This window comes from Nerophis lumbriciformis, linkage group LG32 (genome assembly GCF_033978685.3).
Source record: "Nerophis lumbriciformis linkage group LG32, RoL_Nlum_v2.1, whole genome shotgun sequence".
In the NCBI taxonomy this organism is placed as follows: Eukaryota; Metazoa; Chordata; class Actinopteri; order Syngnathiformes; family Syngnathidae; genus Nerophis; species Nerophis lumbriciformis.
In genome coordinates, this window is record NC_084579.2 from 8492974 (window position 1) to 8637152 (window position 144179).

The following is a 144179-nucleotide window of genomic DNA, read 5'->3' on the forward strand; positions in this document are numbered from 1 at the left end:
TTCAAGTAGGAATAATCCTTAAAGTGGAACATAACATATTCTGCCTAGCAACAAGTAGTCCGTATTTTAGAGGTCTACTACACTACTGTATTTTAATGTTGTCATTATGGTGGTACTTGATGAATACTTAGGTCTACTACACTACTGTATTTTAATGTTGTCATTATGGTGGTACTTGATGAATACTTAGGTCTACTACACTACTGTATTTTAATGTTGTCATTATGGTGGTACTTGATGAATACTTAGGTCTACTACACTACTGTATTTAATGTTGTCATTATGATGGTACTTGATGAATACTTAGGTCTACTACACCACTGTATTTTAATGTTGTCATTATGGTGGTACTTGATGAATACTTAGGTCTACTACACTACTGTATTTTAATGTTGTCATTATGATGGTACTTGATGAATACTTAGGTCTACTACACTACTGTAATGTTGTCATTATGGTGGTACTTGATGAATACTTAGGTTTACTACACCACTGTGTTTTAATGTTGTCATTATGGTGGTACTTGATGAATACTTAGGTCTACTACACTACTGTATTTTAATGTAGGTCATTATGGTGGTAGCCCTGCGATGAGGTGGCGACTTGTCCAGGGTGTACCCCGCCTTCCGCCCGATTGTAGCTGAGATAGGCTTCAGCGCCCCCCGCGACCCCAAAGGGAATAAGCGGTAGAAAATGGATGGATGGATGGATTATGGTGGTACTTAATGAATACTTAGGTCTATTATACTACTGTATTTTAATGTTGTCATTATGGTGGTACTTAATGAATACTTAGGTCTACTATACTACTGTATTTTAATGTTGTCATTATGGTGGTACTTAATGAATACTTAAGTCTACTACACTACTGTATTTTAATGTTGTCATTATGGTGGTACTTGATGAATACTTAGGTCTACTACACTACTGTATTTAATGTTGTCATTATGGTGGTACTTAATGAATACTTAGGTCTACTACACTACTGTATTTAATGTTGTCATTATGGTCGTACTTAATGAATACTTAGGTCTACTACACTACTGTATTTTAATGTTGTCATTATGATGGTACTTGATGAATACTTAGGTCTACTACACTACTGTATTTAATGTTGTCATTATGGTGGTACTTGATGAATACTTAGGTCTACTACACTACTGTATTTTAATGTTGTCATTATGGTGGTACTTGATGAATACTTAGGTCTACTACACTACTGTATTTTAATGTTGTCATTATGGTGGTACTTGATGAATACTTAGGTCTACTACACTACTGTATTTTAATGTTGTCATTATGGTGGTACTTGATGAATACTTAGGTCTACTACACTACTGTATTTAATGTTGTCATTATGATGGTACTTGATGAATACTTAGGTCTACTACACCACTGTATTTTAATGTTGTCATTATGGTGGTACTTGATGAATACTTAGGTCTACTACACTACTGTATTTTAATGTTGTCATTATGGTGGTACTTGATGAATACTTAGGTCTACTACACTACTGTAATGTTGTCATTATGGTGGTACTTGATGAATACTTAGGTTTACTACACCACTGTGTTTTAATGTTGTCATTATGGTGGTACTTGATGAATACTTAGGTCTACTACACTACTGTATTTTAATGTTGTCATTATGGTGGTACTTGATGAATACTTAGGTCTACTACACTACTGTAATGTTGTCATTATGGTGGTACTTGATGAATACTTAGGTTTACTACACCACTGTGTTTTAATGTTGTCATTATGGTGGTACTTGATGAATACTTAGGTCTACTACACTACTGTATTTTAATGTAGGTCATTATGGTGGTAGCCCTGCGATGAGGTGGCGACTTGTCCAGGGTGTACCCCGCCTTCCGCCCGATTGTAGCTGAGATAGGCTCCAGCGCCCCCCGCGACCCCAAAGGGAATAAGCGGTAGAAAATGGATGGATGGATGGATTATGGTGGTACTTAATGAATACTTAGGTCTATTATACTACTGTATTTTAATGTTGTCATTATGGTGGTACTTAATGAATACTTAAGTCTACTACACTACTGTATTTTAATGTTGTCATTATGGTGGTACTTGATGAATACTTAGGTCTACTACACTACTGTATTTAATGTTGTCATTATGGTGGTACTTAATGAATACTTAGGTCTACTACACTACTGTATTTAATGTTGTCATTATGGTCGTACTTAATGAATACTTAGGTCTACTACACTACTGTATTTTAATGTTGTCATTATGATGGTACTTGATGAATACTTAGGTCTACTACACTACTGTATTTAATGTTGTCATTATGGTGGTACTTGATGAATACTTAGGTCTACTACACTACTGTATTTTAATGTTGTCATTATGGTGGTACTTGATGAATACTTAGGTCTACTACACTACTGTATTTTAATGTTGTCATTATGGTGGTACTTGATGAATACTTAGGTCTACTACACTACTGTATTTTAATGTTGTCATTATGGTGGTACTTGATGAATACTTAGGTCTACTACACTACTGTATTTTAATGTTGTCATTATGGTGGTACTTGATGAATACTTAGGTCTACTACACTACTGTATTTAATGTTGTCATTATGATGGTACTTGATGAATACTTAGGTCTACTACACCACTGTATTTTAATGTTGTCATTATGGTGGTACTTGATGAATACTTAGGTCTACTACACTACTGTATTTTAATGTTGTCATTATGGTGGTACTTGATGAATACTTAGGTCTACTACACTACTGTAATGTTGTCATTATGGTGGTACTTGATGAATACTTAGGTTTACTACACCACTGTGTTTTAATGTTGTCATTATGGTGGTACTTGATGAATACTTAGGTCTACTACACTACTGTATTTTAATGTTGTCATTATGGTGGTACTTGATGAATACTTAGGTCTACTACACTACTGTAATGTTGTCATTATGGTGGTACTTGATGAATACTTAGGTTTACTACACCACTGTGTTTTAATGTTGTCATTATGGTGGTACTTGATGAATACTTAGGTCTACTACACTACTGTATTTTAATGTAGGTCATTATGGTGGTAGCCCTGCGATGAGGTGGCGACTTGTCCAGGGTGTACCCCGCCTTCCGCCCGATTGTAGCTGAGATAGGCTCCAGCGCCCCCCGCGACCCCAAAGGGAATAAGCGGTAGAAAATGGATGGATGGATGGATTATGGTGGTACTTAATGAATACTTAGGTCTATTATACTACTGTATTTTAATGTTGTCATTATGGTGGTACTTAATGAATACTTAGGTCTACTATACTACTGTATTTTAATGTTGTCATTATGGTGGTACTTAATGAATACTTAAGTCTACTACACTACTGTATTTTAATGTTGTCATTATGGTGGTACTTGATGAATACTTAGGTCTACTACACTACTGTATTTAATGTTGTCATTATGGTGGTACTTAATGAATACTTAGGTCTACTACACTACTGTATTTAATGTTGTCATTATGGTCGTACTTAATGAATACTTAGGTCTACTACACTACTGTATTTTAATGTTGTCATTATGATGGTACTTAATGAATACTTAGGTCTACTATACTACTGTATTTTAATAGTTGTCATTATGGTGGTACTTAATGAATACTTAAGTCTACTATGCTACTGTATTTTAATGTCATTATGGTGGTACTTGATGAATATTTAGTTCTACTACACTACTGTATTTTAATGCTGGTCATTATGGTGGTACTTAATGAATACTTAGGTTTACTACGCTACTGTATTTAATGTTATTATGGTGGTACTTAATGAATACTTAGATCTACTACACTACTGTATTTAATGTTGTCATTATGGTGGTACTTGATGAATACTTAGGTCTACTACACTACTGTATTTTAATGTTGTCATTATGGTGTACTTAATGAATACTTAGGTCTACTACACTACTGTATTTTAATGTTGTCATTATGGTGGTACTTAATGAATACTTAAGTCTACTACACTACTGTATTTAATGTTGTCATTATGGTGGTACTTGATGAATACTTAGGTCTACTACACTACTGTATTTTAATGTTGTCATTATGGTGGTACTTGATGAATACTTAGGTCTACTACACTACTGTATTTTAATGTTGTCATTATGGTGGTACTTGATGAATACTTAGGTCTACTACACTACTGTATTTTAATGTTGTCATTATGGTGGTACTTGATGAATACTTAGGTCTACTACACTACTGTATTTAATGTTGTCATTATGATGGTACTTGATGAATACTTAGGTCTACTACACCACTGTATTTTAATGTTGTCATTATGGTGGTACTTGATGAATACTTAGGTCTACTACACTACTGTATTTTAATGTTGTCATTATGGTGGTACTTGATGAATACTTAGGTCTACTACACTACTGTAATGTTGTCATTATGGTGGTACTTGATGAATACTTAGGTTTACTACACCACTGTGTTTTAATGTTGTCATTATGGTGGTACTTGATGAATACTTAGGTCTACTACACTACTGTATTTTAATGTTGTCATTATGGTGTACTTAATGAATACTTAGGTCTACCACACTACTGTATTTTAATGTTGTCATTATGGTGGTACTTAATGAATACTTAGGTCTACTATACTACTGTATTTTAATAGTTGTCATTATGGTGGTACTTAATGAATACTTAAGTCTACTATGCTACTGTATTTTAATGTCATTATGGTGGTACTTGATGAATATTTAGTTCTACTACACTACTGTATTTTAATGCTGGTCATTATGGTGGTACTTAATGAATACTTAGGTTTACTACGCTACTGTATTTAATGTTATTATGGTGGTACTTGATGAATACTTAGGTCTACTACACTACTGTATTTAATGTTGTCATTATGGTGGTACTTGATGAATACTTAGGTCTACTACACTACTGTATTTAATGTTGGTCATTACGGTGTACTTAATGAATACTTAGGTCTACTACACTACTGTATATTAATGTTGTCATTATGGTGGTACTTGATGAATACTTAGGTCTACTACACTACTGTATATTAATGTTGTCATTATGGTGGTACTTGATGAATACTTAGGTCTACTACACTACTGTATTTTAATGTTGTCATTATGGTGGTACTTAATGAATACTTGGGTCTACTACACTACTGTATTTTAATGTTGTTATTATGGTGGTACTTGATGAATACTTAGTTCTACAACACTACTGTATTTTAATGCTGGTCATTATGGTGGTACTTGATGAATACTTAGGTCTACTACACTACTGTATTTTAATGTTGTCATTATGGTGGTACTTGATGAATACTTAAGTCTACTACACTACTGTATTTTAATGTCATTATGGTGGTACTTGATGAATACTTAGGTTTACTATGCTACTGTATTTAATGTTATTATGGTGGTACTTAATGAATACTTAGGTCTACTATACTACTTTGTTTAATGTTGTCATTATGGTGGTACTTGATGAATACTTAGGCCTACTACACTACTGTATTTTAATGTTGTCATTAAGGTGGGACTTGGAGAGCTAGGTTTTTTCTGAGGTGGTACTTGGTGGAAAAAGGAACCATCTGGCCTAATTCGTCACGTTTCATGTGTCAAGTAAAGGGCAACAAATGGGGCCAAATGAATGCCCTTCCTACTGCACTGGTTTAGGGCCACAAAAAGGTCACTGGGGTGATAAATGAGTGACATTGTGACAGGTGCGGACGCACAAATGTGTCTCTAAACTCCGCCTTCTCTTATGTGTCTCCCAAGTGGTGGCGTGTCCTCCAGCCGTGTGCCAGAGTGCAGACGCAGGTAAGATGTTTCCTTCTCCATCTCATGTCGTCCTCATCCAACAACCGCCGCCATTAAGATTCCTGATGGCGGACGTTTTTTTAAAACGGCGTGCGTTCTCGCCCGCAGACGGCGTGAAAGGCCCGCTGTCCTCCGACGACAACCTGTGTCGCATCTGCATGGACGCCGTCATCGACTGCGTGCTGCTGGAGTGCGGTCACATGGTCACCTGCACCAAGTGCGGCAAGCGCATGAACGAGTGTCCCATCTGCCGGCAGTACGTGGTGCGCGCCGTGCACGTCTTCAAGTCCTGACGCTCTGGGCAGGGCGGGACTTCTCTCCACGCCAAAGGGACTGGACGCGGAGCGGGCGGGTTGAGGGCAGGGTTCTAGAGTCAACACGGTTTACACTGTCAGTCTACTCCATGTGTGCAATATGATCCAACAGGAGACTTACTTTGTGGAAAATACAAACTGTTCATTCTCATGTTAGCAGAAGGTGTAAAGATGCCAAATAACACGCCTACACACTTTTTTATCTTTACAATCTTTTTCTTTCTCATCACCAGCAAGCTGGGGTGTGTTTATGTTGACACCGACTACCCTCAGTAGCAGTTTATAATAAGGGTGCCAACATGGCTCATTTTAATTCATTTGACTTTTTATTTATTACATTGTTTTTATTTAAAAATATTTATCACTTATATAAGGTTATTAAAAATGTAAACAATTATTTTTTTCTCACAAAAAATGTCATGAAAATTATTTGACTATTTTTTTTTAATTTCATTTATTTTATTTAAAAATATTAAGGCGAACATTGATCACAAGGTTATTAAAAATTTAAACAATAATTTAATTTTTTTCCTCACCAAAAATGTTATGACAATAAGTTGGCTATTTTTTGAAATTACATTTATTTTATTTACAAATATTAGGGACACATTAATCACTTATATAAGGTTTTTAAAAATTTGAAGAGTAAAGTTGTATTTTTTTCCCACAAAATTTGTTTTTTTTTTCTCACAAAAAAATATTATGACAATAATAATTTTTAAAAAATTGTATTAATTTCATTTAAAAAATATTAGAACTGCATTAATCACTTAAATTAGGTTGTGGAAAATTTTAAACAATTGTATTTTTTTATCCCTCAAAATATTATTACAGTAATTATTTGACAATTTTTTATGTATTTATTTTTATTTAAAAATATTAGGACTGCATTGATCACTTATATAAGGTTATTAAAAATGTAAACAACAACACTTAAATTAGGTTGTGAAAAATTTCAACAATAATTGTATTTTTTTTTCACAAAAAAATGTTATGAAAATCATTTGACTATTTTTTAAATTACATTTATTTTATCTAAAAATATTAGGGCCACATTAATCACTTAAATAAGGTTTTTTTTAAATTTGAAGAGTAAAGTTGTATTTTTTTCCCACAAAAATGTATTTTTTTTCTCACAAAAAATATGAAAATAAAAATGTTGCTATTTTTTATATCAATTACATTTATTTCATTTAAAAATATTAGGGTTGCATTGATCACTTAAATTAGGTTGTGAAAAATTTAAACAATAATTTATTTTTTTTTCCTCACCAAAAATGTTATGACAATAATTTGACTATTTTTTTAAATTACATTTATTTTATTTAAAAATATTAGGGCCACATTAATCACTTATATAAGGTTTTTAAAAAATTTGAAGAGTAAAGTTGTATTTTTTTCCCACAAAATTTGTATTTTTTTTCTCACAAAAAATTATTATGAAAATAATAATTTTTAAAATGTTTTATTAATTACATTTATTTCATTTAAAAAATATTAGAGCTGCATTGATCACTTAAATTAGGTTGTGAAAAATGTAAACAATTGTATTTTTTTCTCCCCAAAAATATTATTACAGTAATTATTTGACAATTTTTTTATGTATTTATTTTTATTTAAAAATATTAGGACTGCATTGATCACTTATATAAGGTTATTAAAAATGTAAACAACAACAACACTTAAATTAGGTTGTGAAAAATTCAAACAATAATTGTATTTTTTTCTTACAAAAAATGTTATGAAAATCATTTGACTATTTTTTAAATTACATTTATTTTATCTGAAAATATTAGGGCCACATTAATCACTTATATAAGGTTTTTAAAAATTTGAAGAGTAAAGTTGTATTTTTTTCCCACAAAAATGTATTTTTTTTCTCACAAAAAATATGAAAATAAAAATTTTACTATTTTTTATATCAATTACATTTATTTCATTTAAAAATATTAGGGTTGCATTGATCACTTAAATTAGGTTGTGAAAAATTTAAACAATTTAATTTTTTTTCCTCACCAAAAATGTTATGACAATAATTTGACTATTTTTTTAAATTACATTTATTTTATTTAAAAATATTAAGGCCACATTAATCACTTATATAAGGTTTTTAAAAATTTGAAGAGTAAAGTTGTATTTTTTTCCCACAAAATTTGTATTTTTTTTCTCACAAAATAATATTATGAAAATAATAATTTTTAAAATGTTTTATTAATGACATTAATTTCATTTAAAAAATATTAGAGCTGCATTGATCACTTAAATTAGGTTGTGAAAAAATGTAAACAATTGTATTTTTTTATCCCCAAAAATATTATTACAGTAATTATTTGACAATTTTTTTATGTATTTATTTTTATTTAAAAATATTAGGACTGCATTGATCACTTATATAAGGTTATTAAAAATGTAAACAACAACAACACTTAAATTAGGTTGTGAAAAATTTCAACAATAATTGTATTTTTTTTTTTTCACAAAAAATGTTATGAAAATCATTTGACAATTTTTTAAATTACATTTATTTTATCTAAAAATATTAGGGCCACATTAATCACTTAAATAATGTTTTTAAAAATTTGAAGAGTAAAGTTGTATTTTTTTTCTCACAAAAAATATGAAAATAAAAATGTTACTATTTTTTATATCAATTACATTTATTTCATTTAAAAATATTAGGGTTGCATTGATCACTTATATACGGTTTTTAAAAATTTGAAGAGTAAAGTTGTATTTTTTCCCCACAACATTTTTATTTTTTTTCTCACAAAAAATATTATGAAAATAATAATTTTAAAAATGTTTTATTAATTACATTTATTTCATTTAAAAATATTAGAGCTGCATTGATCACTTAAATTAGGTTGTGAAAAATTTTAACAATTGTATTTTTTTCTCCCCAAAAATATTTTACAGTAATTATTTGACAATTTTATATATATTTATTTTTATTTAAAAAATATTAGGACTGCATTGATCACTTATATAAGGTTATTAAAAATGTAAACAACAACACTTAAATTAGGTTGTGAAAAATTTCAACAATAATTGTATTTTTTTTTTCACAAAAAATTTTATGAAAATCATTTGACTATTTTTTAAATTACATTTATTTTATCTAAAAATATTAGGGCCACATTAATCACTTGTATAAGGTTTTTAAAAATTTGAAGAGTAAAGTTGTATTTTTTTTCTCACAAAAAATATGAAAATAAAAATGTTACTATTTTTTATATCAATTACATTTATTTCATTTAAAAATATTAGGGTTGCATTGATCACTTAAATTAGGTTGTGAAAAATTTAAACAATTTTTTTTTCTCCCCAAAAATATTATTACAGTAATTATTTGACATTTTTTTATATATTTATTTTTATTTAAAAAATATTACGACTGCATTGATCACTTATATAAGGTTAGTAAAAATTTAAACATTGTATTTTTCTTCTCACAAAAAATATTATGAAAATAATAATTGGGCTATTTTTTTATCAATTACATTTATTTCATTTAAAAATATTAGAGCTGCATTGATCGCTTAAATTAGGTTGTGAAAAATTTAAACAATTGGGTTTTTTTTCTCCCCAAAAATATTATTACAGTAATAATTATACAATTTTTTATATTTTTATTTTTATTTTAAAAATATTAGGACTGCATTGATCACTTATATAAGGTTATTAAAAATTTAAACATTGCATTTTTTTTCTCACAAAAAATATTATGAAAATAATAATTTGACCATTTTTATATTATTCACATTTATTTCATTTAAAAATATTAGGGCCACATTGATCACTTATATAGGTTTTTATGAAAATAATAATTTGACCATTTTTATATTATTCACATTTATTTCATTTTAAAATATTAGGCCCACATTGATCACATATATAAGGTTTTTAAAAATTTGAAGAGTAAAGTTGTATTTTTCCCCCATAAAAATACCATTACAATGTTAATTTGAGAATTGTTTGTATTAAATTTATTTCATTTAAAAATATTAGGGCTGCATCGATCACTTAAATTAGGTTGTGAAAGATTTTAAAAATAGTTCTATTTTTTCCAACAAAAAATATTAGTTTGACCATTTTTTAAATTTATTACATGTATTTCTCTTGAAAATATTAGGACCGCATTTATCACTTTAATAATGTTGTGAAAAATGTAAAGATTAAAGTTGTATTTTTTTTTTTTTTACCACAAAAAATATGATTACTATATTAGTTTGACAAATTTTTTTATTTGGTATGTGTATTTCTTATAAGGTTGTAAAAAATTTAAAGAATACAGTTGTATTTTTTTCTCACACAATATTATCATAATTTCCCAATTTTTTTATTTATAACATTTATTTCATTTAAAAATATTCGTGCTGCATTGATCACTTAAATAAGGTTGTGAAAAACAAATATACTTTTACAATGTTTTTTTTTTTTTAAAGTATCATTTATTTAAAAAAAAAAAACAATTATTAGGGCTGCACTGGTCACTTAAATTAGTTTGTGAAAAATTTAAAGAATTAAGTTGCACAAAACATTATTACTATAATAATTTAACTTTTTATTTTATTTTTATTTATTACATTTATTTTATTTAAAAAAAAATATTACTGCTGCATTGATCACTTAATAAATAAGGTTGGAAAAAATGTAAAGAATAAAATTGTGTTTTTTCCCCACAAAAAATACTATTACAATAATTATTCGTAAATATTCTCCAAAAATGTATATATTTTTAATGACTTTTTAATGCACTTATTTTCTTGCTAATATTACGACGCTGCCCTTTTAGCCGTGTTATTTTCTTTTTTCAATGTGGCCTTAAATTTGATTTAAATTCCCCCAAAAAACATACTCTTCAGATTAGAATATTCAAAATGTTATGAAAATAATTTGACTATATTTTTAAATTTCATTTATTTTATTTAAAAATATTAGGGCGGCATTGATCACAAGGTTATTAAAAATTTAAACAATCATTTAATTTTTTTTCCTCACCAAAAATGTTATGACAATAAGTTGACTATTTTTTTAAATTACATTTATTTTATTTAAAAATATTAGGGCCACATTAATCACACAAATTTGAAGAGTAAAGTTGTATTTTTTCCCCACAAAATTTGTATTTTTTTTCTCACAAAAAAATATTATGAAAATAATAATTTTTAAAATGTTTTATTAATTACATTAATTTCATTTAAAGAAATATTAGAGCTGCATTGATCACTTAAATTAGGTTGTGAAAAATGTAAACAATTGTATTTTTTTCCCCCAAAGTACTATTACAGTAATTATTTGACAATTTTTTAATGTATTTATTTGTATTTAAAAATATTAGGACTGTACTGCATTGATCACTTATATAAGGTTATTAAAAATGTAAACAACAACAACACTTAAATTAGGTTGTGAAAATTTTCAACAATAATTGTATTTTTCTTTCACAAAAAATGTTATGAAAATCATTTGACTATTTTTTAAATTACATTTATTTTATCTAAAAATATTAGGGCCACATTAATCGCTTAAATAAGGTTTTTAAAAATTTGAAGACTAAAGTTGTATTTTTTTCCCACAAAAATGTATTTTTGTTTCTCACAAAAAATATGAAAATAAAAATTTTTACTATTTTTTATATCAATTACATTTATTTCATTTAAAAATATTAGGGTTGCATTGATCACTTAAATTAGGTTGTGAAAAATTTAAACAATAATTTAATTTTTTTTCCTCACCAAAAATGTTATGACAATAATTTGACTATTTTTTTAAATTACATTTATTTTATTTAAAAATATTAGGGCCACATTAATCACTTATATAAGGTTTTTAAAAATTTGAAGAGTAAAGTTGTATTTTTTTCCCACAGAATTTGTATTTTTTTTCTCACAAAAAAATATTATGAAAATAATAATTTTTAAAATGTTTTATTAATTACATTAATTTCATTTAAAAAATATTAGAGCTGCATTGATCACTTAAATTAGGTTGTGAAAAATTTTAACAATTGTATTTTTTTATCCCCCAAAATATTATTACAGTAATTATTTGACAATTTTTTTATGTATTTATTTTTATTTAAAAATATTAGTACTGCATTGATCACTTATATAAGGTTATTAAAAATGTAAACAACAACAACACTTAAATTAGGTTGTGAAAAATTTCAACAATAATTGTATTTTTTTTTTTTCACAAAAAATGTTATGAAAATCATTTGACTATTTTTTAAATTACATTTATTTTATCTAAAAATATTAGGGCCACATTAATCGCTTAAATAAGGTTTTTAAAAATTTGAAGAGTAAAGTTGTATTTTTTTTCCCACAAAAATGTATTTTTGTTTCTCACAAAAAATATGAAAATAAAAATGTTACTATTTTTTATATAAATTACATTTATTTCATTTAAAAAATATTACAATTCTCAAATTAATAGGTATTTTTATGGGGAAAAAATACAACTCTACTCTTCAAATTTTTAAAAACCTTATATAAGTGATCAATGTGGCCCTAATATTTTTGAATGAAATAAATGTGAATAATATAAAAATGGTCAAATTATTATTTTCATAAAAACCTTATATAAGTGATCAATGTGGCCCTAATATTTTTAAATGAAATAAATGTGAATAATATAAAAATGGTGGACAATTTATCCTATAAGCCTTATTTCCCATAGGGCGTGATGGACGGTAAAGGACTGGAGGACAAAAAAAAGTGAAACTTTAGAACATAAGCTGTGATTTATGGTTATCGGTACAATATCAACTACTAAGCGTTGCTCCATATTTTGATTATATATTGATCATAAATCCATTTTTTGTATGAGTTGTACCCTTATTTTAAATTGTTGTAGCGTCTTTCATTTAGGAAGAGTCAAGTCAGAAAAGCACCAAGCAATAGCATCAGAGAACATTAGAGTTATGCAAAGAAAGCAACCTCATCCACTTTAACCATACAAATAATGTGTGTACCAAATGTAAGTGTATTATTGCATAGATAGCTTCTATTGTTCATGAAATAAATGTCTATTTTTCCATGCACTATAGCAGGGAGGTTTATCAACAAAATGTATAGCTGACTGGGTTTTTTCCCCCCCCTTCATTTCAACTAAGTCTGTTTTATTTCATTAAATTGTTCATTTGACTGCTGCAGTTTCACAATAAAAGATGTCATTCACGGGCAGCTACACTTTTAGCAAATCATGAGCACTCATAATCCTGGATCTTTATATTTTGGAATGTCGGGCCTTTTTATTTTGGTAAACAAAACAAAAAAAAAAGATTTAGTAGAGTCAATAAAATTCAGTACAACAAAAGTAATTCTCTTCTTTTTGTACAGTATTTCAAATGTGTACAGTAGACATGTGAGGTTTGGACAATACAAAATAAGAGTCTCATGTGGTGGTGTCAAAAATAGAACTATGAAATAATATTTAGATGGTTAGAAGATTGTGTACAAGTTGCACCTTTCAAACAGACACGTTCCATTAATTAACTGCAGAGAGGACCAGGCATCTTTGAGGGTTTAAATGCGTTCACAATAATAACATTGGAAATAACAAAAAAAAAACACGTAATTATAAAAAATAAACATACAAAAAAAGTGCATCAAACTGTCTCTTTTTGTCAATATTAGTCATTTCACTTTGAACTAAACTGACAAAACATTACACATATTTGCAGGTTCTTACAACGGCACAAAAAAAATTGAAATCAAAAACAAAAATACTCAATACATAATAGTAAAATTTAAAAAATAAAATAGAAAATTGTAAATATTAATAAAATAATATTCACTCATCCTAATTTAAAAAAAAAAAGTTTTGTTTCGCAGGTTCTTCCAGTGAAACAAGACAGAAAATATAATTGGTATTTAAATAATAAAAATATATTTAATGGTAAATATGGAAATAAAATTAAAAAAAAATAATAATTCAAAAATGAGCATACAAAAAGTGCATCAAACTGTCTATTTTTGTCAATTTTAGTCCTTTCACTTTGAACTAACTGACAAAAAATTACACACAAAATATTGAAATTAAAAACAAAAATACTCAAAACTTAGTAAAATTTCAAAAATAAAATACAAAATTGTTTGTGAATATTAAAAAAATATTCACTCATGCTAATTTAAAAAAAAGTTTTGTTTTGCAGGTTCTTTCAATGAAACAAGACGGAGAATATAATTGGTATTTAAATAAAAAAAACTATATTTAATGGTAAATATGGAAATCAAATTTAAAAAAATAATTCAAAAATGAGCATACAAAAAGTGCATCAAACGGTCTATTTTTGTCAATATTAGTCCTTTCACTTTGAACTCACTGACAAAAAATTACACACATTTGCAGGTTTTTACAACGGCACAAAAAAAATATTGAAATTAAAGACAAAAATACTCAAAACTTAATAGTAAAATTTCAAAAATAAAATACAAAATTGTTTGTGAATATTAAAAACATATTCACTCATTCTAATTTTTTTTAAAAAGTTTTGTTTTGCAGGTTCTTTCAGTGAAACAAGACGGAGAATATAATTGGTATTTAAATAAAACTATATTTAATGGTAAATATGGGAAAAAAATAAAACAATTCAAAAATGAGCATACAAAAAGTGCATCTTACAGTTTTTACCTTGTAGTTTGTGAATATTAATACAAATAAATCCCCTCATTGAGTTCACATTGAAAAATAATGTGTTTAATGTGATGCAAAAAAAGGCACAAGACAAAAATATAATTTTAATAAAAAAAACAACTTAAGAGTGGAGTTCCAATTGGAAAAATAAAAACACTAAATTAAAACAAACATTAAAAAAAAGTGCATCAGCCTGTTTTTAAGTCATAGTTTCTGCTTGTAGATATTAATAAAACAAATATACCCTGATTGAAGGAACTTTGGTGCAAAAAAAAAACATTTTTTGCAGGTTCTTCCAACGGCACAAGAAAGAAAATCTTTTTTTTATGCGCAAACTTCTGACAGCTTAGTGTTAAAAAGCTGCCTGCTAAGAAAACAACGGAGGTCATCTGACAAAGAACAAGATGGAGGAATGGCAATAAGGGGAAAAAATACATTTTAACACACGCAACAGCAGGACTAGAACTGTCAAATAGATGATCTTTGATGCATGTTTCTGCAGTGTGGCTCACTTCACATTTAACTTGACTAGCCCTGCTCTACATCAACACATCATTCATCAGTAAAGGTGCAAAGAAAGTACACAACAAGTCCCAAAAAAGCTACCAAAATGAACAAAATGACAAGATTGATTATCAATATTAGAATATCATAGAAAGGCTTTCTGATACAAAAATAGCACTCTTGCAATGCAACCGTTTGCATTAGAACAGAGAAATTAACACCGCCATGGTAGAAAATAGTCAATAAATACCTTTGAGTGCAAAAAAAGGAACAAAATAAAGTCTTCAGGGGAACATAAATGTTTTTTTTTTTTTTATACATTCTGGCTCAGTAGTTGTAGGAGGAACGTCCTGCGTCCTGCGTCCTGTGTCGCCCCCTGCTGGACGGCGGCGCTCTAGTCGGCGGGCAGAGGCTGGATCTTCTGCAGCAGTTTGTCGTCCAGCAGCTCAAACTGCACGCTGACCGACATCTCGGCCACGAAGCGCTCGCAGCCCTCCTTGCTCACCTGCTTGCAGAAGCGCAGGTCGATGTGGCGAATGTTGCCGCAGCGCTTGAAGTAGGTCAGCGCCTGGTCCGTCACCCTGTTGCACACTGACACACACACCTTTTCAGAACAACAACAGGGGTGGGTAGAGTAGCCAGAAATTGTACTCAAGTAAGAGTACTGTTACTTTAGAGATTTATTACTCAAGTAAAAGTAAGGAGTAGTCACCCAAATATTTACTTGAGTAAAAGTAAAAAGTATGTTGTGAAAAAACTACTCAAGTACTGAGTAACACATATCATATATATATATATATATATATATATATATATATATATATAAATATATATATATATATATATATATATATATACAGTATATCATTTATATGTATTTATTTTGCCGTTTTTGTTTACATGTTAAAGGTGTTTTAATGAATATACATGCATGTTTAACACATATAGATTCCTTTCTTTCATGTTGACAAGAATATAAGTTGGTGTATTACCTGATTCTGATGACTTGCATTGATTGTAATCAGACAGTAGTGATGATAACGTCCACGTTTTCAAATGCAGGAGAAAAAAAGTTCCTCCTTTCTGTCTAATACCACATAAAAGTGGTTGGTTTTTGGCATCTTATTTGTCCAGCTTCCATTTTCGTTTTCACACACTTTACAAGAAATACATTGGCGGCAAATTCCGTAGCTCGCTAGCTTGTTTGCGCTGGCTTTCGGAGACTCTTATTTTGAAAGCGCAGGCGCGATGGAGCGGCACTTTTATTGTGAAGACAGGAACTGTGCAGTCAGTCTTCAGGCTTGTGACGGGATGTACGTTTGAAATAAAAGTGTCTTTTTTCCTTCACACTTTTGATTGATTGATTGAAACTTTTATTAGTAGATTGCACAGTACAGTATATATTCCGTACAATTGACCACTAAATGGTAACACCCCAATAAGTTTTTCAACTTGTTTATGTCAGGTCATGTGACCGCCTGGCTCTGTTTGATTGGTCCAACGTCACCAGTGACTGCATCTGATTGGTGGAACGGAGTGAACGTCACCAGTGACTGTATTTGTTGAAAAGCAGGCACTATGAAGGTCTGTCTGACAGACCAAAACAAACAAAGCGTGCATTAACAGATCGATAAAAATTAGTAGCGAGTAGCGAGCTGAATGTAGATAAAAGTAGCGGAGTAAAAGTAGCGTTTCTTCTCTATAAATACACTCAAGTAAAAGTAAAAGTATGTTGCATTAAAACTACTCTTAGAAGTACAATTCATCCCAAAAGTTACTCAAGTAGATGTAACAGAGTAAATGTAGCGCGTTACTACCCACCTCTGAACAACAATAATAATAACGTCTCACCGTGCAAACCTGGGGGTTAAAAAACATCTCATTAAGATGAGCTTCTTCTTATTATTATTACCTTTTTTTTTTTTCACAATTAAAATAAACAAAAAACGGGAAAATTACGGGAATAAAAGATGTATTTTTGTCACCAAAAATGTGTTTTTTTAAATGTGTATGTACTAACCCCGTTTCCATATGAGTTGGGAAATTGTGTTAGATGTAAATATAAACGGAATACCAGTGTTGGGTTAGTTACTGAAAACCAGTAACTAGTTACAGTTACTAGTTACTTTATTTCAAAAGTAACTCAGTTACTAACTCAGTTACTTACACCAAAAAGTAATGCGTTACTGTGAAAAGTAACTATTTAGTTACTTCTTTTTTTCTTCTTTTTTTTTTTTTAAGCTCCCATTAATGCCCTTTTTGCCTTCATTTCAGTACTGTTATTGCACTGGAGAATAATACAATCTGTTGATCAACTTGACATGCATTTTTATTTCCCTTTTAACATAATTAATGAAAATCAGTGCAACATAAAAAAGCATTCCTCCTTTCTTTAAACTTGGACCAATGACCATGAATAAAAAAACAAGTTAAAGTGCAACATAAGAAGGCACATTAAGCCTGACATCTGGAGTGATGCTGCTGTCTTCCACACTTGGAGCCATGGATTGTACAATCCTTGTTTTCAGTGGCAGGATCATTGACACAGATGGTGAAGTTTCAGTGCTCAGTAGAGATGGAACACTTTTGAGGGGTTTAAGCACCTGGAGGACCTCATCTTCCACTCTCACATCATCATCAGACAGGGTGACATTTGTCTTCAGGGTGTTGTGGGTCAATGCAGAGTATATAGCTGCCTGCTGCTCCAACATATCATAAGTGGAGTTCCACCTCGTTGGGACATCATGTATGAGCAGGCAGCTTTAGCATTTCTTGCTTTGTCTTAAGCACATGAGCAGCTGTTGTGCTTGGGTGGAAGTAGGAAACCTTCCTGATCCTCCCAAAGAGGCGCTCCATCCTATTGACTGAGATGTGATGCCAAATTCACTACATGTGCAAAGCACCTATCTGTGGTCCCAGTCCTGCCTCATTCTCTGTAATTATTTGATTTTTGGCATTATCACGTGTGACTGAGATATCTTTATCTTCCAGTCCTCCACTGCTTGTGTCAGCACCTGCGCAAGGTGACTCTCGTAGAGGGGGCGTGTCTTCTCATCTCCCAGTCTGCTGTGATGAAGTGAGCGCTTATAGTTCCGCTGGACGTCCACCCGTCTGTCATGAGCGCAACAGATGATGCTCGGGATAGTTCATCCACAACTTTTTTCTTCTCCTGCTCATAAAGATCTGGCACAATCTTATTGCTGAAGTGGGTGCGCGACGGGATGTCGTAACGTGGTTCAAGCACGTTCAGCATGTGTTTAAAACCCTCGTTTTGCACAACCGAGTCTGCACTTATAAACACACCGATTCAATGGCGGGGGCGTTCAAGCTCCTCCGTTACTCCGCTCGCCATGACCACGCTGTGTGTGGACTGAACGTGACAACAACTTTTTTTGTTTGTTTCATATATCAAACCGCGGATCACTTATTGTGTGCCTCACCACACCCACACCCACACACACATAGACCGCGCCTCTTTTCTTCTCTCCAGCTTGTGACAGAGGAAGATTCAGAAGAACGACACCGCAGCGCTTCTGTTTCTAGCCGATACTACATCAAAAGTAACGTAAAATAACGCAGTAACGCATCATGTAGTAACGGTAACTAAATTACTGAATATAAAAAATAACGCGTTAGATTACTAGTTACCGCCGAAACTAACGGCGTTACAAAGTAACGCGTTAGTCCCAACACTGCGGAATACAATGATTTGCAAATCCTTTTCAACCCATATTCAGTTGAATATGATACAAAGACAACATATTTGATGTTCAAACTCATAAACTTTATTTATTTTTTGCAAATAATAATTAACTTAGAATTTCATGGCTGCAACACATGGCAAAGTAGTTGGGAAAGGGCATGGTCACCACTGTGTTACATCACCTTTTCTTTTAACAACACTCAGTAAACGATTGGGAACTGAGGAAACTAATTGCATTGTTTTATGTAGAGCTTCAGTCGTTCAACAGTCCGGGGGTCTCCGCTGTCGTATTTTACGCTTCATAATGCGCCACACATTTTCGATGGGAGACAGGTCTGGACTGCAGGCGGCGCCAGGAAAGTACCCGCACTCTTTTTTTACGAAACCATGCTGTTGTAACATGTGCTGAATGTGGCTTATAATAATAATAATAATAATAACTGGGATTTATATAGCGCTTTTCTAAGTACCCAAAGTCGCTTTACATGTAGAACCCATCAATCATTCACACCTGGTGGTGGTAAGCTACTTTCATAGCCACAGCTGCCCTGGGGTAGACTGACGGAAGCGTGGCTGCAATTTGCGCCAACGGCCCCTCCGACCACCACCATCATTCAATTCACCGGTGTGAGTGGCACCGGGGGCAAAGGGTGAAGTGTCCCGCCCAAGGACACAACGGCAGCGATTTTTGGATGGTAAGAGGCGGGGAGCGAACCTGCAACCCTCAGGTTTCTGGCACGGTTGCTCTACCCACTACGCCATGCCGCCGGCTTGGCATTGTCTTGCTGAAATAAGCAGGGGTGTCCATGAAAAAGACGGCGCTTAGATGGCAGCATATGTTGTTCCAAAACCTGTATGTACCTTTCAGCATTAATGGTGCCTTCACAGATGTGTAAGTTACCCATGTCTTGGGCACTAATACACCCCCCCATACCATCACAGATGCTGGCTTTTCAACTTTGCGTCAGTTTCCAAAACAATTTGAAATGCGGACTCGTCAGACCACAGAACACTTTTCCACTTTGCACGAGTCCATCTTAGATGAGCTCGGGCGCAGCGAAGCGTTTCTGGGTGTTGTTGATAAATGGCTTTCACTTTGCATAGTAGAGTTTTAACTTGCACTTACAGATGTAGCGACAAACTGTAGTTACTGACAATGGTTGTCTGAAGTGTTCCTGAGCCCATGTGGTGATATTCTTTACACACTGATGTGGCTTTTTGATGCAGTACCGCCTGAAGGATCGAATGTCCGTAATATCATCGCTTTCGTGCAGTGATTTCTCCAGATTCTCTGAACCCTTTGATGATATTACGGACCGCAGATGGTGAAATCCCTAAATTCCTTGCAATAGCTGGTTGAGAAAGGTTTTTCTTAAACTGTTCAACAATTTGCTCACGCATTTGTTGACAAATTGGTGACCCTCGCCCCATCCTTGTTTGTGAATGACTGAGCATTTCATGGAATCTACTTTTATACCCAATCATAGCACCCACCTGTTCCCAATTAGCCTGTTCACCTGTGGGATGTTCCAAATAAGTGTTTGATGAGCATTCCTCAACTTTATCAGTATTTATTGCCACCTTTCCCAACTTCTTTGTCACGTGTTGCTGGCATCAAATTCTAAAGTTAATGATTATTTGCAAAAAAAAAAAAATGTTGTATTAGTTTGAACATCAAATATGTTGTCTTTGTAGTGCATTCAACTGAATATGGCTTGAAAAGGATTTGCAAATCATTGTATTCCGTTTATATTTACATCTAACACCATTTCCCAACTCATATTGTATGTTAGATCCACTATGGACTGGACTCTCACTATTATGTTAGATCCACTATGGACTGGCCTCTCACTATTATGTTAGATCCACTATGGACTGGACTCTCACTCTATTATGCTAAATCCACTATGGACTGTACTCTCTCACTATTATGTTAGATCCACTATGGACTGGACTCTCACTATTATGTTAGATCCACTATGGACTGGACTCTCACTATTATGTTAGATCCACTATGGACTGGACTCTCACTATTATGTTAGATCCACTATGGACTGGCCTCTCACACTATTATGTTAGATCCACTATGGACTGGACTCTCACACTATTATGTTAGATCCACTATGGACTGGACTCTCACTATTATGTTAGATCCACTATGGACTGGACTCTCACTATAATGTTAGATCCACTATGGACTGGACTCTCACACTATTATGTTAGATCCACTCGACATCCATTGCACTAGTCCCCCAGGGGGGGTCCCCACATATGCGGTCCACCCCACACTCCTAAGGATGCACACTTCCAGTTGCTAGGGAACCAAGGGGCGTAGTGTGACCCAACACCTTCGTCCAAACCAAGTAGACGAAACCCACCTGATAGGTTGATGTCCGTCAGAGAGTCCCGGGTGGTTGTCCCGGCAGCGGTCAGGATGTTGACCGACTGGTCGGTGACGTGGTTGCAGTAGCTGAGGTCCAACTTGGAGAGCGAGGGCATGTGGCGGATGATGAGGCGCAGCGTGGCGTCCGTGATGTCCAAACCGGCCAGCCGGATGTCCTCCACGTGCCGCAGCTTGCTCCTGTTGTCTGACTGGCCTTTTGGAGGATGACGCAGATTAGACCACCACAATGTATTCCATGGGACATCCTTTAAAACTGAACTTTTTTGGGGGGGGTATTTTGCCACTTGGGAGTAGCCATGTGGCCCCCGATCTAAAATGAGTTTGACACCCCTGCTTTAACCCTTGTGCAACCCGAGGGCCCAAAAGGGGCATTACATGTGTTCCCTATGTGATATGATAGTTCAGTTTGAAGGTTAGAAATTTTGTTTTTTATTCAAGATTCAAGCTTCAAGAGGATTTATTGTCAATTCTTAACATGCACAAGACACATAAGAACTGAAAAATATATTTTCGGCACAGTCCCACTAAGAGCAGACATACGTTACAGGGAGACAAGACGAGACCGCCGACGGCGCAGCCATTTTTACGGCGCTCCTTAAAAAAAAGGTGAGAAAAAGGTGATGTTGGGAAAAGGGGAAGAGTAAAAAAATATCAGTCAAAGACTGGATCCACAAGAGGGGGTCCAGACTGAGTCAAAGGGAAAAAACCTAATTTGCAATGCAAACATAAACACGTTACATTTAGTCACAACAAACTCGTAACGTTGTTAGAATAGAATATAAACGTATACACACTTTTGCCTAAGACCTCTTTCAGTCCTCTCATTATAACGGCTGTTTTGTAATCCCGTGTGGAGGGGGGGGGGGCGTGGCCTGCGGACCTGCAGCGAAGCAGGGTGTGCCAGGACCGGCTTCGAGATCAGCGACAGGGAGCAGCCGGGAAGGAGAGAGGGGTTGATGGTGGAGCACGAGCACGAGCGAGAGCGAGACTGAAGAAAAGACAATTGCTGAAAAGCACAAAGACAATTTATCCAGTCTTTCCGGCGAGCGAGAGCCGTCAGGGGGTCATCCTCCAGCCATGGAAGACTTGCGCTTCCGGGTTCTGCGGACCACCAGTCATCGACATGCCAGGCTTTTCCAGTTTTACAACAATGTTTTATTTTGCAATAAATTGTATTTGTGCTTTTCAGCAATTGTCTTTTCGTCAGTCTCGCTCTCGCTCCACCATCAACCCCTCTCTCCTTCCCGGCTGCTCCCTGTCGCAGATTTCGACGCCGGTCCTGGCACACCCCGCTTCGCTGCAGGTCCGCAGGCCACGCCCCCCTCCACATCCCGCTATGCCTTTTCCAGTGAAACCAAACAACTCTCATTCCTACCCATTGAAAAAATGGGAAAATATTAACCACCACAATGTGCCAGAAAACCATGAGCTTCATTCACAGAGCTTTGATGAGCGTAAATGCAATGGAAATAATCTTGGACAGATATATTAATATTGCAGAGATATATATATATATATATAAGTATATATATATATATAATATACTTCAAACTCATACTCAACCAAGTTTCTCCCTCTTTCTGTTTATGTAGTGTTTACAGTGTTTATGTTGTGTACAAGGAGTATTTATAACATGTCGTGTAAAGGAAATGTCACATTTCTATGAAGATTGAGACCAGAGCCCCGATGTCTCCTGGTTTAACTACATCTTGTATTTGAGATTGTTCATAGGGCCTGTCGCTCAGGTCCTGGCAGCCTTAAGTACCTGGGTGGAATCAGATCCAGGATTGTATTTATTAGGGAAATGATAAAATATGTGTCCGGGACAGCGGACAGGCGTGTCGGACCGAGCCCCTTAACCAGGAAAAAAAAAAATGGAAAGAAGGTAAAACCTCTTACCTACTTCGATTTTAAACTTACACAAATTGTCTGACAAAGGCTGATTTTTTTTTCTAAGTACAAAATCGAAGTAGGAAAGGCGTTTAAAATTGTCAATTTATGAATTAATGTTTGTTTATTTTGTTGACCACTGACCAAAGAAATAATAATAAACAAAACTAAACTAAACTAAACTAAAAGTTCAGTAGGCATTGTATAAATGATCCTATTTTTGTCTACTTGTCTGCTGTGTCAAACTCAATCTTGCCACAAATGATTGACCTATTCAGTGCTGTAAACCTCAAATATTCCACTCTGCAACTTGTTTTGTTTTTTTTAGAAATGTTGCATATTTTGCATTTTCCATCCATCCGTTTTCTACCGCTTGCCCCTTTTGGGGTCGCGGGGGGTGCTGGAGCCTATCTCAGCTGCATTCGGGCGGAAGGCGGGGTACACCCTGGACAAGTCGCATTTTCCCATGGAAAAATAAAATTGACAAAAAGGCCATAAAACTAGAGATGTCCGATAATGTCTTTTTTGCCGATATCCGATATTCCGATATTGTCCAACTCTTAATTACCGATTCCGATATCAGCCGATACCGATATATACAGTCGTGGAATTAACACATTATTATGCCTAATTTTGTTGCGATGCCCCGCCGGATGCATTAAACAATGTAACAAGGTTTTCCAAAATAAATCAACTCAAGACATGGGAAAAAATGCCAACATGGCACTGCCATATTTATTACTGAAGTCACAAAGCGCATTATTTTTTTTAAACATGCCTCAAAACAGCAGCTTGGAATTTGGGACATGCTCTCCCTGAGAGAGCATGAGGAGGTAGAGGTGGGCGGGGTTTTATGTTATTTTTATTCCTTTTACTATTTATTCACCTTGTTATAACTTCTATTTAACTTATTTTATGTTTTTTATATTCCTTTTACTATTTATTCACCTTATTATAACTTCTATTTAACTTATTTCATGTTCTTTTTATTCCTTCTTTTACTATTTATTCACCTTATTATAACTTCTATTTACGTTATTTTATGTTCTTTTTATTCCTTCTTTTACTATTCATTCACCTTATTATAACTTCTATGGGGGTAGCGGGGGGAGTGGCCGTGCCAGCAATCGGAGGGTTGCTGGTTACTGGGGTTCAATCCCCACCTTCTACCATCCTAGTCACGTCCGTTGTGTCCTTGGGCAAGACACTTCACCCCTTGCTCCTGATGGCTGCTGGTTAGCGCCTTGCATGGCAGCTCCCGCCATCAGTGTGTGAATGGGTGAATGTGGAAATACTGTCAAAGCGCTTTGAGTACCTTGAAGGTAGAAAAGCGCTATACAAGTATAACCCATTTATCATTTATTTATCATTTATATTGTAGAATTAGTGCTGCAAGGGGTTCTGGGTATTTGTACTGTTGTGTTTATGTTGTGTTACGGTGCGGCTGTTCTCCCGAAATGTGTTTGTCATTCTTGTTTGGTGTGGGTTCACAGTGTGGCGCATATTTGTAACAGTGTTAAAGTTGTTTATACGGCCACCCTCAGTGTGACCTGTATGGCTGTTGACCAAGTATGCCTTGCATTCACTTGTGTGTGTGAAAAGCCGTAGATATTATGTGATTGGGCAGGCACGAAAAGGAAGTGCCTTTAAGATTTATTGGCGCTCTGTACTTCTCCCTACGTCCGTGTACACAGCGGCGTTTTAAAAAGTCATACATTTTACTTTTTGAAACCGATACCGATAATTTCCGATATTACATTTTAAAGCATTTATCGGCCGATAATATCTGACATCTCTACATAAAACATAAAAAAACAAAAACTTGTCGAAAAATAATTAAATAAATAAATAGATCTAAATTTCGAATGTTGAAACCCCGGAAGGGATAAGCGGTAGAAAATGGATGGATGGATGGAAAGTAAAAAAAAAATAAAAAAATTGTGGGCCCCTTTTGGATCCTAAGAGTAAGTGTGTGTAGTCAATTTGAAGCTTGCATAAAAGGTTACAAGGAATTGCCATCTGATGTTTATCAATGTCTGCGATGAGGTGGCGACTTGTCCAGGGTGTACCCCGCCTTCCACCCGAATGCAGCTGAGAGAGGCTCCAGCGACCCCCGTGACCCCGAAAGGGACAAGCGGTAGAAAATGGATGTATGGATGGATGTTTATCAGTGTTGGAGGCAGCTTTAAATGCCTACTGAAACCCACTACTACCGACCACGCAGTCTGATAGTTTATATATCAATGATGAAATCTTAACATTGCAACACATGCCAATAGCTTACTAAAGTGCAATTTTAAATTTCGCGCCGAAATATCCTGCTGAAAACGTCTCGGTATGATGACGTCAGCGCGTGACGTCACGGATTGTAGAGGACATTTTGGGACAGCATGGTGGCCAGCTATTAAGTCGTCTGTTTTCATCGCAAAATTCCACAGTATTCTGGACATCTGTGTTGGTGAATCTTTTGCAATTTCTTCAATGAACAATGGAGACAGCAAAGAAGAAAGCTGTAGGTGGGAAGCGGTGTATTGCGGCCGACCGCAGCAACACAAACACAGCCGGTGTTTCATTGTTTACATTCCCGGAAGATGACAGTCAAGCTCTACCATTGGCCTGTGGAGAACTGGGACAACAGAGACTCTTACCAGGAGGACTTTGAGTTGGATACGCAGACGCGGTACCGTGAGTAGGCATGCAGCTGCGGCTTCCAAACATTTGATCGCTTGCCCGTACGTGCGTGCCGCTATGTGCATGTCACGTACGTAACTTTGGGGACTTTGGGGAAATATATGTGCTGTATGAACTTTGGGGAGGTGAACGGTACTTTGGGCTGTGGGATTGAGTGTGTTGTGCAGGTGTTTGAGTTGTATTGGACGGGAGGGGGGAGGTGTTTGTTATGCGGGATTAATTTGTGGCATATTAAATATAAGCCTGGTTGTGTTGTGGCTAATAGAGTATATATATGTCTTGTGTTTATCTACTGTTTTAGTCATTCCCAGCTGAATATCAGGTCCCACCCGCCTCTCACAGCATCTTCCCTATCTGAACCCTCTAGTCCTTCACTCTCACTTTCCTCATCCACAAATCTTTCATCCTCGCTCAAATTAATGGGGAAATCGTCGCTTTCTCGGTCCGAATCGCTCTCGCTGCTGGTGGCCATGATTGTAAACAATGTGCGGATGTGAGGAGCTCCACAACCTGTGACGTCACGCTACTCGTCTGCTACTTCCGGAACAGGCAAGGCTTTTTTATCAGCGACCAAAAGTTGCAAACTTTATCGTCGATGTTCTCTACTAAATAATTTCAGCAAAAATATGGCAATATCGCGAAATGATCAAGTATGACACACAGTCATTTCACTTTGAACTAAAACTGACAAAACATTACACATATTTGCAGGTTCTTACAACGGCACAAAAAAAAAATTGAAATTAAAAACAAAAATACTCAACAATACTTAATAGTAAAATTTAAAAAATAAAATACAAAATTGTAAATATTAATAAAATAATATTCACTCATCCTAATTTAAAAAAAAAAAAAGTTTTGTTTCGCAGGTTCTTCCAGTGAAACAAGACAGAAAATATGATTGGTATTTAAATAATAAAAATATATTTAATGGTAAATATGGAAATAAAATTAAAAAAACAAATAATTCAAAAATGAGCATACAAAAAGTGCATAATTTTTTGTCAATATTAGTCCTTTCACTTTGAACTCACTGACAAAAAATTACACACATTTGCAGGTTTTTACAACGGCACAAAAATATTGAAATTAAAAACAAAAATACTCAAAACTTAAGGAGTAAAATTTCAAAAATAAAATACTAAATTATTTGTGAATATTAAAAAAATATTCACTCATCCTAATTTAAAAAAAAAAAGTTTTGTTTTGCAGGTTCTTTTAGTGAAACAAGACAGAGAATATAATTGGTAGAATGGGTCTGCTATCCCCGTTTAAATAAGAAAATCGCATTTCAATAGGCCTTTAATACCACACTAGCTGGCTCCTACCTGGCCTGTTGTCAGTCGGCGGTGACAGAATGTCCCTCATCTGGGCGTCTTTCAGTCCCTCCACCCACTGGACGTCAAGAATTCTCAGGAGAGGACAGCTGGAGGTGCAAAGAGCGGAGACAGCCACCCACGAGCAGCCGGACAACTGGAGCACTCGCAAACCTGCGGCGGAGAAGACGCACCGATGACCTCCTGGCTGATGTTTTACGTCCCGTGCACCGCTCTGCATTGTTTATAAAAAAAAGCGACAGCGTGTACCGGGGAGTCTGTTGATGAGCCAGCTGAGTTGCTTCTTGGAGATGTTGGTCCAGCTCAGGTCCAAAGCCACCGGCTGCCTTCGAATGATCCCGCTCAGCATGAGCGGCGTGATGGACTTGCAGCGGTTCAGGTTGATGTGCTTCCACAGCCTCTTGTCGCAGCACCTGGACACACAAAAAAAAGACCTTCAGCGGGCAGGGACCACCTCGTGCTCCCATGATGCAACTCACCATCTGTTCCAGGTCCTGCACACGCGCATGCACACGCAGAGGTCTCGGTGCTCCAGGTGGCCGAACACAAACATCCAGGTCTCGCGCTGCATCACGTGCTCCTCGCCGTCGCCCAGAGGCAGCCTGTCTGGGGGCGGGCTGATGGGAGGCGGGCGGATGACGTGGCGCTCCATTTGGACGCATTTGGGCGGGGAGCGGCAGGGGAGCGGACGCGGCGCCATCGGCGCGCCGCGGTTAGAGCTGAGCGGCGAGTGGCGGCGCGGCGTCCCGTTCTGCTCCCGCCCGCTGTTTCTCAGCCAGCCGCCGAGGTCGCCGCTGCCGTTGTTGAGCGGCCATCGTGGATTTGCCACCGCTACGTCGTTCTCGGGCTCCACCTTGACCGGCCTGTGGTTGTGATTGGACAGGAACTCCTCCGTCTTCTGTTCGGGTCTTCTGTTCTGGCCTTCCTTTGCTTTGTGCGCCCTCCGATTGGCCGGCTCATGATCGTCTGTCCTGTTGTTGACGCCGTCTTCTGCCTTGTCTCTGTTGGCGGGGCGTCTGCGTTGATGGCAAACTTTTACCTGAGCACTGACGTCACCCGGCTCGCCACTGGGTCCCGCTCCGTGGTCGCCCTCCTTGCCTGGCGACGTTCTCCTCAGGGGACTCCTCAGGACCTTGCCTTTGTCCTCTGTCCTGTCCACGTCATAATCTTCCTCCTCGTCTTCCTTTCGGCCGTCGTATTCCTTTTTCTCTTTGAAATGGAGCGCGTGTAAAGAGAACCGGTCTTCCTGGCGGGACTCCTGGATGTCTTCGTACTCGCCGAGGTCGTTCTCCGTCTTGATGTGTCTCAGCACCTTCGCCGTCAGAGGATCGTCCGGTTTGGAGAGCTTTTTTCGCACACAAAAGAAAGAAAATTGAGTAAATAGACCAGTGATTCTCAAACTGGGGTACGACCAAAAAATAACTTGATTCAAAACCTCTAAAGCATGGGTGTCAAACTCACAAATTTGGCCCGCCGTGTAGTTTCATTTGGCCCTTGAGGCAATATCAAATTAACATTAGAGCTGGCCCGCCGGTATTATACAGTGGCGGTGCCACCACATTCACCACCAGAGGTGGGTAGTAACGCGCTACATTTACTCCGTTACATGTACTTGAGTAACTTTTGGGATAAATTGTACTTCTAAGAGTAGTTTTAATGCAACATACTTTTACTTTTACTTAAGTATATTTATAGAGAAGAAACGCTACTTTTACTCCGCTACTTTTACTCCGCTACTTTTATCTACATTCAGCTCGCTACTCGCTACTAATTTTTATCGATCTGTTAATGCACGCTTTGTTTGTTTTGGTCTGTCAGACAGACCTTCATAGTGCCTGCGTTTCAACAAATACAGTCACTGGTGACGTTCACTCCGTTCCACCAATCAGATGCAGTCACTGGTGACGTTGGACCAATCAAACAGAGCCAGGGGTCACATGACCTGACTTAAACAAGTTGAAAAACTTATTGGGGTGTTACCATTTAGTGGTCAATTGTACGGAATATGTACTGTACTGTGCAATCTACTAATACAAGTTCCAATCAATCAATCAAAAGTGTGAAGGAAAAAAGACAATTTTTTATTTCGACCGTACACCCCGTCAAAAGCCTAAAGACTGACTGCACAGTTCCTGTCTTCACAATAAAAGTGCCGCTCCATCGCGCCTGCGCTTTCAAAATAAGAGTCTCCGAAAGCCTGCGCAAACAAGCTAGCAAGCTACGGAGTTTGCCGCCAATGTATTTCTTGTAAAGTGTATAAAAACGAATATGAAAGCTGGACATATAAGATGCCAAAAACCAACCACTTTCATGTGGTATTAGACTAAAAAGGAGTAACTTTTTTTCTCCTCCATTTGAAAACGTGGACGTTTGTCATCACTACTGTCTGATTACAATCAATGCAAGTCATCAGAATCAGGTAATACACCAACTTATATTCTTGTCTTCATGAAACAAAGGAATCTATATGTGTTAAACATGCATGTATATTCATTAAAACACTATTAACATGTAAACAAAAACGGCAAAACAAATAAATATAAATTATATACTGTATATATCAATGTATGTATATATATATATATATATATATATATATATATATATATATATATATATGTGTGTGTGTATATATATATATATATGTATATATGTGTGTGTGTGTGTGTATATATATATATATATATATATATATATATATATATATATATATATATATATATATATATATATATATATATATATATATATGTATGATATGTGTGTGTATGTTACTGATCAGTTACTCAATACTTGAGTAGTTTTTTACAACATACTTTTTACTTTTACTTAAGTAAATATTTGGGTGACTACTCCTTACTTTTACTTGAGTAATAAATCTCTAAAGTAACAGTACTCTTACTTGAGTACAATTTCTGGCTACTCTACCCACCTCTGTTCACCACTAATACTCATACTTGCCAACCCTCCCGATTTTCAGTGCCCCTCCCGATTTTCAGTGCCCCTCCCGAAAATCTCCCGGGGCAACCATTCTCCCGAATTTCTCCCGATTTCCACCCGGACAACAATATTGGGGGCGTGCCTTAAAGGCACTGCCTTTAGCGTCCTCCGTAACCTGTCGTCACGTCTGCTTTTCCTCCATACAAACAGCGTCCCGGCCCCTGTCACATGATATATGCGGCTTCTATACACACATAAGAGAATGCATGCATACTTGATCAACATCCATACAGGTCACACTGAGGGTGGCCGTATAAAGAACTTTAACACTGTTACAAATATGCGCCACACTGTGAACCCACACCAAACAAGAATGCCAAACACATTTCGGGAGAACATCCGCACCGTAACACAACATAAACACAACAGAACAAATACCCAGAACCCCTTGCAGCACTAACTCTTCCAGGACGCTACAATATACACCCCCCGCTACCACCAACCCCGCCCCCACCTGAGCCCCGACATTAATGAACTAGCATCCAAATAAAGATGGCAGGTATCTGGCTTGGGCACATCAGATTAGATCAGTGTGTCGCAAACTGAGGCCTGAATGGTTGATGTATTCATTATTTTATTTTCAAATGTATTAGCCTGTGGAAAAAGTTAATGTTGATATTTACCTCAGAAGGCTGCAAATAGAAAAGAGGCATTCCATTTTTTATTTAAATTGTATTTAATATACCGTTGATGTTTTTTCGTTTGTTTTTTGGAAGTTGATTTTGCACTACTATATATATTATATTATATAAGTATATACATATATATATATATATATATATATATATATATATATATATATATATATATATATATATATATATATATATATATATATTCAGTGTTAAAGCAAATCAGTGTAGCAAACTGAGCAATAATTAACGTTTTATTGATGCACTTTCTCTTGCTACTTCAAGGGTTGAATGTTTGATTCATTCATTATTGTTATTTTATTTTCAAATTTATTATTAGCCTGTGGAAAAAGTATATTTTGATATTTACCTCAGAAGGCTGCAAATAGAAAAGAGGCATTCAATTTCTATTTAAATTTTATTTGATATGCCATTGATATTTTTGAATGATTATTATTATTATTTGAAATTCGATTTTGCATGTCACTATAAAGTTATATAAGCCTTGCTTGTTCAATATTCAATGCAAAACTTGTTTGGGTCCCTATTAAAAGGTTAATTTGTTCAACCTTGGCCCGCGGCTTTGTTCAGTTTTAAATTTTGGCCCACTCTGTATTTGAGTTTGACACCCCTGCTTTAAAGGCTTAGTGGCCACATGCGTGGACAGCACCTTTTAGCTGTGTGTACACTACTGAATTGGGGTCTTATGGCCCTTATGTGGACACTTATACTGCCATCTGGTGGTGTCAGAAGAGTATAACATACAATGGAATTTGGGAAAAAAAAGTGTTTAAAAATATGAATTACCATGTCACTAAACATGAAGTACACGTTTGTGTACTTACAGACTAAGTACATCATATCAAAAGATGATTCTTAGTTTTTATTCTAAATAGGGTCCAATAAGCCCAAATAGCAAAGAGAAATAAAAAAAAGCATGGAAACAAAAAGCTTGGGCCTTAAGAGGTCCAAGCATGTAGAATGTAGTGTTTTATTTTCCTACATTCAAACTGTGTTACTGTTCAAAATGTGTGTCATGTTACAGTGGCCAAAATATTAAATATATTTCTTAAATATAACCTCTGCCTTGTTTTTAATGAATACTTAGGTCTACTACGCTACTGTATTTTAATGTTTGTCATTATGGTGGTACTTGATGAATACTTAGGTCTACTACGCTACAGTATTTTAATGTTTGTCATTATGGTGGTACTTGATGAATACTTAGGTCTACTACGCTACTGTATTTTAATGTTTGTCATTATGGTGGTACTTGGAGAGCCAAGTCTTTGCTAAGGCGATACTCATACAATTGAATGGCCATAAAATTAGGAACACCTGCATGATGAGATTCAATACAAGAGCTACAGCAAAATGTGTTAGTTTACAATTTTAGCACTCAAAAAAGTATTTTTTTTAAACATTTTTTTCACTGTTTAATGAGTTTCTCTGTGAATTATATATCAACATTGATTGATTGAATGATTGATTGAGAAGTTTATTGTAGAGATGTCCGATAATATCGGACTGCCGATAATATCAGCCGATAAATGCTTTAAAATGTAATATCGGAAATTATCGGTATCGGTTTCAAACTTATCGGTATCGGTTTCAAAAAGTAAAATGTATGACTTTTTAAAACGCCGCCGTGTACACGGACGTAGGGAGAAGTACAGAGCGCCAATAAACCTTAAAGGCACTGCGTTTGCGTGTCGGCCCAGTCACATAATATCTACGGCTTTTCCCACACACAAGTGAATGCAACGCATACTTGGTCAACAGCCATACAGGTCACACCGAGGGTGGCCGTATAAACAACATTAACACTGTTACAAATATGCGCCACACTGTGAACCCACACCAAACAAGAATGATTTCGGAAGAACATCCGCACCGTAACACAACATAAACACTACGGAACAAATACCCAGAACCCCTTGCAGCACTAACTCTTCCGGGACGCTACAATATACACCCCCTGCTACCCCCTAACACCACCCCCCCACCCCACCTCAACCTCCTCATGCTCTCTCAGGGAGAGCATGTCCCAAATTCCAAGCTGCTGTTTTGAGGCATGTTAAAAAAAAAAAGCACTTTGTGACATCAATAATAAATATGGCAGTGCCATGTTGGCATTTTTTTACCATAACTTGAGTTGATTTATTTTGGAAAACCTTGTTACATTGTTTAATGCATCCAGCGGGGCATCACAACAAAATGAGGCATAATAATGTGTTAATTCCACGACTGTATATATCGGTATCGGTTGATATCGGAATCGGTAATTAAGAGTTGGACAATATCGGAATATCGGATATCAGCAAAAAAGCCATTGTCGGACATCTCTACTTTCTATGGCTCGTATGGCTCCGGTGCCACTTTCTGTTTTCGCAATTTGTGATTGGATACTCACTTGGGACTCCCAAGTGAGTATCCAATCACAGCATAAGGTCAGCGAGAAGGCCTTACAGACAACAACTTGTGATCTGATTGGCTATTGCAATTGTCTATCAACTGTATGTTCCCGTTCACTTCGAGTGCACATACATTGTTGATTCTGAAGGCCCCGGGCAGATTTGGTACAGCATGGCAACATAAGCTAGCTGAATTCTGATTGGATACAAACTAAAACTAAAAACAACTGTACTGAAAAGAGCATAATATGACATGAAGAGAATATGAATACTTTTAGATATTTAGGGAAAGTAAATAAAAAATTACTTTTATCTTTAATTATGATTTCTGGTTACCGTATTTTTCGGACTATAAGTCGCAGTTTTTTTCATAGTTTGGCCGGGCTCCAGTGCGATTTATATATGTTTTTTTCCTTCTTTATTATGCATTTTCGGCAGGTGCGACTTATACTCCGGTGCGACTTATACTCCGAAAAATACGGTATGTTAGGCCAGCAGAGAAGGCCTGACGGCACACCACTGGGTGTACCTAATGTTGTGGCTAATAGGTTACCTTTCTTTTGACGTTGCCAGGTTCGTCGCTGGTGTCAAACAGTTTCTTCTTCTTCCGCAGCGGGTTGTCCTCCGGTCTCGGCGGCCGCGGCGAATCGTCTAGGGACAGCAGCGGGGGCCGCTTCTTCGTAATCTCCTCCTCTTTCCTCCTGGAAACGTCGTCTCTTTCGGCTTTCCTCTTGACGCCGGACGCGGCGGTCAGAGCGTGAATGGTCGCCGAGACCAGCAAAGGAGACTCGGGCTCCTCCTTGGCGTCCCGGTTCGGACGCGGTTCTTTCAGGAGCGAGCCCGGGAGGTTGGAGGCGTACTTAAACCCGGGGCCCCTTTTTTGCTTGGAGGCCAGAACATGAGAAAAACACAGAAGTGGACTTTATTTCTCTTGCCAGGAGACAACTGGACATACTTTAAACCAAAACATGAAGCATGCCAGTCCATGCAGATGCTTACTTTTCCAGTTTTGCCAGCATAGTTACACTTTGGACATTCCCAGCAGTTTGGCAGCTCATCGTTAACAACTCCGCTTGAATCTTTGACCTGTGCAAACAAATCATGTCAAGCAAGCAAACAGGTCATGTGTTCACTAAAAGACGCTACCTTTAAACAGTGAGGATGGACGATCTCGTTGCAGATGGAGCACTCCATCAGCATCAGGTTGAACTTCTCCTCTTCCTCCTCAACAGTGTCCTCTTTGCCCGCTTCGCCGCAGACAACACACACGGCTGTGTGTGGCAGGACCGGCTGAGAAATTTGAAATTTTTACAGTCAGTAATGACATATTTCGACTAGGGATGGGCATTTGACTATATTTCTTTGAGCGTGATATTTTTCAATATAAATGCATGTATAATATTGATAATACCGTTTAAGGAAGGGACTAGAAACCCACCTTTTTAGCACAGCTTTTATCTCATTTCTCTGCCTTCTTGTTTTTAAAATGCACTGCTTGCCTATCTGTTTTATCCAGTACTTTCATGTTTTTATTTCAATTTTATCTATGTTTCTGTTTTATCTAGTGTTTATCCAGTGTTTTTATTTCTATTTTAATTTTGTATTATATATTCTAACTTTCTAATTTTTTATTTTATTTTATTTTATTTTTTTATTTATAAAAAATTTTATACTTTGTATCATATTTGTTTCCCCGCTGCGGCTCGTACGGACCACAGTGGCCATGGATGAAGTGCTGGCTGTTGTTGCGTCAGACCAGCTCTTCCTCCCAGGGAATCTAAGTTACTGGTCAATCCCAAGTTCTTTCGATGACATATATGCTGAGTAAGAAGGACCACCAAGACAGAATAGGAATATTATCAAGTTTTACTAAAGCTTTAGGAGAACCACCTAGACCAATACATTCATGGGGCGGCATGGCGTAGTGGGTAGAGCAACCGTGCCAGAAACCTGAGGGTTGCAGGTTCGCTCCCCGCCTCTTACCATCCAAAAAATTGCTGCCGTTGTGTCCTTGGGCGGGACACTTCACCCTTTGCCCCCGGTGCCACTCACACCGGTGAATTGAATGAAGAATGATAGGTGGTGGTCGGAGGGGCCGTTGGCGCAAATTGCAGCCACGCTTCCGTCAGTCTACCCCAGGGCAGCTGTGGCTATATAAGTAGCTTACCACCACCAGGTGTGAATGATTGATGGGTTCTACATGTAAAGCGACTTTGGGTACTTATAAAAGCGCTATATAAATCCCAGTTATTATTATTATTATTATTATTATTCATATCGGCTACTCTAGTTGATCTGCGGCGGTATAGCTCGGTTGGTAGAGCGGCCGTACCAGCAACTTGAGGGTTGCAGCTTCGATCCCCGCTTCCGCCATCCTAGTCACTGCCGTTGTGTCCTTGGGCAAGATGCTTTACCCACCTGCTCCCAGTGCCACCCACACTGGTTTAAATGTAACTTAGATATTGGGTCTCACAATGTAAAGCGCTTTGAGTCACTTGAGAAAAAGCGCTATGTACATGTAATTCACTTCACATCTGACTTTCAAATGGAAAAGCCAACTCCTTGCACACAAAGAAAGCCCCCATCTCTCCCCCTCGCAACATTGATAAGAAAAGACTGGGGGTTGTATTTCACATTCTGATGGTTTAAGACACTAAACCAGGGGTCGGCAACCCGCGGCTCTTTAGCGCCGCCCTAGTGGCTCTGTGGAGCTTTTTCAAAATATGTATGAAAAATGGAAAAAGATGAGGGGAAAAAAATATATTTTTGTTTTAATATGGTTTCTGTAGGAGGACAAACATGACACAAACCTCCCTAATTGTTACAAAGCACACTGTTTAAATTAAACATGCTTCACTGATTCGAGTATTTGGCGAGCGCCGTTTTGTCCTACTAATTTTGGCGGTCCTTGAACTCACCGTAGTTTGTTTACATGTATAACTTTCTCCGACTTTCTAGGACGTGTTTTATGCCACTTCTTTTTCTGTCTCATTTTGTCCATCAAACTTTTAAGGTTGTGCATGAAAGGTGAGTTTTGTTGATGTTATTGACTTGTGTGGAGTGCTAATCAGACATATTTGGTCACTGCGTGACTGCAAGCTAATCGATGCTAACAGGCTAGCTATATGTACATATTGCATCATTACGCCTCATTTGTAGCTATATTTGAGCTCATTTAGTTTCCTTTAAGTCCTCTTAATTCCATGACACACTATCTGTATGTAATATGGCTTTTAATTTTTTGCGGCTCCAGACAGATTTGTTTTTGTATTTTTGGTCCAATATGGCTCTTTCAACATTTTGGGTTGCCGACTCCTGCACTAAACAGACCTCTGAACACAAGAGAAACTAGTAGAATATACAAGGGAAAAGTACTATCTATTCTAAACATGGCTATGTAAAAAGACATATATGCATTCTCCACACTGTCCAGAGTCGGGACCCGGGGTGGACCGCTCGCCTGTGCATCGGTTGGGTACATCTCTGCGCTGCTGACACATCTCCACTCGGGATGGTCTCCTGCTGGCCCCACTATGGACTGGACTCTCACTATTATGTTAGATCCACTATGGACTGGACTTTCACAATATTATGCTAGACCCACTCGACGTCCATTGCATCCGGTCTCCCCTAGAGGGAGGTTTGGGGGGGGGGGTTCACCCACATCTGCGGTCCTCTCCAAGATTTCTCATAGTCATTCACATTGACATCCCACTGGGTTGTGAGTTTTTCCTTGCCCTTATGTGGGATCTGAAGCGAGGATGTCGTTGTGGCTCGTGCAGCCCTTTGAGACACTTGTGATTTAGGGCTATATAAATAAACATTGATTGATTTTTTAGCGGCCCAACAATGGGCCTCGGCCCTATGGTTAAGAAACACTGCTTTAGATTATTATTAAAGTAAAACATTAGACATGATGAGTTGTCACGTTCCGGAAATAACAGCCTTTCTCTAATGATCTACTATTACATAAATAAACGCCTCGGCCATAAATACAGCATTTACTGTAGTCATCTTGATTCTCATCATTATAATATGCAGAGTACAGTCGTGAAGTCTATTGCTATCGTTTCAATAGCAAGGAATCAAGCAGTACTCATTTGAATCACCATAGCAACCATCCGGAACAATCTAATGAACGACTCCCCGGCAGCCAAACTAAAAATAGCCACTAGAGCAGCAGGAACAGTAACGGAAGGACTCACGGCGATGCACTGCCTCATGATGCACGACTGCTTCATTCTTCCCGGCCCGCCGAACTTCTTCATGTCTTTGCAGAAGTGGCAATCGCCGCACTCCGTCCGCAGGCACGCCTCGCACTTGCGGCAGCGCGTCCGTCGTCTCCTGGCGCCGGAGGTTCCCCGACTCGCCGACAGCTTGACCGCGGACGCGGGGGACGCCGCCATCTTGGGTTTGGGTCGGTTCGGAGGCCGGGCCTGGGAGGGAAAAGGCGGTATTGTCAAACACTGTGAACATAAAACATCAGCTCTGCTTTATCTTCAAAATAGCGAGTCAATGTGTGAGTGACAGGAAGAAATGCTCCGAATCGTTTAGGGAACAAGCCACTTCCTGGTTTGCAGGTATACTTTTCCACTTTTCCCTAAAATATAAAATGAAGCCATTTTCAGACTTTAAGGAAAAAAAATAGCGTCTTATATTTGGGTTAGCTACTCAAAATGACTCTAAATAATCCACAAATTCAAAGATATTAATAATAACTATCACATTAAATAAACCCAATTTCAGATAATTGTGTCTTATATTTGTGTCAATGTGGTAGCTATTAAAAAAATGGCTCAAAATGATCCACAAATTCAAAGCACAGTTATTGATTAGAACAGTTATTGATGATAACCACCACCTTGAACTACACTATATAAATAAACACAACTTAATAACTGTGTCTTATTATTCAAGTCAAAATGGTAGCTATTAAAAATGAAACCAAACAACTCTAAATAATCCACAAATTTAAAGCACACAGCCAACAGCTATTGATAACAGTTATTAATGATAACCACCGCCATGACTGATATAAATAAACACAACTCTGGATAATTGCGTCTTATATTCAACTCAATATGGTAACTATTAAAGATTAAACAAAACGCCTCCAAATAATGACAAAATTCAAAGCAGAAAGGTAATAGCTATTGATTATAACAGTTATTGATGATACAACTTAATAACTGCGTCTTATATTCAAGTTGAAACGATAGGCCATTAAAAATTAAACAAAACAAATCTAAATAATCCACAAATTCAAAGATATCACTAAAAACTATCACATTACATAAACCCAATTCCAGATGATTGTGTCTTATATTTGTGTCAATGTGGTAGCTATTCAAAATGGCTCTAAATGATCCACAAATTCAAAGCACAGCTATTGATTAGAACAGTTATTGATGATAACCGCCACCTTGAACCACAGTATATAAATAAACACAACTTAGTAACTGTGTCTTATTATTCAAGTCAAAATGGTAGCTATTAAAAATGAAACCAAACAACTCTAAATAATCCACAAATTTAAAGCACACAGGCAACAGCTATTGATTACAACAGTTATTAATGATAACCCCCGCCATGACTGATATAAATAAACACAACTCAGGATAATTGCGTCTTATATTCAACTCAATATGTTAACTGTTAAAGATTAAACAAAACGCCTCCAAATAATGACAAAATTCAAAGCAGAAAGGTAATAGCTATTGATTAGAACAGGTATTGATGATAACCACCTTGAACTGTACAAACAACTTAATAACTGCGTCTTATATTCAAGTCGAAACGATCGCCATTAAAAATGAAACAAAACAAATCTAAATAATCCACAAATTCAAAGACATGACTAAAAACTATCACATTACATAAACCCAATTCCGGATAATTGTGTCTTATATTTGTGTCAATGTGGAAGCTATTAAAAATGGCTCTAAATGATCCGCAAATTCAAAGCACAGCTGTTGATTAGAACAGTTATTGATGATAACCGCCACCTTGAACTACACTATATAAATAAACACAACTTAATAACTGCGTCTTTTTTATTCAAGCCAAATTGTTATCTATTAAAAATGAAACCAAAACACTCCAAATAATCCACAAATTTAAAGCACACAGCTATTGATTACAACAGTTATTAATGATAACCACCGCCATGACTGCTATAAATAAACACAACTCAGGATAATTGCGTCTTATATTCAACTCAATATGGTAACTGTTGAAGATGAAACAAAACGCCTCCAAATAATTACAAAATGCAAAGCAGAAAGGTAATAGCTATTGATTACAACAGGTATTGATGATAACCGCCACCTTGAACTACAGTATATAAATAAACACAACTTAATAACGTCAACGTGGCTTCATAGTAAAAGAGTGTGGGTACTAGACTGGCCTGTCTGTAGTCCAGACCTGTCTCCCATTGAAAATGTGTGGCGCATTATGAAGCCTAAAATACCACAACGGAGACCCCCGGATGGGAAAGAATTCCACCTGAGAAACTTCAAAGATGTGTCTCCTCAGTTCCCAAACGTTTACTGAGTGTTGTTAAAAGGAAAGGCCATGTAACACAGTGGTGAACATGCCCTTTCCCAACTATTTTGGCACGTGTTGCAGCCATGAAATTCTAAATTAATTATTATTTGCAAAAAAAAAATAAAGTTTATGAGTTTGAACATCAAATATGTTGTCTTTGTAGTGCATTCAATTGAATATGGGTTGAAAAGGATTTGCAAATCATTATATTCCGTTTTTATTTACATCTAACACAATTTCCCAACTCATATGGAAACGGGGTTTGTATAACCCATTTACCATTTACCATTAACATGTAGCAGTTTGCACATGACGTCAGTTTTGGAAGTCTTCTTCTGGCTGCAATATCCTTTTTAATACGACACCTGCGTGAAAACAGGAGTTCAGAACATCCGGAAATCCGATCCACTCCAACGTATATTATTTAATGAAGGGGATTATTTTGTTTATTTCCAAAAATGCGCTAATGCCGTGGTAGTGAATGAAGAGGCGAACGCACCCGTCAAGAAGTCCCTGGAGGCGTCTTCCACATTTAGCTCTGTGTTTCTACTTCAAAGAGAAACGCCGCTTGCTGCTACGTTTCACACACTCATATCTCTTGCAGCAATTATTGTGTGTTAACGGAGGGGAGGGAGTGGGATGGGTGCTTGCTTTCATTTCCAACAGTGTGCACTTACAATGTGCTCTATTTCATACAACTGGCTAATGGAGGTGCCTTTGATCTCAGTCATCATTGCTGATAATGTATTCTACTCCCACACGCGCACACAAGCACACATTTTAACAGTGTGTGTGGAAATAAAAAAAATAGGGCAATCAGATGAAGCGCTCTAAACAGCAACATCAAATGCTGCAGATCTTGGAAATCAAGATGAGATGTCTGTCAGTGCGGATTTCTCAGCCTAGCAACAGCCCTGTTTCTTGCATCAAACAGAAGAGCCGATGATGACACTCGCAGACTTGCAACCAATAAGATGTGTATTGACACAGAGAGGAGGCGCACATGCATGGCACCATGTATTGCTCTAATCATGGCAGGAAATGGAGTGACACAGGCAGTCAAATATGAGGTTACCAGACTATTGGGGGGGCCTGGGGGTGTAATCTGCCCTGGTCTGTTTGCTCTGAGGAGGTCCAAAAAGGAATCACAGGCAGGACGGGTATCACCAGTAAAAGGAATATTGTATTAGAGTGGCACATCAATCCACGCCAAGTCACAGGCCGCAGAATAATAATGATGTAAGTGAAATATAGCCGGAAAAGGTCATCGATATCTATGGAGTTCTCCGAATCTCCTCAGTGTGATGCTCAGATTAAAGTTCATCTATTGTGTCCAATCAACTGCTCATTTTTTTAGCACAAAACATATTGGTTTTTATACTATGTTATTACTTTATTTAATTAATACAATTTATTGTATAATTGTTTTATATTTGATTTGATTATTACAGACAATGTAATATTTAATTTATTTATTAAACCTTTTTGTACAAAAAATATAATTTTTAAAATTAATGTATATACACAATTAGGTATATTTTATTTTATTATTACATATAATGTATTATTTTATTTCTTTATTTTTTTTAAATGTACACAAATTTAGGTATACTTAATTTTATTATTAATGCACTGTATTATTATTATACATTATTTTATCTATTTACTTTTTTTGCGCAGAATATCAGGAATATTGTGTTTTATTATTACATATAATGTATTATTCTATTGTATTCATTTATTTTTTTGTTACACTAAGTTTGGTATATTTTTTATTATATTATTTATTATTTATTTTTATTTTGTCTGTACACACACTCAAAAAAAGCAAAAGTGATCCACAACAAAAACACAATTAAAATAATATATTTATGATAAGTTCAAAATGCATTTTAATGTATTGATTGTGCAACAACAACTGTGCATCACAACGAGAGCGGTTTCTAATATTTTGGTTAAAGAAAAAATACAGGAAAAACACGCACTTTGGTTGCCTGGAGCAAGTCATTAATAAAAGTCAAGTTATTTTAGCTACTGTACGGGTGATACAGGTAAGGGTGATATCATTTACTGAAATTATATCTTATCATGAATATGCTATGATTTATTATGCTAGAAATTTGGAGTAAATAGCTAAAAAGCGGAGTTGGGCGTTTTATCAACATGCAAACACTAAATAAAATATAATGATGTCTTGTTCCTAAAAGGTGTTTGCTTCCTGTTTACTGGTAATTTGCAGGCCAAACTCAAGACTCAAATAGATGCCTAATCAATGAAAAGTGCATTAAAAAACACATGCACACGCCAGGAGGCGGAATTCATGAGAAATGTCCACAGTCAAGTGGAACAAACAGCATTTTTATTCTAATTCTTCAGCTCACGGATGAAACAATGTCCTCTGTGTTATTTCTTCAATGGAAAAAAATGCAATGAATACATAAAAAAATGAAAGCCGACAAGAATAAATGCACTGTTTGTATGGGAATTTTCATCCATCTGCTTCTCTCCCTCAAAATCAGCCCTGCTCGAGGCTTTTTGCTGAACAAACACTCTTACACACACGCACACACACACACAGTAAATGTGTCACAAAGCTAAAAAAAAATCCGCATCTACAGTACAGTATGTGTTCATGTAGCCCAGACTGCCTTGCAGGGCTGCTGCATGCATTCCTCTAGTGGACTCACTATGCAGGACCGGGGAGGAGGTGTTGGGGGGCTAACCTGCTCCGCGTCTGAGTTGTAGTCCTCATCATCAGCGCTCAGCGACATGGCCATGGCTGCTTTTTAATCACACACTGGTGTCCAGCACGCAGAGATCTGTCATGGCTGCAGTCTCCTCCTCCCGCTAGTGCAGATAGCCTGCAGCCCTCCCTCCCTCCTTCCTTCCTTCCCTGCCCGGCTCCACGATACCACAAGCAGATGTAAGCAACACATCCACCAGCCTGACTCACTAATAGGGACGAGCAATGGGGAGGCAGTGCTTGGAGGGGGCACAGCCAATGGGAGGCCGCCGTGCGTTCGCATAGTGCAGCAGGGGGCGTCCACCTTCCTCCAATGAGGAAGATGAAGAGAGGATATGTTCACTGTCACAATGCACAGCCAACAGAGACAGATGGCATCTCATTGCAAAAGGCTAGTACAAGACAGCAGCAGGTGGACATGAATTAGGACAGGGGTGTTCAACTGACGGCCCGGCGGGACAAATCTAACACATGAATGACATCAGAGCGGCCAGCAAAGTTCAACATTGTCATTGTCGCAGCTATTACTAAAAAGCAGCATAGCACTGCTGTCTAGGGATGTCCCGATCCAGGTTTTTGCACTTCCGATCCGATACCGATATTGTTTTTGCACTTCCGATCCGATACCGATACTGACCGATAATGGCCTATCCGAGCATGTATTAAAGTTTAAAGTTATTTAGCCTACTTAGTTGTCAGAATCATGTTGAAAAGGGTTTTAGTACTCTTGATAACAACTAGCCAGCCGAATTAGGTGAGTTTGAATAATACACAATGGTTGGTAACAAGAAACTGACCTGTTTATTCAAGGATAAACACAAAATAGACAAAATTATACATGACAAACAGAAATGGCATCATTGAAACAAGGGCTGGGCGATATGGCCATTTTTTTAATATTGCGATATTTTAAGGCCATATTGCGATACACGATATATATATATCGATATTTTGCCTTAGCCTTGAATGAACACTTGATGCATATAATCACAGCAGTATGATGATTCTATGTGTTTTGATTGATTGATTGAGACTTTTATTAGTAGGTTGCACAGTGAAGTACATATTCCGTACAATTGACCACTAAATGGTAACACCCCAATAAGTTTTTCAACTTGTTTAAGTCGGGGTCCACTTAAATTGATTCATGATACAGATATATACTATCAGATATATACTATCATGATAATACAGTCATCACACAAGATAATCACATTGAATTATTTACATTATTTATAATCCAGGGTGTGGAGGGGGGCACCGGATGTAAGTGTCAAAAAGACAGCCAAAAGAGTTTGATATGAGAATAAATCTAAAGTTAAAATATAGGGTAGAAATGCATCCATTTGCAGGAAATGTAGTCTTGATTTTCAACATTTTCTTTCAAGGCTTGCATGTCTACATTAAAACATTCTTCTTCATACTGCATTAATATATGCTACTTTTAAATGTTCATGCAGAGAATTAAATCACAACTAAAAAAAATCACTTATTTTTTCATACGGTGTTGATCTGGAAATTTTTGCCTCGGCATTTTGATGGTGTGGGCGTGTGGCACCGAACGGAGATAAGCGTCTCGACAGACGTTATAATATTTGAACAATGATGACGAAAACTGTTTTCTCTGTCGTGTCCGTGTGTCGAAAATTGTTATGCGCTTATTTTTTTATTTGATTTTGTGCGTGGCATATAAATGCTATGCGCAGAGGACGTTTAAACAGTGCGCAATTGCACAGGCGCGCACCTTAGAGAGAACGTTGGTCACACGGCTGCGCTAGCATCACAGCTAACGTTAGCCATGCTGCTACCTCTCTGCTCGGGGAGGGCGTATACGTATGTGACGTATGACGTGACAGTATGTGACGTGTGTAAGAAGGTGCGCTCGCTGTCTGTGAGAGGAAAGAGTGAGAAGAGCCTGTCGTGTAATGCCAGCAGCTAAAAGCAACTGCGTTGGAATCCAAAGACCTGTGGATGTGTTGAAGGTGTGTTGGAAAACACGGAGCGGAGTTTTTTTTTTAACTGGATCTGGATCGGCATTTTCCCATGCCTTGCCGATACGCATTTTTTGCAAATATCGGCGGCCGATCCGATCCAAATATCGGATCGGGACATCCCTACTGCTGTCACATAAAGGACATGTGTTTTTGCAAACAGCCCAGCACTCCTGTCATATAGAGCAGTGGTCACCAGCCTTGTCGAGCCCAAGATCCCTGTTCTCAGCCAAAAACCAGAGCAAGATCTACCCCCACGTCAACTATGTTTGTTTATATATATACAAACCCCGTTTCCATATGAGTTGGGAAATTGTGTTAGATGTAAATATAAACGGAATACAATGATTTGCAAATCCTTATCAACCCATTTTCAATTGAATGCACTACAAAGACAAGATATTTGATGTTCAAACTCAAACTTTATTTTTTTTTTTGCAAATAATAATTAACTTAGAATTTCATGGCTGCAACACGTGCCAAAGTAGTTGGGAAAGGGCATGTTCACCACTGTGTTACATGGCCTTTCCTTTTAACAACACTCAGTAAACGTTTGGGAACTGAGGAGACACATTTTTTAAGCTTCTCAGGTGGAATTCTTTCCCATTCTTGCTTGATGTACAGCTAAAGTTGTTCAACAGTCCGGGGGGCTCTGTTTTGGTATTTTAGGCTTCATAATGCGCCACACATTTTCAATGGGAGACAGGTCTGGACTACAGGCAGGCCAGTCTAGTACCCGCACTCTTTTACTATGAAGCCACGTTGATGTAACACGTGGCTTGGCATTGTCTTGCTGAAATAAGCAGGGGCGTCCATGGTAACGTTGCTTGGATGGCAACATATGTTGCTCCAAAACCTGTATGTACCTTTCAGCATTAATGGCGCCTTCACAGATGTGTAAATTACCCATGTCTTGGGCATTAATACACCCCCATACCATCACAGATGCTGGCTTTTCAACATTGCGCCTATAACAATCCGGATGGTTCTTTTCCTCTTTGGTCCGGAGGACACGACGTCCACAGTTTCCAAAAACAATTTGAAATGTGGACTCGTCAGACCACAGAACACTTTTCCACTTTGTATCAGTCCATCTTAGATGAGCTCAGGCCCAGCGAAGCCGACAGCGTTTCTGGGTGTTGTTGATAAACGGTTTTCGCCTTGCATAGGAGAGCTTTAACTTGCACTTACAGATGTAGCGACCAACTTCAGTTACTGACAGTGGGTTTCTGAAGTGTTCCTGAGCCCATGTGGTGATATCCTTTACACACTGGTGTCGCTTGTTGATGCAGTACAGCCTGAGGGATCGAAGGTCACGGGCTTAGCTGCTTACGTGCAGTGATTTCTCCAGATTCTCTGAACCCTTTGATGATATTACAGACCGTAGATGGTGAAATCCCTAAATTCCTTGCAATAGCTGGTTGAGAAAGGTTTTTCTTAAACTGTTCAACAATTTTCCCACGCATTTGTTGACAAAGTGGTGACCCTCGCCCCATCCTTGTTTGTGAATGACTGAGTATTTCATGGAATCTACTTTTATACCCAATCATGGCACCCACCTGTTCCCAATTTGCCTGTTCACCTGTGGGATGTTCCAATAAGTGTTTGATGAGCATTCCTTATTTATTGCCACCTTTCTCAACTTCTTTTTCACTTGTTACTGGCATCAAATTCTAAAGTTAATGATTATTTGCAAAAAAAAAATGTTAGTTTGAACATCAAATATGTTGTCTTTGTAGCATATTCAACTGAACATGGGTGGAAAATGATTTGCAAATCATTGTATTCCATTTATATTTACATCTAACACAATTTCCCAACTCATATGGAAACGGGGTTTGTAACAGCGAATAATGTATGAATTTGCCTCTGGATTTCATTATTAAGTATATGAATTGTTTTAAGTAGACTGTCGATTTTACAGTAAAAACTTTACATTTACAAAATGTTTCTGTAAAACATAGTTTTTTGTTGTTGTTTTTTTACAACATTTACAACCACTGTTTTTTGGAGGGGGTTTTACGGAAAAAGCTGCCAGCTTAGTTGCCAGAATTTTTGTGTTAAATTTACATAGGTTTTTACAACATTATATTGTTCATGGAAAAACAGTACAAGTTATTTTTTGATTCTGGCAACTTAGCTGCCAGTTTTTCTACCGTAAAAACAAAAATGTCTTTCCATTTACAGTAATACACCGTTAAAACAACAACCGCATATTTTACAGTCAAAAATTGGCAGCTCAGTCAACAGAATTTTAACGCAAAAAACAGTACCGGTAGTTTTTTTCAATTTACAGCAATATGCTGCAAAGAACAACGTAAAATGTATTGTCATTTGCTGAAAATTTTAATTTCCCCTCGGGGATTAATAAAGTATTCTGATTCTGATTTTTATTAATTTCATGGGTATTTTGCTGTAAAGTTAAGTATTTTTTATTTATTTTTAGACAAAAACATGTTTGGAAAGTATGATAATTTCCTGTAATATCTGTTGCATTATGGGATACTATTAAAGTGTAAAAGGTATGCAATTTCAAGCAGTACATATATTTTTCCTGTCAAAATGAAAAAAATCCATTACATTTAGTGAGAAAATATTAAGTACTGTATTGACACATGTCATTTCCAGGTGTTTGCGGGCCAGATAAAATTATGTCGCGGGCCAGATCTGGCTAAGAATGTTAAAATAGAATACTGCTTTAAAAGTATATATGTCGTTTTTACAATAATGTGCATAATAATTGATTATTACATCATTAGGAAGTCATTGATTGTCCATTAATTGTGTGTTTATTTATTTGTGCCTATCAGTGTGACATCTAATTTGAAGCACATGTTGTATTTACAGCATACTTGCCAACCTTGAGACCTCCGATTTCGGGAGGTGGGGGGTAGGGGCGTGGTTGGGGGTGGGGCAGGGCGTGGTTGGGGGCGTGGCTAAGAGGGGAGGAGTATATTGACAGCTAGAATTCACCAAGTCAAGTATTTCATACACACACACACACACACACATATATATATATATATATATATATATATATATATATATATATATATATATATAAATCTACATCCTGAAAATATGCAAACAAAACTGTGTTTAGATAATTGATACTTCAAACTTGCATAAATAAATCTTAAGGAATATAACATAACTTGGCTTCTGAGAGCTTCAAAATGTAATGAATAAAATGCTAAAGTTGTTGATAAACAAGCAATTATTTTAATAATTAAATATGGTCATTTTAAATGAATTATTATGATAATTTAAAATTAATTATTTCAAATATGTTTATTTTAATGTATAATTCTAATGCCTGGATGTAATAAGGAGTCAGAAAAAAATACAAATAAAAATACAATTGATTTTGATGTTTTTAGCAAAATATAGTAAAAATTTATTTAGTTTTTCTTTTTTTTAAATCAATAAATATATTTATTTTTAGGTAAGATAAACATAATAATACAATTTATCTCTAGTCTGGATGATTTAGTTCTTGTCACCCTGTTGTCCTCCCGTCATGAAAAAAGGCTGTCCTCACTCAGGTCCGCATGGAGCTGGAGGGGGCGTGGCCTCCAGCTCCGGCTGAAAATCGGGAGATTTTCGGGAGAATATTTGTCCCGGGAGGTTTTCGGGAGAGGCGCTGAATTTCGGGAGTCTCCCGGAAAATTCGGGAGGGTTGGCAAGTATGATTTACAGTCACAATGAAATAAATACAAGGGAGTAAACGAACATACCTTGATGATTTTCTTTGGCCAGAACACAACAGGAAGTCCAGTGACGGCTAGTTTTGGGTCATCATCAGCATGTTCTTTTAAGACAACCTACAGGCAAACATGAAAAAAAAAATATATATATATTTTAATTATTCTTTGTGTGTACCTTCCTGCTCTGTCTAACCTTCATGTCCTCCAGCAGGCCTTGTGGATTCTCCAGACCTTGTGGAACACATTTTTTATGTTCAGGAAGCGACTCCAGCTTCTCAACCAGCCTTCTGAGTCCGTCCAGTTCAAACTCCGTCAGGTGAGTCCATTTATTGTCCCACTCCGAGGCCGGGGACGCGGCGGTGTTTTTAGGGAAGGCGGGATTACAGCTGTCCTCGGAATCAACAGATAAGACGTATTTCAGGTGCTGGGGGTCCTCCTCGTCCCTGAGCTGCGTGGCACACGAGTAGTCGTTCGTATCCTGGCTTCTTGAGTCAGAGGAGGGGCTTCCTACATACAGAAACTCTGATCAAAACCTGATCTTACGTTTAATGACAGTTCCACTCACCCATTAGGAAAGGCTCTTTGCAGATCTCCTGAGAGAGGTAGGAACGTTTGGTCAGGCAGTGCACGTATCTCTCCAGGACGTACCAACAAATCTCATAGTAGAAGGGGAAGCGGAACTTGGAATTAACCTAAAGCAAAAGGATTAAATCAGTCTTTTGTAACCAGAAGACATTTTAGCACAGACCTGGGCAAATTAAGGCCCGGGGGCCGCATGTGGCTTGTTGAGCTTTTCAATCTGGCCCGCCTGACATTCCCAAATAATTTATTTAGATCTTTAAGATGGAAAGTGTAGCTGCCATTATGATGTGCGGTGATGTTTTCGAATGACCGTAAGTCTTGAACTATACAAAGTATTTCAATGGTTGGAATCTGCGCTTTTGCATGATATACTAGTTACTATGGTCATCTAATTAGTTACTGTGGAGGGGGGCGTGGCCTGCGGTCCTGCCGCGAAATGGGGTGTGCAAGGACCGGCCTCGAAGACAGCGACAGGTGAGGAGATGGCCCAGGTGGGCCTTGTTATCTAATCACCTGTCGTCTTTGGTGGTAGCAAGGGTGTATATTGTAGCCTCCTGGAAAAGTTAGTGCTGCAAGGGGTTCTGGGTATTTGTTCTGTTGTATCATTTTACATTAGTTATTGGTTCTAATTACGTTCAACATGTTTTAAAGTTATGAACATCTTAATGTGTTGTTTTACACAACAGTTATTGGTTCTAAGTATGCATAACATGTTTTATTGAGTTTTCAACATGTTATTATTTTACATTAGAGTTGTTGGTTGTAAGTATGTTTAGCATGTTATTATTTTTATAACATCTTATTGTGTTTTATGATTTGGTTGCTTTTTCTAATTATGATTAATATAATTTATTATGTTTATAACATCTTATTGTTGTTTTATGTTATGGCAGCTCTTAACTATGGTTAACATGTTTTATTGTGTTTTATGATTTGGTTGTTTTTTCTAATTATGATTATTATCATTCATTATGTTTATAGCATCTTGTGCTTTTTAACATTTTGGTTGCAGTTTCTAGGTACAGTGGGGCAAAAAAGTATTTAGTCAGCCACCGATTCTACAAGTTCTCCCACTTAAAATGATGACAGAGGTCTGTAATTTTCGTCATATGTACACTTCAACTGTGAGAGACAGAATGTGAAAAAAAAATCCAGGAATTCACATTGTAGGAATTTTAAATAATTTATTTGTAAATCATGGTGGAAAATAAGTATTTGGTCACTTCAAACAAGGAAGATCTCTGGCTCTCACAGACCTGTAACTTCTTCTTTAAGAAGCTCTTCTGTCCTCCACTTGTTACCTGTATTAATGGCACCTGTTTGAACTTGTTATCTGTATAAAAGACACCTGTCCACAGCCTCAAACAGTCAGACTCCAAACTCCACTATGGCCAAGACCAAAGAGCTGTCAAAGGACACTAGGAAAATAATTGTAGACCTGCACCAGACTGTGAAGAGTGAATCTACAATAGGCAAGCAGCTTGGTGTGGAAAAAATCAACTGTGGGAGCAATTATCAGAAAATGGAAGACATACAAGACCACTGATAATCTCCCTCGATCTGGGGCTCCACGCAAGATCTCATCCCGTGGGTTCAAAATGATCATGAGAACGGTGAGTAAAAATCCCAGAACCACACGGGGGGACCTGGTGAATGACCTGCAGAGAGCTGGGACCAAAGTAACAAAGGTTACCATCAGTAACACACTACGCCGACAGGGAATCAAATCCTGCAGTGCCAGACGTATCCCCCTGCTTAAGCCAGTGCATGTCCAGGCCCCTCTGAAGTTTGCCAGAGAGCACATGGATGATACAGCAGAGGATTGGGAGAATGTCATGTGGTCAGATGAAACCAAAATAGAACTTTTTGGTATAAACTCAACTCGTCGTGTTTGGAGGAAGAAGAATACTGAGTTGCATCCCAAGAACACCATACCTACTGTGAAGCATGGGGGTGGAAACATCATGCTTTGGGGCTGTTTTTCTGCTAAGGGGACAGGCCGACTGATCCGTGTTAAGGAAAGAATGAATGGGGCCATGTATCGTGAGATTTTGAGCCAAAACCTCCTTCCATCAGTGAGAGCTTTGAAGATGAAACGTGGCTGGGTCTTCCAGCATGACAATGATCCCAAACACACCGCCCGGGCAACGAAGGAGTGGCTCCGTAAGAAGCATTTGAAAGTCCTGGAGTGGCCTAGCCAGTCTCCAGACCTCAACCCCATAGAAAATCTGTGGAGGGAGTTGAAAGTCCGTGTTGCTCGGCGACAGCCCCAAAACATCACTGCTCTCGAGAAGATCTGCATGGAGGAATGGGCCAAAATACCAGCTACTGTGTGTGCAAACCTGGTAAAGACCTATAGTAATCGTTTTACCTCTGTAATATAACCTTTGTTGGCAATAACAAAGTATTGAGTTGAATTTTTGTTATTGACCAAATACTTATTTTCCACCATAATTTACAAATAAATTCTTTAAAAATCCTACAATGTGAATTCCTGGATTTTGTTTTCAAATTCTGTCTCTCACAGTTGAAGTGTACCTATGATGAAAATTACAGACCTCTGTCATAATTTTAAGTGGGAGAACTTGCACAATTGGTGGCTGACTAAATACTTTTTTGCCCCACTGTATGTATAATATGTTTTATATTAACATTTTGTTGTGTTTTATATTATGGTTGCTGTTTTTAAATATTTAATATTATTTATTATGTTTAGAACATCTTGTGTTTTATGATTTGGTAGATATTTCTACTTATGTTTAATATCATTTATTATGTTTATAACATTTTATTGTTGTATGTTATGGCAGCTCTTTTTAAGTAAGTTTAACATATTGTTGTGTTGTTGGTTCAAAGTACATATAACATGTTTTTTAGTGTTTTCAACACATTATTTTACATTAGAGTTGTTTGTTGTAAGTATGTTTAGCATGTTTTATTATGTTTATAACATCTTATTGTGATTTACTGTATTACAGTTGGTATTTTTAATGATGTTTTTAACATCTCATTGGGTTTTATGGTATGGTTGTTATTTCTAAACATAGTTTGTCATTTGGTCACTTCCATCTACCACAGGCCTAATTTCTCTTTCAATTCCATTCTTCACCTCCGATTGGTTGATTGATTAATCCCAGGTGACATCATCTCAAAAATCAGCAATACCTTGGTCCTGTTCTCTATCTCGTGGATGGTAAGCTGCATAGGAATGTTGAAGCTATGCAGGATGTTGCCTCCGAAGACCAGCGAGTCCTCCGGAGTGTAGACGGCATGGATCCAGCCTGAAAAGGATGTGAATTGACAAAGGTGACAAAACACTTCGGGGGCTGCTAATCCACAATACACGACGAGGGTGCAACACACCAGAGGGAATGAAGAAGGTGTATCCCTGCTTGAGCTCCACTCGCTGGCAGCCGTCCGCTCGATCTCCCAAGAAGATGTCGCTCTGCTTGCCCGACAGCACCCAGTCCTCGTACAGCGCCAAGTTGGGAAGCGTGGGAGGCACTAGCCAGAACACCTGAGGAGGACAAAGTTGATACTTTTATAGACTTAGGCCATTTTTGGTCCAAAGCTCGTTTCTCATCGACTCTGCAATTAATTTGCTAAGACACAAACCTAAGATGTCAATGTTTTGTTCAGATAGCCTAGCACAGGGGTCGGCAACCCAAAATGTTGAAAGAGCCATATTGGACCAAAAATACAAAAACAAATCTGTCTGGAGCCGCAAAAAATTAAAAGCCATATTACATATAGATAGTGTGTCATGGAATTAAGAGGACTTAAAGGAACCTCAAATATATCTACAAATGAGGCATAATGATGCAATATGTACTAGAGATGCGCGGATAGGCAATTATTTCATCCGCAACCGCATCAGAAAGTCGTCAACCATCCGCCATCCACCCGATGTAACATTTGATCAGAACCGCACCCGCCCGTTGTTATATATCTAATATAGACGATGCAAGGCATTAGTGAGGTTATAAAGCTTTTGCCTGTTAAAGAAAGGAGACTGATCCAATGCAGCACAGACATTCGCGTGCCACGCTGTCACGACCCAGACGCACACCAGTGCGCAATCATATGGGAGCCGCGCTGAGCGCACCTCCAAGCGCATCTCGCTGCCGGCGACGGCCGGGTATGGGCCCAACGCTCCAGCGCCATCCATTTTCAGGGCTAGTTGATTCGGCAGGTGGGTTGTTACACACTCCTTAGCGGGCTCCGACTTCCATGGCCACCGTCCTGCTGTCTATATCAACCAGGGTGAGCCCCACCCCTTTCGTGAGCACATTGCGCGCGGAGTGACCCCTGTTACGCTCCCCCGGCCACAGGGGTGGCGGGCAGGTAAGCTGTGTGGGCGGAGCGCGCGGAGTGACCCCTGTTACGAGCCCCCGGCCACGGGGGTGGCGGGCAGGTAAGCTGCTTACTTGCTGCGCGTGACGCCGGCCGCGGCGAAGGCGGACGAGGCGGGGTGTCGGTGCGGTGGGCGCGGTGGTGACCCTGGACGTGCGTCGGGCCCTTCTCGCGGATCGCCTCAGCTACGGCTCCCGGTGGGGCCCTCTCGGGGGAAGGGGCCTCGGTCCCGGACCCCGGCGAGGCGTCCCTTCTCCGCTCCGTAAAAGTGTCCATCTCTTTTCTTTTTTTTTCTTCTGTTGTGGCATATGCTGTAGGTGCCTGCTCGTTTTTCGTATGTGGGTAACAACATTTAACTATGTATATATATTTCCGAATTGGTTTAACTGCCACCCGCCTGAATCTATTAAAAATCTAATTTTTTTTTATTTCAACCGCCCGACCCGACCCGACCCGACCCGACCCGACCCGCGGATAAAATCTAATTTTTTTTAATTTCATCCGCCCGATCCGCGGATAATCCGCGGACTCCGCGGTTGTGCCCGCAAACCGCGCATCTCTAATATGTACATATAGCTAGCCTAAATAGCCTGTTAGCATCGATTAGCTTGCAGTCATGCAGTGACCAAATATGTCTGATTAGCACTCCACACAAGTCGATAACATCAACAAAACTCACCTTTCATGCACAACCTTAAAAGTTGGGTGGACAAAATGAGACAGAAAAATAAGTGGCATAAAACGTCGGAGAAAGTTATACATGTAAACAAACAACGGTGCGTTCAAGGACCGCCAAAATTAGTAGGACAAAACGGTGCTCGCCAAATACTCGAATCAGTGAAGCATGTTTAATATAAACAGTGTGCTTTGTAACAATTAGGGAGGTTTGTGTCATGTTTGTCCTCCTACAGAAACCATATTAAAACAAAAATAGATTTTTTTCCCCTCATCTTTTTCCAGTTTTCATACATTTTTTGAAAAAGCTCCAGAGAGCCACTAGGGCGGCGCTAAAGAGCCGCATGCGGCTCTAGAGCTGCGGGTTGCCGACCCCTGGCCTAGCATAACCTAGATTGGGTTGGTTTTAGCCGCTTTAATGAACAAAATGTATCAAATTACCCTACAATTCTTTCATTTTACTGCAAAACATGCTATAGTGTCAATGTATTGAACTCATGGTTGTCAGGTTCAAACACTGATGACATCTATTAAAGGGGAACATTATCACAATTTCAGAATGGTTAAAACCATTAAAAATCAGTTCCCAGTGGTTTATTATATTTTTCGAAGTTTTTTTCAAAATTTTACCCATCACGCAATATCCCTAAAAAAAGCTTCAAAGTGCCTGATTTGAACCATCGTTATAAACACCCGTCCATTTTCCTGTGACGTCACATAGTGAAGCCAACACAAACAAACATGGCGGAAAGAACAGCAAGCTATAGCGACATTAGCTCGGATTCAGACTCGGATTTCAGCGGCTTAAGCGATTCAACAGATTACGAATGTGTTGAAACGGATGGTTGTAGTGTGGAGGCAGGTAGCGAAAACGAAATTGAAGAAGAAACTGAAGCTATTGAGCCATATCGGTTTGAACCGTATGCAAGCGAAACCGACGAAAACGACACGACAGCCAGCGACACGGGAGAAAGCGAGGACGAATTCGGCGATCGCCTTCTAACCAACGATTGGTATGTGTTTGTTTGGCATTAAAGGAAACTAACAACTATGAACTAGGTTTACAGCATATGAAATACATTTGGCAACAACATGCACTTTGAGAGTGCAGACAGCCCAATTTTCATCAATTAATATATTCTGTAGACATACCCTCATCCGCGCTCTTTTCCTGAAAGCTGATCTGTCCAGTTTTGGAGTTGATGTCAGCAGGCCAGGGAAGCTAGGGTCGATAGGGGGTTTAGGTCGCTCGTCTGCGGGAACAAACTGCCGCCATTGCTTGCCGTGCTACCGAGGTCCTTTGTCCCTGAATTGCTCACACACTCCGGCAGATTCAATGGGGGTCTGGCGGCAGATTTCTTTGACTTTATCGTTGGAAATGCATCTGCTTTGAGTGTCGCAGGATATCCACACATTCTTGCCATCTCTGTCGTAGCATAGCTTTCGTCGGTAAAGTGTGCGGAACAAACGTCCAATTTCTTGCCACTTTCGCATCTTTGGGCCACTGGTGCAACTTGAATCCGTCCCTGTTCGTGTTGTTACACCCTCCGACAACACACCGACGAGGCATGATGTCTCCAAGGTACGGAAAACAGTCGTAAAAACAGAAAATAACAGAGCTGATTTGACTCGGTGTTTGAGAAAATGGCGGATTGCTTCCCGATGTGACGCCACGTTGTGACGTCATCGCTCCGAGAGCGAATATTAGAAAGGCGTTTAATTCGCCAAAATTCACCCATTTAGAGTTCGGAAATCGGTTAAAAAAAAAGAAGTCTTTTTTCTGCAACATCAAGGTATATATTGACGCTTACATAGGTCTAGTGATAATGTTCCCCTTTAAACAGACAAAGAAGCAAGGAATCAAACAGAGACAGAATTAGATTTGGCTCAATTGAGGAGAAATGTCTGGGCTGTATCCTTGTACAGTGTCCCACCACGTTCTGACGAAAGATTGTACGCCTCCTCTTTTATTTGGACTTTCCCTGATCACATGGCAACAGCTGTTTATAAAGGAAGGGGGTCGTAAACAGCCGCGGCCTTTGGTCACAAAACAGTTCAAAGAAAAGGTGCCTGGAGGGGGGGTCAGGCCCTGCTTCCTCTCCGCTTTGTAGATCTCGGGTCAAGACAAAATCTTCCTGAGGATTACTATACATCAAAGAAACCGACACCTTCATGTCGCTTCCCATCCTACGCAGTGGCGTTTTACAAGCCTTTCGCTTGGTAGGATCAAAGACAGCTTTTGTCTGCTCGCCGGGAACTCATAGCAACACAGAGTTTTGTGATAACTCACATACAGTTATTTTGACACAGGTTGTCATGACAACGAGATACGTACTTTCTGTCCCTTGAAGACGTGATACCAAACGGACGTGCCTCCAAAGTCAATGTGGAAGTCCGTGTAGCAGCCCTTCACGCTCATCAGGCAATACCTCGGAGCAAAAAACAAAAAAAGAACATCATCACTCAGAAAGATATTCACAGAAAGCACACAGAGAGGAAAAATGAAGAGTGATTAACTCTCCGAGGGTAATAAATTATTCAATAATCTAGCGAGACGGGAGATGGGCAAAGGGAGCTCTTATTTTATTAGAGAGAATCTCGGGAGGACACCAAAAAGAACATAACCGAGGGGACTGTTTGAACAGTGGAGCGTCCCTCTTGAGAGGACACCGTGCACAACTATTAAGCAAATATTGCCAGCATACTCTCCTTTTCAAGCATGTTTTCCACCCTCATGCAGTATAGACCTGAATGCTTTATCATTTCAGCTGAGGCGTATTTGTGTAATGGAGGGAGTGGCCTAAAGAATGGCCCCCTAATACACAATATGTACAGTATGTGTGTGCCTTCAGCTTGTTTATGTCATCTTCACCCACGTGTTCGCTCTACTTCTGACAGAAGAGGTCAGCTTTGAAATTGCAGCGTTTAGTGACGCCTTTGACCTGCTGCGTATACATTACAGGCGACAGCTTTGTTTGAAAAAAAAAAAAGGCTTCACTACACATCTTAAAATATCCCCAAAACAGCGCTGTGCCAACTATCCTCCAGTTAGCTACAGACTAGAGATGCGCGGATAGGCAATTATTTCATCCGCAACCGCATCAGAAAGTCGTCAACCATCCGCCCGATCTAAAATTTGTTCAGAACCGCACCCGCCCGCACCCGCCCGTTGTTATATATCTAATATAGACGATGCAAGGCATTAGTGAGGTTATAAAGCTTTTGCCTGTTAAAGAAAGGAGACTGATCCAATGCAGCACAGACATTCGCGTGCCACGCTGTCACGGCCCAGACGCACACCAGTGCGCAATCATATGGGAGCCGCGCTGAGCGCACCTCCAAGCGCGTCTCGCTGCCGGCGACGGCCGGGTATGGGCCCAACGCTCCAGCGCCATCCATTTTCAGGGCTAGTTGATTCGGCAGGTGGGTTGTTACACACTCCTTAGCGGGTTCCAACTTCCATGGCCACCGTCCTGCTGTCTATATCAACCAGGGTGAGCCCCACCCCTTTCGTGAGCGCACTGCGCGCGGAGTGACCCCTGTTACGCGCCCCCGGCAACAGGGGTGGCGGGCAGGTAAGCTGCACGGGCGGAGCGCGCGGAGTGACCCCTGTTACGAGCCCCCGGCCACGGGGGTGGCGGGCAGGTAAGCGGCTTACCTGCTGCGCGTGACACCGGCCGCGGCGAAGGCGGACAAGGTGGGGTGTCGTGCGGTGGGCGCGGTGGTGACCCTGGACGTGCGTCGGGCCCTTCTCGCGGATCGCCTCAGCTACGGCTCCCGGTGGGGCCCTCTCGGGGGAAGGGGCCTCGGTCCCGGACCCCGGCGAGGCGTCCCTTCTCCGCTCCGTAAAAGTGTCCATCTCTTTTTTTTTTTTTCTTCTGTTGTGGCATATGCAGCAGGTGCCTGCTCGTTTTTCGTATGTGGGTAACAACATTTAACTATGTATATATATTTCCGAATTGGTTTAACTGCCACCCGCCTGAATCTATTTAAAATCTAATTTTTTTTTATTTCAACCGCCCGACCCGACCCGACCCGACCCGCGGATAAAATCTAATTTTTTTTAATTTCATCCGCCCGATCCGCGGATAATCCGCGGACTCCGCGGTTGTGCCCGCAAACCGCGCATCTCTACTACAGACATTGAAACTACAGATGTCCGATAATGGCTTTTTTGCCGATATCCCGATATTGTCCAACTCTTAATTACCGATTCCGATATCAACCGATACCGATGTGTACAGTCGTGGAATTAACACATTATTATGCCTAATTTTGTTGTGATGCCCCACTGGATGCATTAAACAATGTAACAAGGTTTTCCAAAATAAATCAACTCAAGTCATGGGAAAAAAATGCCAACATGGCACTGCCGTATTTATTATTGAAGTCACAAAGTGCATTCTTTTTTTCAACATGCCTTAAAACAGCAGCTTGGAATTTGGGACATGCTCTCCCTGAGAGAGCATGAGGAGGTTGAGGTGGGCGGGGTTGGGAGGGCGGGGTTTTTGGGGGTAGGGAGTTAGTGCTGCAAGGGCTTTTGGGTATTTGTTCTGTTGTGTTTATGTTGTGTTACGGTGCGGATGTTCTCCCGAATTGTGTTTGTCATTCTTGTTTGGTGCGGGTTCACAGTGTGGCGCATATTTGTAACAGTGTTAAAGTTGTTTATACGGCCACCCTCAGTGTGACCTGTATGGCTGTTGACCAAATATGCTTGCATTCACTTATGTGTGTGAAAAGCCGTAGATATTATGTGATTGGGCCAGCATGCAAAGGCAGTGCCTTTAAGGTTTATTGGCGCTCTGTACTTCTCTCTACGTCCTCGTACCACTCCGTACAGCGGCGTTTTAAAAAGTCATACATTTTACTTTTTGAAACCGATACCGATAATTTCCGATATTACATTCTAAAGCATTTATCGTCCGATAATATCGGCAGTCCGAGATTATCGGACATCTCTATTCACTACACATCTTAAAATATCCCCAAAACAGCGCTCTGCCAACTATCCTCCAGTTAGCTACAGACATTGAAACTTTTTTTTGCTGTTTTTGTTTATTTTTCTTTAGCTAATAGGCTAACTGTTGCAGTTAAAATGTGGCCGTAATGTTAGCATTTTAGCTCACATAGCTACAGAGGCGGTAGTGGCTAGTTTAACGTCCTGGGCAATCAACCCCCCCATATCATTTTGTTATATTTTATTACGGTAAGGAAACAATAAATAAAGCAGCGGTGACCTATGTAAATTGCACAAACTGAAGTGAAGTGAATTATATTTATATAGCGCTTTTCTCTAGTGACTCAAAAGCGCTTTTACATAGTGAAACCCAATATCTAAGTTACATTTAAACCAGTGTGGGTGGCACTGGGAGCAGGTGGGTAAAGTGTCTTGCCCAAGGACACAACGGCAGTGATTAGGATGGCGGAAGCGGGGATCGAACCTGGAACCCTCAAGTTGCTGGCACGGCCACTCTACCAACCAAGCTATACCGCCCCACAAATTCATCGCACAAATACAAATGAAATAAATAAAAAACACTATTTAACACATGGTCTAAAACACAGGTGTCAAACTCAAGGCCACCGCCACTTCATTCTATTTAGCCCTCGAAAGCCTGGAAATAATATGTATCAATAAAGTACTGTAACTTTTCTTACTAAATGTATTCTTTCTTTCTATTTTGGGAGAAAAAAAATATATGTACCGTATTTTTCGGAGTATAAGTCGCACCGGAGTATAAGTCGCACCGGCCGAAAATGCATAATAAAGAAGGAAAAAAACATATATAAGTCGCACTGGAGTATAAGTCGCATTTTTTGGGGGAAATTATTTGATAAAAGCCAACACCAAGAATAGGCATTTGAAAGGCAATTTAAAATAAATAAAGAATAGTGAACAACAGGCTGAATAAGTGTACGTTATATGAGGCATAAATAACCAACTGGTATGTTAACGTAACATATTATGGTAAGAGTCATTCAAATAACTATAACATATAGAACATGCTATACGTTTACCAAACAATCTGTCACTCCTAATCGCTAAATCCCATGAAATCTTATACGTCTAGTCTCTTACGTGAATGAGATAAGTCGCACCCCCGGCCAAACTATAAAAAAAACTGCGACTTATAGTCCGAAAAATACGGTACTCCGTGTAATTGCAAATTATGTTAACTTAAATACTGTCTAATTATGCAAAAATATATTATCAAACACTCAAACCATTTTTTAAATTGAAATAAATACTACCGTATTTTTCGGACTATAAGTCGCAGTTTTTTTTCATAGTTGATTTGATTTGAGTTGATATGTTTTTTTTATATTTTTTTAATGCATTTTCGGCAGGTGCGACTTATACTCCGGTGCGACTTATACTCCGAAAAATACGGTAATAATAATGATTTCAAAGCAAGTTATCCGTCAAATTGTGCAATGTAAAAATAGCAATACATTTCATGGTAACATTTTGAAATTTACTGTGTATTTACAGCATTTTTCTCTGAATGAAAAAAACAGTACTTTTTTGCTGTAATAAACTGCGGTGCCGTTTTTGCATTCACAGTACCGGTAATACACGGAAAAATGTACAGTTGTTGACTTGCGGTAAAAAACAAGAAACAAACTGGCAGCTCAGGAGACAAGTTTACTGTAAAATTGCAGTTTTTTATTTACAGTAAAAAAACTAACGTACATTTTACAGTGAAATTCTGGCATCTGAGCTAACTTTTTTTTTTTCACCATAAAAAGCGCAGTACTGTTTTTTCCATTAACCGTAATATACACTACATTTTGTGGTGAAATTATTGCAACTTACCATATTTTTTTTTACATTTTAGTTTAAAAAAAATCATCTACCGTATTTTTCGGACTATAAGTCGCAGTTTTTTTCATAGTTTGGCCGAGTGTGCGACTTATACTCAGGAGCGAGTTATGTGTGAAATTATTAACACATTACCGTAAAATATCAAATAATATTATTTAGCTCATTCACGTAAGAGACTAGACCAGGGGTGCTCATTACGTCGATCGCGATCTACCGGTCGATCTCGGAGGGTGTGTCAGTCGATCACCAGCCAGGCATTAAAAAAATAGTCCTAAAAATGAGCGATCATAAATCTTCACTATGACGTCACATTCGTCACTTGATTGACATTCACAGCACCCGAGGGTCTTCTGAGATGACGCTGGCTGCTGCCAGCTCATTAAAATTACCGACTGGAAGGCGAGAAACACTTTATTTCAACAGACTCTGGCGCCGTACCTGTCGTCAAAACTCCAAAGACCGACTGCACAGTTGCACAATAAAAGCTCTGCTTCATCCTGCCTGCGCTACCAAAATAAGAGTCTCAGAAAGCTGGCGTGCACAAGCTAGCAAGCTACGGAGTTTGCCGACAATGTATTTCTTGTAAAGTGTATACAAAGGAGTACGGAAGCTGGACAAATAAGATGCCAAAAACCAACCACTTTCATGTGGTATTGGACAGAAAGGAGGACTTTTTTCTCCTCCATTCGAAAATACGGACCTTATCAGCACCACTGTCTGATTCCAATCAATGCAAGTCATCACAATCAGGTAATACACCAACTTATATTCTTGTCTTCATGAAAGAAAGGAATCTATATGTGTTAAACATGCTTGTATTATCTTTAACCACCTTTAAGTTGTTAACAATATTAACTATATGTGTTAAACATGCTTGTTTTATCTTTAACCACCTTTAAGTTGTTAACAATATTAACTATTTGTGTTAAACATGCTTGTATTATTTTTAACCACCTTTAACTTGTTAACAATATTAACTATATGTGTTAAACATGCTTGCATTATCTTTAAACACCTTTAACTTGTTAACAATATTAACTATATGTATTAAACATACTTGTATTATCATTAAACACCTTTAATGTATTAACAATATTAACTATATGTGTTAAACATGCTTGCATTATCATTAAACACCTTTAACTTGTTAACAAAAACATATATTTCATAAATAAGTAAATATAAATTATATATATGAATGAGGTAGATCCCCACGACTTGATCAATTGAAAAGTAGCTCGCCTGCAGAAAAAGTGTGAGCACCTCTGGACTAGACGTATAAGATTTCATGGGATTTAGCGATTAGGAGTGACAGATTGTTTGGGAAACGTATAGCATGTTCTATATGTTATAGTTATTTGAATATAATATGTTACGTTAACATACCAGGCACGTTCTCAGTTGGTTATTTATGCCTCATATACATAGTTGTTCACTATTCTTTATTTATTTTAAATTGCCTTTCAAATGTCTATTCTTGGTGTTGGGTTTTATCAAATAAATTTCCCCAAAAAATGCTACTTATACTCCAGTGCGACATATTTTTTTTTTTTTTCCTTCTTTATTATGCATTTTCGGCCGGTGCGACTTATACTCCGAAAAATACGGTAATAAAATGCCTTAAAAATTGTGTAATAATATTATTCACTCTGGGGCCAAACATAACCGCGATGTCGCCCACAGTGAAAAGGACTTTGACACCTCTGGTCTAAAACAAAGGTCTATAACCTGACTTTTCCAGCCTTCGTTGATGCAAAAGTCATCAATTACATCCATCAATCCATTTTCTACCGCTTGTCCCTTTTTAGGTCGCGGGGGGTGCTGGACCCTATCTCAGCTGCACACTGGACAAGTCACCACCTCATCAAAGGGCCAACACAGATAGACAACATTCACACTCACATCATCAAACAAAATCTGTTGTGCAATTGTACAATGGAAATTTCTGTGAACTTCCTCTGAAGCAGATCAACCAGAGCCAGCGTATCCCTCGCCACCTACGCCTTGCGTTTCACTCACAGTCCTACACTGTAGACAACAACGGCATTCACTAATTGAGCCCCAGCAACCTGACAGTGAGTGAAACACACAACCTCTCAGCAGCGAGTTGTTGTGATAGTAGGGACTTCAATGACTTGAGGAAATGAGTAGTAGTTGAGAAGAGAAGTGATGAGGTTTTTTTTTTTTTTTTGAAGGGTTCCCGGATGGATTGCACCCCGGGCGGTCGCCCACATTGCCCGTGGCAAAATCCGCCTCTGCATAGCGTACTCCTTAATATTACGTTGTTGTATGTATTACTTTAGACAAGTACTGAGCTACAGTGTGAATAATGTACAAAGCATAAAAGAGCGCTTCTTATAGACACACTCTTGCATGAAGAAACACAGCTCATTAGTATTAAAGCTATAGACACACAAAATGATGTGTTCCAGTAAAGCATACCTGGGAAAAATACGGCCCACGGGCCACATGTGGCCCGTTAAGATTTTCAATCCGGCCCGCCGGACGTTCTACATAATTTTTTTTAGATCTTTAACATCAGAACTGTAGCCGCCATTATGATGTGCAGTGCTGTTTTTAAATGACTAAGTCTTGAACTAGAGATGTTCGATAATGGCTTTTTTGCCGATATCCGATATTCCGATATTGTCCAACTCTTAATTACCGATTCCAATATCAACCGATACCGATATATACAGTCGAGGAATTAACACATTATTATGCCTAATTTTGTTGTGATGCCCCGCTGGATGCATTAAACAATGTAACAAGGTTTTCCAAAATAAATCAACTCAAGTTATGGAAAAAAATGCCAACATGGCACTGTCATATTTTTTTTTTATTTTTTTTTGACATGCCTCAAAACAGCAGCTTGGAATTTGGGACATGCTCTCCCTGAGATAATCCTGATACCCACTACAACTATGGGAAGTACTATACTTTGACTTTCACAAAGTGCATTATTTTTTTATTTTTTTTAAACATGCCTCAAAACGACAGCCACAAAAACGATGAAGGCACACAGCTTCAGTCCAGAGTATACTAGAGTAATAAAGTAAACAATAACATAGTCTTCATTTAGTGCAAGACTGCCTGGCATACTGTATAACAGGGAATTATAAACTGGGCTCACATCCATCTTCTGCTTGTACTCATCGTGTAGCTCCTTCTGATTCTTGAAGAGGTGGGAGATCTAATTGCTCGTATTAAAGGAAGACGTCTTGGTTCCTCCTCGCATAACCAACTTTTTGCAGTCATTGCAAATTGCCAGTTTTTTATCAGTCAGAGACACTTTAAAATAATCCCAAACCATAGACATGGTGTCGTTAGTCAGTCACAGAGGAAGCAAGCTTGTTAGCCACGGCTACAGCACCGGCAACAACACTCTTGTTGTTGTTATAACGATATATACAGTCGAGGAATTAACACATTATTATGCCTAATTTTGTTGTGATGTCCCGCTGGATGCATTAAACAATGTAACAAGGTTTTCCAAAATAAATCAACTCAAGTTATGGGAAAAAAATGCCAACATGGCACTGTCATATTTATTATTCATGTCACAAAATGCATTATTTTTTTTAACATGCCTCAAAACAGCAGCTTGGAATTTGGGACATGCTCTCCCTGAGAGAGCATGAGGAGGTTGAGGTGGGCGGGGTTGGGAGGGGGCGGGGGGGGTGTATATTGTAGCGTCCCGGAAGAATTAGTGCTGCAAGGGGTTCTGGGTATTTGTTCTGTTGTGTTTATGTTGTGTTACGGTGCCGAAATGTGTTTGTCATTCTTGTTTGGTGTGGGTTCACAGTGTGGCGCATATTTGTAACAGTGTTAAAGTTGTTTATACGGCCACCCTCCGTGTGACCTGTATGGCTGTTGACCAAGTATGAATTGCATTCACTTGTGTGTGTGAAAAGCCGTAAATATTATGTGATTGGGCCGGCACGCAAAGGCAGTGCCTTTAAGGTTTATTGGCGCTCTGTACTTCTCCCTACGTCCGTGTACACAGCGGCGTTTTAAAAAGTCATACATTTTACTTTTTGAAACCGATACCGATAATTTCCGATATTACATTTTAAAGCATTTATTGGCTGATAATGATATGATCGGACATCTCTATCTTGAACTATAGAAAGTATTTCAATGGTTGAAATCTGCGCTTTTGAGTGTAATACGAGTTATTACGGTAATCTACGTCACAGCAGCTCAGATCAGGAACAAAGCAAAGTGGGCGGGGTTTGTTTTCAGCGCAGCCAGCCCGAAACGCATGTGTCAGAAACAGATGCGGAAACAGATTTTTACGTGATAATATGTCATATTGTATGTGTTTATTACACTCTGCATTCATATTTTGTTGTGTTTTGCTCGATTGTAAAAGATACACAACCATTGAAGAGCTGGTCTGAGAAGTAAAAGAGGAGCGATGTTCATATGTTGTTAATATTCAGTGTTTTATTATTCATAGTTTATATTGTAAATCCCCCTTTCTTTATTTTCATGTACATTTTGGGTGTCCAATTCAGTAAAAAAAAAATGTAAAATTCCATTCCGTTTTTTTGAGGTGGTCTGTCATAACGTTTTTAGAACTCTATCGGACATTGTGACTAGAGATGTCCGATATTTTCGGCCGATAAATGCTTTAAAATGTAATATCGGAAATTATCGGTATCGGTTTCAAGAAGTAAAATGAATGACATTTTAAAACGCCGCTATAAGGAGCGGTACATATCCGGTAAAACACGGACGTAGGGCATACTTGCCAACCCCTCCCGATTTTCCCGGGAGACTCCCGAATTTCAGTGCACCTCCCAAAAATCTCCCGGGGCAACCGTTCTCCCGAATTTCTCCCAATTTCCACCCGGACAACAATATTGGGGGCGTGCCTTAAAGGCACTACCTTTAGCGTCCTCTGCAACTTGTCGTCACGTCCGCTTTTCATCCATACAAACAGCGTGACGGCCCAGTAACATAATATATGTGGCTTTTACACACATAAGTGAATGCAAGGCATACTTGATCAACAGCCATACAGGTCACACTGAGGGTGGCCGTATAAAGAACTTTAACACTGTTACAAATATGCGCCACACTGTGAACCCACGCCAAACAAGAATGACAAACACATTTCGGGAGAACATCCGCACCGTAACACAACATAAACACAACAGAACAAATACCCAGAACCCCTTGCAGCACTAACTCTTGCGGGACGCTACAATATACACCCCCCCCCCCCCCCCCCCCGCCCCCACCTCAACCCCCCATCTCCCGAATTCGGAGGTCTCAAGGTTGGCAAGTATGCATATTGTAGGTGTTTATTACACTCTGCATTCATATTTGGCTGTTTTTTTACATTTTTGTTGTGTTTTGCTCGATTGTAAAAGATACACAACCATCGAGGAGCTGGTCTGAGAAGTAAAAGAGGAGCGATGTTCATATGTTAATATTCAGTGTTTTATTGTTCATAGTTAATATTGTAAATCCCACTTTCTTTATTTTCATGTACATTATGGGTGTCCCATTCAGTAAAAAAAACTGCAAAAATTCCATTCCGTTTTTTTTTAGGTGGTCTGTCATAACGTTTTTATAACTCTATATCGGACATTGTGACTTTTGGTATTAGTGTTCCTGAAAAAAAGGGACCCAAACACACATACTGTACAGCACATTGTTACAGTTAAATGTGTATATATAATTTATACATAGAAACACATTGGCCCCCAGACCCATTTTTCTCTCAATGTGGCCCCCGAGCAACGTTCCCTCTAAGGTGCGCGCCTGTGCAATTGCGCACTACTTAAGCGTCCTCTGTGCACGGCAAATCTATGCCACGCACAAAAATCAAATAAAAAAATAAGCGCATAAAAATTTTCGACACGACACGGACACGACAGAGAAAACAGTTTTCGTCATCATTGTTCAAATATTGTAACGTCTGTCAAGACGCTTTGAGGACATGAATTCCATCGATCACTTTACTGAGCAAAACTCTTTATTGTCGGCCATAAACACATCACCAAAACATTAATAAAAAAATGATATCTAGCAAAACTGGTCATTTTCTGCAGTACAAACCAGACCAAAACCAACTTTGTTATATCAACAGCAGCCGCTCGCTCTTTCTCACTTGCGCCAACACATGCACATAAGGCACTTAGCCAGTGATGCGTTTACAGCCACACAAAAAGTCGGACAACTCCAACACCACACATAAAGTGTAATTCCAGGTCGTTACACTATGATTTACCAATCAAATGTGTGCTTATTCTAGTGTCATTTATTAGGAATCTTCATTTATAAATATTAATCATGAAATGCTGTTAGTATATTAAATAAATACTAATAAAAATATATTTTTTACAAACAGGAAGTTGCAGGCATGTACACATGATCCCCTGCTTACATCTCATTGTGCAACATGTGAATGTTTTAATGGCATCTAAATGCAATGTCTGAAAGGGGTACAAATTATTTCCAAAGCAGGACCTCCACCCAGACAAACAATACAAGTACACAGTTCATGAAAAACAATATTGTTTGTTGTTGTCATTGTAAGTGGGCCTAAACACTTGTATTAGAAAATGACCTCATGGAAATGACTGCTGTCATTTGATTATAATAATAAGAGAATGTTGTCTGTCTATCTGTGTTGGCCCTGCGATGATGTGGGGCCAACCGCCCGAATGCAGCTGAGATAGGCTCCAGCACCCCCCGCGACCCCGAAAGGGACAAGCGGTAGAAAATGGATGGATGGATGGATATTGAACTTGTTATTTAGTCAGGTTTGGGACAGGTGTGCTGCTGGTGTAGCCACAGTGTGCACGTCTGATGTTGCTCACATGGGCTCCACTGAATGCTCTGGGAGTTATTTTGCTCACACACATGAAAAATTAGAGGGAACATTGCCCCTGAGTCAAAATATTTGCCCAGCTCTGCTGCAAGTGCTCACGAAAAGCACTTGACTAAATTCCAGTGTCTATAATTTGGTAAACACACTTCCAATACTATTGTGGGACATCCGAAATGTATTTAAAACTGAAATTAGAAGTTGTACAAAAAAAAAAAAAACTTTACCACATTTTGTGTGTACCAAATAAACAGAGGTGGGTAGTAACGCGCTACATTTACTCCGTTACATCTACTTGAGTAACTTTTGGGATAAATTGTACTTCTAAGAGTAGTTTTAATGCAACATACTTTTACTTTTACTTAAGTATATTTATAGAGAAGGAACGCTACTTTTACTCCGCTACTTTTATCTACATTCGCTACTAATTTTTATCGATCTGTTAATGCACGCTTTGTTTGTTTTGGTCTGTCAGACAGACCTTCAAAGTGCCTGCCTTACTGGTGACGTTTCACTTCGTTCCACCAATCAGATGCAGTCACTGGTGACGTTGGACCAATCAAACAGAGCCAGGTGGTCACATGACCTGACTTAAACAAGTTGAAAAACTTATTGGGGTGTTACCATTTGGTGGTCAATTGTACGGAATGTGTACTGTACTGTGCAATCTAATAATAAAAGTTCCAATCAATCAATCAAAAGTGTGAAGGAAAAAAGATACTTTTTTATTTCAACCGTACATCCCGTCAAAAGCCTAAAGACTGACTGCACAGTTCCTGTCTTCACAATAAAAGTGCCGCTCCATCGCGCCTGCGCTTTCAAAACAAGAGTCTCCGAAAGCCAGCGCAAACAAGCTAGCAAGCTACGGAGTTTGACGCCAATATATTTCTTGCAAAGTGTATAAAAACGAATATGGAAGCTGTACAAATAAGATGCCAAAACCAACCACTTTCATGTGGTATTAGACAGGAAGGAGGAACTTTTCTTCTCCTCCATTTGAAAACGTGGACGTTTTCATCACTACTGTCTGATTACAATCAACGCAAGTCATCAGAATCAGGTAATACACCAACTTATATTCTAGTCTTCATGAAAGAAAGGAATCTATATGTTAAACATGCTTGTATATTCATTAAAACACCTTTAACATGTAAACAAAAACAGCAAATTAAATAAATATAAATTATATACTGTATATATCAATGTATACGTATATATATATATATATATATATATATATATATATATATATATATATATATATATATATGATATATATATATATGATGAGTGTGTATGTTACTCATCAGTTACTCAGTACTTGAGTAGTTTTTCCACAACATACTTTTTACTTTTACTCAAGTAAATATTTGGGTGGCTACTTCTTACTTTTACTTGAGTAATAAATCTCTAAAGTAACAGTACTCTTACTTGAGTACAATTTCTGGCTACTCTACCCACCTCTGCAAATAAACGACAACAGATGGAGGTTAATCAGCAAGTGGTACTATAATGAAAAAAAAGATCCCCCATGGGTGGGAGTCGCTGCCTAGCAACAACCAAGAGCTGTTACAGATGGCGGAGGGTGCCACTAGTGTGCAGCTCTCCACAGTCCTACCTTTGCACTTTGGGGTATTTCATATCTGTGATCACATTGGTGGCTTCTGTTTGGCTCTTTTTCAGATAGGAAGGCCACATGTTGTCCACCCAGTCCACCTGGTCGACCTGCCAATGTTTAAAAAAACATCACATTTGAGCGTTTTACCCCCCTATCTCTAGAACCTGTGTCTTGTTATGTTACCACTGTGGGTCTCTTGATGAGGTTCTCCAGCTTGGTGTGGCTGAACTCCAAGCTGATCACATTGAACAGTTTGTCCCGCTCCTCTTCCGGCGTCTCGTAGTAACGCACAAACTGGGTCATGGTCATTTCGGAGCCTTTCTGAGTGCTCACGTCCATGACGTCCACAGAGCGACGACCGCCTGTGACACACGTCAGAAGTCAGGTTTTTTTTGTTCATTTTTGCGAGTTCAACACCATCTATCCCGCTTATAAGACACATGCTGAGATACAACAGAGGAGACTGTAATTTACCATTTCGTCCTCTAGATCAGTGGTCCCCAACCACCGGTCCAGTACCGGTCCGTGACGCATTTGCTACATTAAATAATTTATAAAAGATTGTATTTTCTCCAACTTAACTTTGGCCTGTCCCACTAGACCAGGGGTCGGCAACCCAAAATGTTGAAAGAGCCATATTGGACCAAAAATACAAAAACACATTTGCCTGGAGCCGCAAAAAATTAAAAGCCATATTCCATACAGATAGTGTGTCATGAGATATACATTGAATTAAAAGGACTTAAAGGAAACTAAATGACCTCAAATGTAGCTACAAATGAGGCATAATGATGCAATATGTACATATCTCTAGTCTAAATAGCATGTTAGCATCGATTAGCTCGCAGTCATGCAGTGACCAAATATGTCTGATTAGCACTCCACACAAGTCAATAACATCGACAAAACTCACCTTTGTGCATTCACGCACAAAGTTAAAAGTTTGGTGGACAAAATGGGACAGAAAAAGGATAAAACACGTCCTAGGAAGTCGGAGAAAGTTATATATGTAAACAAACTAAGGTGAGTTCAAGGACCGCCAAAATTAGTAGGACAAAACGGCGCTCGCCAAATACTCGAATCAGTGAAGCATGTTTAATATAAACAGTGTGATTTATAACAATTAGGGAGGTTTGTGTCATGTTTGTCCTCCTACAGAAAACATACCATCCATCCATCCATCCATCCATCTTCTTCCGCTTATCCGAGGTCGGGTCGCGGGGGCAGCAGCCTAAGCAGGGAAGCCCAGACTTCCCTCTCCCCAGCCACTTCGTCCAGCTCCTCCCGGGGGATCCCGAGGCGTTCCCAGGCCAGCCGGGAGACATAGTCTTCCCAGCGTGTCCTGGGTCTTCCTCGTGGCCTCCTACCGGTCGGACATGCCCTAAACACCTCCTTAGGGAGGCGCTCGGGTGGCATCCTGACCAGATGCCCGAACCACCTCATCTGGCTCCTCTCGATGTGGAGGAGCAGCGGCTTTACTTTAAGCTCCCCCCGGATGACAGAGCTTCTCACCCTATCTCTAAGGGAGAGCCCCGCCACCCGGCGGAGGAAACTCATTTCGGCCGCTTGTACCCGTGATCTTGTCCTTTCGGTCATAACTCAAAGCTCATGACCATAGGTGAGGATGGGAACGTAGATCGACCGGTAAATTGAGAGCTTTGCCTTCCGGCTCAGCTCCTTCTTCACCACAACGGATCGATACAGCGTCCGCATTACTGAAGACGCCGCACCGATCCGCCTGTCGATCTCACGATCCACTCTTCCCTCACTCGTGAACAAGACTCCAAAAACATACTAAAACAAAAAATAGTTTTTCCCCCTCATCTTTTTCCATTTTTCATACATTTTTTAAAAAGCTCCAGAGAGCCACTAGGGCGGCTCTAGAGCCGCATGCGGCTCTAGAGCCGCGGGTTGCCGACCCCTGCACTAGACCAGGGGTGTCAAACTTGTTTTCATTGAGGGCCACACCACAGTCACGGCTGCCATGAGAGGGTCGCTTGTAACAGTAAATAATTGAGTTTAAATTTTTTTTATTTTTTTTTTATTTACGTGGAGTGTAAAAATATCTGCGGTTTTACCAGTTTTTTACAGAAAAAAAGTTGCCAGACTTTTACTGTAAAATATGGTGGTTTTTTTTAATTATTATTATTTTTACAACATGTTATTGTACATACAAATACAGTACCGCTGTTTAATTTTATTTTGGCAACTTAGCTGCCATTTTTTTACAATAATAAAATGTGGTACCATAAAAATCATCAACCGCAGATTTTACAGTAAAAAAACGAAAAACTGACAGCTCACTCGACAGAATTTTACTGTAAAAAAAACACACATTGGTCAATTTTTTTCCAACTTACAGTAATATGCTGTAAAAACTCCCTAAATTTTACAGTAAAATCTATTGGTCATTTTTAGTGTACAATTTGATGGATAACTTGCTTCGAAATCATAAGTTAAGCAGATATTTAAGTATTTATTTGGATTTTGATAGATATGTCAGCAGCCCGATATTATCGGCCGATAAATGCTTTAAAATGTAACATCGGAAATTATCGGTATCGGTTTCAAAAAGTAAAATGTATGACTTTTTAAAGCGCCGCTGTGTACACGGACGTAGGGAGAAGTACAGAGCGCCAATAAATCTTAAAGGCACTGCCTTTGCGTGCCGGCCCAATCACATAATATCTACGGCTTTTCACACACACAAGTGAATGCAACGCATACTTGGTCAACAGCCATACAGGTCACACTGCGGGTGGCCGCATAAACAACTTTAACACTGTTACAAATATGCGACACACTGTGAACCCGCACCAAACAAGAATGACAAACACATTTCGGGAGAACATCCGCACCGTAACACAACATAAACACAACAGAACAAATACCCAGAACCCCTTGCAGCACTAACTCTTCCGGGACGCTACAATATACACCCCCCGCTATCCCCTACCCCCCCACCTCAACCCCGCCCACCCCAACCTCCTCATGCTCTCTCAGGGAGAACATGTCCCAAATTCCAAGCTGCTGTTTTGAGGCATGTTAAAACAAATAATGCACTTTGTGACTTCAATAATAAATATGGCCATACTTGCCAACCTTGAAACCTCCAATTTCGAGAGGTGGGGGGGGGGGCGTGGTTGGGGGCGTGGCTCTGAGGGGAGGAGTATATTTACAGCTAGAATTCACCAAGTCAAGTATTTCATATATATATATATATATATATATATATATATATATATATATATATATATATATATATATATATATATATATATATATATATATATATATATATATATATATAAGAAATACTTGACTTTCAGTGAATTCTAGCTATAAATATATATTTATTTTATTATATATATATATATATATATATATATATATATATATATATATATATATATATATATATATATATATATATAAATACTTGAATTTCAGTGTTCATTTATTTACACATATACTTGTTGAGTTAAGGGTTGAATTGTCCATCCTTGTTCTATTCTCTGTCACTATTTTTCTAACCATGCTGAACACCCTCTCTGATGATGCATTGCTGTGTGGCACGCACAAAAGTGCTTTCATCGAATGCACTAGATGGCAGTATTGTCCAGTTTAAGAGTGTCACAACATTGCTGTTTACGGCAGACGAACTGCTTTACGGTAGACGAAAACGTGACTGCTGCTGTTGTGTGTTGTTACCGCGCTGGGAGGACGTTAATGAAACTGCCAAACAATAAACCCACATAAGAAACCAACAACCTGCCCTCCATCATTCTACAGTTATAACGTGATTGGGCAGGCACGCTGTTTATATTGCGGGAAAGCGGACTCAGGTCCCCATGGAGCTGAGTCCGCCTGAATTTCGGGAGATAATTTTTCGGGAGAGGCGCTGAATTTCGGGAGTCTCCCGGAAAATCCGGGAGAGTTGGCAAGTATGAATATGGCAGTGCCATGTTGGCATTTTTTTCCATAACTTGAGTTGATTTATTTTGGAAAACCTTGTTACATTGTTTAATGCATCCAGCTGGGCATCACAACAAAATTAGGCATAATAATGTGTTAATTCCACGACTGTATATATCGATATCGGTTGGTATTGGAATCGGTAATTACAATATTTTTCCGCACTATTAGCCGCACCTAAAAACCACAAATTTACTCAAAAGCTGACAGTGCGGCTTTTAACCCGGTGCCCTTTATATATGGATTAATATTAAGATTCATTTTCATAAAGTTTTCGGTCTCGCAACTACGGTAAACAGCCGCCATCTTTTTTCCCCGTAGAAGAGGAAGTGCTTCTTCTTCTACGCAAGCAACCGCCAAGGTAAGCACCCGCCCCCATAGAACAGGAAGCGCTTCTTCTTCTACTGTAAGCAACCACCCGCCCGCGTAGAAGAAGAAAAAGCGCGCGGATATTACCGTACGTTTCATTTCCTTTGTGTGTTTACATCTGTAAAGACCACAAAATGGCTCCTACTAAGCGACAGGGATCCGGTTCATGAAAAGACGCAATCTCTCCATCCGCACACGGATTACTATTTCACAGCAACTGCCTAAAGACTTTCAAGAAAAGCTGGCTACTTTCCGTGCATATTGTAAAAACAAGATAGCTGAAAAAAAGATCCGGCCAGAGAACATTATCAACATGGACGAGGTTCCAATGACTTTTGATATTCCTGTGAACCGCACTGTGGATACAACGGGAGCACGTACGGTGAATATTCGCACCACAGGGAATGAGAAGTCATCCTTCACTGTGGTTCTAGCTTGCCATGCTAATGGCCAGAAACTTCCACCCATGGTGATATTCAAAAGGAAGACCTTGCCAAAAGAGACCTTTCCAGCCGGCGTCATCATAAAAGCTAACTCGAAGGGATGGATGGATGAAGAAAAGATGAGCGAGTGGTTAAGGTAAGTTTAAGTTTACGCGAAGAGGCCGGGTGGCTTTTTTCACGCAGCTCCGTCCATGTTGATATACGATTCCATGCGCGCCCACATCACGCTGGTTTTAATATATTATTAAAGTTTGACTGACCTATTTGACTGTTTTTTTGACATTCCTTTAGCGCAGTTAGATGGGGCTTACAACACGGGGCGGCTTATAGGTGGACAAAGTTTTGAAATATGCCGTTCATTGAAGGCGCGGCTTATAACCCAGGGCGCCTTATGGTGCGGAAAATACGGTAAGAGTTGGACAATATCGGAATATCGGCAAAAAAGCCATTATTGGACATCTCTAGATTTTAAAGTTAGATAATATATGTGTTGCAAAATTGGACACTATTTTTGTTTTCCCTGTAAAACTAGAAGAAGAAAATAATAATACCTTTAGTAAGAAAATAAGAAAGTAAAGAAAGAAAATCTAAGGTATGACGAGGAGGGCCTTGAGTTTGACACCTGTGCACTAGACACACCAATGAGCTTGTTTATAGATGTACAATAAAACTCCTTATAGGAAGTTGCCATTGGTTATAACTTTGTGACATGACACAATGCACATTAATGAACAAATCAAATAGAAAAGTGACAGATTGTAGCCAAAGGCTGATTTCCATCAGCATCTCATTGCAAAGAAACACGCCCAGGGCTCCCGCTAATTCAGCGTTAGAGTGGGTTGTATTTTTCATGCACTTAATTTTGCTGTATTTATCTGGCACATGTGGAAAGCCTGAAAATAATGCCTACATTAAATTGGTCCGTAGCGCAAAAAAGGTTGGGGACCACTACTCTAGATAGAGCAAGTGTACTCTAAATGTGCTTTTATCTACAGTACTTGTGGTGTATTCACTTACCAACTAAGCCTTTAATTTCGGAGACTGTGAATTCTGGATCAGGCATGCTTCAATAATTACAAAGAGCTTCAATCAGGTGTCAAAGTAAGTACAAAATAACACAACTGTCACAAATATTTGCCTACTTACCTGATCCCTAGTCCTTGTTTCTCTTTGAAAATAAGTGGCACTCTTAAGGCCTCCCTTTGCACATATTCATAAGTAAAGTCTGCAACAAATACACATGAGCAAAAAAATCAAACAGTTTATCAGGAATATATTTATAGACCAAGCAGGTACTGTATTATTTTACCTTTACTCTCCATCATGCAGACAAAGTCTGCACCGTAGCGGTCGCTACTCAGCTTCTCCTCCACGCTGAAAGCCCTGATGTTGACTATTTCCTCAACGTCGGACAGGTCCTCATTCTCGTCGTACATCCGCCGAGATATGGAGCGCTTTATAAAACAAGAAGATGTACTAAAATGGTGACTTCTGAAGCTCTGGGGTTTTCAAACGTCATGAAGGGAAAATTGTATTCATACATTCAACACCAAAAAAAAAAAAAAAGCAGGCTTCGCTACACATCTTAAAGTACAACCTGGAACCTGGAGCCAACAATCCATCAGTCAGCAACATACTCCTGAGCTGTCAGTTTTATGGGCTTGTTTTTCTTCTGCATAAAGCATACTTGCCAACCTTGAGACCTCCGATTTCGGGAGGTGGGGGGCGGGGGGCGTGGTCAGGGGTGGGGCGGGGCGTGGTTGGGGCGTGGTTAAGAGGGGAGGAGTATATTGACAGCTAGAATTCACCAAGTCAAGTATTTCATACATATATATATATATATATATATATATATATATATATATATATATATATATATATCTCTACATCCTGAAAATATGCAAACAAAACTGTGTTTGGATAATTGATACTTCAAAATTGTATAAATAAATATTAAGGAATATAACATAACTTGGCTTCTGAGAGCTTCAAAATATAATGAATAAACTGCTAAAGTTGTTGATAAACAAGCAATTATTTTAATAATTAAATATGGTCATTTTAAATGAATTATGATCATTTAAAATTAATTGTTTCAAATATGTTTATTTTAATGTATAATTCTATGGCTGGATGTAATAAGGAGTCAGAAAAAATACAAATAAAAATACAATTAATTTTGATGTTTTTAGCAAAATATAGTAAAAATTTATTTGTATTTTGTTTTTGTTTTTTAATTAATAAATATATTTGTTTTTAGGTAAGATAAACATAATAATACAATTTGTCTCTAGTCTGGATGATTTAGTTCTTGTCACCCTGTTGTCCTCCCGTCATGAAAAAAGGCTGTCCTCACTCAGGTCCGCATGGAGCTGGAGGGGGCGTGGCCTCCAGTTCCGCCTGAAAATCGGGAGATTTTCGGGAGAATATTTGTCCCGGGAGGTTTTCGGGAGAGGCACTGAATTTCGGGAGTCTCCCGGAAAATTCGGGAGGGTTGGCAAGTATGGCATAAAGGCTAACCTTGCATGATGTTGTTTTTTTAAAATAACATTAGCACTTTAGCTCACATGCTAATGTTGCTAACGTCTGTGTCCTCTTCTTTCACTCCTAAATGTTACTTAGTTGTCTGTGATATATGGCATTTATGGACAAAGTAGAGTTGTCTCTTGTTTATTGCCGTCGATGGCAAAGTGAGATTATTAATAGATTGAATATTCTCATAGTTAGAGCATAAAAAATATGTACGACCTTCTAAATGTTTTTTTTTATATACATACAGTCGTGGTCAAAAGTTTACATACACTTGTAAAGAACATAATGTCATGGTTGTCTTGAGTTTCCAATTATTTCTACAACTCTTATTTTTTTGTGATAGAGTGATTGGAGCGCATAAGAATTGAGCTGTTTGGCCACAATACCCAGCAATATGTTCGGAGGAGAAAGGGTGAGGCCTTTAATCCCAGGAGCACCATGTCTACCGTCAAGCATGGTGGTGGTAGTATTATGCTCTGGGCCTGTTTTGCTGCCAATGGAACTGGTGCTTTACAGAGAGTAAATGGGACAATGAAAAAAGGAGGATTACCTCCAAATTCTTCAGGACAAGCTAAAATCATCAGCCCGGAGGTTGGGTCTTGGGCACAGTTGGGTGTTCCAACAGGTTAATGACCCCAAATACACGTCAAAAGTGGTAAAGAAATGGCTAAATCAGGGTAGAATTAAGTCCGGACTTAAACGTGTGGACAATGATGAAGAAAACCAACAAATTTAGCTGAACTGCACCAATTTTGTCAAGGGGAGTGGTCAAAAATTCAACCAGAAGCTTGAGGATGGCTACCAAAAGCGCCTTATTGCAGTGAAACTTGCCAAGGGACATGTAACCAAATATTAACAATGGCGTGGAGGGGAAAAAGCATAACAAATGGAAACAGAAGCTAAAGCCATCATGCAAAGATACTAATACTGAACAAAAACACAAATATGTATCCTTAAATATACAGATAACGTATATTTAGCCTTTTTGTTAGACTATTTCATTACAAATTACATAATGGCATCACGGTCAAAACCTCCCAACAGTGTTTTACATAACATACTGAATAATCGTGAATTAATTATTGCTAAAAATAATTGTGATTATTATTTTGACCATAGTAGTGAAGCCCTAGCTTTATCGATCACCACAACATAATGGAAAAATTATAATACATTTAATACATATAAATTATAGTACATATATTACATAAATAACAAATATTTAATATGAAAAAAATATGAAGAATGAAAGAGGTTAATAAAATTATAATATATTTAATATATATGTTATGATACATAAATAACAACTAATATTTAATATAAAAAAATATAAAGAAGGAAAAAGGCTAGTAAAATCATAATACTTTTAATACATATTATAATATTTAAATAACAAATATTTAATATGAAAAAATATGAAGAATGAAAGAGGCTAATGAAGAAGAAAAAATGAAATATGTGCTTGGAGCATGATGTTGCAAGGGAAAACTTGCGCTTCTTGGAGATGCTCTGTTGGAGGCAAGTATGATTTTGATTTGATTTTTATTAAAGATCCCCATTAGCTGGTTGCCACAACAACCCACTAGTCTTCCTGGGGTCCACAAACTCAATACAATTACAAGTAAAAGCATATAATTATAACGACCGTATTTTTCAGAGTATAAGTCGCACCTGCCGAAAATGCATAATAAAGAAGGAAAAAAAACATATATAAGTCGCACTGGAGCTATGAAACTATGAAAAAAAACTGCGACTTATAGTCCGAAAAATACGGTACACAATACAGAAACAAATAAAAGCATCAATAAGAAAACAATTTACAGTCACAGATTAATAACTACCATATAAATATAACTACACAATACAAAACCAAACAAAAATCATCAACAAGCAAACTAATTTACAGACTCAGATAAAATATTACTTTCCTTTTAAAAACCTGTTTACTTTCAATGCCGGGATGAGCCCACATATCTCAATATCATTATTATTATTATTATTATTATTATTACTATGATCATCTAGTAGGGCTGACTAAGAGTGTTTTAAACAGTCTAAATCAAGGGTGTCCAAACTTTTTCCACTGAATTCCACATGCTGAAATATCAAAGGATACAGAGGGCCACTTTGCTTCTTCTTTTATTTTGTAGCAATGCTTTTATTTATTAATTAATTCAATTTTTTTTTTTTTTTTTTTTAAGGATTTATTTTGTTTAAAGACAAAGCTTTGTGTTGTTATGGGCATAAGTCACCAGCCTTGGCGTCACTATAGACAGCGATTTTAAACTTGACAAACAAGTCAATGGCGTTTTAAAATCGTGTTTTTATCATCTTCGTCTTTTAGCAAAGGTAAAACCGTTTTTATCTTTTAACCTTTTTGAACAAGTCGTGCATGCTTTTATTTCAAGTTGCCTGGACTACTGCAATGCACTTTACGCCAGCATATAACCCCAATTCTTCAGACTTTGCACTGGCTCCCTGTTCATTTTAGAATTTATTTTAAAACCTTGTTGTTTGTTTTTAAAGCTTTACATGGACTGGCACCTCAGTATATCTCGGACCTCATCCAAATTTACACTCCTGCGCGCGCTCTGAGGTCCGAGAGCCAGCTCCAGCTCGTGGTGCCCAAGACCAGACTTAAAACCAGGGGAGACAGGGCCTTCTCTGTGGTCGGCCCTAAGCTCTGGAACACTCTGCCCCTCCAAGTTCGAACTGCACCCACAGTGGACTGTTTTAAGTCTCGTCTTAAGACCCACTTTTATTCTTTGGCTTTTAACACTACGTGAGTTGTGTGGTCCTCTGTCCTCTGTGTTTTTTTATAAATTTTGATTTCTATTTACTGTTTTAATTGGTTTTTCCCTTTAAAATCGTTTTTAATCATATTTACTTTTACATTGTTATTATATTGGTTTTATATTTATTTATTTGTTGTTTTTATTCAGTCATTGGTGGAGCTAAGGATATTTGAATATTGTTTTTAATATTGTTGTGCAACACTATGGAAACATTTTTGTTGTTTAAATGTGCTATATAAATAAAGTGGATTGGATTGGATTGGATAAGTGTCAGCATTTCAGCTTTGTTTTCTCTACATTGCACATTTTTCTTTATTTTTTTCCAATTTATGTTATGGTAAAATATTATTTTACCATGTAAAAAAATCAAAAACACAACATAGAACGGTCAAGACTTTGGACATCCCTGGTGTAAATGAAGATTTAAGACACATGTACTAAAACAGTGTTTTTCAACCTTTTTTGAGCCAAGGCACATTTTTGTCATTGAAAAAATGCAGAGGCACACCACCAGCAGAAAACATAAAAACATTAAACTCAGTAGCTGATATTGACAATAAAAAGTTGTTCTCGCAAGTTTTGGATAAAAATTCAAACCATAACCAACCATGCATGAGTATAGCTCTTGTCTGAAAGTACTGTCACATCACGCTGTGACTTATTTGGGGTTTTTTGGTGTCTTCCTGTGTGTAGTGTTTTAGTTCTTGTCTTGCGCTCTTATTTTGGTGGCTTTTCCTGTTTTGTTGGTATTTTCCTGTAGAAGTTTCATGTCTTCTGTACATTGTTGATTGTCATGTCATGTTCGGATGTAATTTGTGGACGCCGTCTGCTCCACACGCTGTAAGTCTTTGCTGTCTTCCAGCATTCTGTTTTTGTGTACTTTGCAACCAGTTCAATTTTAGTTTCGTTTTGCATAGCCTTCCCTAAGCTTCAATGCCTTTTCTTAGCGGCCCTCGCCTTTTGACCTGCACGCTGTGGTCTGCATATTGTGATCACAACAAACCATGTTCCCGACATCTAACAGCAGACGCGTGGAGTCCAGAGAGTTACATGACAATCAAGGGCTTAACGAAATCTGTGCCGTGATGGCTTACGTTACGTGGGGATTCTGGGTAATTAACATATTGCAATGGGTCACCGCATATAGCGTAACACTCACACTCAACGACAACAACAAACCCACGAGGAAAAGTTTCAACATGGCAAGCAACAGTAGCAGTGAGTTGAATGAACAGGATACCGGTACACCACAACTGATGGACGGGAATACTTTAAGGGGGAAGAAGAACAGAAAGTTTGACTTAAAGTTCAAGCTAGCGGTTGTGAAGTATGCGGAGCAGAATTCTGGTTTGGCAGCGGCCAGGCAGTTTAACGTTGACCCAAAACGTGTACGAGAATGGAAACAAAAAAAGGGAGAACTACTATCTCAGTCGGCAATCGATGGAAAACGGGCTCGCTTATCTGGTGGCGTTAGGAAGAAAGTGAGCGATGAGCTTGATGCTAATTTGTGTCAGTGGATACATCATGTTCGTGGACTGAACCACCGTGTGTCCCGCAAAATGATCCGCATAAAGGCCAAGGGGCTTTTACATTTAAAGTTTTTTGTACGAAAAAAAAATACTGGACAGTAACCATTGCAATAATAATAATAATAATAATAATAATAATAATAATAATGGATTAGATTTACATAGCGCTTTTCTAGACACTCAAAGTGCTTCACAGAGAAGTGAGAACCCATCATTCATTCACACCTGGTGGTGGTAAGCTACTTTCATAGCCACAGCTGCCCTGGGGTAGACTGACGGAAGCGTGGCTGCCAGTTTGCGCCTACGGCCCATCCGACCACCACCCATCATTCATCCACCAGTGCGAGCGGCACTGGTGGAAAGGGTGAAGTGTCCTGCCCAAGGACACAACGGCAGCGATTTGGATGTCAAGAGGCGGGGAACGAACCTGCAACCCTCAGGTTTCTGGCAAGGCCGCTCTACCCACTACGCCATGCCGCCCCCGTAACCAAATAATGGCCTGGTGCAGGCTGGTGCAAAAATAAATAAAAGCCATGTGCAAATAACCGCCTGCTTCTTTTAAACGCTTGTCTCCAAATCGATTTTGTGAAATAAACGCCCGGGCTACAATTTGGTAATATACGGCACTGTTTTTCAACCACTGTGCCGCGGCACACTAGTGTACCGTGAGATATTGTCTGGTGTGCCATGGGAGATTGTGTAATTTCACCTAATTGGGTTAAAAATATTTTTTGCAAACCAGTAATTAGAATCCCTAAATGAGCCGTTGTTGAGTGTCTGTACTGTCTAGAGCTCGGCAGAGTAACCGTGTAATACTCTTCCATACCAGTAGGTGGCAGCAGGTAGCTAATTGCTTTGTAGATGTCGGGAACGACGACAATGGTTTGCAGGTAAAAAGGTGTCTAATGCTTAAACCAAAAATAAACAAAAGGCGAGTGCCGCTATGAAAAGGCTAAACTAAAACTGAACTGGCTGCAAAGTAAACAAAAACAGAATGCTGGACGACAGCAAAGACTTGCAGCGTGTGGAGCAGACGGCGTCCACAAATGACATGACAATCAACACCCAAATAGGAGCGTAAAACGTGAATTATATTTGTATAGCGCTTTTTCTCTAGTGACTCAAAGCGTTTTACATAGTGAAACACAATATCTAAGTTACATTTAAACCAGTGTGGGTGGCACTGGGAGCAGGTGGGTAAAGTGTCTTGCCCAAGGACACAACGGCAGTGACTAGGATGGCAGAAGCTGGGATCGAACCTGGAACCCTCAAGTTGCTGGCACGGCCACTCTACCAACCGAGCTATACCGCTTTGAGTCACTAGAGAAAAAAAAAAGCGCTATATAAATATAATTCACTTCAAGACAAGAACTAAAACACTACACACAGGAAAACAGCAAAACACTCCAAATAAGTTACGGCGTGATGTGACAGGTCGTGACAGTACACCTACTTTGAGACAAGAGCTATAGTGATGCATGCTTGGTTATGGTTGGAATTCATATCCAACAATTGCCAGAATTACTTTTTATTGTCAATATCGGCTGCTGGGTTTCTTTTTTTTATGTTTTCTGCTGGTGGTGTGCCTCAGGATTTTTTCAATGAAAAAAATGTGCCTCGGCTCAGAAAAGGTTGAAAAACACTGATATACGGTAATTCTATTTTTTTTTTTTTTTTTTTGAAGGATTTATTTTGTTTAAAGACAAAGCTGTGTGTTGTTATAGGCATAAGTGTCAGCATTTCAGCTTTGTTTTCTCTACATTGCACATTTTTCTTTATTTTTTTCCCCAATTTATTTTATTGTAAAATGTTATTTTACCATGTAAAAAAAAATGAAAAATACAACATAAAACGGTCAAGACTTTGGACATCTTTGGTGTAAATGAAGATTTAAGACACATGTACTAAAAACTGATTGTGCATTGGTTTGGTAACTGTCATGCTTTGATGCCATGACTGGTTGTTAAAGTATGAGGTTTTTGAATGATATGCATTTTATATTTCAAAAAGTGGACATGTGTTGGGTTTCCCCCTCCAAGCATGCAACTTATCCGTGTTGTGAGCTGCCGGTGTGACTCCTACTATTAGGACCACTCTTACTACTACTACTACTACAACTATGGTGCAACGCGTATGTTAGCTCGGCTAATTAGCCCCCAAGCCAAGCCCCTCTGTTCGGGCTGAGGATGCCGCAGTACTTACCAGCCTGCGCCCGGACTCGGCACACCTTCCCCCGGCTTGAGCCATCGCCGTGGGTGCAAAGGGGGAGCGACGTCGTTCGCGGGTTCAGCCTCGAAGAAGCATCGCCGCGCATAGCACGAAGCACGCTGCACAGGTCCAAAACAAGGGAACCATGTTGTTGTGCGTGACGTCACCGCCAGGAACCAAAACATTGTAGAACAGCGTCGCCCCCCTCATTAATACCATGCAGCTATTTATTAACTAACACGCTTGTTTCCCCCAAAATGACTTGTTATTCGTGTTTAAATCAAGACAATTGCACATTTGTGCGATAAATTCGGTTCATGAATGAAACATTTACGACGACAGTTTTAGCTAGCTGGTAGTGTTAATTCAAGGCTAACAAGTAGTAAAAAAAAAAAATAAACAATTAACTAGCTAAGTTGTAAACTGCTATTGTGGACAGTTATCATTTTTTTTCTTGTAAACAAAATTATAATCGTCGCCAAGTTATATATTATGTACACAAATGATAAGCATTATTCATAATTGACGTTGTTTGCGTTATGCCTTTCCTGACATCCGTAAACGGATTAGCTGTTTCAATAAAGTTTTTATTTTTTAATTTTTAATTTTTATTTTTTTATTGAACAAAAAACATACATTTATAATTCACACAAAAGTCAAGGCACTTTCAACATCAAGGAAAGAAAACAAAAGCAAATACAGATAAAGTAATAATACTAAAAAATACGAAAAAAAATTTAAAAAAAGAAAAAAAGGGCTACCTAAATCACATTAAATGTTTTACACAAGGATATCAATTTAAGGGCTTTTGTACTCTTAATCATTTTCCAAGATTTGATTGATAATTGTAACCCATTTAGCCAATTAGAAAATGTTGGCCTTACTTTCATAAATCGACATTTATGTAGAACAAATGTTGCCTGAGCACAATAATGTTTCAATAAAGATTTTTTTATTTTTTTATTTTTTTATTGAACAACAAACATACATTTATAATTCACACAAAAGTCAAGGCACTTTCAACATCAAAGAAAGAAAACAAAAGCAAATACAGATAAAGTAATAATACTAAAAAATATGGAGAGAGAAAAAGAGCTACCTAATTCACATTAAATGTTTTAATCAAGGATATTAATTTACGGGCTTTTGTACTCTTAATCATTCTCCAAGATTTGATCGATAATTGTTACCCCATTAAGCCAATTAGAAAATGTAGGTCTTACTTTCATAAATCAACATTTATGTAGAAAATGTTTTGGAGCATAATAATGTTGACAAACATTTCTATGTTACAGTCGTTTATAAAAATATCAACTTTGATCTCTAGCTCGTAGTGTTAATTCAAGGCTAACAAGTAGTACAAAAAACAACAACAAATAACTAGCTAAGTTGTAAACTGCTATTGTGGACAGTTATCATTTTTTTCTTGTAAACAAAATAATAATCGTTGCCAAGTTATATATTATGTACACAAATGATAAGCATTATTCATAATTGACATTGTTTGCGTTATGCCTTTCCTGATTTCCGTAAACTGATTAGCTGTTTCAATAAAGTTGTTTTTTTTAGTTTTTTTTATTGAACAACAAACATACATTTATAATTCACACAAAAGTCAAGGCCCTTTCAACATCAAGGAAAGAAAACAAAAGCAAATACAGATAGAGTAATACTACTAACAAATATGAAAAAATAAAAAATAAAAGAGCTACCTAAATCACATTAAATGTTTTAATCAAGGATATTAATTTAAAGACTTTTGTACTCTTAATCATTCTCCAAGATTAGATTGATAATTGTTCCCCTATTAAGCCAATTAGAAAATGTAGGCCTTAATTTCTTAAATCAACATTTATGTAAAAAATGTTTTGCCTTGAGCATAATAGTGTTGACAAACATTTCTATGTTACAGTCGTTTATAAAAATACCAACTTTGATCTCTAGCTAGTAGTGTTAATTCAAGGCTAACAAGTAGTAAAAAAAAATAAAAATAATAACTAGCTAAGTTGTAAACTGCTATTGTGGACAGTTATCATTTTTTTCTTGTAAACAAAATAATAATCGTTGCCAAGTTGTATATTATGTACACAAATGATAAGCATTATTCATAATTGACATTGTTTGCGTTATGCCTTTCCTGATTTCCGTAAACTGATTAGCTGTTTCAATAAAGTTGTTTTTTTTAGTTTTTTTTATTGAACAACAAACATACATTTATAATTCACACAAAAGTCAAGGCACTTTCAACATCAAGGAAAGAAAACAAAAGCAAATACAGATAGAGTAATACTACTAAAAAATATGAAAAAATAAAAAATAAAAGAGCTACCTAAATCACATTAAATGTTTTAATCAAGGATATTAATTTAAAGACTTTTGTACTCTTAATCATTCTCCAAGATTAGATTGATAATTGTTCCCCTATTAAGCCAATTAGAAAATGTAGGCCTTAATTTCTTAAATCAACATTTATGTAAAAAATGTTTTGCCTTGAGCATAATAGTGTTGACAAACATTTCTATGTTACAGTCGTTTATAAAAATACCAACTTTGATCTCTAGCTAGTAGTGTTAATTCAAGGCTAACAAGTAGTAAAAAAAAATAAATAATAATAACTAGCTAAGTTGTAAACTGCTATTGTGGACAGTTATCATGTTTTTTCTTGTAAACAAAATTATAATCGTTGCCAAGTTATAAATTATGTACACAAATGATAAGCATTATTCATAATTGACATTGTTTGCGTTATGCTTTTCCTGTTTTTCGTAAACTGATTAGCTGTTTCAATAAAGTTTTTTTTTTTTAGTTTTTTTTATTGAACAACAAACATACATTTATAATTCACACAAAAGTCAAGGCACTTTCAACATCAAGGAAAGAAAACAAAAAGCAAATACAGGTAGAGTAATAATACAAAAAAATATGAAAAAATAAAAGGGTACCTAAATCACATTAGATGTTTTTAACAAGGATATCAATGTAAGGGTTTTCATCCATTCATCCATTTTCTACCGCTTGTATTTGATTGATAATTGTAACCCATTAAGCCAATTTCATAAATCGAGATTTATGTAGAAAAAAAATTGCCTGGAGCATAATAATTTTGACAAACATTTCTATGTTGCATTTGTTTATAAAAAATACCAAATTCGATCTCCTGCTATTATTGTTAAATCAAGTCTAACAAGTAGTAAAAAAACAAAAAAACAAGTAACTAGCTAAGTTGTAAACTGCTATTGTGGACAGTTATACATTTTTTATTGTAAACAAAAGTATAATCGTTGCCAAGTTATATATTATGTACACAAATGATAAGCATTATTCATTATTGACATTATTGACGTTGTTTGTGTTATGCCTTTCCTCATTTCCGTAAAACTGATTAGCTGTTTCAATAAAGTTTTTTGTTTTTAAAAAAAAATTAAAAAAAAATTATTGAACAAACATACATTTATTATTCACACAAAAGTCAAGGTACTTTCAACATCAAGGAAAGAAAACAAAAGCAAATACAGATAAAGTAATAATACTAAAAAATACGAAAAAAAATAAAATAAAAATAAAAAAAGATCCTAGGAGCTATGTTGTCCGGGGGCTTCCATGCCCCCTGGTAGGGTCTCCCAAGACAAACAGGTCCTAGGTGAGGGATCAGACAAAGAGCAGCTCGAAGACTTCTATGGAAATGCAAGAACCGAGACTCAGATTTCCCTCGCCCGGACGCGGGTCACCGGGGCCCCCCTCCGGAGCCAGGCCCGGAGTTGGGGCACGATGGCGAGCGCCTGGTGGCCGGGCCTGTCCCCATGGGGCCCGGCCGGGCACAGCCCGAAGAGGCAACGTGGGTCCCCCCTCCAATGGGCTCACCACCCATAGCAGGGGCCATAGAGGTCGGGTGCAATGTGAGCTGGGCGGTAGCCGAAGGCAGGGCACTTGGCGGTCCGATCCTCGGCTACAGAAGCTAGCTCTTGGGACGTGGAACGTCACCTCGCTGGGGGGGAAGGAGCCTGAGCTAGTGCGCGAGGTAGAGAAGTTCCGGTTGGATATAGTCGGACTCACCTCGACGCACAGCAAGGGCTCTGGAACCAGTTCTCTCGAGAGGGGCTGGACTCTCTTCCACTCTGGCGTTGCCAGCAGTGAGAGGCGACGGGCTGGGGTGGCAATTCTTGTTGCCCCCCGGCTCAGAGCCTGCATGTTGGAGTTCAACCCGGTGGACGAGAGGGTAGCTTCCCTCCGCCTTCGGGTGGGGGGACGGGTCCTGACTGTTGTTTGCGCTTACGCGCCAAACAGCAGCTCAGAGTACCCACCCTTTTTGGATTCACTCGAGGGAGTACTTGAGAGTGCTCCCCCGGGTGATTCCCTCGTTCTACTGGGGGACTTCAACGCTCATATTGGCAACGACAGTGAAACCTGGAGAGGCGTGATTGGGAAGAATGGCCGCCCGGATCTGAACCCAAGTGGTGTTTTGTTATTGGACTTTTGTGCCCGTCACGGATTGTCCATAACGAACACCATGTTCAAGCATAAGGGTGTCCATATGTGCACTTGGCACCAGGACACCCTAGGCCGCAGTTCTATGATCGACTTTGTAGTTGTGTCATCGGATTTGCGGCCTCATGTTTTGGACACTCGGGTGAAGAGAGGGGCGGAGCTTTCTACCGATCACCACCTGGTGGTGAGTTGGCTGCGATGGTGGGGGAGGATGCCGGACAGACCTGGCAGGCCCAAACGCATTGTGAGGGTTTGCTGGGAACGTCTGGCAGAGTCTCCTGTCAGAGAGAGTTTCAATTCCCACCTCCGGAAGAACTTTGAACATGTCACGAGGGAGGTGCTGGACATTGAGTCCGAGTGGACCATGTTCCGCACCTCTATTGTCGAGGCGGCTGATTGGAGCTGTGGCCGCAAGGTAGTTGGTGCCTGTCGTGGCGGTAATCCTAGAACCCGTTGGTGGACACCGGCGGTGAGGGATGCCGTCAAGCTGAAGAAGGAGTCCTATCGGGTTCTTTTGGCTCATGGGACTCCTGAGGCAGCGGACAGGTACCGACAGGCCAAGCGGTGTGCGGCTTCAGCGGTCGCGGAGGCAAAAACTCGGACATGGGAGGAGTTCGGGGAAGCCATGGAAAACGACTTCCGGACGGCTTCGAAGCGATTCTGGACCACCATCCACCGCCTCAGGAAGGGGAAGCAGTGCACTACCAACACCGTGTATGGTGCGGATGGTGTTCTGCTGACCTCGACTGCGGAAGTTGTGGATCGGTGGAGGGAATACTTCGAAGACCTCCTCAATCCCACCAACACGTCTTCCTATGAGGAAGCAGTGCCTGAGGAATCTGTGGTGGGCTCTCCTATTTCTGGGGCTGAGGTTGCTGAGGTAGTTAAAAAGCTCCTCGGTGGCAAGGCCCCGGGGGTGGATGAGATCCGCCCGGAGTTCCTTAAGGCTCTGGATGCTGTAGGGCTGTCTTGGTTGACAAGACTCTGCAGCATCGCGTGGACATCGGGGGCAGTACCTCTGGATTGGCAGACCGGGGTGGTGGTTCCTCTCTTTAAAAAGGGGAACCGGAGGGTGTGTTCTAACTATCGTGGGATCACACTCCTCAGCCTTCCCGGTAAGGTCTATTCAGGTGTACTGGAGAGGAGGCTACGCCGGATAGTCGAACCTCGGATTCAGGAGGAACAGTGTGGTTTTCGTCCTGGTCGTGGAACTGTGGACCAGCTCTATACTCTCGGCAGGGTCCTTGAGGGTGCATGGGAGTTTGCCCAACCAGTCTACATGTGCTTTGTGGACTTGGAGAAGGCATTCGACCGTGTCCCTCGGGAAGTCCTGTGGGGAGTGCTCAGAGAGTATGGGGTTTCGGACTGTCTGATTGTGGCGGTCCGCTCCCTGTATGATCAGTGTCAGAGCTTGGTTCGCATTGCCGGCAGTAAGTCGGACACGTTTCCGGTGAGGGTTGGACTCCGCCAAGGCTGCCCTTTGTCACCGATTCTGTTCATAACTTTTATGGACAGAATTTCTAGGCGCAGTCAAGGCGTTGAGGGGATCCGGTTTGGTGGCTGCAGGATTAGGTCTCTGCTTTTTGCAGATGATTTGGTCCTGATGGCTTCATCTGGCCAGGATCTTCAGCTCTCACTGGATCGGTTCGCAGCTGAGTGTGAAGCGACTGGGATGAGAATCAGCACCTCCAAGTCCGAGTCCATGGTTCTCGCCCGGAAAAGGGTGGAGTGCCATCTCCGGGTTGGGGAGGAGATCTTGCCCCAAGTGGAGGAGTTCAAGTACCTCGGAGTCTTGTTCACGAGTGAGGGAAGAGTGGATCGTGAGATCGACAGGCGGATCGGTGCGGCGTCTTCAGTAATGCGGACGCTGTATCGATCCGTTGTGGTGAAGAAGGAGCTGAGCCAGAAGGCAAAGCTCTCAATTTACCGGTCGATCTACGTTCCCATCCTCACCTATGGTCATGAGCTTTGGGTTATGACCGAAAGGACAAGATCACGGGTACAAGCGGCCGAAATGAGTTTCCTCCGCCTGGTGGCGGGGCTCTCCCTTAGAGATAGGGTGAGAAGCTCTGTCATCCGGGGGGAGCTCAAAGTAAAGCCGCTGCTCCTCCGCATCGAGAGGAGCCAGATGAGGTGGTTCGGGCATCTGGTCAGGATGCCACCCGAGCGCCTCCCTAAGGAGGTGTTTAGGGCATGTCCGACCGGTAGGAGGCCACGAGGAAGACCCAGGACACGTTGGGAAGACTATGTCTCCCGGCTGGCCTGGGAACGCCTCGGGATCCCCCGGGAGGAGCTGGACGAAGTGGCTGGGGAGAGGGAAGTCTGGGCTTCCCTGCTTAGGCTGCTGCCCCCGCGACCCGACCTCGGATAAGCGGAAGAAGATGGATGGATGGATGGATAAAAAAAGACAAAAAGGGCTACCTAAATCACATTAAATGTTTTAAACAAGGATATCAATTCAAGGACTTTTGTACTCTTAATCATTCTCCAAGATTTGTTTGATAATTGTTACCCCATTAAGCCAATTAGAAAATGTAGGTCTTACTTTCATAAATCGACATTTATGTAGAAAAAAATTGCCTGGAACATAATAATGTTGACAAACATTTCTATGTTACAGTCGTTTATAAAAACACCAAATTCGATCTCCTGCTAGTATTGTTAATTCAAGGCTAACAAGTAGTACAAACCCCGTTTCCATATGAGTTGGGAAATTGTGTTAGACGTAAATATAAACGGAATACAATGATTTGCAAATCCTTTTCAACCCATATTCAGTTGAATATGCTACAAAGTCAACATATTTGATGTTCAAACTGATAAATATATATTTTTTTGCAAATAATCATTAACTTTAGAATTTGATGCCAGCAACACGTGACAAAGAAGTTGGGAAAGGTGGCAATAAATACTGATAAAGTTGAGGAATGCTCATCAAACACTTATTCGGAACATCCCACAGGTGTGCAGGCTAATTGGGAACAGGTGGGTGCCATGATAGGGTATAAAAACAGCTTCCCAAAAAATGCTCAGTCTTTCACAAGAAAGGATGGGGCGAGGTACATCCCAATGTCCACAACTGCGTGAGCAAACAGTCAAACAGTTTAAGAACAACGTTTCTCAAAGTGCAATTGCAAGAAATTTAGGGATTTCAACATCTACGGTCCATAATATCATCAAAAGGTTCAGAGGATCTGGAGAAATCACTCCACGTAAGCGGCATGGCCGGAAACCAACATTGAATGACCGTGACCTTCGATCCCCCAGATGGCACTCTATCAAAAACCGACATCAATCTCTAAAGGATATCACCACATGGGCTCAGGAACACTTCAGAAAACCACTGTCACTAAATACAGTTTGTCGCTACATCTGTAAGTGCAAGTTAAAGCTCTACTATGCAAAGCGAAAGCCATTTATCAACAACATCCAGAAACGCCGCTGGCTTCTCTGGGCCTGAGATCATCTAAGATGGACTCATGCAAAGTAGAAAAGTGTTCTGTGGTCTGACGAGTCCACATTTCAAATTGTTTTTGGAAATATTCGACATCGTGTCATCCGGACCAAAGGGGAAGCGAACCATCCACACTGTTATCGACACAAAGTTGAAAAGCCAGCATCTGTGATGGTATGGGGGTGCATTAGTGCCCAAGGCATGGGTAACTTACACATCTGTGAAGGCACCATTAATGCTGAAAGGTAGATACAGGTTTTGGAACAACATATGCTGCCATCTAAGCGCTGTCTTTTTCATGGACACCCCTGCTTATTTCAGCAAGACAATGCCAAGCCACATTCAGCACGTGTTACAACAGCGTGGCTTCGTAAAAAAAGAGTGCGGGTACTTTCCTGGCCCGCCGGCAGTCCAGACCTGTCTCCCATCGAAAATGTGTGGCGCATTATGAAGCGTGAAATACGACAGCGGAGACCCTGGACTGTTGAACGACTGAAGCTCTACATAAAACAAGAATGGGAAAGAATTCCACTTTCAAAGCTTCAACAATTAGTTTCCTCAGTTCCCAAACGTTTATTGAGTGTTGTTAAAAGAAAAGGTGATGTAACACAGTGGTGAACATTCCCAACTACTTTAATTATTATTTGCAAAAAAATAAAATAAAATTTATGAGTTTGAACATCAAATATGTTGTCTTTGTAGTGCATTCAACTGAATATGGGTTGAAAAGGATTTGCAAATCATTGTATTCCGTTTATATTTACATTTAACACAATTTCCCAACTCATATGGAAACGGGGTTTGTAATTAGGTAAAATAAAAGAATATAGAATAGGGATCCATCTCGGTTCACACTCCATTACAGTAGGTGGCGGTAATGCACACCACAAGGTTGCTTGCCAACCGCCATAAAAAAACAAAAAAAGAAGAAGAAGAAGAAGAAGGATTGTGGGTAATGACAGGCGCATGACTTGAGGAGAGCTCATGAAGAAATATAGTGAGCGGTTCGCCATTATTGCCATTATCAATGTTTATGTAACAGTTAATGGTGCATAACTTGATGTGCTTAGTCGTTAGCATGCTTGTCGTTCGTGACTGTCGTGTTGTGGAGTAACAAGGACGAGTGTAAAAGCGAAAGATGAGCCTCAATGAGCATTCCCTGCAAGCTCTGTCCTGGAGGAAGCTCTACCTCAGCCGGGCCAAACTCAAAGCTTCCAGTCGGACCTCGGCTCTACTCTCTGGATTCGCTATGGTAAAAGTATTTATTTGTAAACTACTATGACGTCTTGTCAGGTTCAGTCAGTAAGCGTTTTTGTTTGGAAAACATATATCCTGCACTACTTCCTCTTCCGGTCTGGCGTGCTTATTTTATACCACATTATTTTATACCATACTTGCCAACCCTCCCGAATTTTCCGGGAGACTCCCGAAATCCAGCGCCTCTCCCGAAAACCTCCCGGGACAAATGTTCTCCCGAAAATCTCCCGATTTTCAGCCGGAGCTGGAAACCACGCCCCCTCCAGCTCCATGCGGACCTGAGTGAGGACAGCCTTTTTTCATGACGGGAGGACAACAGGATGACAAGTACTAAATCATCCAGACTAGAGTTAAATTGTATTATTATGTTCATTTTACCTAAAAAAAAATATATTTATTAAAAAAAAAAAAAAATACATTTTTACTATATTTTGCTAAAAACATCAAAATTAATTGTATTTTTATTTGAATTTTTTTTGTGACTCCTTATTACATCCAGCGATAGAATTATACATTAAAATAAACATATTTGAAATAATTGATTTTAAATTATCATAATAATTAATTTAAAATGACCATATTCAATTATTAAAATAATTGCTTGTTTATCAACAACTTTAGCATTTTATTCATTACATTTTGAAACTCTCAGAAGCCAAGTTATATTATATTCCTTAAGATTTATTTAGGCAAGTTTGAAGTATCAATTATCTAAACACAGTTTTTTTTGCATATTTTCAGGATATATATATATATATATATATATATATATATATATATATATGTATGAAATACTTGACTTGGTGAATTCTAGCTGTCAATATACTCCTCCCCTCTTAACCACGCCCCCAACCACGCCCGCCCCACCCCGACCACGCCCCCACCCCCCACCTCCCGAAATCGGAGGTCTCAAGGTTGGCAAGTATGTTTATACCATCTACAAAACCCAAAAGCAGTGAAGTTATCACGTTGTGTAAATGGTAAATAAAAACAGAATACAATGATTTGCAAATCCTTTTCAACTTATATTCAATAGACTGCAAAGACAAGATATTTAATGTTCCAACTGAGAAACTTTATTTCTTTTGGCAAATAATCATTAACTTAGAATTTAACGGCAGCAACACGTTGCAAAAAAGTTGTCACAAAGGCATTTTTACCACTGTGTTACATGGCCTTTCCTTTTAACAACACTCAGTTAAGGCTGCAACAACTAATCGATTAAAATCGATTATAAAAATAGTTGGCGATTAATTTAGTCATCAATTCGTTGGATCTATGCTATGCGCATGCGCAGAGGCTACTTTTTTTAATTTATTTATTTATTTATTTATTACTTTTATTTTAATTTTTTTTATAAACCATCCATCCATCTTCTTCCGCTTATCCGAGGTTGGGTTGCGGAGGCAGCAGCCTAAACACGGAAGCCCAGACTTCCCTCTCCCCAGCCACTTTGTCCAGCTTTTCCCGGGAGATCCCGAGGCGTTCCCAGGTCAGCCAGGAGACGTAGTCTTCCCAACGCGTTTCTGGGTGTTGTTGATAAATGGCTTTGGCTTTGCATAGTAGAGTTTTAACTTGCACTTACAGATGTAGCGACCAACTGTAGTTACTGACAGTGGTTTTCTGAAGTGTGCCCATGTGGTGATACGTTGTTAGAATGGGTGAAAAGTGGACGTGACGACAGCTCGTAGAGGACCTTAAAGGCAGTGCTTTTAAAGCACGACCCCAAGACTGTGGTCCGGGTGGACTATGAGATATAATGACTGATGAACACCTTCGTTGGATAATAAGGGTTGCCTCAGCTCAAAGCCTGATCCCCGACATTAATGAACTAGCAACCAAGAAAAGATGGCAGGTATCTGGCTTGGGCACATCAGATTAGATCAGTGTGTTGCAAACTGAGCAGTTTAAAGTCCTGAATGGTTGGTTTATTCATTGTTATTTTGTTTTCAAAAAGTGTGGAAAAAGTTAATGTTGATATTTACCTCAGAAGGCTGCATATAGAAAAGAGGCATTCAATTCTTATTAGGGCCCGCATGGCCCATTGTATAAGGACTCCCTCTTTGGGAGTCCTTATGCAATGGGACATAAGGACCTATTGAATTTGTAAGGTTTTATTCTTTATTCTTCCGCCGCCACATTAAACTGTAATTTGACCCACTTAACATGCTTCAAAACTCACCATATTTGACCCACACATCAGGACCTGCGAAAATTACCTTTTTAAAAAAAAAAAAAACCTCAAAACTCAAAATTGCGCTCTAGCGCCCCCTAGGAAAAAACAAACTAGACTGCCTATATCTCCCACTAGGAAGATCGGAGTGACATGAAACAAAAACATGTATGTAGGTCTGACTTAGACCTAGTTTTCATAATTGTATATCATCGGGCAAAAATCAACAGGAAGTTGGCAACTCCCCCTTCAAGACAAAAAAGTACTAAAAACAGTCACTTTTGCCTCTTTGAGCTGTAATTTGACACCCTTAACATGCTTCAAAACTCACCGAACTGAACACACACATCAGGACTGGCAAAAATTGCGATCTAATAAAAAAACCTAACCCCAAATCTCAATATTGTGCTCTAGCGCAATTTTTTTATGAAACGCACAAAAAACTGCTCCTCAGATGAAAAAACTGACAAAACTGCCTGTAACTCGCACTGGGAAGGTCGGAGAGACATGAAACAAAAACCTCTATGTAGGGCTCACTTAGACCTACATTTCATAAATTGACAACCCCCAGCAAAAATCAACAGGAAGTTTGCTATTCCCCCTTCAAAACAAATTTTTTGTAAAAACCGGTCACCTTCCTTCAAAAACTATCTCCTCTGAGCGCGTTTGTCGTTTCGGCTTCAAACTAACACAGGAGAGAGATTAAACCCTTGTGTATAAAATAGCAGAACAGCGTTTTAATACCTGCTCCGGTTTAGATTTTATGACCCTTCAAAGACCCGCTGCGCTGATGCTGCTGCGCTGCTGTTTTTTTAAGATGGCTGCTTAAAAGCAGGAAGCACCAGCGTGCCTACACAATGCAGACAAGGTAGGTACACTAGACAAAAGAATTGGGACACTTATGACTACCACCGGACAAAAGTATTGGGACACTTAGGCCGAAAACTGGACAAAAGTATTGGGACACTTAGGCCGAAAACTGGACAAAAGTATTGGGACACTTGGGACTACAACTTGACAAAAGTATTGGGACACTTAGGACCAGAGGTGGGTAGTAACGCGCTACATTTACTCCGTTACATCTACTTGAGTAACTTTTGGGATAAATTGTACTTCTAAGAGTAGTTTTAATGCAACTTACTTTTACTTAAGTATATTTATAGAGAAGGAACGCTACTTTTACTCCGCTACTTTTACTCCGCTACTTTTATCTACATTCAGCTCGCTACTCGCTACTAATTTTTATCGATCTGTTAATGCACGCTTTGTTTGTTTTGGTCTGTCAGACAGACCGTCAAAGTGCCTGCCTTACTGGTGACGTTTCACTTCGTTCCACCAATCAGATGCAGTCACTGGTGACGTTGGACCAATCAAACAGAGCCAGGTGGTCACATGACCTGACTTAAACAAGTTGAAAAACTTATTCGGGTGTTACCATTTAGTGGTCAATTGTACGGAATGTGTACTGTACTGTGCAATCTAATAATAAAAGTTCCAATCAATCAATCAATCAAAAGTGTGAAGGAAAAAAGATACTTTTTTATTTCAACCGCACGAGGACGTTCCTGTCTTCACAATAAAAGTGCCGCTCCATCGCGCCTGCGCTTTCAAAACAAGAGTCTCCGAAAGCCAGCGCAAACAAGCTAGCAAGCTACGGAGTTTGACGCCAATAAATTTCTTGTAAAGTGTATAAAAACGAATATGGAAGCTGGACAAATAAGATGCCAAAAACCCACCACTTTCATGTGGTATTAGACAGAAAGGAGGAACTTTTCTTCTTCTCCATTTGAAAACGTGGACGTTATCATCACAACTGTCTGATTACAATCAACGCAAGTCATCAGAATCAGGTAATACACCAACTTATATTGTTGTCTTCATGACAGAAAGGAATATATATGTTAAACATGCATGTATATTCATTAAAACACCTTTAACATGTAAACAAAAACAGCAAAATAAATACATATAAATTATATACTGTATATATCAATGTATATGTATGTATGTATGTATGTATGTATATATATATATATATATATATATATATATATATATATATATATATATGATATGAGTGTGTATGTTACTCATCAGTTACTCAGTACTTGAGTAGTTTTTTCACAACATACTTTTTACTTTTACTCAAGTAAATATTTGGGTGACTACTCCTTACTTATACTTGAGTAATACATCTCTAAAGTAACAGTACTCTTACTTGAGTACAATTTATGGCTACTCTACCCACCTCTGCTTAGGACTACAACTTGCCAAAAGTATTGGGACACTTGGGACTAAAACTGGACAAAAGTATTGGGACACTTAGGACTAGCACCTGCCAAATACGCGGGCCCGACCAACGCTGCTTGCAGCTTTAATTTAAATTGTATTTGATATGCCATTGATATTTTTTAATTATTATTATTATAATTATTATTATTTAAAACTCGATTTTACATGTCACTATGAAGTTATATAAGCCTTGCTTGTTCAATATTCAATGCAAAACTTGTTTGGGTCCCTATTAAAAGGTTCATTTGTTCAACCTTGGCCCGCGGCTTTGTTCAGTTTTAAATTTTGGCCCACTCTGTATTTGAGTTTGACACCCCTGTCCTAAGGGGTGTTGAATTAAGGAGCAGCGCCCTCTGCTGGATGCGATGTGACACACCACCTCCTTTGCCCTTAATGCTAGATTGTAACAGTCACATTATTGGCTTACTGTTTTGAAGGTAGCAATGGTGGAGGTGCAGCTGGACAACAGCTACCCGTACCCGCCCGCTCTCCTCATCGCCTTCAGCGCCTGCACCACCGTGCTGGTGGCCGTGCACCTGTTCGCCCTCATGGTCAGCACCTGCATCCTGCCCAACATCGAGGCCGTCAGCAACGTCCACAACCTCAACTCGGTCAAAGAGTCGCCGCACGAGCGCATGCACCGGCACATCGAGCTGGCGTGGGGCTTCTCCACCGTCATCGGCACGCTGCTCTTCCTGGCCGAGGTGGTCCTCCTCTGCTGGGTCAAGTTCTTGCCCATCAAGCCCAGCAAGTCCAGCAACAACAGCATGTCGGCCGGCGTGGCCGCCGCCATCACCTCCACGTCCATCATGGTGCCTTTCGGCCTGGTGTTCATCATGTTCGCCGTGCATTTCTACCGCTCCCTGGTCAGCCACAAGACGGACAGGCAGTTCCAGGAGCTGGAGGAGTTGTCCAACCTCACCAGGCTGCAGAACGAGCTGGACAATAGAGGGGACTCCATTTTGAATTCTCCCAGCTCACATTTCCCGTAGACAACAGCAGTTTTTAGTGATATTTAATGTATATACAGTTTTTACGTCAGCAGCCATTTCAATAATACCACGAATGCATGAAACTTGAAGTCACAAAAGTCTTAACTGTGAATGTCCTTTATCCGCACACTTGAACTTTGACCCCTGTCTCATGCCTGCTGTGTTTATTTACACATTTCCCTCCCACAGTTTGAATTATACTGCACACAAGTAATTCAGTAATTCCACTTGTACTCCAGTTAATTCCGGTTTTGCCGCTTTACACGTGAAGTTTTGTTATCCATTGGACCATTTTACTGTATGTTTTTTTTGCAGAATGTATTGACTGGAGAAGAAAGAACAATTTTTTTTTTTGCATATGAAGTCAGTCATGAGGCATGCAGTGAGACTTTATAAAGTATGGATGACTTTATACTGTTGTGTGGCCAGCTAAATGTCTTAAGCACCTGGGAGAATAAAAGTTCCTGCCTCTAATTGTGAGTGTTTATCTTCTGTGGCAAAAGCATCGGATATATTGTCAGGCATGTGATTATTCCGTCTATAGTTGGAAATCCGTCTTTTTTTATCTCTGTAAAAATATAAAAACAGTTTTCGTTTTTTCCGACCTACAAACCCCGTTCCATATGAGTTGGGAAATTGTGTTAGATGTAAATATAAACGGAATACAATGATTTGCAAATCCTTTTCAACCCATATTCAATTGAATGCACTACAAAGACAAGATATTTGATGTTCAAACTCATAAACCTTTTTTTTTTTTTTTTGCAAATAATAATTAACTTAGAATTTCATGGCTGCATCACCTTTTCTTTTAACAACACTCAATAAACGTTTGAGAACTGAGGAGACACATTTTTGAAGCTTCTCAGGTGCAATTCTTTCCCATTCTTGCTTGATGTACAGCTTAAGTTGTTCAACAGTCCGGGGGTCTCCGTTGTGGTATTTTAGGCTTCATAATGCGCCACACATTTTCAATGGGAGACAGGTCTGGACTACAGGCAGGCCAGTCTAGTACCCGCACTCTTTTTACTATGAAGCCACGTTGATGTAACACGTGGCTTGGCATTGTCTTGCTGAAATAAGCAGGGGCAACATATGTTGCTCCAAAACCTCTATTTATTTGGGAGGTCCCTGGTTACATCACTGAAGCTGTCGCTGAGGGAAGGGGGTAATCTCGACACAGCTCCAGTTAGACACAAAATATGATTATGCAAAAATGCAAATGTCTGCGTCACGGTACTCGATGTTCGGCCTTGGTAGTCAGCAGGCCGATCCTGGAAACAAACACTGATACGAGACTGGCTTGCAATCTTTTGGATTGCCAGCTTTGCACAGACAAAGAAAAATACAATTTCAGCACAATTGATAATAACTATAGCAACGGCCCTTAAACATAACATAATTATTCTGACATCCATCCAGACCCACACCTCCCGCCACCTGAACAGTTTTTTTCCCCCTCGGCCATCAGGCACATGAACAATAACAAGATCTGATAGCTCAGTTACAGCTCATGTTATTCTATTCTGTTTTATATGTGTTTTATGTTGCACGATTGCGCCAAGTAAAATTCCTAGTTTGTGAACCCGTTCTCAAACAATGGCAAGAAAAACTATTCTGATTCTGATTCCTAGCTAATCAGGCAAATCATAATGTCTAAAAATGTATTTTCCCATCGATAACATGACTTCGTTCTTGAGCCGCAGTGTCGGGCGAGCGCATACATATATATATATATATATATATATATATATATATATATATATATATACACAGCCTGGCCCCCGGCCATATTTTTTTAACCCAATGCGGCCCCCGAGTCAAAAAGTTTGGGGACCCCTGGTATAGCCTGTCTAAATGCTACTGTCAGAATAATTGTATCTAAGTTGTCACAAAACGTTGTGTTTCAATGAGTTCCCGGCGAGCAGACAAAAGCTGTCTTTGATCTTACCAATGAAAAGGCTTGTAAAACTCCACTGTGTAGGATGGGAAGCGACATAAAGGTGTTGGTTTCTTTGATGTAGTGTAATCCACAGGAAGATTTTGTCTTGACCCGAGATCTACAGAGCAGAGAGGAGGCAGGGCCTGACCCCCCACTCCAGGCACCTTTTCTTTAAACTGTTTTTTGACTGAGGGCACCGGCTGTTTACGACCTTTTCTTTGAACCGACCTTTTCTTTAAACTGTTTTGTAACCAAAGGCGATGGCTGTTTACGACCCCCGTCCCTTTAGAAACAGCTGTTGCCATGTAATCAGGGAAAGTCCAAATAAAAGACGAGGCGTACATTCTTTCGTCAGAGCGTGGTGGGACACTGTGCAAGAGTACAGCCCAGACGTTTCTCCTCAATTGAGTCAAATTTAATTCTGTCTCTGTTTGTTTCCTTGCTTCTTTGTCTTGTTTAATAGTTGTCATCAGTGTTTGAACCTGACAGTTACATTTCATTTTCATTGGTGTTTTACAACAAGACAGTCGCTTTTGAAACATAAACAACATGACTGCAAGATATTTGTTATGTCATGCTATGAATCACAAATGGCTATTCAGATAAAGGAAGTTAGCTAATAGCTGGGCCCCCAGACCCCGGGCTTATTTTCAGTCTTTTTCATCAAGTTCAAATCACATGCCTGGTACTGTACTCTTTTGTTTAAAGTTAGAGTACCAATGATTGTCACTAGGTGTGGTAAGATTATCCTCTGCATTTGACCCCCTGGGAGGTGAGGGGAGCAGTGAGCAGCAGCAGTGGCCACGCCCGGGAATAATTTTTGGTGATTTAACCCCCAATTCCAACCCTTGATGCTGAGTGCCAAGCAGGGAGGTAATGGCTCCCATTTTTATAGTCTTTGGTATGACTCGGCCGGGGTTTGAACTCACAACCTACCTATCTCAGGGCGGACACTCTAACCACTAGGCCATTTTAGCATGTAGGATCAAGGTGTGCCAACTGAGCCGCTTGTAAAACTGTCTTCACATCCTTTAGTTTTACCTGAGGACAACAAAACAATTGATAATATTACAACATCTCCTTTAAGCTGCAGTAAAACATGGTCGTACTCTACCTCCGGGATGGGACACTTGGCGGGTGTCGGTGCGTCGTCTCGCCCAGAATCCGACAAAGTCCCGCATTTCGCTTCGCCTCGGACCCAAAGGCCTTCATAAAGCTGAGCTTTGTCGTGGTAGTAGAACTTTCCTCGCCCGCTTTTCTTGCCTTCTTTCCAGGAACCTTCGTACCAGTTTCCATTTGCTAAAAAAAAAAAGGAACATTTTATTTGTCAAATTTTTCTGTAGGATTTACCAGCTTTTTAGTTGGTCCTGGGATGGAGCTTTTAAAACAAACCAACGTTTCCCATAGAAATTAATTTAAATCAATATAATCAATTAAAGGTCAAATGCAGAGAATAATTTCGCCACACCTCGTGTGTGTGTGTGACAATCATTGGTACTTTTTCTTTAACATGCCTTTTAAAATATAATAAAATATATGGCATGAAAACAATATAATAGAATTTTCTACTAACTACAGTAGTTTTATGAAGTAATGTGATCATAATGTACAGTGTGGAGGGGGGCGTGTATTAAAAAAAAAATATATATATATATTACATTTAAAAAAATAAAATAAAAATAAAAAGATAATCATCAGCCACTATGACATTATTGTTTATTTTTTTAATGTTTTTATTTTATTTTTTATAAATGGCTGTGATGATAATGCATACTTGCCAACCTTGAGACCTCCGATTTCGGGGGCCGGGGGGCGGGGCGTTGTTAAGAGGGGTGGAGTATATTGACAGCTAGAATTCACCAAGTCAAGTATTTCATACATATATATATATATATATATATATATATATATATATCTACATCCTGAAAATATGCAAACAAAACTGTGTTTAGATAATTGATACTTCAAAATTGTATAAATAAATATTAAGGAATATAACATAACTTGGCTTCTGAGAGCTTCAAAATGTCCATCCATCCATCCATCCATTTTCTACCGCTTATTCCCTTCGGGGTCGCGGGGGGCGCTGGAGCCTATCTCAGCTACAATCGGGCGGAAGGCGGGGTACACCCTGGACAAGTCGCCACCTCATCGCAGGGTCAACACAGATAGACAGACAACATTCACACTCAAATTCACACACTAGGGCCAATTTAGAGTTGCCCGTTTGTAAAAAAAAATATATGTAAAACCACAAGGAATTGTCTCAAATGTAGAAACAAAATCATAAAATGACCCCTTTGAATGTTATTTTGGGATGTAAACGGACAAAAAAATGGATAATCGTCAATTTTTGCGATTCTTTCGTTGTCTTCTTCTTGGTTTCTTTTCAAGTCAATCATTTTTTTGGGTCTCACACACTGTTCAGTTTAGACACACTTTATGGCAGTGTCTCTTAACCATAGGGCCGCAAAAAGAAATCTGTGTTTCTAAACTTTTGGGCTGTGTTCAGTTGTAATACACTTTTCCACCACTTGTGGCAGTAATGACAATATCAAACAAACAGAAGAAGTCTGGCGCTAAAGTCAAGCGCAAAAAGTATGACTAAAGTGGTGTAATGAATAAAATGCTAAAGTTGTTGATAAACAAGCAATTATTTTAATAATTAAATATGGTCATTTTAAATGAATTATGATCATTTAAAATTAATTATTTCAAATATGTTTATTTTAATGTATAATTCTATGGCTGGATGTAATAAGGAGTCACGAAAAAATACAAACAAAAATACAATTAATTTTGATGTTTTTAGCAAAATATAGTAAAAATGTATTTGTATTTTGTTTTTGTTTTTTAATTAATACATATAATTGTTTTTAGGTGAGATAAACATAATAATACAATTTGTCTCTAGTCTGGATGATTTAGTTCTTGTCACCCTGTTGTCCTCCCGTCGTGAAAAAAGGCTGTCCTCGCTCAGGTCCGCATGGAGCTGGAGGGGGCGTGGCCTCCAGTTCCGGCTGAAAAATCGGGAGATTTTCGGGAGAATATTTGTCCCGGGAGGTTTTCGGGAGAGGCGCTGAATTTCGGGAGTCTCCCGGAAAATTCGGGAGGGTTGGCAAGTATGGATTAAACCCTTCTGATTAAAAGTTGATGAAAGAGTTTTAATTACGGTACTGCTCCGGTTTGGATTTTATGAGCCCTCAAAGTCGGTCCAGTCCATCACTGATATTGATACTGTTGTTGATATTATTCCTTTTTGTTTGACTACTTTTGGATTGTTTTGTGTCATGTTTGTTGATTGCTATTCTGAATGTTGCTGGGCTGGGTTTGGTTTTGGACTTAGGATTGTATTATTTTTGTAATATTGTGTATTATTTTGTTGGACTGATTAATAATAATTAAAAATAAATTAATTAAATCAAGGGTTTTCCTCACATTTGCTGCTGGTAAACAGGCTCCAAGGACACATTTTACTGTTGAACATCACCTGAAAAGTCATTTTTGCATAATTGAAAAGCAGAAAAACAGCCATTACCAAATTGAAGGACACCCCAGCCGTCTTCTTTATCCTTCATCCACTCTCCTTCGTAGACGTCTCCGCAGTTAAAGAGCATTCTTCCCCAACCACTGCGCCGGTCCTCACTCCACTCGCCTTCGTACACTGCAGAGTTATCATAAAAGTATGTTCCATGCCCCTAAAAGATAACAGCACATTCTACAGATTACTTCATGTCTTCAACAGCTTTTTTTTAAAATGATTGTTTCCTACATACGTGCTTAATCCCATTTCTCCATTCACCACAGTACTTCTTGGCGTACACCTTTGTGTTGGCTACACTATAGGTGCCGTATCCATCACGCTTTCCACACTTCCATTCTCCGTTATAAATGGTGCCTAACTTCTTCCACACCTGCGTGCCCCACCCTTGGATGTGTCCGAAAATAGCATCAGAATATTGTTAATTGACATTTTGTACAAAACCCAAAACCAGAGAAGTTGGCACGTTGTGTAAATGGTAAATAAAAACAAATCCTTTTCAACTTTTATTCAATTGAATAGACTGCAAAGACAAGATACTTCATGTTCCAACTGAGAAACTTCATTTTTTTATTGCAAATAATCATTAACTTAGAATTTAATGGCAGCAACACATTGCAAAAAAGTTGTCACAGGGGCATTTTTGCCACTGTGTTACATGGCCTTTCCTTTTAACAACACTCAGTAAACATTTGGGAACTGAGGAGACACATTTTTGAAGCTTTTCAGGTGGAATTCTTTCCCATTCTTGCTTGATGTACAGCTTAACTAACAACTTAACCTACTCAGTGGCCTAGTGGTTAGAGTGTCCGCCCTGAGATCGGTAGGTTGTGAGTTCAAACCCCGGCCAAGTCATACCAAAGACTATAACAATGGGACCCATTACCTCCCTGCTTGGCACTCAGCATCAAGGGTTGGAATTGGGGGTTAAATCACCAAAATGATTCCCGGGCGCGGCCACCGCTGCTACCCACTGCTCCCCTCACCTCCCAGGGGGTGATCAAGGGTGATGGGTCAAATGCAGAGAATAATCTCGCCACACCTAGTGTGTGTGTGACAATCATTGGTACTTTAACTTTAACTTTAACTTTAAGTTGTTCCACAGTCCGTTGTGGTATTTTAGGCTTCATAATGCGCCACACATTTTCAATGGGAGACAGGTCTGGACTACAGGCAGGCCAGTCTAGTACCCGCACTCTATTACTATGAAGCCACGCTGTTGTAACACGTGGCTTGGCATTGTCTTGCTGAAATAAGCAGGGGCGTCCATGATAATGTTGCTTAGATGGCAATATATGTTGCTCCAAAACCTGTATGTACCTTTCAGCATTAATGGTGCCTTCACAGATGTGTAACTTACCCATGTCTTGGGCACTAATACACCCCCATACCATCACAGATGCTGACTTTTGAACTTTGCACCTATAACAATCCGGATGGTTCTTTTCCTCTTTGGTCCACAGTCTCCAAAAACTATTTGAAATGTGGACTCGTCAGAGCACAGAAAATGTTTCCACTTTGCATCAGTCCATCTTAGATGAGCTCGGGCCCAGCAAAACCAGCGGCGTTTCTGGGTGTTGTTGATAAATGGCTTTCGCCTTGCATAGGAGAGTTTCAACTTGCACTTACAGATGTAGCGACCAACTGTAGTTACTGACAGTGGGTTTCTGAAGTGTTCCTGAGCCCATGTGGTGATATCCTTTACACTCTGATGTCGCTTGTTGATGCAGTACAGCCTGAGGGATCGAAGGTCCCGGGCCTAGCTGCTTACGCGCAGTGATTTCTCCAGATTCTCTGAACCCTTTGATGATATTACGGACCGTAGATGGGGAAATCCCTAAATTTCTTGCAATAGCTGGTTGAGAAAGGTTTTTCTTAAACTGTTCAACAATTTGCTCATGCATTTGTTGACAAAGTGGTGACCCTCGCCCCATCCTTGTTTGTGAATGACTGAGCATTTCATGGAATCTACTTTTATACCCAATCATGGCACCCACCTGTTCCCAATTTGCCCGTTCACCCGTGGGATGTTCCAAATAAGTGTTTGATGAGCATTCCTCAACTTTATCAGTATTTAACTTGCATTTACAGATGTAGCGACAAACTGTACTTACTGACGGTGGTTGTCTAAAGTGTTCCTGAGCCCATGTGGTGATATCCTTTACACACGGATGTCGCTTTTTGATGCAGTACCGCCTGAGGGATCGAAAGTCACGGGCATTCAATGTTGGTTTTCAACCTTGCTGCTTACGTGCAGTGATTTCTCCGGATTTTCTGAACCTTTTGATGATATTACGGACCGTAGATGGTGAAATGCCTAAATTCCTTGCAATAGCTGGTTGAGAAATGTTGTTCTTAAACTGTTGGATAATTTGCTCAGGCATTTGTTGACAAAGTGGTGACCCTCGCCCCCATCCTTGTTTTGTGAATGACTGAGCATTTCATGCGAGCTGCTTTTATACCCAATCATGGCACCCACCTGTTCCCAATTAGCCCGTTCACCCGTGGGATGTTCCAAATAAGTGTTTGATGAGCATTCCTCAACTTTCTCAGTCTTTTTTGCCACTTGTGCCAGCTTTTTTGAAACATGTTGCAGCCATCAAATTCCAAATGAGCTAATATTTGCAAAAAATACCAGGCACCTTTTCTTTAAACTGTATTTTGACTGAGGGCACCGGCTGTTTACGACCTTTTCTTTGAACCGACCTTTTCTTTAAACTGTTTTGTAACCAAAGGCGATGGCTGTTTACGACCCCCGTCCCTTTAGAAACAGCTGTTGCCATGTAATCAGGGAAAGTCCAAATAAAAGACGAGGCGTACATTCTTTCGTCAGAGCATGGTGGGACACTGTGCAAGAGTACAGCCCAGACGTTTCTCCTCAATTGAGTCAAATTTAATTCTGTCTCTGTTTGATTCCTTGCTTCTTTGTCTTGTTTAATAGATGTCATCAGTGTTTGAACCTGACAGTTACATTTCATTTTCATTGGTGTTTTACAACAAGACAGTCGCTGACATTTTGTTCATTATTTCCACTCTTTATATTTTGACATGGAATAGTTGAATCATTTTGAAACATAAACAACATGACTGCAATATATTTGTTATGTCATGCTATAAATCACAAATGGCTATTCAGATAAAAGAAGTTAGCTAATAGCTGGGCCCCCAGACCCCTGCCTGTACTGTACTTTTTTGTTTAAAGTTAGAGTACCAATGATTGTCACACACACACTAGGTGTGGTAAGATTATCCTCTGCATTTGACCCCCTGGGAGGTGAGGGGAGCAGTGAGCAGCAGCAGTGGCCACGCCCGGGAATAATCTTTGGTGATTTAACCCCCAATTCCAACCCTTGATGCTGAGTGCCAAGCAGGGAGGTAATGGGTCCCATTTTTATAGTCTTTGGTATGACTCGGCCGGGGTTTGAACTCACAACCTACCTATCTCAGGGCGGACACTCTAACCACTAGGCCACTTTAGCATGTAGGACATACTTGCCAACCCTCCCGAATTTTCCGAGACACTCCCGAAATTCAGCGCATCACCCGAAAACCTCCCGGGACAAATATTCTCCCGAAAATCTCCCGATTTTCAGCCGGAGCTGGAGGCCACGCCCCCTCCAGCTCCAAGCGGACCTGAGTGAGGACAGCCTTTTTTCACGACGGGAGGACAACAGACTAGAGATAAATTGTATTATTATGTTTATCTTACCTAAAAATAAATATATTTATTAATTTAAAAAAAAAAAAAAAAAAAAAAAAAAATGTTTACTAATATTTGCAAAAAATACCAGTTTGAGCGTTAAGTATCTTGTCTTTGCAGGCTATTCAATTGAATATAGGTTGAAATATTATATAAATATTCTGTTTTTATTTACCATTCACACAATGTGACAACTTCGCTGGTTTTGGGTTTTGCCCATGCATACGATGTGGAGGCAACACCCACCGTGCTTCTTGTTGTCCAGCCACTCCCCAGTGTATTCGTCTCCATTGACGGAGTACACAGTGACACGCGGGCCACATTTTTTGGACCTATTCTCCAGCAGCGTTGAGCGTGGAGGAGCTTTCGGAGGTGTTTTGATGAATGGCATAGTGGGGTGACCTAAAATTGGTAGAATCTATTCACACATATTCCAAAAAAAAGATAACAATCCTGCAATAAAACAACACAAACACATGCATGGCAAATATTTGAATATTTGTTCATTTAACATGTTTGAATTAGCTTTGTGAGACCATTTATAACACAGACTTTAGTAGTTAATTATAAATCACAACAATGATTTACCTTCACGCAGTCTTTTCTGTTTGAAATCTCAGCGAGCGTGGTAGGACTCAGCAGAACCAAGCATTCTTTGTATCCTAGCAACAGGCCAGCAGTACCAGGAAGTGAGTTTAACCCTTAAGAGGTCCTTAAAGAACACACACACATTTGACCCTAATTAGAAAAAAAAGGTCAGTTCCTGAAAAACTGCTGAAAAATACCATGTTTTAATATTGTTATCCACTTCATGCAAGTTAATATTTCAAAACCACTTCAACATAATATGTGCTTATCATTATAAATTAGAGATGTCCGATAATGGCTTTTTTTGCCGATATTCCGATATTGTCCGACTCTTAATTACAGATTCCGATATCAACCGATACCGATATATACCATACTTGCCAACCCTTCCCGAATTTTTCGGGAGACTCCCGAAATTCAGCGCCTCTCCCGAAAACCTCCCGGTACAAAATATTCTCCCGAAAATCTCCCGATTTTCAGCCGGAGTTGGAAGCCACGCCCCCTCCAGCTCCATGCGGACCTGAGTGAGGACAGCCTTTTTTCATGACGGGAGGACAAAAGGGTGACAAGAACTAAATCATCCAGACTAGAGATAAATTGTAGTATTATGTTTATTTTACCTAAAAATAAATATATTTATTAATAAAAAAAAAAATAAAAAAAAACTAAATACATTTTTACTATATTTTGCTAAAAACATCAACATTAATTGTATTTTTATTTGTATTTTTTCGTGACTCCTTATTACATCCAGCCATATAATTATACATTAAAATAAACATATTTGAAATAATTGATTTTAAATTATCATAATAATTCATTTAAAATGACCATATTTAATTATTAAAATAATTGCTTGTTTATCAACAACTTTAGCATTTTATTCATTACATTTTGAAACTCTCAGAAGCCAAGTTATATTATATTCCTTAATATTTATTTATGCAAGTTTGAGGTATCAATTATCTAAACAGTTTGTTTGCATATTTTCAGGATGTAGATATATATATATATACAGGTAAAAGCCAGTAAATTAGAATATTTTGAAAAACTTGATTTATTTCAGTAATTGCATTCAAAAGGTGTAACTTGTACATTATATTTATTCATTGCACACAGACTGATGCATTCAAATGTTTATTTCATTTAACTTTGATGATTTGAAGTGGCAACAAATGAAAATCCAAAATTCCGTGTGTCACAAAATTAGAATATTACTTAAGGCTAATACAAAAAAGGGATTTTTAGAAATGTTGGCCAACTGAAAAGTATGAAAATGAAAAATATGAGCATGTACAATACTCAATACTTGGTTGGAGCTCCTTTTGCCTCAATTACTGCGTTAATGCGGCGTGGCATGGAGTCGATGAGTTTCTGGCACTGCTCAGGTGTTATGAGAGCCCAGGTTGCTCTGATAGTGGCCTTCAACTCTTCTGCGTTTTGGGGTCTGGCATTCTGCATCTTCCTTTTCACAATACCCCACAGATTTTCTATGGGGCTAAGGTCAGGGGAGTTGGCGGGCCAATTTAGAACAGAAATACCATGGTCCGTAAACCAGGCACGGGTAGATTTTGCGCTGTGTGCAGGCGCCAAGTCCTGTTGGAACTTGAAATCTCCATCTCCATAGAGCAGGTCAACAGCAGGAAGCATGAAGTGCTCTAAAACTTGCTGGTAGACGGCTGCGTTGACCCTGGATCTCAGGAAACAGAGTGGACCAACACCAGCAGATGACATGGCACCCCAAACCATCACTGATGGTGGAAACTTTACACTAGACTTCAGGCAACGTGGATCCTGTGCCTCTCCTGTCTTCCTCCAGACTCTGGGACCTCGATTTCCAAAGGAAATGCAAAATTTGCATGGTTGGGTGATGGTTTGGGGTGCCATGTCATCTAACAGAGTTAGTGCTGCAAGGGGTTCTGGGTATTTGTTCTGTTGTGTTTATGTTGTGTTACGGTGCGGATGTTCTCCCGAAATGTGTTTGTCATTCCTGTTTGGTGTGGGTTCACAGTGTGGCGCATAGTTGTAACAGTGTTAAAGTTGTTTATGCGGCCACCCTCAGTGTGACCTGTATGGCTGTTGACCAAGTATGATTGCATTCACTTGTGTGCGTGAAACGCCGTAGATATTATGTGACCGGGCCGGCACGCAAAGGTTTATTGGCGCTCTGTACTCCTCCCTACGTCCGTGTACACGGCGGCGTTTTAAAAAGTCATAAATTTTACTTTTTGTAACCGATACCGATCATTTCCGATATTACATTTTAAAGAATTTATCGGCCGATAATATCGGCAGTCTGATATTATCGGACATCCCTGTTATAAATAATATATTTACATTGTTGAGGTTTTTTTTTTTTTACAAAAACACACATACATTTAAAAAAAACAAAGCACAATTACCATTCCAAACATCAATAGGAGACATTTCCGTAGAAAAGTAAAAAAGTGGAAATTTTGCTGCATGCTTTGAATGGAAAATAAATAGCCCCATCTGGTGGATGGATATAAAAACTACAAATTGAGTAGTTTTAACACAGGGGTGTTTAAGGTACGGCCCGCCAACAGGTTTCCTCCGGCGCACGACATGAGTTTGCTAAGTACAAAAATGAGCTGAAATGTTTTAACAAAAGAAACTGCTGTTTCTAAATGTGTCCACTGGATGTCGCCAAAGCAATTTGTTGGAATAATTGTTTGTAAGTTATCACAAAAGAAACGTTGTATTATGAATGCTGTCTTTCGAGGCCTAACAAGAGGAAGAATGCTCGTGAAACGCCACTGTGATTTCAACACGGACAGATGGCAGGATCTGCTCAACTCCCAGAGGAACTCTCTTTGAAGTGTTAAACGAACTCTCTTTGAAGTAATTCACAAACTCTCTTCCAACTATTTGATAACCGAGGTCAACGCTATTTACGACCCGCTGCCCTCTTGAAGTCACTGTGGTCAGGAGACGGGAGGGGTTATCCATTGTCCTCCAACACCTGCCCCAGCTGGATCCAGGAAGAGCCCAAGCCCGAGAAATCCTCTTCTTGGACTTCAAAGCGACCGAAAACAATGACTCTTTTACACACTTACCATTCCTGCTGTGACATGTGTTGGTGCGTGAACATTGAACATCTGAATAAAGGAGTAGACGAAAACCTTCTTCGTCAGAGCGTGGTGCAGGACTGTGCAGAGAGTGCAGTGGCCATGTCTCTCCTCAATATTGAGTCCAAATTGAATTCTGTCTCTGTTTGATTCCTTGCCTTTTGTCTTGTTTAACAGATGTCCTCAGTGTTTGAACGTGACACAATTCTTTGTGTTCCCTACCACACCTGTGACTTCAGAGGGGGCGGAGCTATGTTAGGATAGAAGCAACACTTCTGTGTTTGGACACTACCTACTTACGCTGCTTATTAGTGATAGTATACAAATGGATAATCCGTGCATTTTGTGTTGTAATTATGCACATTTTCTGGGCGCACATAAATATTCTGAAATAATATCTATCCCCTTTTTACTTCACGTGTGATAAATGACATGAGTCCAAATTCACAAGTTTTGTTGTAAACGATGCTAGATATGAATTGTCGGAGGCAGATATTTACATATATCCGAATTTAAGTGTTACTTCTTTTATTTCATAATCATATTACAAAACAGCTAGTGTTTTTCTTCCAATTGTGGTCTTTTGGTTGTCTGCAAAAACTGTGTGCTTAACCTTGAATCTTCTGATGTAAGAAAGAGAGATACTCCTTTCTCTTATCTTTTCTTATTCCCAGGTGCGGAGGACAATGGGCATGTGTTTTGGCTGGAGGGACATGACTGCGAGGGTGGGAGGAAGAGAGACTTAAGAGGGGAGAGGGTTTTTCGGGGGGGGGGGGCAGACCATCTTGGCGGCGCGATTGAATGTTCTATGCTCGACTGGTCTCAGTATATTTACAAAGCTTTGCAAATATATTACAAAATACCTATTCTGTCTCTGGTGGTTTTTCTACTCAGCTTTAAGTGTCGTAAAGAGCTTGGGAGCGACTTGTGACTTGAATTCCCTGGGAGGAACAACTGGTCCAAAAGCAACAATTCAAAATAAACCACATGATGTTAGTACATCAGTTGAGGAAAATGAGTGAATTACATCAATTTCACCTTCTGATAGATTACGAATTAACACCAATGGGAGCATTTTAAAACTCTGCCAGACTCATTTTTACAGAATTTGACTAATGAACATTATCACATCATTTATTCAGAAAGTATCAACAACAACTAATGAAGATACAATACAATTAACTGCAACATCTAAGTGTAAAAAAAACAACATTATGATTTGTACATTTTCAGAATGTGATTGGTCTAATATTAAACAAAAAAAAACAATCTGAAGTTATCTTTATTTTTAATTTATCATGCCATGATTTTACCAGTCCGGCCCACTTGGGAATAGATAGATGTTCCTCCATGTGGCCCCTGAGCTAAAATGAGTTTGACACCCCTGTCGTAATGGATTAAATCTTAACATAAAACAATTGCATTAATTCATGTTAATATGTAGGATCAAAAATTGCCTTTTAAATGTATTTAATTTGTGGTCGAAAGGAACAAATAGGTCACTTCTTGAGTAACGTTGCTATTTTAGGCACATTTCAGGAATAAATAAATTGTAAAAGATGTTTAAGATGTGTCAATAGAATGGAATTGCAACACAAATGCCTTGAAAATAAATAAAAAACATAAATGGATGCATGGATGGCAAAAAAGGCCCCATGAGAAACTCCTAAAATATATATATATTTATATAGTTATGAATATGGCTGTGTGATTTTTTTTTTTGTGTCAAACTATTACTATTTATTGTATGTTTTTTAGGCAAATTTCAGGAATAAAGAAATTGTAAACAATATTTAAGATGTGTCAATAGAATGAAATTGCATCATTCAACACAAATACCTTGAAAATAGATTAAAAACAGAATGGCACAAAAAGCCCCCATGAGGAACTCCTAAAATATATAGATTTATTTAGTTATAAATATGACTGTGTGATTATTTTTTTGTCAAACTATTACTATTTATTGTATGTTTTTTAGGCAAATTTCAGGAATAAAGAAATTGTAAAAGATGTTTAAGATGTGTCAATAGAATGAAATTGCAACACAAATGCCTTGAAAATAAATGAAAAACATTCATACAAAAAAAGGCCCTATGAGAAACTCCTAAAATATATATATTTATATAGTTATGAATATGGCTGTGTGATTTTTTTTGTTGTCAAACTATTACTATTTATTGTATGTTTTTTAGGCAAATTTCAGGAATAAAGAAATTGTAAACAAAATTTAAGATGTGTCAATAGAATGAAATTGCACCATTCAACACAAATACCTTGAAAATAAATTAAAAACAGAATGGCACAAAAAGCCCCCATGAGGAACTCCTAAAATATATATATTTATTTAGTTATAAATATGACTGTGTGATTATTTTTTTGTCAAACTAATACTATTTATTGTATGTTTTTTTAGGCAAATTTCAGGAATAAAGAAATTGTAAAAGATGTTTAAGATGTGTCAATAGAATGAAATTGCAACACAAATGCCTTGAAAATAAATAAAAAACATAAGCGGATGGATGGATGGCAAAAAAGGCCCTCTGAGAAACTCCTAAAATATATATATTTATATAGTTATGAATATGGCTGTGTGATTTTTTTTTGTTGTCAAACTATTACTATTTATTGTATGTTTTTTAGGCAAATTTCAGGAATAAAGAAATTGTAAGAGGCCACGGGGAAGACCCAGGACACGTTGGGAAGACTATGTCTCCCGGCTGGCCTGGGAACGCCTCGGGATCCACCGGGAGGAGCTGGACGAAGTGGCTGGGGAGAGGGAAGTCTGGGCTTCCCTGCTTAGGCTGCTGCCCCCGCGACCCGACCTCGGATAAGCGGAAGAAGATGGATGGATGGATGGATGGAAATTGTAAACAATATTTAAGATGTGTCGATAGAATGAAATTGCACCATTCAACACAAATACCTTGAAAATAAATTAAAAACAGAATGGCATAAAAAGCCCCCATGAGGAACTCCTAAAATATATAGATTTATTTAGTTATAAATATGACTGTCTGATTATTTTTTTGTCAAACTATTACTATTTATTGTATGTTTTTTTAGGCAAATTTCAGGAATAAAGAAATTGTAAAAGATGTTTAAGATGTGTCAATAGAATGAAATTGCAACACAAATGCCTTGAAAATAAATAAAAAACATAAACGGATGGTAGGATGACAAAAAAAGGTCCTATGAGAAACTCCTAAAATATATATATTTATATAGTTATGAATATGGCTGTGTGATTTTTTTTTTTGTCAAACTATTACTATTTATTGTATGTTTTTTAGGCAAATTTCAGGAATAAAGAAATTGTAAACAATATTTAAGATGTGTCAATAGAATGAAATTGCATCATTCAACACAAATACCTTGAAAATAAATTAAAAACAGAATGGCACAAAAGCCCCCATGAGGAACTCCTAAAATATATAGATTTATTTAGTTATAAATATGACTGTCTGATTATTTTTTTGTCAAACTATTACTATTTATTGTATGTTTTTTTAGGCAAATTTCAGGAATAAAGAAATTGTAAAAGATGTTTAAGATGTGTCAATAGAATGAAATTGCAACACAAATGCCTTGAAAATAAATAAAAAACATAAGCAGATGGATGGATGGCAAAAAAAGGCCCTATGAGAAACTCCTAAAATATATATATTTATATAGTTATGAATATGGCTGTGTGATTATTTTTTTTGTCAAACAATTACTATTTATTGTATGTTTTTTAGGCAAATTTCAGGAATAAAGAAATTGTAAACAAAATTTAAGATGTGTCAATAGAATGAAATTGCATCATTCAACACAAATACCTTGAAAATAGATTAAAAACAGAATGACACAAAAAAAAAAACATGAGGAACTCCTAAAATATATAGATTTATTTAGTTATAAATATGACTGTCTGATTTTTTTTTTTGTCAAACTATTACTATTTATTGTATGTTTTTTTAGGCAAATTTCAGGAATAAAGAAATTGTAAAAGTGTCATGTCTGTGTAATCATGTTTTGTTTTAAGTCATGTTTTGTTTAGTTATAGGACTCTTTAGTTTCTGTCTTTTCACTCCCTTGTCTTGTTTCCATGATTACCCCATTAGTTTCACCTGTTCCACGTTTGGACTCATTGTGCACTCTTGATTGTCACCATAGCAACCCATTAGTTTTCACCTGTCACGTCACGCACCTGTTTCACGTCTTGAGTCACGCACCTGTTTTCGTTAATCATGTCTGTAGTATTTAAGTTCAGTGTTTTTCAGTTTGTCTTTCTGACGACCTCTCCACATTTATGCTTCTGTACACTCTTCATCCTCTAAGATCCTGCTTCATGTCCCTTGTCATAGTAAGTTTTTGTTCCATGTTTATAGTCTTTTTGTTTTTCATAGTTTGTTCTCCGCCACTGTGCGTGCTTTTCATTTGTACTTTTTTGCTATAGTCTTTTGGTTTCATAGTTTATTCTCCGCCTCTGTGCGCGCTTTTTGTTTGATCCTTTTTTTTTGTATTTATAGTCTTTAAATAAAAAATGTACTTACATTCCCGTCTCGCCCGAGCCAACTTTCCGTTGCATCCCGGAAAAGCAAACACCCAAGACCAAGTCATGACAAAAAGATGTTTAAGGTGTGTCAATAGAATGAAATTGCAACACAAATGCCTTGAAAATAAATAAAAAACATAAACGGATGGTAGGATGACAAAAAAAGGTCCTATGAGAAACTCCTAAAATATATATATTTATATAGTTATGAATATGGCTGTGTGATTTTTTTTTTGGTCAAACTATTACTATTTATTGTATGTTTTTTAGGCAAATTTCAGGAATAAAGAAATTGTAAACAATATTTAAGATGTGTCAATAGAATGAAATTGCATCATTCAACACAAATACCTTGAAAATAAATTAAAAACAGAATGGCACAAAAAGCCCCCATGAGGAACTCCTAAAATATATAGATTTATTTAGTTATAAATATGACTGTCTGATTATTTTTTTGTAAAACTATTACTATTTATTGTATGTTTTTTTAGGCAAATTTCAGGAATAAAGAAATTGTAAAAGATGTTTAAGATGTGTCAATAGAATGAAATTGCAGCACAAATGCCTTGAAAATAAATAAAAAACATAAACGGATGGTAGGATGACAAAAAAAAGGCCCTATGAGAAACTCCTAAAATATATATATTTATATAGTTATGAATATGGCTGTGTGATTTTTTTTGTCAAACTATTACTATTTATTGTATGTTTTTTAGGCAAATTTCAGGAATAAAGAAATTGTAAACAAAATGTAAGATGTGTCAATAGAATGAAATTGCATCATTCAACACAAATACCTTGAAAATAGATTAAAAACAGAATGACACAAAAAAAAAAACATGAGGAACTCCTAAAATATATAGATTTATTTAGTTATAAATATGACTGTCTGATTATTTTTTTTGTCAAACTATTACTATTTATTGTATGTTTTTTTAGGCAAATTTCAGGAATAAAGAAATTGTAAAAGTGTCATGTCTGTGTAATCATGTTTTGTTTTAAGTCATGTTTTGTTTAGTTATAGGACTCTTTAGTTTCTGTCTTTTCACTCCCTTGTCTTGTTTCCATGATTACCCCATTAGTTTCACCTGTTCCACATTTGGACCCATTGTGCACTCTTGATTGTCACCATAGCAACCCATTAGTTTTCACCTGTCACGTCACGCACCTGTTTCACGTCTTGAGTCACGCACCTGTTTTTGTTAATCATGTCTGTAGTATTTAAGTTCAGTGTTTTTCAGTTTGTCTTTCTGACGACCTCTCCACATTTATGCTTCTGTACACTCTTCATCCTCTAAGATCCTGCTTCATGTCCCTTGTCATAGTAAGTTTTTGTTCCATGTTTATAGTCTTTTTGTTTTTCATAGTTTGTTCTCCGCCACTGTGCGTGCTTTTCATTTGTACTTTTTTTGCTATAGTCTTTTGGTTTCATAGTTTATTCTCCGCCTCTGTGCGCGCTTTTTGTTTGATCCTTTTTTTTTTTGTATTTATAGTCTTTAAATAAAAAATGTACTTACATTCCCGTCTCGCCCGAGCCAACTTTCCGTTGCATCCCGGAAAAGCAAACACCCAAGACCAAGTCATGACAAAAAGATGTTTAAGATGTGTCAATAGAATGAAATTGCAACACAAATGCCTTGAAAATAAATAAAAAAAACATGGCAAAAAAAGGCCCTATGAGAAACTCCTAAAATATATATATTTATATAGTTATGAATATGGCTGTGTGAGTATTTTTTTTGTCAAACTATTACTATTTATTGTATGTTTTTTAGGCAAATTTCAGGAATAAAGAAGTTGTAAACAAAATTTAAGATGTGTCAATAGAATGAAATTGCATCATTCAACACAAATACCTTGAAAATAAATTAAAAACAGAATGGCACAAAAAGCCCCCATGAGGAACTCTTAAAATATATAGATTTATTTAGTTATAAATATGACTGTCTGATTATTTTTTTGTCAAACTATTACTATTTATTGTATGTTTTTTTAGGCAAATTTCAGGAATAAAGAAATTGTAAACAGTGCTTAAGACGTGTTTTCTTAAATGAAAAATGTCAATAGAATGAAAGTGCATTTATATATTCATTCAACACAAATGAAAATAAATACAAAACATAATGGCACAAAAGGCCCCCATGAGGAACTCCTAAAATATATAGATTTATATAGTTATGGCATGGGAACGCCTCGGGATCCCCCGGGAAGAGCTGGACAATGTGGCTGGGGAGAGGAAAGTCTGGGCTTCCCTGCTTAGGCTGCTGCCCCCGCGACCCGACCTCGGATAAGCGGAAGAAGATGGATTTTTTTTGTCTTGCTATTTTTTTCCAGCCCATAAATGTTTTCCATGCATTTCCAGGTAGTCTAGAAGTAATTCCTGCGACACTTGTAGTTTTAAGAGCGTATAGACGCTGTGCGCATGCGCATTGCAACCCAATTAAAGTGCGGCTGAGTGGACGGTCATCCTGTGCGAGCTTTTTTTTTTTTTTTTTTTTTTGCAGGCTCCTCCGTCCTTCCTCGCTGAACCTGCACAACGATGTCCATAGCCAAGTTCCAGGCGGAGTGGGAAGCCCTCGACGAGGAATATCAACAATTGCAAGTAAGACACATAATGTGGAAAAAGATGACTTCGGCGGGGTGTTAAATTAAAGTCGCTACGTCGTCGCGGCGGATGTCACTTCACTGACAGTGGAAGAACCGGATCTCCCTGCTTACGTTCATTCTTATCATGACAATCAAACCCAAGCGCAATAGTGAGCAACTTTTAGGGAAGTTTTAAATAGAATTGTATTGGAAATGGACCTAATATTTCACCGGATGTTTATGCACTTCACGGTGTGTTCGCGGGGTTGACGTTAGCAGCAGGTTCCCCGCACAGCTAGTGTGTTTCGCGGCTGCACCGGCTAACCACAACGTGCGACATATCTCGCAATAAACGATAGTATTTAATCTCGTGTGGATATTACATTTTTATACACATTTTGTCCTTGCCGTTTCTCCCCAGGATGAAATGATTCCAGGGTCCTTGAATGCATCATAGCTAGCTCAGGTTAGCAAGCGAGTTGGCAAACAGTCTTTCCATGCTACCCACACAAAACAACGCTGGCCGGGTTTAAAAGGTGGTCGTGTGGCATTGGGGCACAGTTGTTCCCGCTCCTCATGTTCGACGCGACAATAAGGTCAACATTTTTAAAAAATCTAGAGCTGACCCGTTGGGAATTTTTCATGGCTGAACTGTACCAGGGATAGCTCATTTATGGGGAGTCATATTATTAGGCACACCTGCTTGAGCTGCATCTAATATTAAATGTGTCTTCTCAAAAGATGACTTTTCGTGGACACCGACACATTTTCACAGTAAGTAGAATTAATTTGTCTTTTTTCTTTTCTTTCCGCTACAAATGTACATACAGTTCTGTCTATTGCAGTGGTACCACTTCAGAAAAGACGTGACTCGCCAAGCACCACTATAATGACTAACATTAAAATACAGTAGCATAGTAGGTCTAAGTATATTTACTAAAAACGAGGTAAATGTTTTATTTAACCATCTTTTTTTTTTTAAAATATTTTTGGCCATTGTAACATTACACAGTTTGAACAGTAAGACCATACTTGCCAACCTTGAGACCTCTGATTTCGGGGGGTGGGGGCGTGGTCGGGGGCGTGGTTAAGAGGGGAGGAGTATATTGACAGTTAGAATTGACCAAGTCAAGTATTTCATACACACACACATATATATATATATATATATATATATATATACACAGGTAAAAGCCAGTAAATTAGAATATTTTTGAAAAACTTGATTTATTTCAGTAATTGCATTCAAAAGGTGTAACTTGTACATTATATTTATTCATTGCACACAGACTGATGCATTCAAATGTTTATTTCATTTAATTTTGATGATTTGAAGTGGCAACAAATGAAAATCCAAAATTCCGTGTGTCACAAAATTAGAATATTACTTAAGGCTAATACAAAAAAGGGATTTTTAGAAATGTTGGCCAACTGAAAAGTATGAAAATGAAAAATATGAGCATGTACAATACTCAATACTTGGTTGGAGCTCCTTTTGCCTCAATTACTGCGTTAATGCGGCGTGGCATGGAGTCGATGAGTTTCTGGCACTGCTCAGGTGTTATGAGAGCCCAGGTTGCTCTGATAGTGGCCTTCAACTCTTCTGCGTTTTTGGGTCTGGCATTCTGCATCTTCCTTTTCACAATACCCCACAGATTTTCTATGGGGCTAAGGTCAGGGGAGTTGGTGGGCCAATTTAGAACAGAAATACCATGGTCCGTAAACCAGGCACGGGTAGATTTTGCGCTGTGTGCAGGCGCCAAGTCCTGTTGGAACTTGAAATCTCCATCTCCATAGAGCAGGTCAGCAGCAGGAAGCATGAAGTGCTCTAAAACTTGCTGGTAGACGGCTGCGTTGACCCTGGATCTCAGGAAACAGAGTGGACCGACACCAGCAGATGACATGGCACCCCAAACCATCACCCAACCATGCAAATTTTGCATTTCCTTTGGAAATCGAGGTCCCAGAGTCTGGAGGAAGACAGGAGAGGCACAGGATCCACGTTGCCTGAAGTCTAGTGTAAAGTTTCCACCATCAGTGATGGTTTGGGGTGCCATGTCATCTGCTGGTGTCGGTCCACTCTGTTTCCTGAGATCCAGGGTCAACGCAGCCGTCTACCAGCAAGTTTTAGAGCACTTCATGCTTCCTGCTGCTGACCTGCTCTATGGAGATGGAGATTTCAAGTTCCAACAGGACTTGGCGCCTGCACACAGCGCAAAATCTACCCGTGCCTGGTTTACGGACCATGGTATTTCTGTTCTAAATTGGCCCGCCAACTCCCCTGACCTTAGCCCCATAGAAAATCTGTGGGGTATTGTGAAAAGGAAGATGCAGAATGCCAGACCCAAAAACGCAGAAGAGTTGAAGGCCACTATCAGAGCAACCTGGGCTCTCATAACACCTGAGCAGTGCCAGAAACTCATCGACTCCATGCCACGCCGCATTAACGCAGTAATTGAGGCAAAAGGAGCTCCAACCAAGTATTGAGTATTGTACATGCTCATATTTTTCATTTTCATACTTTTCAGTTGGCCAACATTTCTAAAAATCCCTTTTTTGTATTAGCCTTAAGTAATATTCTAATTTTGTGACACACGGAATTTTGGATTTTCATTTCAAATCATCAAAATTAAAAGAAATAAACATTTGAATGCATCAGTCTGTGTGCAATGAATAAATATAATGTACAAGTTACACCTTTTGAATGCAATTACTGAAATAAATCAAGTTTTTCAAAATATTCTAATTTACTGGCTTTTACCTGTGTGTGTGTGTGTGTGTGTGTGTGTGTGTGTGTGTGTGTGTGTGTGTGTGTGTGTGTGTGTGTGTGTGTGTGTGTGTGTGTGTGTGTGTGTGTGTGTGTGTGTGTGTGTGTGTGTGTGTGTGTGTGTGTGTGTGTGTGTGTGTGTGTGTGTGTGTGTGTGTGTGTGTGTGTGTGTGTGTGTGTGTGTGTGTGTGTGTGTGTATATATACATCCTGAAAATATGCAAACAAAACTGTGTTTAGATAATTGATACTTCAAACTTGCATAAATAGATATTAAGGAATATAACATAACTTGGCTTCTGAGAGCTTCAAAATGTAATGAATAAAATGCTAAAGTTGTTGATAAACAAGCAATTATTTTAATAATTAAATATGGTAATTTTAAATGAATTATTATGATAATTTAAAATCAATTATTTCAAATATGTTTATTTTAATGTATAATTCTATGGCTGGATCTAATAAGGAGTCACGAAAAAATACAAATAAAAATACAATTAATTTTGATGTTTGTAGCAAAATAAAAAAAAAAAGATTTAGTTTTTTTTTTTTTTAATTAATAAATATATTTATTTTTAGGTAAAATAAACATAATAATACAATTTACTGTATCTCTAGTCTGGATGATTTAGTTCTTGTCACCCTGTTATCCTCCCGTCGTGAAAAAAGGCTGTCCTCACTCAGGTCCGCATGGAGCTGGAGGGGGCGTGGCCTCCAGCTCCGGCTGAAAATCGGGAGATTTTCGGGAGAATATTTGTCCCGGGAGGTTTTCGGGAGAGGCGCTGAATTTCGGGAGTCTCCCGGAAAATTCGGGAGGGTTGGCAAGTATGAGTAAGACTGTTGGAATATTTAAGTGATTCTTTGGTGACCCACTAGATCAGAGCTGGCTTTTTTGCCGATATTCCGATATTATCGAACTCTTAATTACCGATTCTGATACCAACCGATACCGATATATACAGTCGTGGAATTACCGTATTTTCCGCACTATAAGGCGCACCCAAAAACCTCCAATTTTGTCAAAAGCTGACAGTGCGCCTTATAATCCGGTGCGCCTTATATATGGACCAATATTTTAATTTTTTTATTTATCTCCTTCATTGATGTACATCTTTGATCGATAAACACTTATACCTCAATTATTCAATTATACATTTACACACCAATGCCTGAGAAGGAGCAGGATGAAGAAAAATCGTATATTTTCCTGCCCTCTTCAACATAATACGTAGTCTTACTTAATGGATATCATATAAACCAACAATTACATCCAAATATAATAAAAACAAACAAAAAAAAACACAACAAGTGCAAAACTTCATGAAGTACAAACCGAACAAAAAAAAAACAAAAAAATAATAATATAAAAAATAATATACACCTCACGGGATGATACAAATACAAAACTAGGCAAAAAATAAGTAAAATAAATATAAAGCAAAATGTAAACACTTATGGATGTCCATATGATCTTATTGTTCTGTCTTTATGTATTTTTTTCAATTGGAATATATTTTTACAGTCTTTTATCTCATTGTAAAGAGAATTCCATATATGGACCAATATTGAGCCTCCAACAGGTAAAATAATAAAACAGCTGTTTATTCATTTTGGGAGTGAACAGAGTTGTCAGAACGCTGGTTTGTAATCTATTAATAAAGTTTGACTGACCTATCTGACTGTTTTGTTGACATTCCCTTTAGCGCAGCTCCATCTAATGGATGCATAGGTGCGCCTTATAATCGGGTGCGCCTTATATATAAACAAAGTTTTGAAATATGCCATTCATTGAAGGTGCGCCTTATAATATGGTGTGCCTTATAGTGCGGAAAATACGGTAACACAATTTTTGCCTAATTTTGTTGTGATGCCCCGCTGGATGCATTAAGCCAGTGGTTCTCAAATGGGGGTACGCGTACCCCTGGGGGTACTTGAAGGTATGCCATGGGGTACGTGAGTTTTTTTTTAAATACCGGTATTCTAAAAATAGCAACAATTCAAAAATCCTTTATAAATATAAATAAAAACCTATCTTTTTTTCCAAATAGTTCAAGAAAGACCACTACAAATGAGCAATATTTTGCACTTATACAATTTAATAAATCAGAAACTGATGACATAGTGCTGTATTTTACTTCTTTATCTCTTTTTTTTCAACCAAAAATGCTTTGCTCTGATTAGGGGGTACTTGAATTAAAAAAAAAAATTCACAAGAGTACATCACTGAAAAAAGGTTGAGAACCACTGCATTAAGCAATGTAACTTTACCATGAATTGATTAACGTAGACCCCGACTTAAACACGTTGAAAAACGTATTCGGGTGTTACCATTGAGTGGTCAATTGTACGGAAAATGTACTGTACTGTGCAATCTACTAATACAAGTTTCAATCAATCAATCAATCAGGAACAAGGTTTTCCAAAAATAAGAGAACAACTTCAACTCCAGTTATGAAAAAAAAAAAATGCCAACATGGCACTGCCATATTTATTATTGAAGTCACAAAGTGCATTATTTTTTTTAACATGTCTCAAAACAGCTTGGAATTTGGGACATACTCTCCCTGAGATAATCCTGATACCCATTACAACTATGGGAAATACTATACTTTGACTTTCACAAAGTGCATTATTTTATTTTTATTTTAAACATGCCTCAAAACAGCTACAAAAACTATGAAGGCACACAGCTTCAGTCCAGAGTATAGTGCCTACGTCCGTGTTTTACCGGATATGTACCGCTCCGTACAGCGGCGTTTCAAAAAGTCATTCATTTTACTTTTTGAAACCAATACCGATAATTTCCGATATTACATTTTGAAGCATTTATCGGCCGATATTATCGGACGTCTCTAATTTTGACACATTGAAAGAAAGAATATAATGTGTATAAATTGTATATACACATTAAGCTGTAAAAAGCCACTGTACAGTATGTGTATTTGGGACTTTTTTTTCCTCAGGAACACTAATACCAAAAGTCACAATGTCCGATAAAATTCTAAAAACATTATGACAGACCACCTCAAAATAATTGAATGGAATTTTACAGGGTTTTTTTTTACTGAATGGGACACCCAAAATGGGCATGAAAATAAAGAAAGCGGGATTTACAATATTAACTATGACCAATAAAACACTGAATATTAACAACATATGAACATCGCAAAGGGTAATAAACACCTACAATATGACGTTATCCCTTTTTATGCAGAAATTGATCACATGAGAGAAAGAATGTGGCCGGGGGGGGCAATATGTATGTGTGTATAAATTATATATACACATTTATCTGTAAAAATCTACTGTACAGTATGTGTATTTTGGTCTTTCTTTTTTTAGGAACACTAATACCAAAAGTCACAATGTCCGATAGAATTTAAAAAAAGTCATGACAGACCACCTCAAAAAACGTAATGGAATTTTACAGTTTTTTACTGAATGGAACACCCAAAATGGGCATTAAAATAAAGAAAATAGGATTTACAATATTAACTATGAACAATAAAACACTGAATATTAACAACATATGAACGTCGCTCCTCTTTTACTTCTCAGACCAGCTCCTCGATAGACATCTTTTACAATCAAGCAAAACAAAAATGTAACAAACAGCAAAATATGAACGTAAAGGGTAATAAACACCTACAATATGACGTTATTCCTAAATTGATCACATGAGAGAAAAAATATGGCCGGGGAGGGGCCAATGTGTATGTGTGTGTAAATTATATATACACATTGATCTGTAAAAATCTACTGTACAGTATGTGTGTTTTGGTCTTTCTTTTTTTAGGAACACTAATACCAAAAGTCACAATGTCCGATAGAATTCTAAAAACGTTATGACAGACTACCTCAAAAAAACAGAATGGAATTTTACAGTTTTTTACTGAATTGGACACCCAAAATGGGCATGAAAATAAAGAAAGTGGGATTTACAATATTAACTATGACCAATAAAACACTGAATATTAACAACATATGAACGTCGCTCCTTTTTTACTTCTTAAACCAGCTCCTCGATAGACATCTTTTACAATCAAGCAAAACAAAAATGTAACAAACAGCAAAATATGAACGTAAAGGGTAATAAACACCTACAATATGACGTTATTCCTAAATTGATCACATGAGAGAAAAAATATGGCCGGGGAGGGGCCAATGTGTATGTGTGTATAAATTATATATACACATTGATCTGTAAAAATCTACTGTACAGTATGTGTGTTTTAGTCTTTCTTTTTTTAGGAACACTAATACCAAAAGTCACAATGTCCGATAGAATTTTAAAATAGTCATGACAGACTACCTCAAAAAACGTAATGGAATTTTACAGTTTTTTACTGAATGGAACACCCAAAATGGGCATTAAAATAAAGAAAATAGGATTTACAATATTAACTATGCCCAATAAAACACTGAATATTAACAACATATGAACGTCGCTCCTCTTTTACTTCTCAGACCAGCTCCTAGATAGACATCTTTTACAATCCAGCAAAACAAAAAAGTAACAAACAGCAAAATATGAACGTAAAGGGTAATAAACACCTACAATATGACGTTATTCCTAAATTGATCACATGAGAGAAAAAATATGGCCGGGGAGGGGCCAATGTGTATGTGTGTATAAATTATATATACACATTAAGCTGTAAAAAACTACTGTACAGTATGTGTGTTTTGGTCTTTCTTTTTCTAGGAACACTAATACCAAAAGTCACAATGTCCGATAGAATTCTAAAAACGTTATGACAGACTACCTCAAAAAAACAGAATGGAATTTTACAGTTTTTTACTGAATTGGACACCCAAAATGGGCATTAAAATAAAGAAAGTGGGATTTACAATATTAACTATGCCCAATAAAACACTGAATATTAACAACATATGAACGTCGCTCCTCTTTTACTTCTCAGACCAGCTCCTAGATAGACATCTTTTACAATCAAGCAAAACAAAAATGTAACAAACCGCAAAATATGAACGCAAAGGGTAATAAACACCTACAATATGACGTTATCCCTTTTATGCAGAAATTGATCACATGAGAGAAAAAATATGGCCGGGGGGGGGCAATATGTATGTGTGTATAAATTTTATATACACATTTATCTGTAAAAATCCACTGTACAATATGTGTGTTTTGGTCTTTCTTTTTTTAGGAACACTAATACCAAAAGTCACAATGTCCGATAGAATTCTAAAAACGTTATGACAGACTACCTCAAAAAAACAGAATGGAATTTTACAGTTTTTTACTGAATGGAACACCCAAAATGGGCATTAAAATAAAGAAAATAGGATTTACAATATTAACTATGCCCAATAAAACACTGAATATTAACAACATATGAACATCGCAAAGGGTAATAAACACCTACAATATGACGTTATCCCTTTTTATGCAGAAATTGATCACATGAGAGAAAGAATGTGGCTGGGGGGGGGCAATATGTATGTGTGTATAAATTATATATACACATTTATCTGTAAAAATCTACTGTACAGTATGTGTGTTTTGGTCTTTCTTTTTTTTAGGAACACTAATACCAAAAGTCACAATGTCCGATAGAATTAAAAAAAAGTCATGACAGACCACCTCAAAAAAACGTAGTGGAATTTTACAGTTTTTTACTGAATGGAACACCCAAAATGGGCATTAAAATAAAGAAAATAGGATTTACAATATTAACTATGAACAATAAAACACTGAATATTAACAACATATGAACGTCGCTCCTCTTTTACTTCTCAGACCAGCTCCTAGATATTTCACAATCAAGCAAAACACAACAAAAATGTAACAGACAGCAAAATATGAATGCAAAGTGTAATAAACACCTACAATATGATATATTATCACTTTTGTGCAGAAATTTGTTGTAAAAAATTAGCTTTCGCATCTGTTCCTGACACACGCGTTTCGGGCTTGCTGCTCCGAAAATAAACCCCGCCCACTCTGCTTTGTTCCTGGTCTGAGCTGCTGTGACGTAGATTACCGTAATAACTCCTACAACACCCAAAAGCGCAGATTTCATCCATTGTAATACATTCTATAGTTCAAGACTTTCTGTCCTTTGAAAACGGCACTGCACATTGTAATGGCGGCTACAGTTTTGATGTTAAAGGTCTAAAAAAATTATGTAGAACATCCGGCGGGTCGGATTGAAAATCTTAATAGGCCGCATGTGGCCCGCGGGCCGTATTTTGCCCAGGTCTGCACTAGATAGAGCCTGCATACCACTAGTGCAGGGGTCAACAACCCGCGGCTCCGGAGCCGCATGCGGCTCTTTGATCACTCTGATGCGGCTCAGCAGCTTACTTACTACAATCTGTATTAACAGCGTGCCAGCCCAACACTTGTTATACAATGTACATCTTTAGCTTGCACACGTGCGTGACAGCAAGGCATACTTGGTCAACAGCCACACAGGTTACACTGACGGTGGTCATATAAAACAACTTTAACACTCTTACTAATAACGCGCCACACTTTGAACCAAAACCAAACAAGAATGACAAACACATATCGGGAGAACATCTGCACCTTAACACAACATAAACACAACAGAACAAACACCCAGAATCCCATGCAGCCCTGACTCTTCCGGGCTACATTATACACCCCTGCTACCACCAAACTCGGCCCCCACCCCAACCTTGCTCCCTCTGTGCTCGGTTGAGGTGGGTGGGGTTTGGTAGCGGGGGTGTATAATGTAGCCCGGAAGAGTTAGGGCTGCATGGGATTCTGGGTATTTGTCCTGTTGTGTTTATGTTGTGTTACGGTGCAGATGTTCTCCCGAAATGTGTTTGTAATTCTTGTTTGGTGTCTAAAAACTTTACATTTACAAAATTTTACTGTAAAATAGTTTTTTTTTTGTTTTTTTTACATTTTACAGTAAATGGGGAAAATGGTACCACTGTTTTTTTGAGGGGGGGGGTTTACGGAAAAAGATGGCAGCTTAGTTGCCAAAATTTTACTATAAAATTTACATAGGTTTTTACAACATTATATTGTTAATAGAAAAACAGTACAAGTTCTTTTTTCTTTCTGGCAACTTAGCTGCCAGTTTTTCTACCGTAAAAAGCAAATGTACCGTCTTTCCAGTTACAGTAATACACTGTTAAAAACAACCGTAGATTTTACAGTAAAAATATGGCAGCTCAGTCAACAAAATTTTAACGCAAAAAACAGTAGTAGTTTTTTTTATCAATTAACAGTAATATGCTGTAAAAAACAACGTAAAATGTATTGTCATTTTTATTAATTTGATGGGTAGTTTGCTGTAAAGTTAAATATTTGTATTTAGACAAAAACATGTTTGGAAAGTATGATAATATACTGTATTTTTTGTTGCAATATTGGATACTATTAAAGTATAATGTAGCCCGGAAGAGTTAGGGCTGCATGGGATTCTGGGTATTTGTCCTGTTGTGTTTATGTTGTGTTACGGTGCAGATGTTCTCCCGAAATGTTTGTCATTCTTGTTTGGTGTGGGTTCACAGTGTGGCGCATATTAGTAAGAGTGTTAAAGTTTTTTTTTTATACCGCCACCGTCAGTGTAACCTGTGTGGTTGTTGAGCAAGTATGCCTTGTTGTCACATACAAGAGCAAGCGAAAGCTCCATACAACGTGCAGCTAATCAGGCACGCTGGTTGTAGTGGGTGCTATATGCTGTACCATCACGGCACGCATGACGCTGTCAGCCATCAAATTCCATATTAAGGTATGGGCAGCGTGTCTGAGACCCCTGGTTTATACATAGCACAAAGCAAAAAAGATACCTACTATGCAGTGTTATTTCATTTTAAATTTCAAAAAAATTTTGTGGCTCCCATTGTTATCCTTAATTTGTGAAACTGGTCAAAATGGCTCTTTGACTGGTAACTGCACTAGTGTCATAGTCGGAAAATCACTGGTCTATTGTGTTTTTACATTTTCCAGGAAACTCACAAACTCTACAGGCAGAAACTTGAAGAGTTGACCAATCTTCAGACGACGTGCAGCAATGCCATCAGCAAACAGAGAAAATGTCTCAAAGACCTTCAGCGCAGTTTGAGCAGGTACATTTAGTATTCTTTAAGTATACCGAGCGCAGAGGTGGGTAGTAACGCGCTACATTTACTCCGTTACATCTACTTGAGTAACTTTTGGGATAAATTGTACTTCTAAGAGTAGTTTTAATGCAACATACTTTTACTTTTACTTGAGTATATTTATAGAGAAGAAACGCTACTTTTACTCCGCTACTTTTATCTACATTCAGCTCGCTACTCGCTACTAATTTTTATCGATCTGTTAATGCACGCTTTGTTTGTTTTGGTCTGTCAGACAGACCTTCATAGTGCCTGCGTTTCAACAAATACAGTCACTGGTGACGTTCACTCCGTTCCACCAATCAGATGCAGTCACTGGTGACGTTGGACCAATCAAACAGAGCCAGGGGTCACATGACCTGACATAAACAAGTTGAAAAACTTATTGGGGTGTTACCATTTAGTGGTCAATTGTACGGAATATGTACGGTACTGTGCAAACTACTAATAAAAGTTCCAATCAATCAATCAAAAGTGTGAAGGAAAGAAGACCATTTTTAATTTTAACCGTACACCCCGTCAAAAGCCTAAAGACTGACTGCACAGTTCCTGTCTTCACAATAAAAGTGCCGCTCCATCGCGCCTGCGCTTTCAAAATAAGAGTCTCCGAAAGCCTGCGCAAACAAGCTAGCAAGCTACGGAGTTTGCCGCCAATGTATTTCTTGTAAAGTGTATAAAAACGAATATGGAAGCTGGACATATAAGATGCCAAAAACCAACCACTTTCATGTGGTATTAGACAGAAAGGAGGAACTTTTTTTCTCCTCCATTTGAAAACGTGGACGTGTGTCATCACTACTGTCTGATTACAATCAATGCAAGTCATCAGAATCAGGTAATACACCAACTTATATTCTTGTCTTCATGAAAGAAAGGAATCTATATGTGTTAAACATGCATGTATATTCATTAAAACACTATTAACATGTAAACAAAAACGGCAAAAAAAATAAATATAAATTATATACTGTACATATCAATGTATGTGTATATATATATATATATATATATATATATATATATATATATGTATATATATATATATATATATATATATATGTATATGTATGTGTGTGTATATATGTGTGTGTGTGTGTGTGTATATATGTATATATATATATATGATATGTGTGTATATGTTACTCATCAGTTACTCAGTACTTGAGTAGTTTTTTTACAACATACTTTTTACTTTTACTCAAGTAAATATTTGGGTGACTACTCCTTACTTTTACTTGAGTAATAAATCTCTAAAGTAACAGTACTCTTACTTGAGTACAATTTCTGGCTACTCTACCCACCTCTGACCGAGCGTAAGTATGTGAGCGTGTGACCTTTTGCGAAACATGCACGGACGCAGACCAATTTGTTTTTGTGCCAAAGGTGCGCGCAAGCCCGCGACGAAAACCAGATGCAAGTCATAACGGACATCCAAGCGCAAATCAAGGAGAAGGAGAATGTGTTCTTCGACATGGAGGCCTATTTACCAAAGAAAAATGGGTCAGTATTGTACTTTTTTTAAACACATGCAAAATGACTCATGTTACCGTGCAGATTCTGCATCCAAGTGGACCGTAATGTAATGTAATGAAATCTTAAATATGCACTGCGACCTGATGTCATGACACTGGGACCCAAATTCAGCATCTGTTTACACAGGGTGTTGAAACTGGATCACATACGCAAGAACCTTGGTTTGACATTGCATGACGTCTTCTGTCCCAGTACACACATTTCATGTTTAGTCCCAGTCGTATGCACTTTGACTTATTTGTGTTTTTCCCATTATAAATAAGACTTATTGGTTTGGATTATCATTACTTTATTATTTTTAGTATTGGACTTAAGTATCAGACTGGAAATCTACCGTATGAACTACAAACCCCGTTTCCATATGAGTTGGGAAATTGTGTTAGATGTAAATATAAACGGAATACAATGATTTGCAAATCCTTTTCAACCCATATTCAGTTGAATGCACTACAAAGACAACATATTTGATGTTCAAACTGATAAATTTTTTTTTTTTTTTGCAAATAATAATTATCTTAGAATTTTATGGCTGCAACACGTGCCAAAGTAGTTGGGAAAGGGCATGTTCACTACTGTGTTACATGGCCTTTCCTTTTAACAACACTCAGTAAATGTTTGGGAACTGAGGAGACACATTTTTTAAGCTTCTCATTCTTGCTTGATGTACAGCTTAAGTTGTTCAACAGTCCGGGGGTCTCCGTTGGCTTCATAATGCGCCACACATTTTCAATGGGAGACAGGTCTGGACTACAGGCAGGCCAGTCTAGTACCCGCACTCTTTTACTATGAAGCCATGTTGATGTAACACGTGGCTTGGCATTGTCTTGCTGAAAACAAGCCTGTAAATGTGTGTTAGTCATGTATGATGTCTTTTTGTTATTTTTTTTTATTTTTTATTCTTTTTTGTGTGATGTGTAATGTCTAGTGTTTAAATGTACGGCAGTGACAATGAATTTCCCCAAGGGGACCAATAAATCTAATCTAATCTAAAAAAAAAAATAAGCAGGGGCGTCCATGGTAATGTTGCTTGGATGGCAACATATGTTGCTCCAAAACCTGTATGTACCTTTCAGCATTAATGGCGCCTTCACAGATGTGTAAGTTTCCCATGTCTTGGGCACTAATACACCCCCATACCATCACAGATGCTGGCTTTTCAACTTTGCGCCTATAATAATCCGGATGGTTCTTTTCCTCTTTGGTCCGGAGGACACGACGTCCACAGTTTCCAAAAACAATTTGAAATGTGGACTCGTCAGACCACAGAACACTTTTCCACTTTGTATCAGTCCATCTTAGATGAGCTCAGGCCCAGCAAAGCCGACGGCGTTTCTGGGTGTTGTTGATAAACGGTTTTCGCCTTGCATAGGAGAGTTTTAACTTGCACTTACAGATGTAGCAACCAACTGTAGTTACTGACAGTGGGTTTCTGAAGTGTTCCTGAGCCCATGTGGTGATATCCTTTACACTCTGATGTCGCTTGTTGTTGCAGTACAGCCTGAGGGATCGAAGGTCACGGGCTTAGCTGCTTACGTGCAGTGATTTCTCCAGATTCTCTGAACCCTTTGATGATATTACGGACCGTAGATGGGGAACTCCCTACATTTCTTGCAATAGCTGGTTGAGAAAGGTTTTTCTTAAACTGTTCAACAATTTGCTCACGCATTTGTTGACAAAGTGGTGACCCTCGGCCCATCCTTGTTTGTGAATGACTGAGCATTTCATGGAATCTACTTTTATACCCAATCATGGCACCCACCTGTTCCCAATTTGCCTGTTCACCTGTGGGATGTTCCAAATTAGTGTTTGATGCGCATTCCTCAACTTTATCAGTATTTATTGCCACCTTTCCCAACTTCTTTGCCACGTGTTGCTGGCATAAAATTCTAAAGTTAATGATTATTTGCAAAAAAAAAAAATGTTTATCAGTTTGAACATTAAATATGTTGTCTTTGTAGCATATTCAACTGAATATGGGTTGAAAATTATTTGCAAATCATTGTATTCCGTTTATATTTACATCTAACACAATTTCCCAACTCATATGGAAACGGGGTTTGTATATAGACTTAGACTTAGACTTCCTTTTTATTGTCATTGTCAAGAATATAGTCCATAATGTTCTAAATTAAGGGATGTGAAACTGGTTTTCATTGATGGCAGTTATGACTGTCATCAGAGGGCCGCTTGTAACAGTGAATAATGTATGAATTTGCCTCTGGATTTCATTATTAATTATATAAATTGTTTTAAGTAGACTGTCGATTTCACAGTAAAAACTTTACATTTACAAAATTTTACTGTAAAATAGTGTTTTTTTTTATTTTTACAACATTTTACAGTAAATGGGAAAACGGTACCACTGTTTTTTTTTAGGGGGGGGGGGGTTTACGGAAAAAGATGGCAGCTTAGTTGCCAAAATTTTACTATAAAATTTACATAGGTTTTTACAACATTATATTGTTAATAGAAAAACAGTACAAGTTCTTTTTTTCTTTCTGGCAACTTAGCTGCCAGTTTTTCTACCGTAAAAACAAATGTACCGTCTTTCCAGTTACAGTAATACACCGTTAAAAACAACCGTAGATTTTACAGTAAAAATATGGCAGCTCAGTCAACAGAATTTTAACGCAAAAAACAGTAGTAGTTTTTTTTTATCAATTAACAGTAATATGCTGTAAAGAACAACGTAAGATTTATTGTCATTGTTATTAATTTGATGGGTAGTTTGCTGTAAAGTTAAATATTTGTATTTAGACCAAAACATGTTTGGAAAGTATGATAATATACTGTAATTTCTGTTGCAATATTGGATACTATTAAAGTTTAAAAGGTATGCAATTTCAAGCAGTACATATATTTTTCTGTCTAAATGGAAAAAAATCAATTACATTTTGTGAGAAAATATTAACTTTATTGACACCTGTGGTCTAAATTGACATTTGCATGTTTTTTTTAATTATTCACATAAACTGGATGTATTTCTACGGAGCCCCTAAAGGGTCATGGGGGAAGAAATTGTTTTTTATTAAAAAAAAAAAATTTTTTAAATTATTTTTTATTTTTTAAGAGATCTCATGCGCACGAGATACATGTCAAAAAATAAATTATTAATCTTTAAAAAAAAAAGTTTTTATAACTTTATAAAAAGTTTCTCGTGCGCACAAGATACATGTCTAAAAAAAAAAAAGTAATAATTATAAAAAATAAAATTTCTCCCATGTCCCTTTAGGGGCTCCGTATATTTCAACTGATGTTTTTTTGTTTTTTTTAAAGAGCAATATACTGTTTATTTGACTTTAATTCACTTTTTAAAAAAATACATGAGTATCTTTCCATAAATTAAATTGGAAAATCATTTTGAATAATACCTCACCATTATTAAAAAAGATTAAGTAAAATCCTTGTAAGAACATTTTAATTAAAAAAATATTTTTGCCCATGTTTGGTTCTGTGGGACTATGTATTGTTTTGTTTTTAATGTAATACATTTGATACATTTTTAATTCTGATTTCCAGATTATACAGTACAAGCCAAAAGTTTGGACACACCTTCTCATTCAATGGGTTTTCTTTATTTTCATGACTATTTACATTGTAGATTGTCACTGAAGGCATCAAAACTATGAATGAACACATGTGGAGTTATGTACTTAACAAAAAAAGGTGAAATAACTGAAAACATGTTTTTATATTCTAGTTTCTTCAAAAATAGCCACCCTTTGCTCTGATTACTGCTTTGCACACTCTTGGCATTCTTTCGATGAACTTCAAGCACACCTGTGAAGTGAAAACCATTTCAGGCGACTACCTCTTGAAGCTCATCGAGAGAATGCCAAGAGTGTGCGAAAAAGTAATCATAGCAAAGGGTGGCTATTTTGAAGAAACTAGAATTTAAAACATGTTTTCAGTTATTTCACCTTTTGTTAAGTACATAAGTCCACATGTGTTCATTCATAGTTGTGATGCCTTCAGTGACAATCTACAATGTAAATAGTCAAGAAAATAAAGAAAAACTCATTGAATGAGAAGGTGTGTCCAAACTTTTGGCCTGTACTGTATATTTTTTCAATTTCTTGGATATACATTTTGGAAAAAAAGTTGTCAAATGTTTTGGTTAGGTTTATTATTGTCATTAGAGATGTCCAATAATGGCTTTTTTGCCGATAGTCCGATATTGTCCAACTCTTAATTACCGATTCCGATATCAACCGATACCTATATATACACAGTCATGGAATTAACACATTATTATGCCTCATTTTGTTGTGATGCCCCGCTGGATGCATTAAACAATGTAACAAGGTTTTCCAAAATAAATCAACTCAAGTTATGGTAAAAAAAAATGCCAACATGGCACTGCCATATTTATTATTGAAGTCACAAAGTGCATTATTTTTTTTAACATGCCTCAAAACAGCAGCTTGGAATTTGGGACATGCTCTCCCTGAGAGACCATGAGGAGGTTGAGGTGGGCGAGGTTGAGGTGGGGGTGGGGGGTAGCGGGGGGTGTATATTGTAGCGTCCCGGAAGAGTTAGTGCTGCAAGGGGTTCTGGGTATTTGTTCTGTTGTGTTTATGTTGTGTTACGGTGCGGATGTTCTCCCGGAATGTGTTTGCCATTCTTGTTTGGTGTGGGTTCACAGTGTGGCGCATATTTGTAACAGTGTTAAAGTTGTTTATACGGCCACCCTCAGTGTGACCTGTATGGCTGTTGACCAAGTATGAATCGCATTCACTTGTGTATGTGAAAAGCCGTAGATATTATGTGATAGGGCCAGCACGCAAAGGCAGTGCCTTTAAGGTTTATTGGCGCTCTGTACTTCTCCCTACGTGCGTGTACACAGCGACATTTTAAAAAGTCATACATTTTACTTTTTGAAACCGATACCGATAATTTCCGATATTACATTTTAAAGCATTTATCGGCCGATAATATCGGCAGTCCGATATTATCGGACATTGTCATGATAATTGTCCTCATATGTACATACAGTGAAGAAAATTAAGTTTTTCAAACTCTGCATATTTAGTGCAACAACAGTACTAAGTCAATACAACAATGATCTCAACAAATAATAATACATGTTAAAATATAGTACATTTAATTTTTTTTTAAAATTCAAAAATAATGAAGTAAAATTGAGTGACGAGGTCTTTTTGAAGACAACTTTGAAGGTTGTGACTGTGCCACATCAGGAGTAACGAAAAGTTGCACTTACCAACAGGAAGTTGTATTCTGTCTTCCAGGCTGTATCTGAACCTGGTGCTGGGCAATGTCAACGTGACTCTTCTTAGCAACCAGGCCAAGTATGAGCGTCCGTCATCGTTGTCTTCCTGTCCCGGCCACCCTCACCTCGTCCTGTGTGTCATCCACACAGGTTCGCTTACAAGGACGAGTATGAAAAGTTCAAGCTGTACATGACCATCATCCTCATGTTTGGCGCCATCACCTGCCTCTTCTTCCTCAACTATCGGTGAGGACCACGTCGCCGCCACATTGACTGTTTACAACTTTCCTTATTCACGTTGTCGTATCGTTTAGCGTGACGGATGAAATCTTCAACTTCTTGCTGGTGTGGTATTATTGTACATTAACTATAAGGGAAAGCATCCTCATGACCAACGGCTCCAGGTGAGAAGAATGTCGCAAATCAGATCCACGTGTAATAATCCACATCTAATCCAGATTTGTTTGTTTCAGGATTAAAGGGTGGTGGGTCTCTCATCATTACGTGTCCACCTTCCTGTCCGGTGTGATGCTCACCTGGTGAGTGTTTGCAGTACAGTGGAAGCACCAACAACTAGAGATGTCCGATAATATCGGGCTGACGATATTATCGGCCGATAAATGCTTTAAAATGTAACAATTACAGTAATATGCTGTAAAAACTCCCTAAATTTTACAGTGAAATCTATTGGTCATTTTTAATGTACAATTTGATGGATAACTTGCTTCGAAATCATAAGTTAAGCAGATATTTAAGTATTTATTTTGATAGATATGTCAGCAGCCCGATATTATCGGCCGATAAATGCTTTAAAATGTAATATCGGAAATTATCGGTATCGGTTTCAAAAAGTAAAATGTATGACTTTTTAAAACGCCGCTGTGTACACGGACGTAGGGAGAAGTACAGAGCGCCAATAAACTTTAAAGGCACTGCCTTTGCGTGCCGGCCCAGTCGCATAATATCTACGGCTTTTCACACACACAAGTGAATGCAAGGCGTACTTGGTCAACAGCCATACAAGTCACACTGAGGGTGGCCGTATAAACAACTTTAACACTGTTATAAAAATGCGCCACACTGTGAACCCACACCAAACAAGAATGACGAATACAATTCGGGAGAACGTCCGCACCGTAACACAACAGAACAAATACCCAGAACCCCTTGCAAATACCCCCCGCACCCCCCACCCCACACACACACACACACACACACACACACACACACACACTAGAGATGCGCGGTTTGCGGGCACAATCGCGGAGTCCGCGGATTATCCGCGGATCGGGCGGATGAAATTTTAAAAAATTAGATTTTATCCGCGGGTCGGGTCGGGCGGTTGAAATAAAAAAAAATTAGATTTTAAATAGATTCAGGCAGGTGGCAGTTAAACCAATTCGGAAATATATATACATAGTTAAATGTTGTTACCCACATACGAAAAACGAGCAGGCACCTGCAGCATATGCCACAACAGAAGAAGAAAAAAAAAAGAGATGGACACTTTTACGGAGCGGAGAAGGGACGCCTCGCCGGGGTCCGGGACCGAGGCCCCTTCCCCTGAGAGGGCCCCACCGGGAGCCGTAGCTGAGGCGATCCGCGAGAAGGGCCCGACGCACGTCCAGGGTCACCACCGCGCCCACCGCACCGACACCCCGCCTCGTCCGCCTTCGCCGCGGCCGGCGTCACGCGCAGCAGGTAAGCAGCTTACCTGCCCGCCACCCCCGTGGCCGGGGGCTCGTAACAGGGGTCACTCCGCGCGCTCCGCCCGCGCAGCTTACCTGCCCGCCACCCCTGTTGCCGGGGGCGCTTAACAGGGGTCACTCCGCGCGCAGTGCGCTCACGAAAGGGGTGGGGCTCACCCTGGTTGATATAGACAGCAGGACGGTGGCCATGGAAGTCGGAACCCGCTAAGGAGTGTGTAACAACCCACCTGCCGAATCAACTAGCCCTGAAAATGGATGGCGCTGGAGCGTCGGGCCCATACCCGGCCGTCGCCGGCAGCGAGACGCGCTTGGAGGTGCGCTCAGCGCGGCTCCCATATGATTGCGCACTGGTGTGCGTCTGGGTCGTGACAGCGTGGCACGCATTGAATGTCTGTGCTACATTGGATCAGTCTCCTTTCTTTAACAGGCAAAAGCTTTATAACCTCACTAATGCCTTGCATCGTCTATATTAGATATATAACAACGGGCGGGTGCGGGCGGGTGCGGTTCTGATCAAATGTTAGATCCGGGTAGATAGCGGATGGTTGACGACTTTCTGATGCGGTTGCGGATGAAATAATTGCCTATCCGCGCATCTCTAACACACACACACACCTCAACCCCACCCACCTCAACCTCCTCATGCTCATGTCCCAAATTCCAAGCTGCTGTTTTGAGGCATGTTTTAAAAAAAATAACGCACTTTGTGACTTCAATAAAAAAATATGGCAGTGCCATGTTGGCATTTTTTTCCATAACTTGGGTTGATTTATTTTGGAAAATCTTGTTACATTGTTTAATGCATCCAGCGGGGCATCACAACGAAATGTAGGCATAATAATGTGTTAATTCCACGACTGTATATATCGGTATCGGTTGATATCGGTAATTAAGAGTTGGACAATATCGGATATCAGCAAAAAAAAAAGCCATTATCGGACATCTCTACCAAAAACGAATAAAAAACGACTGTCAGTATGGCAGTAAATCCCACACTGTTCACTTTCTTTAAATTTGCACAGAATACAATAATGTCCACAGAACTATATCAATGTGCATTTTAAGTGGGGTTACTATTTGTTTATTTTAATCCTGTTTGTTTTACATTGGGTCGAGTAACTCTTGCTTGGAATATTTGGTGTAAACTTTTTGCTTGCCTAACAGAATTGCTATTGCGACATCCAGTGGACACATTTAGAACAGCAGTTTCTTTCATTTAAAAAAATGCAGCTCAATTTTACCCTTGGCAAACTCATCTCGTGGGCCGGATTGAACCTTGGCTCCATGTTTGCCATCCCTGGTCTAGTGCTTACTCATTCTTGCTATGGCTTATTGCGACACTGGCACGGCAATGGGAGTTCAGAATCTCCCTGATCCTTATTTTTAAAATAAATTCTAAAATATGAAATATCAAATGATTTTGTTTCCCTGTAAGATGTAATCTGCCCAGCCCCAGTTAAGCATAGTTACTTCAAACATTGTCTATACATGAGGTAATAATGGTTTTCCTGGTAGCAAAATTTGGGTGCTGCAACATTTTCTACCATAGAGGTTCGACTGTAGTATTCCTCGAACCGATCGTAAATTTTAAAATGTATTTTATGCCTCCTGCATAATTTTGTATACATTTATTAATTTCATCTTTTCCGACAGGCCAGAGGGACCCATGTATCAAATGTTCAGAAGTCAGTTCCTTGCCTTTTCCATCTATCAAAGTAAGTCAAAAGTTCATTCTTTTTTTAAATTTTTTTTTTAGATCTTCTAAGGAAGTAAACTTTGATGTACTTTAGAGTATTCAGTGTACAGCTTGTATAACACACATCCATTATTGACTAAATGGCAAGTGCCAATATTTAGCGTAAGCACCATTGCAGTGTACACATTGTGTCTCCATGAACTGTGGCTTGGCAGCACTCATGCAGCCCCTGACCATGATGCTAACACCCCCATGCTTGACCGTGGGTAAAAAAAAAAATATATGTATCTTGGTACTCGTGTTGAAATGCATGTCTCGTCAAGCAACCGCAGCTCGGCCGCACTCATGCAATCCTTGATTACGATGCTCCCGCCACCGTGCTTGACTGTAAACAAGACACGATTATTTTTATTTATTTTTATTTATTTTTATTTATTTGCGCGTGCGTGTGTGTGTGTCTATGTATGTATGTATGTATGCATGTATGTATGTATATCTATCTCTATATCTATGTGTATGTATGTATCTATATCTATGTATATATGTATGTATATCTACGTCTATATTTGTGTGTGTGTGTGTGTGTGTGTGTGTGTGTGTGTGTGTGTGTGTGTGTGTGTGTGTGTGTGTGTGTGTGTGTGTGTGTGTGTGTGTGTGTGTGTGTGTGTGTGTGTGTGTGTGTGTGTGTGTGTGTGTGTGTGTGTATAAATGTATCAGTGACGTGCGGTGAGGTTGATGGCTGGTGAGGCACTGACTTCATCACAGTCAGATTTACAAACATATGAACCCTAAAGAGTATCTTATTCACCATTTGATTGGCAGCAGTTAACGGGTTATGTTTAAAAGCTCATACCAGCATTCTTCCCTGCTTGGCACTCAGCATCAAGGGTTGGAATTGGGGGTTAAATCACCAAAGATTATTCCCGGGCGCGGTGCCGCTGCTGCCCACTGCTCCCCTCACATCCCAGGGGGTGAGCAAGAGGATGGGTCAAATGCAGAGGACAAATTTCACCACACCTAGTGTGTGTGACAATCATTGGTACTTAACTTTAACTTTACACATACAAACTGTAGCACACAAAAAAGCACATTTAATTAAAAAAAATGTTATTATGTTCTTACCTTTATGTAATATATTGAGTTGGAGGCAATAACCAGGCGAGGTGATGAAGTATGTCTCTTTACTGTAGACTTCAGAACACACTCAACACACTTGACGTCAGGTGCGCAACACCACGTAAATCGTTGGCCAACCAAAAAGTAACCCCAGTACGCTATAGCCAACATTAACCAGGAGATGGCAACAGACAAACATAGATCACTCCATTACATTCCTCCCCTTTTAGAAATGTAGAAGTAAGTTACTCAAAAGAAATAAACAACCCAACCAAAAAATGCAGCAGCTCAATAAGAAGCCAAAAAGTGCAAAAACAATAATGTTCGTGTTGGAGGAGTTGTGAATGAATGAAATATGAAATCCGTGCTGCAGTCTGCAGGTGTACTCAATGGTGTGTCCCTGCAGTCGTTCACGGCTCCTACGGCGCGAGCATTGTTGTTTTTGCACTTTTTGGCTTCTTGTTAAGTGACTTTTTTTTGGGTGGATTCGGTCTTGCACGTGGAGGGTTTGGGTGTGGGCTTTGGTTGGTGTGGCGCTCCCGTCGGGGGTGCATTAACCGGCACCAGGAGGCGGGATCACGCGAGCCTCAGCCAGTGCGTCTTCACAGCTGTTTTATGATTGCTCAGCACAAGAAATACTTTACACACATACAGTTGTTGACAAAATACACTGTACATTATATACTTCAGCTAACTAAACTATGGAAATGTATAATATAATTCATATAGCAATACGGTCTCACTGCACAGCAGGCCAGCAGTTAGCCGAGTCATTGCGCAATCCATGTTGAGGCACTGAGTGACGTGCCTCAACTGGCTGCTGTTCACCGCACCGTCTCTTCTCAGTATTTGAACGGCAAATGTGAAAATTCAGCAATTTTGAATAAAAATAATCTAAAACTGGTGAAGTTAAATGGAAAATAACTTTATAGTATAATCACTGGATACATTTAACATTTAGATTAATTTTTTTTCTTTTTACATTTTTTTTCTTTCCATGATGGCAGGTGAGGCCCCGCCTCACATGCCTCTAGTGACTGCACGTCACTGAAATGTATGTGTGTATATATAAGTATGTGTATATGTGTGTGTGTATATATATATATATATATATATATATGTATGTATGTATGTATGTATGTATGTATGTATGTATGTATGTATGTGTGTGTGTGTGTGTGTGGGGGGGGGGGTATACGTCTATATCTGTGTGTGTGTATATATATGTATGTGTGTGTATATATGTATGTGTATAGCCCCTGACCATGATGCTACCACCACTACACTTGACTGAAGACAGGAAACAATTATCTTGCTATTCGCTTGTGTTGACAACTATTTAGACAATGTGTTATGATAAGCCATTTTTTGTGGATTGTGAATTTGTACTTCTATACAAGCTGTACACTGACTATTCTAAAGTTCAGTATATTCACGTTTCACTTCTTTCATATTGGGTCTTGAGAAGATGTAATGTAATAAACATGCATGCTGAAATGTGAGGGTTGTGAAATAGTCTACTTCAATCAGCTGTGGTTATTGTGACACAGCAGTGTGACAACACACCAAGGAGAGGTCAGAGCAGCTCATGTCCTTCATCACCCGAGGCACCACGTGATTACATAATGGCCAAATTGCCGTTTGAAATCCATCGTGTCCATTACAATTTTCTACGTTCTGTTTGGTGGAACTTATTACACTCATTTCTGGCTCTTTTTTTTTATATTGGATTGTTCTAATGTCTGTAGGTTTTGTCCAGTTCCTCCAGTACTACTATCAAAGTGGCTGCCTATACAGGCTTCGGGCTCTGGGAGAGAGAAACCAGTTGGACCTCACAGTGGGTGAGTGGTCATAGTATAAAGGGTTTGGGAAACAAACGGGTAAAAGGTTCCAGACACTACAACACCACTTGTGATTCTTTGCAGAGGGATTTCAGTCCTGGATGTGGAGAGGCCTCACGTTTCTTTTGCCCTTCCTCTTTTTTGGTCATGTAAGTCAACAAACATTTGGTATCACACTACTTTAGACTGACCATACGTCCTCTTTTGCGGGGCTGTCCGGGCGGAGTTTCTTAAATGCCTCAAATGTCCGGCATTTTGAGTTAAGGTTGCGTGTATTTTCAATGTACGTTCAGGGTTAAGAAGGGGTTAAAAACAAAACAAATTGTGAAGGTGTGCACAGCAGCATTGGTGAGGGAGGGGCAGAGAGAGAGAGAGAGAGAGAGAGAGTTATGATAAATGCGCGTGCGTCGCCAGGCTCTGCTTTTAATCCATAGATTTATCAGATTTAATTTTTTATTATCTATAGCAGGGCTGTCAAAAGTGTGCCCCGGAGGCCATTTGCGGCCCACAGCTAATATTTTAAAGGCCCACGGCACATTCTAAAAATACTATTAAAATAAACAAAAGCATAACAAAAGTGAAATAAAAAAGCTTAAAGGTGAAATGTAATTTAGAAAAAGTTGCAATGTTGACTAATTAAAACAAAGCTGTTTTTTTTTTCTTTCAAACTGTCATTGCTCAAAACATAATATTGCATCAAAATCAATGTTATTATGAATTATTGACCTATCCAAGGTTCCCATTACTTCACATCAAATATTCCACTAAGAAAAATATTTTTGGTGGAAGATTTTGCAAATTTGGTAAAAATAACTCAAAAATGTATATTTTGTTGTTTTCTTACTGTACCGAAAATGAACTGAACCGTGACCCTAAACCTAGGTACGTACCGAACCAAACATTTTGTTACACCCTAGTTTTATGGCCTTTTTGTGCATTTTTTTTCAATGGGGGAAAAAGCAAAATATAACCTTTTTTTATAAAATAAATAAATAAATAAGTTGCAGAGTGGAATATTTGAGGTTTACAGCACTGAATAGGTCAATCATTTGTGGCAAGATTGAGTTTGACACAGCAGACAAGTAGACAAAAATAGGATCATTTATACAATGCCTACTGAACTTTTAGTTTAGTTTAGTTTATTATTATTTCTTTGGTCAGTGGTCAACAAAATAAACAAACATTAATTCATAAATTGACAATTTTAAACGCCTTACCTACTTTGATTTTGTACTTAGAAAAAAAAAAATCAGCCTTTGTCAGAAATTTTGTCTACGGTTTTACCTTCTTTCGGTTTTTTTTTCCTGGTTGAGGGGCTCGGTTGACCTATCCAAGGTTCCGATTACTTCACATAAAATATTCCACTTTGAAAAATATTTTTGGTGGAAGATTTTGCAAATTTGGTAAAAATAACCCAAAAATGTATATTTTGTTGTTTTCTTACTGTACCGAAAATGAATCGAACCGTGACCTCCAAACAAAGGTACGTACCGAACTCAAATTTTTGTGTACCGTTACACCCCTAGTTTTATGGCCTTTTTGTCCATTTTTTTTTTTCAATGGGGAAAAAGCAAAATATGAACATTTCTGAAAAAAAATCAATAAATAATAAGTTGCAGAGTGAAATATTTGAGGTTTACAGCACTGAATGGGTCAACATACCTGCCAACTACTCCGGTTTTCCCGTAATTAGTACGGTTTTCATCAACCTATTCCGGGTTACGGTTGCAGTGATAAAAAATACGGTTTTTCATTAATTAAAAAAAAAATATTTTTTTTTAAATGCGTGAGGCTATTTATAGCACCGCTGCCAAGCACGAGGCCATTGTTTCCAAATGAGCGAACGATCATGGAATCAGCCGGAGAAAAATCGCAAACGAGTCTTAAACCGAAAAGAAAACTGCAGTCATTCCGTGAAGAATATTCAAAAGCCTATCCGGGAATAATTATCCGTTTCAAAAAGGGTGAAAACTACGCGAATTGCACCTTGTGCAGACAAGATTTTTCGATCGGACACGGAGGAATTAGCGATGTAAAAGACCACGTTGGGACAAAAAAACACAAGTCTAATGCCGTTGCTAGCGATACAAGTGGAAAACTTTCAACGTTTTTCGGATTTTAGCCACAAAAAGGTAATGACACCAATGTTATCTATTGGAATTGTTTAGTACTGTTATACTGTTAAAAGTGTTTATACTATTTATGCTTTCAAGTCCAAGTTGAAGAAATCTTGTTAAATGTTGACAGCATAACTACCAAAATACAGAAGTATGTCCTTAATATTTTTGCAGTGCTATTTCTGTTGAAAAGTTAAAATGATTACATTAGAGATGTGATGTGCCACTTTTCAAGTGTCTGATGGCTTAAATTAATTTTCATTAATTTTTCATATTTTGAATTCTTTTGAAAGGCTTACAAAAAAACTACATTTGAATTGTAATTCCATGCTATTG

The 144179-nt window shown here is 38.3% G+C and overlaps 5 protein-coding genes across 10 annotated transcripts in view; 3 read left to right on the plus strand and 2 right to left on the minus strand.

The window, feature by feature from the left end:
- The window catches only part of rnf34b (ring finger protein 34b), a 38076-nt gene extending 31463 nt beyond the window's left edge, over nucleotides 1-6613 (plus strand). Inside the window, exons 7-8 of the mRNA XM_061927124.1 lie at nucleotides 5784-5825; nucleotides 5934-6613. Of these exons, the coding sequence (XP_061783108.1) occupies nucleotides 5784-5825; nucleotides 5934-6118 (227 nt within the window). The 3' untranslated portion in view covers nucleotides 6119-6613. The remainder of the gene's footprint in view (nucleotides 1-5783; nucleotides 5826-5933) is intronic.
- Nucleotides 6614-14857: 8244 nt separating this feature from the next.
- kdm2bb (lysine (K)-specific demethylase 2Bb) lies at nucleotides 14858-83345 on the minus strand. Of its 4 annotated transcripts, none has more exons than XM_072912083.1 (21): nucleotides 83091-83345; nucleotides 75342-75486; nucleotides 75179-75257; nucleotides 75050-75096; nucleotides 69429-69607; nucleotides 69246-69352; nucleotides 56293-56386; nucleotides 52293-52446; nucleotides 52095-52210; nucleotides 48913-49039; nucleotides 48541-48854; nucleotides 48378-48464; nucleotides 37563-37793; nucleotides 34504-34647; nucleotides 34356-34443; nucleotides 33911-34248; nucleotides 27791-28656; nucleotides 27561-27724; nucleotides 27303-27464; nucleotides 21368-21586; nucleotides 14858-15890 (listed from the first exon to the last, which is right to left on the minus strand). In XM_072912083.1, the coding sequence occupies exons 1-21, from the start codon at nucleotides 83133-83135 to the stop codon at nucleotides 15733-15735; spliced, it is 3864 nt and encodes a 1287-aa protein (XP_072768184.1). In that variant the 5' UTR covers nucleotides 83136-83345; the 3' UTR covers nucleotides 14858-15732. The 4 variants fall into 4 exon arrangements, with proteins under 4 accessions (XP_072768184.1, XP_061783485.1, XP_072768183.1 ...); XM_061927501.2 differs by having other exon boundaries at nucleotides 14858-15877; nucleotides 33911-34240; nucleotides 34357-34443; nucleotides 83091-83342; XM_072912082.1 differs by having other exon boundaries at nucleotides 14858-15877; nucleotides 83091-83342.
- An 8610-nt stretch (nucleotides 83346-91955) lies between these two features.
- On the plus strand, nucleotides 91956-98223 carry orai1b (ORAI calcium release-activated calcium modulator 1b). Its single transcript, XM_061927024.1, has 2 exons — nucleotides 91956-92287; nucleotides 97195-98223. Exons 1-2 carry the CDS (start codon nucleotides 92174-92176, stop codon nucleotides 97747-97749), a joined length of 669 nt encoding a protein of 222 aa, XP_061783008.1. The 5' UTR covers nucleotides 91956-92173; the 3' UTR covers nucleotides 97750-98223.
- Nucleotides 98224-98972: 749 nt separating this feature from the next.
- morn3 (MORN repeat containing 3) lies at nucleotides 98973-107647 on the minus strand. Of its 2 annotated transcripts, none has more exons than XM_061927084.1 (7): nucleotides 107521-107647; nucleotides 107179-107334; nucleotides 103468-103619; nucleotides 103230-103389; nucleotides 100806-100990; nucleotides 100628-100732; nucleotides 98973-99023 (listed from the first exon to the last, which is right to left on the minus strand). In XM_061927084.1, the coding sequence occupies exons 2-6, from the start codon at nucleotides 107321-107323 to the stop codon at nucleotides 100664-100666; spliced, it is 711 nt and encodes a 236-aa protein (XP_061783068.1). In that variant the 5' UTR covers nucleotides 107324-107334; nucleotides 107521-107647; the 3' UTR covers nucleotides 98973-99023; nucleotides 100628-100663. The 2 variants fall into 2 exon arrangements, with proteins under 2 accessions (XP_061783068.1, XP_061783069.1); XM_061927085.1 differs by having other exon boundaries at nucleotides 99016-99074.
- Nucleotides 107648-117590: 9943 nt separating this feature from the next.
- tmem120b (transmembrane protein 120B) overlaps nucleotides 117591-144179 on the plus strand; it is a 37405-nt gene continuing 10816 nt past the window's right edge. The window contains exons 1-10 of one of the 2 annotated variants that reach the window (XM_061926944.1): nucleotides 117591-117748; nucleotides 128450-128568; nucleotides 129985-130101; nucleotides 135384-135443; nucleotides 135515-135610; nucleotides 135679-135768; nucleotides 135838-135903; nucleotides 138727-138788; nucleotides 141634-141726; nucleotides 141811-141875. In XM_061926944.1, the coding sequence (XP_061782928.1) occupies nucleotides 117686-117748; nucleotides 128450-128568; nucleotides 129985-130101; nucleotides 135384-135443; nucleotides 135515-135610; nucleotides 135679-135768; nucleotides 135838-135903; nucleotides 138727-138788; nucleotides 141634-141726; nucleotides 141811-141875 (831 nt within the window). In that variant the 5' untranslated portion in view covers nucleotides 117591-117685. Of the gene's footprint in view, nucleotides 117749-118248; nucleotides 118507-128449; nucleotides 128569-129984; nucleotides 130102-135383; nucleotides 135444-135514; nucleotides 135611-135678; nucleotides 135769-135837; nucleotides 135904-138726; nucleotides 138789-141633; nucleotides 141727-141810; nucleotides 141876-144179 lie in introns of those variants that run through there. The other variant, XM_061926945.2, reaches the window with a different exon arrangement.

Bases quoted from the DNA above. Each gene is read 5' to 3' on its own strand.
- morn3 (XM_061927084.1), bottom strand. From the start codon at position 107,323: ATGCCATTCATCAAAACACCTCCGAAAGCTCCTCCACGCTCAACGCTG. The intron at 103,390-103,467 runs GTATGTAGGAAA...GTTATCTTTTAG, and splicing joins GGAGAAATGGGATTAAGCAC to GGGCATGGAACATACTTTTA. The intron at 100,991-103,229 runs GTAATGGCTGTT...TTTTTTTTTTAG, and splicing joins CTGGGGTGTCCTTCAATTTG to CAAATGGAAACTGGTACGAA.
- orai1b (XM_061927024.1), top strand. From the start codon at position 92,174: ATGAGCCTCAATGAGCATTCCCTGCAAGCTCTGTCCTGGAGGAAGCTC. The intron at 92,288-97,194 runs GTAAAAGTATTT...ACTGTTTTGAAG, and splicing joins TACTCTCTGGATTCGCTATG to GTAGCAATGGTGGAGGTGCA.
- kdm2bb (XM_072912082.1), bottom strand. From the start codon at position 83,135: ATGGCTCAAGCCGGGGGAAGGTGTGCCGAGTCCGGGCGCAGGCTG. The intron at 69,608-75,049 runs GTAAGTGAATAC...CGTGTGTCACAG, and splicing joins CGAAATTAAAGGCTTAGTTG to GCGGTCGTCGCTCTGTGGAC. The intron at 49,040-52,094 runs GTATTGCTGATT...CTTTTGCTTTAG, and splicing joins AGATAGAGAACAGGACCAAG to GTTAATTCCAAGTTCCGCTT.